This window comes from Molossus molossus, unplaced genomic scaffold, assembly GCF_014108415.1.
Source record: "Molossus molossus isolate mMolMol1 unplaced genomic scaffold, mMolMol1.p scaffold_m16_p_6, whole genome shotgun sequence".
In the NCBI taxonomy this organism is placed as follows: domain Eukaryota; kingdom Metazoa; phylum Chordata; class Mammalia; order Chiroptera; family Molossidae; genus Molossus; species Molossus molossus.
The window spans coordinates 9,025,338-9,157,463 of NW_023425399.1; the positions used below are offsets into that span (position 1 = coordinate 9,025,338).

The 132,126-nt window shown below is 44.3% G+C and overlaps 1 protein-coding gene, 1 non-coding gene and 1 pseudogene across 19 annotated transcripts; all 3 read left to right on the forward strand.

The window, feature by feature from the left end:
* Positions 1-24,019: 24,019 nt before the first annotated feature.
* On the forward strand, positions 24,020-105,288 carry B4GALT5 (beta-1,4-galactosyltransferase 5). Of its 18 annotated transcripts, none has more exons than XM_036244795.1 (11): positions 70,393-70,440; positions 74,356-74,443; positions 80,589-80,723; positions 91,104-91,217; positions 92,055-92,179; positions 93,048-93,164; positions 93,761-93,948; positions 94,628-94,750; positions 98,170-98,271; positions 99,168-99,329; positions 105,278-105,288. In XM_036244795.1, the coding sequence occupies exons 1-10, from the start codon at positions 70,408-70,410 to the stop codon at positions 99,313-99,315; spliced, it is 1,173 nt and encodes a 390-aa protein (XP_036100688.1). In that variant the 5' UTR covers positions 70,393-70,407; the 3' UTR covers positions 99,316-99,329; positions 105,278-105,288. The 18 variants fall into 18 exon arrangements, with proteins under 18 accessions (XP_036100690.1, XP_036100695.1, XP_036100694.1 ...); XM_036244807.1 differs by lacking the exons at positions 70,393-70,440; positions 74,356-74,443; positions 105,278-105,288 and adding exons at positions 81,233-81,425; positions 86,330-86,411; positions 90,324-90,413 and having other exon boundaries at positions 80,610-80,723; XM_036244798.1 differs by lacking the exons at positions 74,356-74,443; positions 105,278-105,288 and adding an exon at positions 68,478-68,505.
* On the forward strand, positions 39,917-40,053 carry LOC118619462. The gene has a single exon (XR_004957237.1). It is a non-coding gene; the product is annotated as a small nucleolar RNA SNORA5 (small nucleolar RNA).
* On the forward strand, positions 83,719-83,804 carry LOC118619515 (annotated as a pseudogene).
* Positions 105,289-132,126: the final 26,838 nt, after the last annotated feature.

Here is a 132,126-nt window from a genome sequence, read left to right on the forward strand (position 1 = left end):
CCAGCAGCATTTTCTCTACCATCTTTGAAGAAAAACAGGCTGGCTGACACATTTGAAGCAGACATTCAGAAAAACTTCAAAAGGGCGCAGCTGGTGCCAGGTTCCTGGAAGTCCTTTGAAACATCAGGCTGGGCTGGATGATTGGCTCGGTGGTGGGAACACAGGCAGGAAGAACTCGTACTGTCCCTGGAGCTCCGAATGCTGAGTCCCAGATCACCTTCCTGCTCTTCGGTGACCGAACTTGTCAACCACCTTTCTTTCTTTGCTGTCCTTGCTGAGACCATTTCGGCTAGGGCGGGCTTGCTAGATTACATTTATTTCATGCACTTAAAAGAAATGTAAAACCCAATTGTTCCACTGACTTTTGAAGTTTTGCTTTCTAATTTTTGAAATGGTGGAAGCTGATTCAAGATAAACAGAATTCAAAAATAAAAATATGCAGAAAACACAACCCTCCCTCTCTCGCCATTACCGGTTTTGCATATCTCCTTCCAGGGAAAAAAAAAATTTAAATATTCCTCGGTCCCGAGTTTCTCACTTTAAAAAAATGTTTTTTTCTTTATTGATTTTAGAGAAAGAGGAAGGGAGAGGGAGGGAGAGATAGAAACATCGGTGAAAGAGATTATCAAGTCCGGCCAGTGTGGCTCAGTGGTTGAGCATCGACCCATGCACCAAGAGGTCACCGGTTCGATTCCCGGTCAGGACACATGCCCAGGTTGTGGGCCAAATCCCCAATGGGGGGGCGTTCAGGAGGCAGCTAATTGATGTTCTCTCATCATCGATGTTTCTATCTCTTTCTCTCACTTTCTCTCTCTCTAAAATCAATAAAGGAAAAAAAATTAATAAAAAAGAGAACATCAATTGGTCACCTCCTGCATGCCCCCCACTGAGGATTTGGCCCACAACCTGGGCATGTGCCCTGACCAGAATCGAACTGGCGACCTCTTGGTGCATGGGTCGATGCTCAACCACTGAGCCACACTGGCTGGGCCGTCTAGGTAAATTTTAGACGTACAGCAGCATATACTGTTGTATCTGTTGAGATGCTTTGGGCTGTATGTAAGTAAACAATAATACCCAACCTACAAACATAGGCCTTACTTCTAAGATGTCTGCATGTAGAGTGTTTCAAAGTGGGTTCATTTTAAGGAGCAATGATATCATCAAGGATCCAGAGTCTTCCTCTCTCTCTTCTGGTCTCCATGACTTCTGGGCCTGCACCTTTGGGTCTCAATACTGGGGGAGTCAGTAGTGTGGGCAGGAGTATCCTGGAAGCTACTCCCAAGCCAGGTCAGCAGGCAGTACCTTCACAGTGCATAGAAGAGATATGACTGCCCAGATGACCACTAACCCCAAACTGAACGGATTCCCCAGTTTAGCTTCTCTTTAGCTGTTCCACAAAAAATGCCCTGGCTCCCCAATGCCTCCTAATGCCAGGGCAAGGAATGCGGGGAGTTAATGGTTTGGGTGATTGCAATTAAAACCTTATCTTTACTATTATAGTCATGTAATCACATGACTCTGTGAACACATTGAAAGGGCTGGGCAATTGAGGGGCCTGAACACCTGTTTCATGCTCATCACTGTAGACCTACCTCCAGATTTAAAGAAAGCAGGATCAGACTGAGAGATGGATGGTGGGTGTAAAAAGCGAATTTAAGAGAGAAATGGAAAGCGATTCTAATGAGCTTTTGGGCTTGAACAACCAACCATGTGTTTAGTACGGGAGAAAAAGATTCTGGGGATTAGGAATCGAAAGGTCAATTCTAACCATGTTAAGTTTGACATTTCTATTCGAGATCAATGAGTAACAGGTGGACACACGAGACAGGCATTTATTACCTCCAGACTTCTTGATAAGTAAATCCTACATTTGTAGGTTGTTGTTTGTTGTACTTATGGCCAAAAATACCCAAACAGATACAATCTATGCATATATATGTGTGTGTATATTTATATATGGGCATCTCTCTCTCTCTCTCTCTCTCTCTCTCTCTCTCTCTCTATCTACATGTGGTGCATGCATTTGGGGGATGGGGAGATGAGCAACTATGGATGGGGGAGGGGAAGAAACTGAAAGACTTACTTTTTCTGGATACTTTTATTTTGCTTAAAAAGGAAATGGAGACTGGGATGTAATTTGCCTAAAGTCATACAGTGAGCCGGTGACAGAGCTGCCATTTGAAAGGAGGTTGGCCTCAGAGTCCAAACTCCTGTTCTAACAGACTCGCTCCTAATGGAGCTAGAAAGGGAAATGAGTTCTTCCAGGAACAGTGCTGGTCTTCTCGCCTGCCTCTCCCCAGGCCGGCTCCTCGCGGTGTCTCTCCATGGCATCTCCTGTGGCTGAACATCAATAACTGCCTGAAGGGATTCCTGCCTGTGGCTAGAAAAGGCCGTGTGCACTCTCCTTCCCTGTTATGGAAACCACAAAGCCTACGGCTACAGCTGCGGTGTAAGTGGTCCAGGAAGGCCCCCAGACTACCCACCGGACCCAGATGGATGGGTTTCTCCTGCCTTCCTTTACTTAAGGATTACAGCTGTTTGGGAGTCTGGTTGGAAAAGCCCAGTTCTACCACCACTGATGGAGCTATGTGTTCTTGAGCGAGTTACTTAAGTTCTCTCTGCTTTGGTTTCCTCATCTGCAAAATAATATTAAAAACAGTAGCTATCTCACAGGATTGTCATGAAGGTTCAGTGAGTCAGCAGATGGAAGTTGCGGGGTTTACTCTCTACCTGGGTCACCATTAGTCTATCTGCATCGCTCCTGCTTCACACACTCCGTCCCCCTACAGGGTCTTAGCACATGCTGTTCCCTCTACCTGGAATGCTTTTCAGGTCATCTTCCAGAAATGGCACCTCAATTTTCCCAAGGGAACTCTCTCTCCTACCTTCTGTCCATGGTGTTTAGCAAAGCTGATTCCATCTCTACCTGGCACTATGCCAGCCCAATCACAGCGTTTTAGCCCCTAAAGCTGATAAATGATTTGTTCAGAAGTGGACACATGACCTAGTTAGAACCAATGGGACTTCAATCTGGGATGTTTTGTTGACGACAGTGAGAAGACAGATTCTCTTGGCCCTTTATTTGCTGAGAGGGCTGGAGCCACTGCTGCCATCTTGTCCCCAGGAAGAGAGGCTCACTGCTGAGATGGAGGGAATGTACCTGGGCATTACTTTAGCCCTTGGCTTCAGCTATGCTTGAAGCCAGTCTTTTCATCTAAGTGACCCAATCGACTTCTTTTTTCACTTAAACCAATTTTAGTTGGGCTTCTTTCACTTATGCTCCTCATTAATACTCTTCACAGTGAGATCCTCCTTTTCACTCAAGCTGGTTTGAATGGGCTGTCACTTATGATCTAAAGATCTTGGACTAGCCCTGGCCGGTTTGGCTCAGCGGTTAGAGCATCGGCCTGTAGTCCCGAGAGACCCAGGTTCAGTTCCCGCTAAGGGCATGTACCTTGGTTGCAGTTTGTCCCCGGCCCTGGTTGGTCGTGCGGGTGGCAGCCACTCGATGTGTCCCTTTCATATCGATGTTTCTCTCTCTATCTCTGTTCCTCTTTCGCCCTCCCACTCTACATGAACAAAAAATGGAAAAATGTCCTCAGGTGAGGATAAAAAACAAATAAATAAATAAAATAAAATAAAGATCTTGGACTAGAGTTAAGGATCGAGCCTCCATTCTGATGACCATGCTTCCGCTCAGTTCCCAGTGACTCTGTAGGTTCCAAGTTTTCGGCCTTACTTCCTTTTCCTGACTTTCTCTTTTGAGAACTTGCCTGAGAAAAAGAGAAGTGGGACCTCCCATCCGTCTTGTGATTTCAATTTGAATCATCACAGCTGTCCTGCGAGGAAGGCATTATAGTATAACCACCCAGAAGTGAGATGAGGATCAATGAAGGCAGGGCTGCACAGGTAAGGAAACTGAGTTCCAAGGGACTTGCCCAATATTATCCACCTAATAAATAGCTGAGCTGGGATTTGAACCCTGATCCCTATGACTTCAAAGCTGGCCTTTACCCACCACCTCGACTGTTCAACAAGAACACACCCATGCACAAACACCTGTCTAAATGATATGCATCAAAAGTCCCCAAGTTTATGTTCTTTGACCTGCAAATTCCAGGTTTAGGTGTTTATCTTTTTCTTTTTTTTTCCCCCTCACCCAAGGACATTTTTTGATATTTTGTTCAGATAGAGTGGGAGGGAGAGAGAGAGAGACAGATACATCGATGTGAAAGGGACACATCGAGTGGTTGCCACCCACACGACCCAACCAGGGCCGAGCATGATATGATAAATTGCGTTAGGAAAAGCTATATATATTACAGGTTAATGGTGAAAGTCATAGGCTCTAAAATCAGACTGTCTTAAGCTCAAATTCTATTTTTTTTTTTTTATCCTCACCCAAGGACATTTTTCCATTTTTTGTTCAGAGTGGGAGGGAGAGAGAGGGAGAGAGAGAGAGAGAGAGAGAGAGAGAGAGAGAAACATCGACATGAAAGGGACTCATCGAGTGGTTGCCTCCTGCACGACCCAACCAGGGCCGGGGACCAACTGCAACCGTGGTACATGCCCTTAGTGGGAACTGAACCTGGGTCTCTCTGGATCGCAGGCTGACATTCTAACTGCTGAGCCAAACCGGCCAGGGCGAGTTCAAATTCTGACTCTGCTGTTTATTAACTGTGTGTTCTTTGTCAATTTTCTTATTTATTTATTTTATTTGTCCCTTTATTAATTATAGAGAGTGAGGAAGTAAGAGGGAGAGAGAGAGAGCTAGAAACATTGATGAGAGAAAACATCGACTGGCCGCCTCCTGCATGCTCCCTTCTGGGAATTGTGTCCTGGGCATGTGTCCTGACCGGGAATCAAACTGGCTACCTCCTGGCTCATGGGTCGACGCTCAACCACTGAACCACACCAGCCGGACTCTTTGCTAATTTTCTTAACCACTGTGAGCTCTACTTTCATTTTCTGTAAAACGGGCATAATAATAGTCCCCACTACAGAGGGTTCTTATGAGTATTAAATAAGTTAAAACATAAAATGCTTAAAAATATCCCATGAGTAAATGCTGGCTCTGGAACTAGATTCTCTGGGTGAGCGTCCTATTCCTACTGTTTACTTAGCCTCTCTGTGCCTTTTCTTATCTGTAAAATGGGTTTAAGAATAGGATTATTGTGATCAATTAACACATACAGACAAATAAAGTGCTTGGAAGAGGACCTGGTCCACAGCAATGACTTAATAAATGTTCGCTATTATTATTTGATCTGCTGAAGTCTTACAAGGTCACTTGTTATCTACCTTTCCCAAATCCTTTGGATTCCCTTCAAAATGTTCATTGCTAATGGCTTAGAGCTCATATATGAGCAAGGCATTGTGCTAAATTGTGCTAAGCCAACTGCCTCATTTTCTGTTTTTTTTTACCCTCACCCGAGGACATTTTTGCATTTATCTTCAGATAGAGGGAGAGAGGGGGGAAGAAAGAGAGAAAAACATAGATGTGAGAGAGACACATCGACTGGTTGCCACCCACACGACCCCAACTGGGGCCGGGGACAAACTGCAACCGAGGTACGTGCCCTTAGCAGGAACCGAACCCGGGATTCTCTGGTCTGCAGGCCAACGCTATAACCGCTGAGCCAACCACCAGGGCTCGTTTTTTGTTTTTACATTGGGAGAGTCATATTTTATTTCCCCAGTGACATATTTACAGTTGAATATAAATGAAAGGCTCGCTTGCACACCAAAGCCAGGTCCTTTGGCTGAACACCACCTTGTCTGTATAACTCTTGGGCTAAGACTGTTTTTCACATTTTGTAAATAAATGTGCTTTTTAAAAACCAAAGAATGCTATTTCATGACGTGAAAATTATATGACATTCTGATTTCAGGGTACAAAAAATAAAGTTTTATTAGCACATCAGTTTGTTTCCTTATTGCCTGTGGTTGCTTTGGCCTAGAACACCAGAGCTGAGTTGTGACAGAGATACTAGCACCCACAAAGGCTGGGATTTTTACTGAGGTTTGTGGACCCCTGTCCTATTTGATTCTCATAACATTTTTACCCCCTTCGCACTAACGGGAAGACTGGGAGGCCATGCCACACGCAGGCTCACATAGCAGGTAAAGCTTATCTTGGAAACCAGGTGTCCCGGCTTCTGAGTTCGGAGCCTGACCACTGGGCCAGGGCCCCCCACGCTCGGCTCGCTGCCTCGGTGCGTGGGAATCCCGCAGGCCATGGCCCATCGGCCCTGTTACAGCAGAGGCCGGGCCTGCACCAGAGTGGCAGCGTCTCCTCAGATGGCCTCGCAGGGCACCTCGCCAGGCTCTTTTTCTCCTCTGGAGCCCAGCCTCGCTCTCGCAGGCCACTCTGTGGGGCTGTGGGCAGGAGGCCTCTCTCGCCAGCAGTGTTCGGTTACCCCAGTGACATTCAATTGTTCCTAACAGAGGAGGCCCATTTTTGGCAGCCCCTAGACCTGGATTCCAGGAAGCTCTGCCTGACTCCTTTTCTGTTTGATTCAATCAGCCAGTCCCCCTGTATCACTTTCCGCTGGGTTGCGTAAGTTCGCCTGCTGCTCTCTCTCACTCTCTCTCTTGCTGTCATCTCCATACCACTCTGAGCTCACCGCAGGCCGGGAAGGAAGACATGGGACCTACAACGGGAAGGGGCAAGATGGAGGGCATGTCAGCAGATGTTTACTGGTGCCCACATAGGCCCAAATGGCAGCTTAGCCCAGCTCCAGGGTTTCCAGGGATGGGTGTCTTACCCTAGACTTAGTGCCCAGGCTCTCAGCCCTGAAAAGAGATTCCTGGTGTGGCAGTGCAGCCCTGTGGATGAAGGACCCATGTCTGTGTATACACTGGCACAACCTCTTGACCCTCTGCAGGGTAGTTTGGCGGTAGCTAGGGAAACTGAAATTAAACAAGCAACTCTGGAGGCAACCGCCTGAGTTCAAATCCTGGCTCTTCCACTTACTGGCTATGTGACTGGGCATATTACAGACTCTCTCTGTGCCTCAGTTTCTGCATTTGTACTATGAAGACAATAATAAAAGCTCCCTTATTAGACTGTAATATGAATTGAATCATTGTAAATGAGTTATTACAATGCTGGCACATAATAACGGCTCGAGAAATACAAGTGATTATGATTATAATAATAACTATTATTATTGATATTCCACAGAGGAAAGGTCATATATGTGTTCAAGAAGATATGAATAGTAATATTCATTACAGCACTCTTTAAATTAAATGTTTTTATTGATTTTTTTTAGAGAGAGAGGAAAAGAGAGAGAACTAGAAACATCGATGTGAGAGAGAAACATCGATCGGCTGCCTCCTGCACACCCCCTACTGGGGTTTGAGCCCATAACCCAGGCATGTGCCCTGACCGAGAATCAAACTGGGACTTCTCAGTCCATGGGATGACGCTCAATCTACTGAGCCACACTGGCTGGCCAGCAGCACTCTTTTTAATAGTGGCAGATTGAAAACCACCTAAGTATCTCTCGATAGGGAATGGCTAAGCGAATTATGGCATCCCACTCTATAATTCTGTGCCGCAGTTAAAATGAATGAAGCAGATCTCTCTGGCCTGATAGAAAATGCTTCCGAAACACAGTGTTCGGTGAAACATAAGCACGAAGTGAAAATGTATGTAAAACATACACAAAGCATGAAAATGTATGTAAAACACAAAAATGCAAACCCCTCTATGAGTAATGTAGACAGCACTGTCTGATACAGCTGTCACATTTAAATGTAAATTAATGGAAATGAATAAAATTTAAAATTCAGCTCCTTGGTGGCATCAGCCACACTCCAAGTGTCCAATAGCTACACGTGGCTAGTGGTTGGTGTATTGGACAGTGCAGATATAGAGTATCTTCATCACTGTGGAATTTTCTATTGGATGGTGCTGGTCTAGATGGATAACAAAGCCAAACTAATAAAAGCAATGACCTCGGCATGGAGGGAGCAAGAATTGCAGGATAGCATTTATTCTTTTAACAGGTATTTACTGAGCACTTACTCTGTTCCAGAAACGATCCTCACACTGAGACCACAATTATAAATAAAACAGGCACAAATCCCTGCCCTCTTAGCATTCTGTGTCCAGTGGGTGGTATGTCAAGTGGAAATGGGTGCTTTGGTGAAAAATAAAGCAGGGGACACGGATAAAGAATGTTGGCAGATGGCACAGGGTGATCATTAAAGACATTTTTTTCACTTACCTGCATTTTTTTTTTTTTTTTAATGAGGAGATGGCTTTACTTGTGTAATTAAAAATTTATGGATGGAAATAAAAGTACCTCAGCCCTGGAAAGAGGAAACCTGGATTCCTGCCCTGGTTCTGTCCCTAACTTATGAGCCCTGTGCCTTAACTTGTCTGGTCCCCCATTTCTTTATCCCGGTGTGCATTAGACAAGGGCTCTGAGGCCTCTGTGTCCTGTGCTTGGAAGCTTCCACACGTCTCTGCACCTGTCCAGGGCGCCCAGGGATCATTGGAGCTCTCTGGAGGCGTTGACATGTAAGGACTCTGCAGGAATCACAACAAACCAAGGAGGGGGAATAAGAAGAGGAAAGAAGATGGGGAGACCCCCACCCCCACCAGTCAGCAGAGGCTGGAATTTCCAGCAAACTTCGCCTAAGGGCTCCCTGTGCGCCCAGGTCAAACCGACACAGAACTCCTGAGAAATTCCTGTTAACAGTAGTACAGACAGACACTGCAATAAACGAAATGACTCTCGTTTAATTCTCATAACAACTTCATGGAGGTGGGTACAATTGATCAAGTCCATTTTACAGATGAAAAGACGAAGGTTCCAACAAATTTAATAAGCAGATTATTAGGTGGAGAGGCTGGGCTACAACCCAGAGGCCGGCCTCCAGAGCCCTGGGTCTTACCACTATGCTTCAGTGCCTGCTGTTTACAGTCAACTAGAATATAAACAGAAGACATAAAGGCTTTTGCTTGTTTATAGCAGTCCATGCATGTGTTTTCAGTGCGTAGACCAAGTGAGAATTAATTCTGATTGAGGATGTTGGGTTTTCTTGCTTCTACCCTAACTAGTCACTCCCCAGAGGCCAAAAGAATCCTCAGTCAGCCCTGGCCGGTTTGGCTCAGCGGTTAGAGCATCGGCCTGCGGTCCGGAGAGACCCGGGTTCGGTTCCCGCTTAGGGAACGTACCTCGGTTGCAGTTTGTCCCCAGCCCTGGTTGGTCATGCCGGTGGCAGCCACTCGATGTGTCTCTTTCACATCGATGTTTCTCTCTCTCTCTCTCTCTCTTCCTCTCTCTCCATCCCACTCTATCTGTGCAAAAAATGGAAAAATGTCCTCGGGTGAGGATAAAAAAAAGAATCCTCAGTCAGACCATAACCCTCCCCTGGCTCCCAGCTCATTCATTGTAAAAGCCTTACTAGGATCAACAAGGCCTTCTGTGATGGCCACTACCCACTTTATCTCTGATATCCTTCCTCCTGCTCCCTCTCACCCCCTCCAGCTAGTCATTCACTTGGCTGCTCCACCTTGGCAACTTGGCACCTCCCCTGAGTGCTTATGTGCTTATGTGAGCTGTAACCTCCGCAACTGAAGCTTCCTGGTAGAGGTGAGATCTGAGCTGAGATGGGCAGGGTGTGTAGGTGTTAGTGTCAGTGTGGGAAAGGGAGGGGTGGTTCCAGGAAAAGGTGAGAGAGAGAGACAGAGAGAAAGAGAGAGAGAGAGAGAGAGAGAGAGAATGAAAATGTCTCATTCAAGGGACATAAAGAAAACCACTAAGGTTCATGTTCTTGAGAAAAGAAACTGAATGGAAAATGGTGAGGAGTGAGAGAGTGGGCAGAGACCTCTTCATGCAGCCCTGGCACACGTGTAAGGGTATTTCGATTTTTTTCTTGAGGGCAATAGGGAGCTATGGAAGAGTGTTGAGCAAAGGAAGGGCATATCTGGATTTGCTTTTCCCCAGTGCACTCTGTCTTTCCAGGGGGCACTTTGCTGGTCATGGATTCCCACCTGTTCTAACTATAAGTGACCCTCAGGATCAAATCCATCACTAATTCATCCAATAATTTTTTTAAAATATTTTTTTTTCCTCTTGAGGTATATGTGTATTTAGAGCAATTTCAGGTTTACAACAAAATTCAGAGGGAGGTATAGAGATTTCCCCCATATTCCTTGCCCCTGCACCTGCACAACCTTCCCATGAACAACATCGCTCACCGGAATGTACATTTTTTTTTTTACCAAGGATGAACCTGTAGTGACACATCATTATCATCCAAAGTCTATAGTTTACTTTAGGGTGGTACATTCACTCTTGGTTGTATATTCTATAGGGTTTTATACTTTTATTTTTTGCTATTATGGCCCATGTAATAAATCATTCCATACAAATGTCATCTCACATATATGCAGGACTATTTTGAGGATAAATTTCCAGAAATGGATCAAAAAGGTATATGTATTTATCATCTTGAGAGATTTTGACAAATTGTCTCTAGAGAGATTGGGGCAATTTATACCCTTCCAGGAATCGTGATGGTGGTGCCCATTGCCTCAAACTCTTATCACCCAGCATGTCATCAAGCTTCTAGAACTTTGCTAGTGTGATAGATAGATGGAACATGTTGATTCCTGTAGTTTTCTTTGCATTTCTTAGAATGACAGGGGCTTGTCCACTTGTCTTTTTCTTTCGTGAGGTCTTTTGTTCTATAGGAATATTCAATTTTGATATAGTCCAATATGTTAATAGTTTCCTTTATAGTTTGTGCTTCTTGTGCCTGATTTAAGACATTTGATTTTTCTTTTCTAGGAGCTGTCTGTTTGCATCCTTTGTTCATTTTTCTATTGGGTTGTTGTCCACTTTTCTTTTTTTATCCTCACCCGAGGACATTTTTCAGTATTTTGTTCAGATAGAGTGGGAGGGAGAGAGAGAGAGAAACATGGACGTGAAGGGGACACGTCGACTGGTTGCCACCCGCATGACCCAACCAGGGCTGGGGACAAACTGCAACTGAGGTACGTGCACTTAGCGGGAACCGAACCCGGGTCTCTCTGGACTGCAAGCCGACACTCTAACCGCTGAGCCAGACCGGCCAGGGCTGTCCACTTTTCATATCTGTCTCTAAGAGCTCTTCTTAACTGAGGAAAAGTAGCTCTTTGTGGCATATATTACTAGAATTTTTCCTTGGTTTGTCATTTGTGTTTTGACTTTGCACATGGTAGTTTTTTTCTCCCTGTCCCTTTTTGCTCACTCTCTTTATGCCCTAAACTTTTTTTTAATGTAGTCAAATATTTCGATCTTTTATGGCTTCTGGACTTTGAATCATAGAAAGGCCTCTTTCATATTTTCTTTTTTTTATCCTCACCGAGGACATCTTTGCATTTATCTTCAGATAAGCAGGAGGGAGAGAGGGGGAAGAGAGAGAGAGAAACATCGACATGAGAAAGACACATCGAGTGGTTGCCACCCACACGACCCCAACCGAGGCTGGGGACAAACTACAATGGAGGTACGTGCCCTTGGTGGGAACCGAACCCGGGTCTCTCTGGTCTGCGGGCCAACGCTCTAATTGCTGAGCCAACCTGGCCAGGGCACTTTCATATTTTCTTAGTTTCATTGTATGTTTCACAATACAGACAAATGTTACCCTGCTTTGTGCCTCATCCTGTTGCTTGTTGTTAACTCCTGCACCGTAAGCCAGCATGTGACTGATAAAACCCCATTTTATTAGCCTGTTCCCCTCAAAATGGAATTTAGGTTGCTTGTAATTTTTTCCTGTTAGACTCAGTGCTGCAAGAGCATCCCTGTGAATATCTCCTGTTACTTGCCAGGATTTCTTTGGAGCTCACACCCAGAAGTAAAATTTCTGTCTATCTCTGAATGTAAAACAGTATCTGATTCTGGTCTCCATTTGCATTTTCCTGATTAATCCTGAGACTGAGCTTTTTTCACATTTTTGTGGGCCCTCTGGGTTTTCTCTTCTCACAGAAATGCTTTTTCAAACTCTTCAGTCCCTTTTCATTGGGGTGATTGTCATTTTTCCCCTTATTGATCTGTGGGAGTTCTTTATAAATTCTAGGTATACTTCCTTTGTATATTGGTTGCGAATATCTTCTCTCAGCTTATCCACTTGTCTTTTCCTTTCATGAGGTCTTTTGTCCTATAGGAGTATTCAATTTTGATACAGTCCAATATGTTAATATTTTCCTTTATAGTTTGTGCTTTTTGTGCCTGATTTAGGACATCCGTCTCTCTCCAAGGTCATAAATATATTCTTCTATATGTTCCTTTAATCATTTTAGTGTTTTTGAAGGAAAAAAAAAGTAAAATCCAAAACAGTGCCAAAGGAGACAGAAGTGCTTTTATGGTCATTGAAATGGGGTTTGGGTTAAGAAAACTGAGAAACATAGCTGTAACCTCTGCCACCCTGTGGCCTCTGGCTCAGGGCAATATTACATTTGCTGTCATGTGTGTTGATTGATTATGGCTGGGTTCCCGGAAATTAAGACCCTAGACTCAGATTTTCTCTCGCTGCCTTTGATCCACACTCCTCATTCCTGCCTGTGGCCCTGGGGCTTAGCTGTGGCCACAGCTCCTCTCTCTGGCCCCCATTACTCTACTTAAAGTAACACTGCTGCTCAAAGGCCTCCCCTGGGACTCAGGGGATGCATATAGGGAGAGAGGGGAGAAGCAGGAACAGCTGTTTTTCCTTCCTGAGACCATGACAATATCTGATTCCTCCAGACACCTGCCACAACATAATGTCCTTGGCTAATTGGTTTTCCTTGTTGCCAACATGGGCGACCTTCCGTCCAATCAGTGGGTGATACTTGGAGCCCTGTCCATCTCTCGGGAGTTGGGGTATTTTCTCACCCCAGCGGTGAGTGAACTGAGCCCAGCTTTGGAACATCAGCTTTCTTGTTCAGGAGCTGGGCTGGATGGGAGCTGCATTGGGCTTGGATATGAGAGTTCTCTGTCCTACCCTTGGGGACTTCTCAGCATCCAGGGCCATTTTAGGATCTTCCTGGGCCTCCAGCATTGTTACTTTTTAAGGCCCCACCCACATTCTATTAAGCATAACAAAATGCAGCCTAATGGCCTAGTAGATACAATTAGATGTGAAGCCAGAGGCAGTTGACTAATTGACCTAATATATTTGTAGACATTTTAATTAAACATTGATTAATTTCAGTTTTTGCAGCTTCCATTTTATATTTTGGAGTCAATATTATTTTTCAGGTCTCAAATATCTTTATGTGCACTTGAAATATTTGGAGACTCTAGGTTCTGGTTTGTGGTGTCCATTGTTAAAACGGTCACCCAGTCCCAGCTTTCCTTCCTCTCTTTCTTCCTCTCTTTCTTCCTCTCTTTCTTCCTCTCTTTCTTTCTTTCTTTCTTTCTTTCTTTCTTTCTTTCTTTCTTTCTTTCTTTCTTTCTTTCTTTCTTTCTTTCTTTCTTCAGATAGAGTAGGGGAGAGAGAGAGAGAGAGAGACGCATCGACGCGAAAGGGACACACTGAGTGAGTGGCTGCCACCCGCACGACCCAACCAGGGCCGGGGACAAACTGCAACCGAGGTACACGCCCCCAGCGGGAACCGAACCCGGGTCTCTCCGACCGCAGGCCGACGCTCTAACCGCTGAGCCAAACCGGCCAGGGCCCAGCTTCCCTTTATAAGACCGGATTTGCCAAGCCCCCCTCAGCCCACAGATTCGCCAAGCACTTTCCCATGTATTAAATCATGACCTGCTTTCAACTCTTCCTCTAGTATGTGACATGGAAGGATATTTACAGAGATTCTTTGTCCTCTCAGCAGAATCAAGGGATATTTACTGGACCCCCTTCATCTCTGTGAAATCTGGAATGTGTTCTGAACCCTCCACATACACAATCACAAGATATTTGCAGAAGACCATCTTGTGAGCATAGTTATGGCCTGTTTGCACTGCCCTCCTCTGTGTAAAATCAAGGAATATCTATAGAACACTCTCCTATCTGTAGACTCATTAACTGGCAGTTTCCTATGTTTAGCACCATAGAATGTTTACAGAGCACCCCTGTTCTAGGTAGAATCATGGAAATGGACACCCTCCTGTGAGTAGAATCATTGATTGTTAGCAGAACCCTCCTCAGGATCACCAGCTGTTTGCACAGCTCATTGGAAAACCAAAGATCTACACAGCCCCTTTCTTTTCTTTTGTTTTAAAGTGTGTTCTTATTGATTTTTTAGAGAAAGAGAGAGAGGTAGAAACATCGATATGAATAAGTAACATCAATCGGCTGCCTCCTGCACACCCCCTACTAGGGATTGAGCCTGCAACCTGGGCATGTGCCCTGACTGGAAATCCAACCGGGACCTCTCAGTCCATGGAGTGATGCTCAATCCACTGAGCCACACTGGCCGGGCTACACAGCCCTTTTCTATTGTTAGAATTATATAATATTTGTAAAGTCTTCTCCTAGGTATAGAATAATAATACAGAACATTCACCCGTGCATAGAATTTTAGGGTGTGTGAAAAACTTCTCTTTTCTGTGTACTGTTTGTGAGGAACACTCTCATGTATACAGAATCAGGAAATGTTTGCAGAGTCCCTTCTTGTGGCCAGAATCTTGTACTATTGCAGAACACCTGTATATAAAATCATTAAATGTTTGCAGAGCCTCTTTGCTTATCAATATGGACTATCTACAGAGCTTCCTCATCTGTATAGATTCAAAGAATGTTAGCTGAACCTCCTTCTCAGTGTAGTTGACTGAGCTCCCTACATATAGTATCATGGGATGTTGGTTGTATAGACTCATGGAATGTTGACTGAGCCCCCAGTGGTATAGAATCATCATGGAATGTTGGTTGTATGGACTCATGGAATGTTGACTGAGCCCCCAGTGGTATAGAATCGTCATGGAATGTTGGCTGTATGGACTCATGGAATGTTGACCGAGCCCCCAGTGGTATAGAATCGTCATGGAATGTTGGCTGTATGGACTCGTGGAATGTTGACTGAGCCCCCAGTGGTATAGAATCATCATGGAATGTTGGCTGTATGGACTCGTGGAATGTTGACCGAGCCCCCAGTGGTATAGAATCGTCATGGAATGTTGGCTGTATGGACTCGTGGAATGTTGACAGAGCCCCAGTGGTATAGAATCATGGAATGTTACTAACTGCATTTCTAACTTTTTATATGAAATGTTTATTGTACACCCCTACTCACATGTTGGAGAGAAGTGAGGCAAAGGGTCGTGGCCAGGTCATGGAAGGTCTTAAAGATCAAATGAAGCTTAGGCTTTGTTCTTTAAGCTGTAGGGAGCCACCAAAGTTCTGGTAGTAGAAGAGTTACCCAATGAAAATTATGTTCCACGAAGCTTAATATAGTGAAGAAAATAAATAGGATAAATTGAAAGGTGGTGGCTTATAAAAATAAATTTTCAAGACAAAGTAAAAATTAAGGTAGTGATTAATTTTACTGAACTCAATCTTTAGTAAATACTTTGAAAAAAAACACTCATTCTTCTTTTTTTACTATTTTATTTTGTTTTCTATGTATTCTTTTTTTCTTTTTCTTTATTGAAAAAGAGAGAGGAAGGGAGAGAGAGATGAAACATTAATGAGAGCATTGATTGGCCACCTCCTGTATGCCCCCCACTGGGGATTTGGCCCACAACCTGGGCATATATCCTGACCGGGAATTGAACCAGCGACCTCCTGGTGCATGGGTTGATGATTTTCAACCATTGAGCCACACCTAAAGACTCATTCTTTTTTTTTTTAATCCTCACCCAAGGACTTTTTTTGCATTTATCTTCAGATAGAGCGGGAGGGAGAAAAGGAGGAAGAGAGAGAGAGAGAAATATCAACGTGAGAGAGACACATCGAGTGGTTGCCACCCACACGACCCCAACTGGTGCCGGGGACAAGCTGCAACCAAGGTACTTGCTCTTAGCAGGAACCAAACCCGGGACTCTCTGGTCAGTGGATCGACGCTCCAACAGGTAAGCCAACCTGGCCAGGGCAAGACTCATTCTTTAGTGCAAAGTTATCAAACTACAACCTGTGGGCCAAATCTGGCTAACTCTTTTATACCAGTTCCTCCTATCTTACTCTCTCTTCAGAGGGGTTTTGTGGCCGAGGGTCAGAGCCCTGGAAAAGTCTGATCATAGCAACTGTGGGTGAGGCTGGAAGTCATGGGAACCCCCATTCATCGCTGCAAGGAGTATAAATTAGTACACCCACTTTGGAGAACAATTTGGAAATAGGTAAGCAGAAGACGTTCATATCCTACTGCTCATCAGATCCGTTCTTGTGTGTCTGTGCTCTGGAGAAACTCTTGTCCTGATGCACAGGATACACATGGAAGGGCGCGGTTACAGTTATTATTGCTGTGTAACATCTATTCCAAACTAAGTGGCGTAAACAATTACCGTTTTATTTTCCTCATGGATTTGGAAAGGGCACAGTGGGGACAGCTCTCTGGAGCTTCCGCTGGGGACACTTGAAAGTTGAGGATGACATGGCAATTGGGGGCTGGAAATATCTAAAGATTTGTTCTCTCACATGTCTGGTGATTGATGCTGGCTGTCAGCTGGGACCTCGGCTGCAGCTGTTGACCAGAGCACCTGGGCTTCCTCACAGCATGATGCTAAAGGCCAGTCAACAAGTCAGAAGCTGCATTACCGCAGAACTTGTGCCATGTCGTTTCCACTTCTTGTTATTGGCTGTAAGTGACTCACAGTTCCACCCAGATTCAAAGGGAGGGGGATTAAAGAAAGTTCTAGAAGAGCATGGAGTTGGGAAATATTGTTGAAGCCAACTTAGGAAAACAGACTCTGCCACAGGTGTTCCTTGCACTGGTGTTTGTACTGGGTCACCATCCCTTACCCAACCACCTTGGGGCCAGATGTTCTGAAATTTAGGAAATCTCAGAATTTTGAAAGTAATATGGTACACACACTGCATATTTACAAAACACTCCTTGAGAGGGATGGGTCACCCTGTAAGCAAAAGAAATCTAAATATTTACTCAGTGGAGCACATGTATCTTCACAATAACTGTGGTAAAGATTATAGATAGCTTTCTGCCTAAGGAGGTCCAGTTTTGACACTAAAGAAGTTCAGGTCAGGTCAGGTCCTGCTGCCAAACAAATTATGAAAATACCTATAGGTTTCATATTTCTTAGATTTTGAATTGTGGCTCAGGATCTATGCATCAGTAATGCAAAATATTGGATACAACCTAACTAGACATCATCAGGAAAAAAGGACTTTAAAAAGTGTGGCCTTGCCCTGGCCGGTTGCTAAGTGGTTAGAGCATCGGCCTGTGGACTGGAGAGTCCTGGGTTCGGTTCCTGCTAAGGGCATGTACCCCAGTTGCAGTTTGTCCCCGACCCTGGTTGGGGTCATGTGGGTGGCATCCACTCGATGTGTCTCTCTCACATTGATGTTTCTCTCTCTCTCTTCCTTTCTCCCTCCCTCCCGCTCTATCTGAAGATAAATGTAAAAATGTTCTCTGGTGAGGATAAAAAAAAAAAAAAGTGTGGCCTAATTGTATGCTGAAATACTATACAGCAGGGAAAATGAATAAACTCTCAAGCTACATATTTTATTGTGGATATATCTGATAAAAATAATGTTGAGAAAAAGCAAGCTTTTTAAAAAATAGTTTTTCTTTTAAAAATTTTTTTCCTTTATTGATTTCAGAGAGAGAGAGAAAGGGAGAGCATGGGAGAGAGAGAGAGAGAGACATTGATGAGAGAAAACATCAATTGGCCGTCTCCTGCATGCCCCCACTGGGGATCAGGCCCACAACCTGGGCATGTGTCCTGACCGGGAATCGAACCGGAGACCTCCTGCTGCATTGGGTTGATGCTCAACCACTGAGCCACACTGGCCAGGCAAGAGAAAGCAAGTTTAAGAAGAGTATATTCATGATCAGTCAGGCTAAGCCAAGGTTATGCAGTATTGACAAATAGCCTCTATATCTCAGAGGCTTAAAATAGAGTTTTAGTTGTTGTTCATGCTACATGCTCATCCCCAGCCAGATGAGGTTGGGGGAGTTTCCTTCTCACTGTGGAACCCAGCAGCTGGGGCAGCTGCTCTGCGTATGGTTATTGGGGTAGAGGAAAAAGGGAGGCGAAGGACATCCTGGCTCTTAAAACTGCTGGCAGTGAGTGATGCCAGTCACTTCTACTCTGAGCCTCAGTTTCCTTGGAAAGGGGCTGATTAACCACTTCCTGGCTGGAGGTTACCAGGATGAACCTCATAGCCAATGCACAGTCAATTGGCATTTCTGGCACTGGAAGCACTCAATGCTAAGTCCAGCTCCCGGGACCTGGAGAGCAGTTATGCTCACATCAACTATCTTTATCTGCTGTCTGCCTCTGGGAGTTCGAACTGAGGTAGTCATTGTTCTGTGATGTTATCATGCTACTGGTGATTAGTGTTTATGGATTGTGCAATGGCTTCCTCATGGCGGGTGACTGGAACCTTCTCCAGCAGAGTTTGAGAAGGTGGGTAGGACAAACAAGGCCCAACTTGCACTCTCCTGGTATTTCTCCAGGGACCTCACTTTCTTTAGGCTACTCCCCTCCTCTAAAACCTTTAAGGGCTCCCTATGGTCCATAGGAACAAATGTAAGAATAGTGACAGCTCCCATTGATTGAGCACCTGTTACATGGCAGACACTTTATAGACACTATCTCAAATCCTCACAGCCACTCCAGGAGAAAGGAACTGTATGATCCCACATTTTACAGATGTGGAAATGGGGTTAAGAGGGGTGAAATGACCTGCCAAGATGACAGAGTCATGGGGAGGAAGAGGCAGGACTGATTAGTCACCAGATCTTTCTGACTCCAGGGCTCCTGCTGAGCCATAGGGTCAGGCTCCCCCAACCCACATCTCGCCCCTCCCCTTTTCATTTTCCTTGTAGAGACCTGCTACTCCAGCCAGGCCAGCCTCCTCTCAGTGCCCTTGGGCAATCTTACTTCACCCCACTTCAAGGACCATCTAGAATCTCACTGGACACCTTCCCAGCCTGCCTGGCACAGGAGTCCTGCCCTCATTGCATTGTGCTAGTTACTTTTCTGCTCCTCCTGTTCACTGGGCTGTGAGAGCCTCCACACAGTCATCCCTGCATTCGCCATGCTCGGCATATGCTCGGCGCACACCTGATATTGTTTTCGCATTCTTTCAACAATTATTGAGCACCTGCTGGGTACCAGACACTGTGCCAGATGCAAAGATACAGCAGAGAATGAAACAAAATCCCTGACCTCATGGACTTATGTTCTGATAATGGGAGAGAGAAAATGGACAAAGAAACATATATGTATAACATAATGGTCAGAAAGTGCTCTGAAAAAAAGTAAAGCTGGGTAAGGAGATAGAGTTCTGGGGTGGGGAGAAGGAAGATATTTTAGAGGAAAGGTCTCTTAGAGGAGATAACTTTTGAGCAGAGGTAAAATTGCCTTGAGCTTGTTTGACTGAGGAACTGAACAGTAAATGAATGAACACATAAATACAGGCTTGAGAGAGTTGGAAAGGGAGTGTGGAAGTAAGAATTTGAGGTGGGGACCCCCTGACATCTTTTTTTTCTTTTTCCATTAAAAAACAACCCGCTATTTTTTAATGCCTTGTTATTTCAGGTGGGACATGAGGAGAGGTTGGTCAGCAGTATATAGTCCAGATGCAGGAAGATCTCCCCATCTCTTTGCTCAGGGGATCAGAGGAATTCCTTGCCCGCCTAGGCTAAGGTAGAGGTGCATGGTGAGGGAATCCAACTATAGAGGATGTTTGTTGTTTTGAGTTGGCTAGATCACCACCCCCCTTCTTAATTGGAACCCATTTTATTTATTTATTTATTTATTTATTTATTTATTTATTTATATCCTCACCCGAGGACATTTTTTAGATATTTTGTTCAGATAGAGTGGGAGGGAGAGAGAGAGAAACATCGACGTGAAAGGGACACATCGAGTGGTTGCCACCCACACGACCCAACCAGGGCCGGGGACAAACTGTAACCGAGATACGCACCCTTAGCGGAAACCGAACCCAGGTCTCTCTGGACCTCAGGCCAACGCCCTAACCGCTGAGCCAAATCGGCCAGGGCGCCATCCCCCTTCTTAATTGGAACCCATTTTATATCGACCCATTTTATATCAACCAATCAGATCTTTTTCCTTGTCTCAGCATGGTCAGAGGTAGGCAAGTCCCTGAGAACTTTCCACCTCCCAGCACATTGTGGAAGTCAGTCCAGTGAGTGTCACTTTACAGATGTGGAGGTGATGGAGTGAGGGTTTCCAATGACATGCATCCAAGGCCATTGAGGAGCCACCTTTGGCATGTTCACAGGAAGCATCTCTTCCCTCCGCTTCCAGGACACCCAGCCTCCTACCCCTCCTTCCTGGCAGAGTCACGCTCTCTACTCTGCCATTCAAAGCTGGACTTACTCAAGGCTCAGTCCCAAGTGCTCCCTCTCTCTCTCAAAAGCAGCCGCCCACAGATGGCATTGAGGTGTGGTTTCTATTTGCATTTTTCAAAAGATGTAAGCATCTTTTCACATTTGGATATCTTCTTCTATGAGATGCGTATTAGTCTTTTGCTTGCTTTCCCTTGCCTTTTCTTTATTGGATTGCTGCTCTTGTCTTTATATTTTGGAGTTCTTTATCAGCTCTCTATATTTCTATGTCTTCTCCTACTGTATAGCCCATTTCCCCCCTCCTCCTCTTAATGGTCTCTTTTGATGAAAATAAATTTTTATTTGAATGTAGCCCAATCTATCAAAATTTTCCCTTTTGGTTGGTGTTTGTGTCTTGTGACAAATCTTTGCCTACTCCAAGGACATGAAGATATTCTTCTGTTTCACATTTAGAGTTACAGTTCACCTGGAATTGGTTTTGTGGAAAGCGTGAGGTAGCAGTGAGGAATCTTTTCTTCCCCACATGGGAGTCCAATTGACCTAGTACTAGTTCAGTTAAACAAAACAACAATGCACGGTGGTTAAATGGGTGTTTATTGTACCATTCTTGCAACTTCCCTGTAGGTTTAAAGATGTTTTAAATAGTGTTGGGGGGAAATGATGAAAAAGAGAGACAGAGGGAGTGTTGTAAATAAACAAATACTAGAAATAATTCCAAATGCAATGTGTAAACCTTGATTTGATACTGTTGAAAAATAAATAGGTATAAAAGACATTCTTTAAAGAAAGAGGGACATTTGAGAATGAACCATATTTTATAGGATATTATGGTATGATTGCTCATTTTCTTAGGTGTGATAATATTATTGTGGTTATCTAGGAGAATGCAATTTTTCCTAGGATTTTTGCTCAAGTATTGAGACATGAAGTACCAGTAAAGCAGCAACTTACTTTGAAATAATTTAGAAAAAAATTGTACCTATAAACATTGATAGATAAATCTGTAAAAAATGATAATGATTGTTGAATCCAGATGGGGAGTGTTCCTTGTACTGTTATTTCAAGTTTTCTGCATGTTTGAAAATGTTTATTGAGGACTTGGCAGGGGAGAGGCCAATGTGTGGGCCAAACAAGCAGTTCAGGTCAGCTTGTTTCTGGTCCAGGGTCTCACCTCTGTTATCTCGTTTATTCCACATCATTTCACAGGTAACCAATAGAGGCTCGGAGGGGTTCGTGATTTCTCAAGGTCACACGGCCAGTTGAGGTCAAGCCAAGATTTAAACCCACATCTGTCGGAGGCAAAATTCTCTGCCTTTCTTTTTTGTTGTTTGTGCCTCTTCTCTCCCATCTCATTTCCCAGGGTTGTTGGAGTTAGTGGGAGCTATGTGCGTTTACTACATGTGCCACGCTTTGCATCTATTACTCAAATCCTCAGAACAACCTGATGCAGTTGTTACTAATAACATCCCCCATTTTTTAAAAAATCCTCACCTGAGTATATTTTTTTCATTTATTTTCAGACAGAGTGGGAAGGCGGGAGGGGGAGAGAGAGAGAGAGAGAGAGAAACATCAATGTGAGAGAGACACATTGATTGGTTGCCTCCTGCAGGACCCTGACAAGGGGCGGGGATGAACTGCAACCAAGGTATGTACCCTTGGCTGGAATGGAACCCATGACTCTTTGGTCCGTGGGCCAATGCTCTAACCACTGAGCAAACCGGCCAAGGTGTGCCCCATTAAAAAATTTTTTTTTTCTTTATTGATCTTAGAGAGAGAGGAAGGGAGAGGGTGAGAGATAGAAACATTGATTGGCCACTTCCTGCATACCCCCCCATTGGGGATTAGGCCCACAACCTGGGCATGTGCCCTGACCAGGAATTGAATGGGTGACCTCTTGGTGCATGGGTTGACGCTCAACCACTGGGCCACACTGGCTGGGCAACATCCCCTATTTTACTGAGAGGCACAGAGAGGTTAAGTAACCTGCCTAAGGTCACTCAGGTAAGAATGGAGGAGCTGGGAGTCGGAGAACCTGGGCTGTCTGGGTCTACAGCCCTCACTTAAAGGATCAAAGAAACACTGTGAAAAGTATAAATCAACTTTAGGAATATAAAGCAGGCTATTGTTGGTTCTCACAGAATCCCTGCAAAATTCTTTCCCCTCCTGACTGCTTCTAGCATTCCAAGACAGTGCCCCCAGGTTCAGATGTGCCTCCTCAATTCAGCTGGCAGTTCTTGAAGCTGGGGCTGGTTCTACTGGCCCTGACCATGAGTCTCTAGCGACTGCTTTTTGCCTTTGGAGATCTTCTGGTCTGGCTGATGGAAAAGTGATGTTTTGAATGCGGTCTCACACTATTCTATGGCATAGGATACCAATTTGCCTGCAGGATGATAATTAGGGGCCAGATGGAATGACGAAGCAATTACAACCTAGTGGTTAAGGATCTGCCTTGGGAGATAGGTCAATTTTGATTTGAGGCCTTACAGCAAGGGTTGGGTGAACTGCTCCTCCCTCTAGGAGTCTGTTTCTTTTTCTTTTTTAACCATAGGAATAATAAGAGCACATGTCTCAGGGATGTTGCGGGGATGTAATAAGATAAGTAAAACCCAGTGTCTCTCAACATATGTCTTCACATTGATAACTGTTATCATTACACTCCTTATGATTCTGTGGGATGTGGATGCTGCTTGGAGTTCCAACCTCATGGTGCTTCTCTCCCTATCTTAGGGGAGTCAACCCGGGGACAGATGAGGCTTTTTAACCTCAGGCTTCGGCATCTGCTATTCACCCTTTTATGACTCAGTTCCTGTCACCTGCTCACTTTGGCCTTGCTTGACTCCATTCGCCTGCCTCCCAACATGTTCTCCTGTTTTCTTGTGTTCCTAGAATTTATCAATTTATCAGTACCAGATATTATGAACTGATCTGTTTCTTTTTCTCCTTCCATTGTTTTTTTTTTTTTTTTGGTGGTACGCGCCCCTAGCGGGAACCGAACCTGGGACTCTCTGGTCCGCAGGCCAACACTCAACCGCTGAGCCGAACAGGCCAGGGCTCTCCTCCCATTTGATGTAAGTTGCGAGAAGACACAGATTTTGTCCGTTTTGCTCTTCGTAGCCTCGCTAGCGGCAGGAACGGTGTCTGGCCTGGGTCGGACGTTCTATAAATGGGGAACTGAATGAATGAGTGAATGAATGAAGGCGGGTACCGAGCTCCCGCGTCTGCAATCCCAGGTCGCGCTGCACCTGGCGACCAGCCGCTTCAGACATTGCAGACGGTCCCTTGGCTCCCGGGCTGGGGGTGCCAAGGCGCGGAGCTAACGGGCCCTTGAGCGACGCTCCCCGAAAGCCTGGGCGGTGGCCGCGCCGGGAGAGGGGCTGTCGCCATTTGGCGACGTTCCCTGCGGGCCGCCAGGCAGCCGCGGGGGCCCGGCGGCGCTGGCCCCGCCCCGCCCCGCCCCCGCGGCCCGCTCCGCCCCCGCCGCTGCGCTCGCTCAGGGCCGCTCCGGCCCCCGCTCGCTCATGTATCCCGGCCCGCGGCGGCCGGCGGCTGGGAGCGGCGAGGCGGCGGGCGGCGGCGGCAGCGAGACCCGGGAGGTGGTGGCCGAGGCCCAGGCGGCGGCGGCGGAGGCCGAGGAGGCGGCGGACGGGAAGCGGCGCGAGCAGGCCCGGCCCGGCCCTCCGGCGGCCGCCCGGCTGCAGCATGCGCGTCCGCCGGGGGCTGCTGCGGTTGCCGCGCCGCTCGCTGCTCGCCGCGCTCTTCTTCTTCTCGCTCTCGTCCTCGCTGCTCTACTTCGTCTATGTGGCGCCCGGCATAGGTAGGAAGGGGCTGGGACCCGGGGGGTGCCGCTCTGGCCTCGAGGGGCCCGGAGTCCCTGCCCCGCCCCGAGGGGACCCAGGCCCTCGCCGGGCCCCCGGCCCGCAGCCGACCCCGAGCCCGGCCCTCGGGAGACGCCGGGACATTCCCGCCCTCTGCGCCCCGACGGGCTCCGGAACTCCTCCCCCCGCCCCACCGCGCCAGCCTCCTGCCTCCCAGCCCCATCCCGCTGCGAACGCCGCGTGCTCTCGGACCCCTCTGGATGCCCGACAGCCCTTCCCGCCCTGCCTCCCTAGAGCCCTCACTTCCCGGTTCCCGGCTCAGGAGCTCGCGCGCCGCCGCCCCCGGGGTCTCCGGGAGCCCCCGTTCCCGGCATTCCGTGCATCCCGAACCTCCGGCCCGCTCGCGGGTCCTCGCCCAGCCGCCAGACCCTGTGCCCGGCTCTGGGGGCGCCTCGCCTTCCCTGTTGCCATCCATCTTCCCCTCCCGCCTCCTCGGTGGCTCCACCGTTTCCTGCTCATTCTCCCTTCCCCGTCTTCCCTCCACTTTCCCCCGTTCATCCCCCTCCAGGTCCTCCCAACACACACGTTCTCTTCCTGGTGGCCCGGTCCCGTCCTCGCCCGGTGGTACTCCTCCATCCCCCTATGGAGTCCACCCTCCATTCAGTCTCCTAGCTCGGTGAGCACCGAGCCTTCGGGCTCTCTCTGCCCAGCCCCGCCCCGCCTACCCCCAAGGGCACACTCTTTCACCCCACCCACCTTAGCGGGCCCCCCCCCCCCCCCGCACCTCTCAAACCCCCACCCTGCGGTCCTCTGCCAGTTTCCTCCTGAATGTAGACTTAGGTGCTGTCTGCGCTCTTATTTTTCTTTCACTTTTGCCCTCTCCTAGCCTTGAGGGTAGAAGGTCGCCCCTCAGCATTCTAGGGTGCCTGCTCTGGGGTCAGAAGGGACTTTTTAATTGGCCCTAGAGGAGGAGCTATAATAAGGGCCCTGGGGAAAGGGTGTCAGGTGGGAAGGAGGAGAATGGAGAAAAGATGGGATGGGTACTCACTCTTCTCAAAGCCATATTCTTTAAAGGAAAGACACCCACTGAGGCACCTGACCCTGCCCAAGACTTTATAGGACCATCTAGGTCGTGGAGGGAGATTAGAAGGAACTACAGCAAGAGCGTTAAGGTCAGAGGACATTGAGGTCAGACTTGGATTTGAGTGCTTGCCCTGTATGACCTTGGGTAAGTTATTAAACCTCAGCTTTTCTCCTCTGTAAAATGGGATAGTAAACCTAACCTCATGGGACTTTAAGGATGGCAGTAGATAGATTTCCGTTTAAAACATTTATCACTGTACCTGATGCATCGTTTTCATTCAAAACAAAAAACTGGAGAAAGGGGAGTAGATGGAAGGTTTCAGGAATGAATTTGCCTGACTTAACATCACCATGGGACTCTAGAGAAAACCTCAGTTTAGAGCGAAAAATGAGCAGGAGATGCTGTTGGGGGTGGTGCAAGGAGAGTAAATTCTGCCAGAAAAAGTCTGGATTGCCCTGGCCGTTTTGGCTCAGCGGTTAGAGTATCGGACTGCGGACCGGAGAGCCCCGGGTTCGGTTCCCGCCAAGGGCGCGAACCTCGGTTGCAGTTTGTCCCCAGCCCCGGTTGAGGGTTGTGTGGGTGGCAGCCAGTGGGTGTTTCTCTCACACCCATGTTTCTCTATCTTCCTTCTTCTCTCCCTCCCGCTCTGTCTGAAGATGAATGCATGGCCTCAGGTGAGGATTAAAAAAAAAGTCTAGATTAGTTGGATGTTAGGAAAAGGTTGGTGGTTTAATTAACTATAGAGAAATACCCTGTAGGATTGTAGTGTGACTAGTGCCATTTTCTGTTGACCTGTCAACACTGAACTAGCTGAATAGAGAAATTTCTAGATAGAGCAGGAGATTCTCTCCTGATTTTTTTTTTTTTTACTTGATGGTTAGTGTTGATGGTTTGTACTATAAGCTTGGTATAGGAAGATAGAACAGGCAACATAAGATTGCCCTAGGAAAAGCATCCCTCTAGAAAGCCAGAGAATATAGCCTGATGGATCAGTAGACAGAAATTTTGGTAGAACAAGAACACGTTGAGTAATTAGTAGAATTAATTGAGAATAGTTCATTAGCATATTGGATATGAGACTCTGATAAAAATGGTTGTGAAATGATGGTTTTGGACCTAGAGGCAGTCTTGGAGCCATAACCCCTTTTGTGAAAGTGACAGGTTATTTCTGCTGTGGGTGCATAAATCAGCCATATCTAAATGGAAAAATATATCCCACTGGGATGGTAATCACCCTTTTGATTAGAAGGATTAGAAGCCAAATTCTCCAACAGAAATGGAACTTATCAACTTAATTAAAATTCCTCAGTGGTAGATTTTTAGGTCAGTGGAACCCTAGTGAAAAGTGATGGGCTTCTACCATGCTTAGATTCCTATATCACTGATCACTGAAAAGGCTGGAAAGCACTCAAATTTTTCATTGTATATCCTTAAATGTGGGTCCTCTAAAGACAGATCTGCTTAGGATTTAAGTTCTGTTAGTGGGAGAGGAAGTGCTGGAAAAAGGATGTGGAGTGGTTTTAGGGTTCATGAAAGCATGGTTGTTACATTTAGCCAGTTGGATGGCTTTTACTTGACTTTCCTGTTAAATGAGCTTAATTTTTCAAATGATCAGGTTTGTACAGAGCAAAATCTTTTCAAAAGGTTAAGACAGTCTAGAAAACTAGAAGGTTTTATGTGCTTTGGGATATGAAGACCTTATTTGAGATGATTATTAAAATGAGCTTAGAAAATAATATTAGGTCAAACCATATGAAATTTCTGTTTTTGCAGGGCAAATACAGTTGTATATAATGGCAGTTTGCAATGGCTCAACCTAATACAATTCCAAGTAATGACAATTGTTTTCTGGCATAATGGAAAGTGTCAGACTTGTATGTCCTTCCAGGTTTAATTTTTTCCAGTCCTTGCTTTTGATTTGCTTTTATATACCCTGTGGCCACATTCTGCTCAAAGGCTAAAGAGAAATCATCAGTCCAAGAGTGTGTTACAACTGTATTCAGAAATAGGTAAACTTGACTTTGAGATGGAAAAAATCATGTTGGTTCTAAAAGTTTTAAAGTTGTTCATATAATATAACCCAGCCACGATTTCCGCCTAAGCCATTAATTTAGTACTTTTGAGATCTAATGCAAGCTCTTAACATCAGTGACTCATAGTTTCAGAGCAAAGGGAATTTTTCCTGGATTTGAGGGTCATCAGTAATGGGGTGATGGTACTATTTGACCGAGGAAATTGGATGTGAGGAAAATTACTAAATATGACAATAGTGTATTTAAGTACTTTCAGCTACTTTAATATCCCCATCCCAATCCAATTAGTTTTTTTCTTTTTTTAATATGGCTTCATTGGACATTATGTTTTGTTGTTGATTCAAAAGTAATGTTTTAGATCAGCAGTTTGAAAGTAGAAATGAAAAGGATGGGGCAGAAAGTATGGCGAAAGTGGTGGCTTCGGAAAAGGAAGAGGAAAGTGTTATGGTGATGCCTCTTTTCTCCAGTCCTTTCTGTCCCACAGTCTGAGTGATTTTTGTTTATTTAATCACTTATTTTACTTGCAATGTTGAAATATCTCTATTCCTTTCAGGGTTCTGAAGAAAACTTTGAACTTATTTATGATCCTTTACCTTCAAAAAGACCTAAGAGTTCAGAGTACTTCCATATTCCATTTTAGAAGATACGTGAACTATTTATAGCTGTACATACAAAGTGCTGATTTAAAAACATCTTAATAAGTTTATGATGCTGTCATATGGGAAGGTTGTATCGAGGTTACTGACCTTTGTAAATTGTTAAACGTTGCCAATTTTGAGAGAAGTGCCTGTGCATGGCTAGAGGTAATAATCTATGCATTGATGAAATTTTATTAATTGCACTTTTACCGTTTAAACTAATTTTTCTTTTGCCCTTTGGTCATTGAGGAAAGGAAATGGGGAATGGTTTTTCCATTTTGGCCTGCGTAGTTCCAAGAAAAGTTTGATTTATGCCTGGCTTTTGCAAAGTAGGAACCAGTAATTCTAATCCCACCTGACTTGACCAGATGACCTTGAGCAAGTCATTTGATTCTCTGATCTTATACTTGGCACAAAAAACAAAGCTGGTTGAAAACTAGAACTACGTCTTAATCAAACTTTTAATGAATTGTTTTTTTTACATATAGAAAGTTGAAACTTCATTCACATTCTATACAAATATTGGACTTAAGATTTTAGATAAGATAACATGCTTTATATAATCAAATGCAACTTTTTCTGATAACTACAGGACAATTTCAGGTTTCCCTCCAGTTAAGTATTGTATGAAAATAGTCTTTTGTTGTTGTTTCTCACATGAAAATGTGCTCTGTTAGGCCTCCATGCACTTAGTTCTTGAGCTTTTCTGGGATGAAATAAATGTGGTACAGTGTGGGTTATTTTATTTTAGAAAATTAAGAAGCCTCACTCTCTTAAAGACACCCCCTGCCTCCATATGTGTCTGCATGTGCACACTCACATTTTCTTTGAGTATTGAGTCATGTCATTCTTCTTAGGAGGAAACCATATTTGGAGAACAGGTTGAAGTTATAAATCTGAACAGCACCCATGACCAGGACTTTGGTCATGTTTTATGTCCTCTCTGCAGAATTTTGCTATGTTGGAAACAAGGTCTGGGGTTTGGAGTTGAAACGTCTTTAACAGTGAACATCTGCTAGACTTGGCCAGTCTTTGGAAGCAGCCGGTCAGACCGTATCAGTTACTTTTCCAGGCCATCGATACTCAAGCCAGTCGATGATTCTGCTCCAGTCCAATTTCCTACCCTGTGCTTGACAGGCCAGTGGGAACAGCATATAATAAATCACCAGGAAGGAAGGTCTCTTAGTGTTGCCATGACTCGTTAGAGCTCTCAAGGGAGTAGGAGTTTCAAAGCCATAGAAGCCAAAATGCTACTGACCTTCTTGCTCTAATTTTACAGTTTTTTAGATCATGGAAGATATGTTGAACACATTGAACCATATAAAGCAAACAAAACTTTAGCAAGCAAGAAGGAATGTGATGCTGCTGAGGCCTGTCAAAGAAATAGAGAAAACTGGAAATTAACGTTGGTCAAGATAAAAGATAATCTGAAGCAAACAGATTGGGTGTTGGTTTAAAAGACATTAATTTATGGCGCTATCATGAAACGAGGGAGGCTTGTGTGTACTATTAGTGAAAGGGCAGTTACTCTTTAGTTTCCAATACTAACCAAATAAATGAATGCGTTTCTTTACACACTATGTGTATTTTTGTAGAAAGTTGTGAGAATATTAAAGAAATTTAAGATCTGTGGGTCAGTAATACAGTATTTGAGTGTTTACCTATCATGTTACCAACTATAGGAGATATTTGAATTCTAGACTTTTGACTGCTTCTTTTGTAGGTGATCACATAAGCCTGTGTTGAGTCATTAACTTGCCTAAAGTAGAAAATTATAACATATCCCTGAGGCATATACAATATGGTTGAAAAGACAAGATTAACCAAAAGAAACCGCTAGAGAAAAATAGAAGACAGTATGTAATCAAGTGCTAAATTGTATGATACTGACCCTTAATGAGATGGGGGTTCAGACACAGGTATTCATTCCTTTATTCAACAGATAGATTTTTTGAGTGTCTCCTCTTCTCAGGTACTCTTTTGGGTATTGGGCAGTCTAGAAATGAATATGGTAGAACATTTCTGGGTGTTTTTGCCCTTGTGGTGCTTTTGTTCTAAAGGGAGACAACATTATATATACATGACAGTGGCAGGAGTGACTGAATGTCTGCGATTGAGTGGTTAGTTAGGGACAGTCTGGTTGAAGAGGTGATATTTGACTTGACAGGGTAGAGCCAGTCACTCACAGATCTAGGGGGTGGTTTGGAGGGGGGGTGGTTGAGGGGCACTCAGCACATGGAAAGGCCCTGAGGCAGGGGTGAGCTTAAGTGAAGGTCGACTAGATTTTGTGAGTGAGGAGTGTTAGGAGATGAGTTCAGAAAGGTAGGAGGGGTCAGGACCCTGTAGGCCATGGTAGAATAGGACTGAACTTCAACTTAGAAATCAGCCAGATCTAGGTTTGAATCAGCCCTGAGTGGGCAAATCATTTTCAGTTTTCTTATCTGCCGAATGGAGGATACTTTCTTTCTGAGTGTTGTGAGAATTAAAGGGAACATGAATGTAAAATGGCTTAACATAGAGCTTGACACAAAACTCTATATTTGTAATTATTATTTATAACCATAGAAGATGGTACTACACTGAGAGTTAGGAGGATTGGGCTCCAGTCTGACTTGGCCAATAACTAGATATAAGCTTTTACTTAAATTTTCTCATCTATATACTTAGTTAATTGGACACATTCTAGGGTCCCTTTTAGATCTGATATTAACATGATTCTGAGCAAGTATGAGTTGAACCTTGAAGTATAAAAAGAAATAGTGACTTCTGTCACTATTAAAATGAAAAGACAACTCCATTTTTAAAAGTTTAGATTTCTCATTAACTTAGTCTCCCACCTCTGATGAAATATTGAGTCAGATCCGCTGCTGCTGCTGGAATGGTGGTGTTTGTGTGTAATTGTCATGCTTCGCCGTTTTGCTTTTTGGGGTGAATGGCAAAGTTTATGCTGCAATGCTATTGTTTTAGGACATATATCTTAAAAAGAAGACTTAGGATTTCTACATTGAAGTCTGTCTTTGAAGTTGTTACAAAGAAAGGAGAAAGAAAAGAAATTTGTGTTGTCTTGGTCAAAGGGAAAAACTAAACGAATTTTGTGGAAGTATCTTCTGGATGTTAAGACCCCCTCTCCAGCCCACCCCCCACCCCTTTGTCCTCGGGGTAATCCTTTTAAGTTTTAAGCTGCTAAATCAGTCCTTTCCTCTAGCTTCACGCTTTTACTTTTAAGCATGAAACAGAGCCCTGGACTCATTAGCTCCTGCCCCATCCTCAGTCCTCTAGGTAACTGGATGTTAAATGAAAATGAATATTACATTTTGACCCAGTAATTCTTTTCATATTGTGGCTTTATACATTCATACCTCCTGCTGATCCTGTGAATTCAGTGTTTTCCCAAGCATAGGAATCACACTGAATAATTGAAAGTGCTTTCTCTTCTCAAATTTCCCCTTTGCCTCCCTTCTTTTGTTAGTTTGCGTAAGCACTTATTAGACTCTAGGTATTGTTCCTCCTCCTTCCCAGGTTACAGAAGTATACAGGTACTCTGCAGCCACCAGGAGGGAACCTGGTCATTGTTTCTGAGGTACCTTGGTTACTGTCATCAATTATAAACAGTGCTTTGAGGCAATTAGTGACCTAATTACGAAGATGAAAAATGTTGTGTAGTATCAAGTACAGGAAAGTGTACATTGTAGGAAAGCTCAGTGTTGTGTTTGAAAACTTAAATTAATCTAGGGTATACTAGTGAGCACAACTGTTTGTTATTATTAAAAAGCTATAACACATTTAAATATCAGTACAAAGGGAACTGTGTTTTTCACCCTCCAGGTGGTCCTCAAAGTATGATTAGTAGTCTTTTAAACTTCCTTAATTCTCATGTGTTGAAAACCCCTAAAATTAGATGGAAAAATGGGAGTATTTTTTCCTCATAGAACTGCTAATTGCTCCATTTTGAGGAGTTCTGCTTTTAGGCACAAAGACTAAGTTATATTCATGATTGTGATGTGTGTATTTTCTGATCAGTAGACCATTGGCTGATGAAGGTCAGAAAATAGTGTTTTTCTAAATGTGTTGTGGTCATGTTTGTATAGTTAAAAAAAAAACACTTTTATTCCAGTTCAGAAAAATGACAAAATTGCCAATTTAAGGAAGTAAACCAGATGGAGCAAAGATGATAGTACATTGGCTTTAGGATTCTTAATGTACTTATTTTGAATCTGTGTCGTTTAATCCTCACCCGAGGATATTTTTCCATTCATTCATTTTTTTTTTTTTTTTTTTTGAGATAGAGTAGAAGGGAGGAAGGAGAGGGAGAGAGAGACAGAGAGAGAGAGAGACATTGATGAGAGACACATATTGATTGACTGCCTCCTGCAAGACCCCTGACTAGGAATGGGGCCAGGGATCGAACCTACAACTCCGGTACGTGTCCTTGACTGGAAATTGAACCCTAGACCCTTTGGTCGGCAGGCTGACACTCTAACCACTGAGCAACTGGCCAGGGCTCTGTGTCTTTTAAGCAAAAGCTTGTGCTCATTTTATCCATATCCTCATAATTTATAGAGTAATGATAGGGAAGTTTTCTGGATTGAAATTTTTTTGTGCCTAGGATAGTGCCTACTACATTATATACACTTAAATATTTAATGATGTGAGTGAAGAAACTGTTGCCTGGGCAAGCCAGCCTCTTCATTGTTGGATTGCATTTACTTGGGGGGGGGGGGGGCTTCCTGTATTAATCCTGATTTTGAAGTGACTTGGAATTCATTTTGCCCCAAAGTACTTTGTACTTTTTTTCCCCTTGCTGTTTTGTGTGTGTGTGTGTGTGTGTGTGTGGGGTAAATATATATATATATATAAAAAACATAAAGTTTGCCATGTATTTTAATCATTTAAGTGTGCAATTCAGGGGCATTAATTACATTCACAATATAATGTAACCATCATCACTATTTCCAAAAATTTTCATCACCCTAAACAAACTTTGTTACTGTTAAGCAATAACTTTCCCCACCCCAATCTAGTTCCTATCTCTGTGAATTTGCCTTTTCTGGGTACTTCATATAAGTGAATCATATTTGTCCCTTTGTGTCTGGCTTATTCCACTGGGCATGACGGTTTCAAGATTCATTTATGTGGTAGTTTTAGCATATGTCAGAACTGCATTCTTTTATGGCTGAATAATATTCCATTGTATGTATTCATCTGTTGATGAACACTTGAATTGTTTCTACCTTTTGGCTATTGTGAATAATGTTGCTATGAATTTTGTTGTACAAGTATGTGTTTGAGTCTCTGTTTTCAGTTCTTTTGGGTATATACCTAGGAGTGGATTTGCTGCATCATATGGTAATTCTATTTAATTTTTTTCAGAACTGCTAGGCTTTTCCACAATGGTGGCACCAATTTACATTACTAACAGCAGTGTATGTGAGTTCCAGTTTGTCCACATACTGGCCTACACTTGTTATTTTCGGTTTTTTCTTTCTCTTCTTTTGAGGCATCCTAGTAGGTGTGAAATGATAGCTCATTGTGGTTTTGCTTTGCATTTCCTTAATGACCTAAATACTGTTGAGCACCTTTTCACGTGTTTATTGGCTATTTGTATATCTTGTTTGGAGAAATGTCTATTCTGGTCCTTTGGTGTTAAGTTGTGTGGTTTTTTTTTTTCCTTCTGGTTCTTTGAACTCTAGTTGATAATTCTTCATTCACCAGAGCCTTCTGTTTTCCCATGCCTCACCAGTCCATGGCACAGGCACATGATGGCAGGTGGTGATGAGAAATGGGGCTGCCAGGATGGTCCCTGGATGACTAGGAGGTGTGTGATGTGAGCACAGGACCCCCCGCCCCCCATTTCCTTCAAAACATTATCAGAGAATGAAGAGAGTGCTAAAGAATGAGGAAATAGAAAAATCCAACATGTAAAAAACCTGCTGGAATCCTGCACACACACAACTCCTGTGATAAAATTTGGCAGTTTGATTTTTTCCCCCTGGTATCAGCTGAACTTCAAAAGTATTTATTTAAATGTGAGTGATAACTGGTAGTGATTAAAAACAGGTGGGTACTTAGAAAATTTTTATATTTTGGGGTCTGTGATAAAAGAAAAAAATTATAACTTGGCTTTGCATTTGCCTGGTTTGGTTATTTTCTTAAAGCTAACTTCATTCATTTACTCTCTACATGTAACACTCCTACAGTTGCTACTTGGGGGTACAGTGATGAATGAAGCTGACATCGTATCTCTGTTGCTGTTTATTTTTAATTTTCACCTGGAGAGATATTTTTTTTATTGATTTTTAGAGCAAGAGAAAGGGAGAGGGAGAGACAGAGAGAGAAACATTGATTGGTTGCCTCCTGTATGTGCCCTGACTGCGGATCAAACCCGCAACCGGGTGTGTGCCCTGACTGGGAATCAACCTGTGACCCTTCGGTGCACAGGACAATGCTGCAACCAACTGAGCCACACCAGCCAGGGCTCTGTTACTTTTTAAGTCTTTGGCTAGGGAGCACAACTGTGGGTTATTAAAAAATGCTCAGAGTTTTGAGTGATTTTATACTCCTGGACAGATGTGTTCAATTGAGGGTCAGTTGGTGTTAACATTTTTTTTGGTACATGCCCCTAGCGGAACCAAACCCGGGACTCTCTGGTCCGCAGGTCAATGCTCCAACCGCTGAGCCAAACTGGCCAGGGCTGGTGTTAACATTTCTTAATTGCCAGGAATAATAGTGTTTTTACTGAATATATTTTTTATTGGTTTTTTTTTTTTAAAAGAGGAAGGGACAGGGAGAGAGAGAAACATCAATTGGCTGCTTTCCACATGCCCCCTACCAGGGATTGAGCCCACAACCCTGGTCACGTGCCCCCACTGGGAATCGAACCAGTGACCTCTTGGTGTATGGGAGGACACTCAGTCCACTGAGCCACACTGATTGGGCAAAGAGTGAATATATTTTAATTGTAGATATTTAAGACAGTAAAAAATATTTTAAGAAATTTTTGAAAAGACAATTAGTTTAATGTCTTACCCCATTGGGCCTATTGGTTGTGCCTGTTCTTGGCAGGGATTAGTGGTAGTGGGTAGTGGTGGTGTTCGTATTTATAGGAAATGTTTCTGCTATTTATCTCCTGAATAGTGCTGGTGATGAGCAGTGACCTGAAATTTCTTTTTCTTTTTTTTTATCCTCACCCAAAGACATTTTTTCATTTTTTGTTCAGATAGAGTGGGAGGGAGAGAGAGGGAGAGAGAGACAGGGACACATCGAGTGGCTGCCACCTGCACGACCCAACCAGGGTCGGGGACAAACTGCAGCCGAGATACGTGCCCTTAGCGGGAACCGAACCCGGGTGTCTCTGGACTGCAGGCTGACGCTCTAACTGCCTAGCCAAATCGGCCAGGGTTGAAGTTTCTTAATAACACTGATGTTCTTGGGACCAGTGGAGGAGGGATGCATTTATATACTGAGGCCTCTCCCCTTAGACCTTGAAGAGTGTCAGACCTAGAAGACTGGCACTTAGTAGGTGCTCAGGAAGTATTTGTCAGACACGATGTATTTTGTATCCTGTTCTTCAGTGCCTCTCATTGCTCTTAGGATAAAATTCAAACTTCTTATTGTAGTTTATAAGGCCTATAAGGCCTTTGTTGACCTGGCCTCTGCCTCCCTCCCTCTCCAGCTTCTTTGTGCTACTTCTCTCCCTTCCCTCCGGCCACGAGGGCCTTCCTGGTTTCCAGCACAGACAGGCTCCGTCCTTGTCTTTTTCACTGGCTAACTCCCGTACTCCTGCTCGTCCTCAGACCTCTCATTCAGTGTTCAGCACATGGGCCACATCTCTCTGGTTCATTGTTGTAGCTCTGGTGCCTAGAATACTATTTTGGCATACAGTAGATGCTCGATGAATATTTTGCTAAGTCAGTGAAGTAAAGTTGAGGCAGAAAATCTGAGGTCCTAAAAGGTACGACTAGCCAGTTCCCTGCTCATTTGGGTAAGTTAAAGGTGAACGTACTAACTATTAAGACTTCAAGGTGAGAAACTAAAAGGATGAAATAAAAACGTGATGGATTTGTAAAAATGTTAATTATAATTGAAAGTATGATTCATAGCATAGTTTCAGATTAATTAAGCCCAGTGCAGTCAGATGTTTGGTTATTTTGGGGCCTGATCTGTGGGCAGATGACAGGTAGGACTTTTAAAGTTTTACCCATTTAGGATTCAACATGGACTTGAACCCCTTTAAGCGCTCTTGTAACATGCATATGATAATACTTTCAAATTGAAAATCACAAGTGAATGTATTAATGGTTTTTCTTGTTCCTAAACTTGAAATTTAGATTAAAAAATTGATAGATATAGGAAAGCAATCAGTCTTCATTTAGGATGGTGCAGATACAAGAATTCTAATACATTGCTAGGAACCTGGTTTCTGATTTTTAGTTACAAAAATATTTAGATTGCCTGGCCAGTGTGGCTCAGTGGTTGAGTGTTGACCCATGCACCAAGAGGTTGGCAGTTCGATTTCTGGTCAGGACACATACCCAGGTTGTGGGCCTGATTCCCAGTGTGGGGACATGCAGGAGGCTGCTGATTGCTGTTTTTCTCTGTCACTCTCTTTCTCTTCCTCTTCTTTCCTCTTTCTCTAAAAATAAATTTAAAAAAAGAGAAAGTAAGTCTGTTATTCATAAATGGCTAGTCTTTAGTGCTCCAAACTATAGGATGGTGGAAATAACCTTGCCTCTTGCTAAGATTATTTTTCAGTAAAAGGTTGAGCTTGACTAGTGTCAGGCCGGCACCTGTAAGTTGCTTTGTCTAAAAGGGACAGGTGGAATCCTTCATTGTGCGGTTCTCTCTCTCTCTCTCTGTGCTCTGTGTGTGTGTGTCTGTGTATCTGAATGTGAGAGTGGGAGAAAGTGAAATGTTTTTGGTTTTGGTGTTGGTTTGATTTTCTGTTTCATTGTTGGCTTGGTGTGCCTGGCATTTTCATTTTGGTTTTAAGTATCTAGAAATCTTTAGATTTGTGTGAATTAAAATATTTGAGTTTATTTGAATTTTATTTGTTACTAGGAGTAAGAGATACTTTTTTTGGTTGGCTTTATGTTTAAGATAATGTTTTTCCTTAATTATTACTATTTTTTATAGAAAATGTCACACATACCAAAGTAGAGTGAATAATAATAGTACAATGAACCCTCATGAACAAAGGTAATTTTTTGATGTGACATTTATATATTTATGAAAAATATAAAGGTGATAGGGCCCAAAGGTCCGTCCACCCCTATCCCCAAACCCCCAAAAAGCAAAATAAAACATAAGTACAAACTTGGGCTAATTTATCTGGATTTTTAAATCTTTTGAATGATTGGATTTAAATTTTGTTCAGATGTGTAGTTCATCCAGTTTTTGGAATGAGTGTTTCTTAATGTGTAAAAAGGGAAGACCAACAGTCTATCAACACAGGATTACTGTGAGGCTTCTGTTATTTAAAAAAAATTTTTTTAATCCTCACTGGAGGACATTTTTCTGTTTATCATCAGATAGAGTGCGGGGATGAGGGAGGGGTGTGAGAGAGAGAGAGAGAGAAACATTGATGTGAGAGAGACACATTGACTGGTTACCTCCTGCATGACCCAACCAGGGCCAGGGACGAACAAAAACCGAGGTACGTGCCTTTGACCGGAATCGAACCCTCAATTCATTGGTTAGTGGACCGACACTCTAACCTAGCTGAGTCAAACCGGCCACAGCCTATTTTTTAAAAAATTTTATTTCTTCATTTGAGGCACACACATACACACACACATTAACCCATTGCTCCACCCATTCATGCAATCATTGATTTATTCTTGTATGTGTCCTGACTGGGGATTGAACCCACAACCTTGGTGTATCTGGGTGATGCTCTAAACAGCCAGGGCTACTGTGTGGTTTAAAGGAAAGAATATGTGTTAGATGTTTACAAGTCTTAGTGCTAGATAGTTATTCAACAGATAAATGTCTTCTTCCTCTTTTACACTTCCTTAATCACAGTGCTCATTTGGAATAGAGAAAGGGGAGAAGGAAACTTCCTGCTAGTGTTAGCAACTCTGATGAACTGGTACATGGTAGAGCAGGGTTGAAGCAGTTAATTACGACAAATTTAATTTATTCCATTACTCTGTCCTTCATTTGAACCCTGGAAATTTAGATATGGAAGAACAAGGGTCAGCATGTTTGCAAAGGATAAGCCTTCCCATGCTGTGGTGGCAGCTCAAAGGCTGTGCTGAGCTGAGCTGGAGGAGCAGGTGCTCTGGGAGGATTCTGAAGGCGCTGAGGTGCCCTGGGAGTAGAGGGTTACTGCTGGCGCATGTACCGCCTGTGTTCTTTTGGTTCCCTTGGCCTTTATTTTTCTGAGACTATATTGCTAATTTCTGTAACTGTTTACCCCAGCTTTGACCAAAGCCAAGTGCAAAGCTTGCAACAGAAAGAATGGCAAAAATACCTCTTTTCAGACTTGTTTTGGCACAGGTTTTTGTGGTGTGTGTTTAGTAGCATTCCCCAGTAGCCACAAATTAAATACCGCTACCAGTTTAATTTGAGTATTGTTAATTCTATGAATTTAGTAGTTCTGTTATTAAAATAGTAAAATACTCTATCTACATAGATTGAGGCTATGGATTCAGGTTGTGTGTTGTATGTGTGAAGAACTGACTCTTTTCATTGTGATACTTGAACAAACACAGAATATTTATATAAGCTTGTGTCGTCAGAAATACCCCAGAATCATGTTTAATTAGGATCTAACAAATGTTACCACCTTTGTTCGGTTGAATGTTTTAAAACTATTAAATCAACTTTAAGAATGATAAAAGGAAATTAAGCAATTTATTCATGATCATCTTTTCATCACAAGTGTTTTCAGTTTTTTTGTTTCTGTCTCATCTTTATATGAACAGAGATATTTGGAAAATTTGCACATTAGGAATTGCTAGGCTGAGAGAACTGATTTTAGAAGGGTTGTAGCAATTTAGTAAATACTGTGTTTGTACTAGAATAACTTCACAATCTCTTTGCTATAACATCTTTTCCTGGTTAGTTCTGTGTTTCCCCACTATAATTTCACATAATGCCTTGATATAAGATTATTTCTGGCAAGAAATTCTTGAAAGGAAAGCTATAAAGAAAACAAACATATTTGTGCCCTGGCCCGTGTGGCTCAGAGGTTAGAGCGTTGGACCTCAGACCAATGATTCGCGGGTTCAATTCCGGCCAAGGGTATGTACTTTGGTTGCGGTTCATCCCTGGCCCTGGTTGGGATCGTGCGGGAGGCAACCAGTCGATTTGTTCCTCTCACTTCGATGTCTCTTTCTCTCTCTCCATCCTCTTCCTCCCTCCCCCTCTTTCTGAAGATAAATAGAAAAATATCCTCCGATGAGAATTAAAAGAAAACATACTTGCTGTGTTTACTGATATATGGAAAACTTGATAGGAAGTTCTAGCCCCTTTGGTAACAAATCGATTTAATCTCATTCCTAAATATTAATAAAATTAAATAGAAGAATTTCAAATTTCTTTAAATGTTCTAACAGTGTGACTAATTTAATACGAAAATATAATATATGCTCTATCTTCTCTCTTTTTTTTTATCCTCACCCAAGTACATTTTTGCATTTATCTTCAGATAGAATGGGAGGGAGAGAGGGAGGAAGAGAGAGAGAGAAACATCGGTGTGAAAGAGACACATCGAGTGGTCACCACCCACACGATCCCAACCGGGGCTGGTGACAAACTGCAACTGAGGTACGTGCCCTTAGTGGGAACCGAACCCGGGACTCTCTGGTCCACGGGCTGATGCTCTAACCGCTGAGCCAAACTGGCCAGGGCTCTGTCTTCTCTTTTGATTGGATTCTACAAAGGAGAAATCAAGGCTTTCTCAGGAACCTACTTGTACTTGCAGCCAAGTCAAATTCAGCCCTCGTTCCCATCATAGCGGGGGCTGGCCCAGACGACTGCCACAGCAAGTACCACAGTTCATGGGCCCTGGGTCCCCGGCCCTGGGACTTGGGGATAAGTTTGGCTGTGGACATGGTAGGGAAAAAAAAGAAACACACTTGTACTTAGTGATTATTTTTCTCCAGTCTGGTATTTTTTTCTCTAGTTTGTCAAGACTAAACTTTTAAAAAAAGTTTATTTATTGATTTGAGAGAGAGAGAGAGAGAGAAACATCGATTTGTTGTTGTACTTATTTATGCATTCCTTGGTTGATTTTTGTTATGTGCCCTCACTGGGGATCGAATTCGCAACCTTGGTGTATCGATTATCTACCCTGCCAGGGCTGGGAATAACTAAACTTTGAATGAGAGGCATCAGTTGAGCAGAAACCAAAGGTTGGACTGCTCTGGCCACATTAAACAGGCAGTATTTCTTTTGTTTTTTTTTCAGATATAGCCATGTGACACAACCTGCCCTTTAAAGCTGTAGTTCAAGGAATTAAATCTGTAGTTTAAGTTTATTTATGGTTTTTTTCTAGACTGCCTCGGGCTTTCCTAGCCCTTTAGAAGATTTCACCTGGAATGTTAGACATAATTAAAACTCAGTATATTCCTTTGCTTTGGAGTTGTTGAAGTTATTAGGTTGAAACTAAATGTGATATTTTCTTTTTTTCCTTTATTCCTATATGTACAGAATAGGGATACTGTTGATGTCCTGCAATTTATTCCTTTTTGTAAACGTGATTATATTAAATACAGTTATGTTATAACATGACTTAAGCATTCCTAAAAATCAACATTTTCTACAAAATTGTTGATTAAAAATCATAGTGCTTATGGAAAAGATGGGATTACAGGCACACACCACTCAAAACTTCATTGGTGCCTTTTTACAAAAAAGGAACCTAATGAAAACAGCAGCAGTTTTACTCATGTGAAATGGGTAAGAAAAACCATAAATAGGTCACTTTACTTTGAAAACACCTGAAGTTTGCTTGTGGAGGTAGGCATCAGAAGGACTGTAATTCATGAGTTGTTGTGAAGTGGTAGGAGGAGGGTTCTCTTAAATACAGCTGAGAGTTGTAACAGATGTGTATGGGGTACCTACTTGGTGAACTCGGGGTGCTAGTAGATGTTTGAGGTGTGTGCTGTTCAGCCAGGTGTCATTTTCTGGATGTTCCTCATGGGCAGAATTGTGGAAAGCAAATGTGAAATTCTAGTTATGTTCATACTGTTCTCAAATATATCAATTGTGTTGGAACAAGTGTGCATTTTAAAAATAAGCATTATAGCAGAACTGTCTATAAGAAAATGTCATGTAATTTGTATAAATACGTAAATTCTTAAAAAAGGATTTAAAAAACATTTTGAAATTTCAGACTTACAGAAAAGTTGCAAATGTATAGTACAGTGACTTTTTCTTGCCCCATCACCCCTAAATGCTAGCATGTGTTTTAAAACTAACAAGGGCATTCCAACAAAGGATAATCCAACCATTAAAGTTAAGAAATTAACATTACATCAAAAAGATCCAGTTCAGAGTCACCCATTGTGTTTAGTTGTCATGTTTTATTAGTCTCCTTCAGGAAAATCTGGAAAACTTCTCTTGACTTTCATGACCCTGACACTTTTGAGGATGACAGGCCAGCTGTTCTGCAGCAAGTCTCTCATTTTGGGTTTGTCCGATGTTGCCTCATGCATGGTTAGATATCACAGATGTATGTCCTTCTGATGCATCCTGTGAGGTGACGCAGATTGTGATTTGTCCCATTGCTGGTGATACTCACTTTAATTACTTGATTAAGGAGGTATCTGCCCAGTTTTCCAACTGTAAAGCGTATCTATTATCTATCTGTCTGTCTGTCTATCTACCTACCTACCTATCTATCTATCTGTCTGTCTGTCTCTATATATCTTTCTATCTGTATGGACCCATGATTTTCAATTTTTAAAGTTTACTTATTTGTATCACATGGCTGTGACTTTAATGTTACTCTATTATTTATGTTCATGCTCAGTTGTCTTGATTAGGCCAATGGGAACCCTTTTGCCCTGATATCTTGTCCTTTTTACACATATCCATCATTCTTGTACATTTCCTTACTTCCTGGCATAACAAGGGGTTTTAGGCACATTTTGTGCTTTCCTTATCCCAGACCTGGAATCACCTCTTTCTCCAAAGAACGGATTCTTTTTAGTGGAGAATGGATGCCGGGTGCACACATTGCTATTGGAGTGTTGTGGTTTCTAGGCCATCTCAATGTACAGAGCTATGGAATATATGTATATACACACACATTGACATCTATATTTAGTTCTACATGTATATATGTGGACACTGTGAGTTCACACCAATACATACGATTTAAATTCTATACCTGGGGGTTCATTCTAGTTTTCTTCCTTTCCATATTTGTGACTCCTTTCTCTGACAGTGAGAATCCTAACTCCCATTTTCCTTAATATATTTGATTACTCCCTTGAATGTAACCATGCTACTCTGTCCCCGGTCCCTTTTTGGACGTCTTTCTCATCCCAAACAGAATTCAGTTCTCTTTGCTGGGTTGTGCTTTCTCCTCACCCCTCTTGAGCCCCCGCCCCTGCACTGGCCATCTGCCAGCATGGTTGCCCTCCTGGCCCACATGGGCCCTGACACCTGCCTCAAGTGCTCCTTCCTCCCTGGGTAGACCTCCTCATGGCCAGCATGGTTGCCCTCCTGGCCCACATGGGCCCTGACACCTGCCTCAAGCGCTCCTTCCTCCCTGGGTAGACCTCCTCTGAGCCCTGCTGCTACTGTGGATCCCTCCCCGGCACGCCCTCTTCCCTGCTGGATGCTCCCCTCACTCTTCCTGGCCATGACACCTCATGCAGTGCACACTTCCTCATCCTGCGTGCTCAGACATCCCGCTGCGGCCCCTGGCACAGACACCTACCTAGCTTGGCCCCACTTAATGACTGAATTGTTTTTGGAAGAAAAGGGGAAGGGGTTGTTTTTTTTTAAATCCTCACCCAAGGATATTTTTACATTTATCATCAGACAGAGTGGGGTGGGGAAGAAACATCCATGTGAGAGAGACCTATCGATTGGTTGACACCTGCACAAACTGCAACCGAGGTTCGTACCCTTGGCCAGAATTGAACCCGGGACTCCTTGGTCTGCAGACCGACGCTCTAACCGCTGAGCCAAACTGGTCAGGGTGGGGAAGAAGTTTTATAAAACATTTTGATAAGTAAATTCATTTGGGGGGGGGTGCTAATTTTTCCAGACCATGCCACCTAGGTTTGCATTCTGAAAATATAGTCACCATATCTTTCTGAAATTCTTTTTAGACTTTTTCTATGTCTCTTGATGCACAGGGTAATCTTGATTTCATCCTATAGACTGCATATTTTTAGCTAACCAGAGGGTGACAAAGTGAAACACATAGCCCACATCATTATGGTGAGTCTTTCTCCTCCTCTTCAATCCTTCCTAGGCCTTAGATAGGGACTGTGGTGTTTGAGAAAGCCTGTTTCCCAGAAGTGACTGTCCTGGTCATAGTTTTCATTTCTGCCTCTCCCCTTCCAGCTCAGCAGGCCATCTTCCTGTCCCCAACATGGCGGTGGCAGCAGGCGCTGCTTCCTGTAGGTGGAGCCCTTTCTGTAGGTGTTTTCTGTGTATTGTCCTTTTAATCAACACCTGAGCCCTGAAATAGCGCGTTTTACAGATGAGGAAACCAGGCTTATAGAGGTCAATAATTTGTTCAAGGTCACATAACTTATAAGGGGTGTAATTTGAATACAGGCCTATGTCCTCCCCCGTCCCCCCCCCCCCCAGCCTAAGCTCTTGAATAAGTCTATGCTGCCTCTATAGGCAGGATACATTTCATTAGATCAAGTTTTTTCCTCAGTGTTTTTGATTCCTTTTCATTTAAGAAGAGGAAGTGGAAACTCTTGAAAGTTATAGTTGGAGGAAGAAAAATAGATGCTATTAGCTGTCTGGAAACACTTACCCTTAAATGACTATATTACTGGATTAGTCCCAAAGGAGTGGTAGCAGGTGTGAAGCCCAGATAAGCCCATTTCTTTTTTGGATCTGGGTGCAATTTCTGCCTTTATACAGAAAGGGCACTTTGAAGTATGAGGATCAAAACTTTTCTAACTTCTCTTTGGAAACTAATGTAAAAATTAAGGTCTTAAAGTATACTTAAGCTGTCTGATGCTTTTTTTTTTTTCATCCTCACCTGAGGACATTTTTCCATTTTTTGTTCAGATAGAGTGGGAAGGAGAGAGAGAGAAACATCGATGTGAAAGGGACACATCGAGTGGCCGCCTCCCACAGGGCCCAACCAGGACCAGGGACAAACTGCAACCAAGGTACGTGCCCTTAGCGGGAACCAAACCCGGGTCTCTCTGGACTGTAGGTCGACACTCCAACCGCCGAGCCAAACTGGTCAGGGCTGTCTGATGCTTTTTAAGGAAGGGCAGTTTAGACTTCTGCTGAGCTTACTTTATCAGCCCACCTCAGTTCTCTTATTTTTCGTGTGTGAATGGAATGATGTGACTACTTGTAATGTTGAAAGCAGGTGTCCATCATGTGGTTTTGAGGAATTTTCTAGGTGCATCTTTGTCCTCCTTCACATCAGCTCTCCCTTGTGATTGGTGTTAGGCATTTGTGAGGTAGCTGTGTAGAAATGGGGAACTTCCCCCAGGCTATTCCTTATGCAAAGAGTTCTTTATGCAAAGCTGCAGTTTGGCCCTGGAGTCAAACTGGCATTGTAACCTCACTTGCACTACTCCACCTAGGAGTTGAGCTAATCATATCTGAGCATAAACACACTGTCAGCTCGGCTTTTGAAAGTGGTGAGAAGAGTAAGCTTGTTTCTTGATGATGAATAACTGTGAGATAGTTAAGTATATCTATATTCAATTCTCAGACTCCTAGATATCAGAGGTGTAGAAAGCTAGCTTGCTTTACTTTCTATCTGTTCATCATCTGGCTTGCAGACCTTTAGAAACACTTAAGTTGTATGGTACTGTGTTGTGCTCTGTTTAGGACAGAGAGAATTTGTCTGCACCTGGGAGACATAAACTTCAGTGAGCGATGGAGCTACACCTTCTGAGCTCAGGTCCCAACTCTGGGCAAGTTACTGAACCATTCTGTTCCCACATCAGTTTCTTCATGGGATGATAATAATTCTTACTTCATGGTGAAGTGCTTAGCAAGGTCCCTGGCAATGGTGAGCATATCTAATAAATGTTAGCTGTTCCTATAATTGATATTTTGCCTGTTGGGCGACTGTAATCTTAGGTGTGTTTTTGGTACTAACTTACATATATGGAATATAACAGGATCTGAAGAATTACAACATAAAAGAGTAGGAGAAGATATTCGAGATTACTGGAACAACTTCTGTATTTTACAGATGGGGAAACGGAAGCTTAAGAGATGGTAAAGGATTTACTCAGTCTCCCAGGCAATATCAAGACTGGAACTGATTCCTAGTGTAGTTTTTAAACCAAGGATTTTCATAAAGTTGGCATTGGGTGATGATAGTGATGATGACAATGATGATGATGGCATGATGATACAAAGATTTTTTTTTTAATTGAGGGTGAGGCAGAGGGAAGTTTGTATGTAAATAGAAAAAGCACACTCAACATACTTGTTTTTGTAATGCAGACTACAGTGAATAAGTTAAAAGAAAAACAAAAAACTTGACAGATGGGAATACACCAAAGATAGTGAAAAGGCATGATTGATTATAGGGGGCTTGGTTTAAAACAGTTGAATTACTTACTATCTGTTGTCCTTACAGACATGGGGTAAAGGGATGTCAAGGTGTTTGGTTGTTGGAAAAACCAGGTTCTATCTATCTTTGGGGTGAGCAGCAAGATTAAAACAGGTACACAGAGCATTGTAGCTGCTTAATCATAGTGTGATGGGGATCATTACAGGACTGGTGTGGCTAGGGTTTTGGTTTTTTCCCACATAGTTTTTATTTATTTTGGATTATAATTGTAATACATTTAATGTATGAAATTTGAAAATACAGCAAAGCAAAAGGAAAATAAAAACTGCCTAAAATCTCATAACTCCAGAACAATTCACTATTATCATTTTGGTGCTATTTCTTACTTAGTATGTATAATTTTCAAAAACATAATTGAGCTCATATTATATATACAGTTTTGTATGCTAACTTAAAATGTTAAAAGTATATTCTTGAGGCAGAATGACTATCAGGTTTTTAGTCCTATAAGAGAATGTGAACTTTACCATGTGCCATAGAAGAACATTCTTTTGTGTGTGTTTTATATAGTCGTAATATCTAAAGCAGTCTGATTGTGCCACACCTTCATTTTTATCAGAATGACTCATATTTTCCCATCTATAGGTAATCTCAGAAATGAGAATAATAAATGACTTGATCCTCAGGGAAGTTTTGCTTCAACAAGCACTATTTTGATCACTTAAAACTCTTATCTGTTAAGTAATATTCTAGGACCAGTGTACAGGCATAATCTGCTAATTTATGTTAAATTAACTGGTTGCTAGATAAAGCCAGGTAACTATAGTTCACAGCAGAGAGAACGATCCATTCTTGCCAAGAAAGATTTGGTTTAGTCATATGCAGAAAGATAAGCCAAATATTCAAGGAATATAAATTATAGATAAAATTCAAATCCAAAGGTGAGGATTGTTCATTTTTTTTCTAAGGTTAACTCTTCACATCAGAGACTTGGAGATTGTTCAAAATACAGGTCTGAAAAATAGTGGGTTAAAATAGCACTTGTTTGGGGGGGAGAGGATGAGCATGGGGGAGGGATGAGCATGGGGATTGACTTGGAAGGGGCTTGAGGAACCTTTCAGGGGTGATGGGAATGTTTCCCATCTTGCTAGGGATTTGGGTTATAGAGGTGCATTTATCAAAACTCAGCAAATGTATATTTACTCATTTTATGAAAATTTACACCCCAAAATGGAAAATTTATGCAAATACTGATCTCTTATTAATGATACATATACTGAAGTATTTAGAGGGCAGTATATTGATCTCTGCAATTTATTTGGAAATGCATGAAAAAATAAGATGAATTGATAAATAATAAATGAATATATTTGTGATAAGAAAACTAAGAGTAGAAGCAAGATGGTGAGTATATGGGTGTTCACTAAAATTCTTTCAACTTTGCTGTATGCTTGAAATTATTTTTCTTTAGTTTTTAAAAAAATTATCTTTATTTTTGAAAGTATTACAAATGTCCCCCCTCCCCCCCATTGACCCTCTCCTCCCCACTCCTGTCCCCCCTGCCTTCATCCCACTATTGTCTGTGTCCATTGGTTATGCATATATGCATATAAGTTCTTTGGTTTATCTCTTCCTGCCCCCCTGCCCCCTTCCCTCTGAGATTCATCAGTCTGTTCCCTGTGTTTGAAACTTTTTATAATAAAATGTTTCTTAAAATAATGTTATATATTAGTGCCTTTAAGGTTCCAGTTGCAATTATAGGGCAGAAATGGAGCCATTTGGATCTGACACCACCTTGATCATTTTAACTTTGAGATTGCTCTGGAAAGAGCTAAGAATTGTTGGATTCTTCATCTTTACTATGTTAAGGATCTGTTTCTTTATCATTGAGTCCAAAGATTATTTTTGTGATTATTGTACTGTCCTGGAAACGAGCAAGTGGCATGAACCTTGTATTATTGCCTAAGAGGTGTAGCACTTGTGTTCATTTCTATGTAGAAGATCCATGGATACATAAACACTATTTTTCTTTTTGGTACGTGCCCCTAGCAGGAACCGAACCCTGGACTCTGGTCCACAGGCCGATGCACCAACCACTGAACCAAACCGGCCAGGGCCATAAACATTATTTTGCCAAGACACTTTCCAAGGCTGGCACTCAGTATAAAGTTATAGTTTTCTGTTCACCTCTCCTACCTTCTAGACTTTAGCCTGGATATTTTCTATTGTCCTGTCATCTAGTTCACTGGTTCTCCTTTTTTGCTGTGTCTAATCCAGTATTAGATTCATCTATTAAATTAATATAGATTACTGTAGAATTTTTACTTGATACTTTTTTTAATAGATTCCAGTTTTATGGTGAAGTTCTCTATTTTCTCCCTATCTTTTTTCTTTATTATTTTCAAATATTTTCTTGAAAGTAGTTATTTTTAAAGCTCATGAGTAATAACTCAAATTCTGTATCACCTGCGGATCTTTTCCTATTATCTAATTCTTTTCATATTCAGTCATTTGGTTCTGTCTCTTGGCATGCCTGGTAATATTGATTGAAAACTGGACATTGTGTATAAAAAATTGTAGCGGCCCTAGATTATTTTATCCTCCTCTAGAGAAGGCTCACTCCATTTACTAGGCAGATAGGATGGAGACTGGTCCCGTTTACTCTTTCAGGGATTGAGTTGACCAAAGCTAGTGTGTGATTTTGGTAAGGACCACTTACTTCTGGTTTGCCTGTAGTCTTAGGGAGCAGCCCTGTAGCATTCCAGCTGAGAACCTTCTCCCATGGTGTGTTCTGAACTTCAGTCTTTTCTCCTCAGCACTTGGGGTGGCTGAAAACTCTGCCAAGCTCTTCAGAAGCTTTCTGTGTGGTCTCTCAGCCTCCTGACCTGTGCGGCCCTGGGATTTACAGATCTCTTCAGGGAAAACTTGATTACGTCTTTTCACCAGGATCCTGGCCCCTTAAGTCTGTTTTTGTTTCTTCAGACCTGAGATACTGCTACAAGTTCTGCTGGTTTCTTTGCCTCTTGGTAGTGGCTTTAGTCCTGTGCCCAAAGTGTTTGCCTGCTTCTTCATACTTGTTTTTGGTACTCAGAATTGGCAGATGTCTTGAGGGACAAACCAACTGCAGTGTGTTGACTCACTCCTAAGGGGTTCATCTTTCTCCAGGGTTTTGTCCTCTCAAGTCCTGATAGCCTTAGAAGCTCTCCAAAGTCTTCAGATTTAAAACAATTTTTTTTACCTGGCTTTTCTGGTTAATCTCTGAGGCATCCCTTGTCTGCATCAAGGTACTCAGTCATAGTCAGAAGCAGAAGCTGTGTTATATAAATCTTGTTCGTGTTTTATTCATTCCTTATGTTGTAGAAAATATTTTAGTCTGTGCTTCATATATTAAAGGAAGACATGTCCAATGTAAAGGGAATTAAAAAGAAATATCTATTTATTAAACTAAAAGCAAACCAGCCACCCCTGGCTGGTTTGGTTCAGTGGTTAGAGTGGCAGCCCGTGGACCAAAGGGTTCCAGGTTTGATTCCTGGTCAAGGGCATGTACTTGGGTTGCAGGTTTGATCCCCGGCCCCAGGGGCTGTGCAACCAATAGATGTGTCTTTCTCGAATTGATGTTTCTCTCTCTGTGTCTCTCTCCCTTCCTCCCTCCCTCCCTTCTACTCTCTCAGAATCAATGGAAAAATTTCCAGGTGAAGGTTAATAACAAAAATGTAAATAAAAAAATAAAAGTGAACCAGCCAATACAAGCTTATTTATACATTACTACTATGTTTTTTGTCTAATAATCTCAGTGGTAAGTATTAGCATAAAGAAGTTAAATGATTTATCTAAAGCTGAGTTTCTCAATCCCAGCACTAGTGACATTTTGGGTTGGATAAATCTTTCTTGTTAGGACTGTCTTGTGCATTGTGGAATGTTTAGCAGCATCCCTGGCTTTTTACCCAATAGATCCAATAGCTCCCTCTCCCTGAGCTTGTGACAACAAAAAACATTTCCAGATATTGTCAGGTGTCTGCTATAGAGCAAAATGACCCCTGGTTGAGAATCGCTGGTCTAATTTGATATATATGACCAGAGATGTAGAATTGAATTCTGAGTGACTGAATTCATCATCTTTCATTCTTCCCTGATCACTTGATGGCAGATTCAGGGGCCCCAAAATGGTTATAAGATAAGTGGAATTTTTCACCATTAGCTTGCCTGCTGTGATTTGGGAGGTTAGGTCACATGTTCATTTGTTCTAGGGTTGAGAAGACAGACTCTTGATACCAGGTAATTTGAACGGTCCCACCTTATGCGTGGTATCTCCTTGGGTTTCTGCAGAGCAGTGCTATTGCAGTCTGTGTTCACTGTGATCTAACTCGTGTGCAATCTTTAAGCTGACGGGAGCAAATTAACACAGAGAAATCCACTCAGAATGTAAATAACCATTTGAAATTTAAGGCAGGAAGGACATAAAAGGATCAAAATTAGGACTAAAACTAAGGGTTAAAAGAGAAACAGACCACATAGAAGAACAATGACTTAGAAGGGACATTTCTGAATGGTATGACACTGCCAAAAATCACTTAAGCTGTTTGCTGCTCTTTCTCTTATTCTGTGGACATTTTCCTCTTTTTCAAGTCATTCTGCTGTGACACCAAGGCTTTTATTAATAATGCACGGCCTTTTTATGGTACTCGCTTCCCATCCTGCCTTTTAGGTGCTGAGTCAGAGAAGATTGTTACAGCAGCAGCTCAGTATCAGTGAAGAGGAGCCATCCCTCTGCAGTGCTCATGCTGCCATTTTTCTTGCACATCTCATAGCAAGCATTTCACCTTAATTACTGTAGAGCTTCAAATCACAGGATGCCTTTTTCTTACTCTTAAGGAATAAAGCTTTAAAAAACTATCCAGAAATGACTATGGCACCAGGTGTTTGAGAGCTCTTAAAAGTAGGGTCTGAAAAAAGAAAAAAAGTTGTTCTGAATGTTAATGTGAATTGCGTTCCATCTCTGGGACAGTAGCCATTCTTTTCCCACTTTTCTAGCTGTTGTCTGGATATGTCTCTTCTCAGTCCCTAATTTCTATTTTGTAAAATTTAAACTGATGTTTTCACATGACCTTTATGATAGGCAGCTGCTAGGAGTCAGACAGATATGAGGGAGTGGGACAAGTGATTAATTGTTTGGTGAGCACTGGGTTCAGGCTTGGAGCCAGCATTTTCCTCCCTTCCTTTGCCAGCCCACAGCATTCTGGGTGGCCACTCAGAGTCTGACCTTCAAGAGCTCAGCAGCTGCTGTCCATGCTGCTTTCAAATGCAGTTCTGTCTGGGCCACGGTTTTTCATTTTCTGGTTGGTTAGGACATACTGTGTTGTGATGGGTACTGGGGCAAAAAAGGAATTTTTGAAGCCACGGACTATGAGTTGGGTGGGTACCCACTGCACCTGCTGAAGCTCCTGTTGGAGATGGTAACATGGAGAAGGTGTTGTTAGGTCTACGATGAGCATCTTAGCCTTTTGGTCGTGTCTGCCTTTAAACTAGGACACATCTTAACAACCCCGTTAATCAGTTTACTCAGGACCGCAGGCCAACGCTCTAACCGCTGAGCCAAACCGGCCAGGGCAATCAGTTTACTAATGTATGGTGTGTTTAAGTGCTTAAGTCAGGATTTTCCTTAAGTTACAGCCTTCACTATCATGGGTTTTTGTTTTTTTAATATGTTTTTATTGATTTTTTAGAGAGGAAAGGAGAGAGAGAAAGAAACATCGATGTGAGAGATAAACATTGATCAGCTGCTTCCTGCACCCCAGCACTGGGGATCGAGCCCCCAATCCAGGCATGTGCTCTGATGGGGAATTGACCTGGGACCTCTCAGTCTATGGGGTGACACTCAGTCCACTGAGCCACACCGGCCAGGCCATTATCATGGGTTTTAAAGGTAGCTTAGAAATTATTTACCTCTCTTCACAATCAGAATAACAATATGGATAAAAATAATAATTGTATGGGAACTCTTTGTAATATCTTCACAGTTTTTCTATAAATCTAAAGTTTTTCTAAAATAAAAGGCATATAAAAATAATAATAACTGACTTACTAGCACCAGTGAAAAGGAGCATGAAATGCTTATGCTGCCCATTGATAAGAACAATGCTTATAACTTTGTTCTTATCACTAACTTACTCGTCATTTTAAACCCTCACAGGACTGTTAGATATTCAGTTTTGAGCTCAATATTATATAACTAAGCAGAGTCCAGACTCAGACCTTGGTCTAAGCTAAATGAAAGACTAATTCTGCCTAACTTAATTTCCTCTGTGTTCACTGGGGAGTGGAGATAGAATGAACATGAACAAGTGGCTTGTCATTCAAGTGTCATTTGAGAGTCACTTAAGTTTACACATGTGCCTTGATTTCTTTTGTTATAGTACTGAATAATATTGCATGACACATTGATTTGTATGCTTGTGTTTTTGGTATATGGTACCAACTTTGGTTCAGGTACCAACTTTTTCTTTTTAAATTAAAATAAATTCTGAATTAATACTTTGCATGTGTTGCTTATCTTTCTAACCCAAAGACATGGCTGCAATCTTCCTCACTTTACAGGTGAGGAATTGAGGTACAGAGAGTCTGTAACTTGACTAGGATTACACCGTTAATATAGTGTGACAAAGCCAGTGCTCGAGTTCAGGTGGTCCTATTCTGGAGGCCAGGCTCTTAACCACTATGCTGCAGTTCCATTTTAATGTCTTTGGATCCCTATTGCTTCCTAGTAGACACTCAAATGTTGATGGATGGTCAGATTAATAAATAATACATATAAAAGCGGCTCCATGGAGGGTAAAAACAATGAAATTCAGATTTTATATTTTCCTTTTTCAGTTAGATCAGAGGATGTAAACTCAAATGCTGTTAGTTGTAAGGACCAGGCAGGCCCTAGTGAGGGATAGGCTCAACTAAAAACATGGCATTCTGTTAAAAGGAGACAGCCACCAGGCTGCTTAGCACCTGATCATTGCATCAAGGTGGAAAGGTATGCCCATTTCTGCTAGATCTTTCAATATTTCAAGAGAATCCAGAAATCTGGATTTTTATGTGAATAATAATAGCAAACATTTAAGTAAATTTGGTGCTTATTGTGTTCCAGGCTTTCTTCTTAGTGTTGTACCTCATTAATCCTAAATGAGGCAGGGATATTGTTATCCCTATTTTATGGATGAAGAAACAGACACGGAATAGTTAGGGAAGTTGCCCAAGGTCATTCAACCTGTAGGATTTACTAGGTGGTTCTCTAAAGTTGATACTTATAACCCTGGCTGGTTTGGCTCAGCAGTTACAGCTTCAGCCCACAGACCAGAGAGACCCGGGTGCGGTTCCTGCTCAGGGCACGTACCTCACTTGCAGTTTGTTCCCTGCCCCGGTTGGGGTTGTGTGGGTGGCAGCCACTCAATGTGTCTCTCTCACATCGATGTTTCTTTCTCTCTCTTTCCTCTTTCCCTCCGCCCTATCTGAAGATAAATGCAAAATAAATAAAGTTGATACTTATAATCACCAAACTATCTATCTGGAACTTCACAGTTTATTTATTTATTTAATCCTCACCCCAGGATATTTTTCTATTGATCTTCAGATAGAGTGGGAGGGAGAGGGAAAGAAACATTGACCTGAGAGAAACACATTGACTGGTTGTGTCCTGCATGACCCCGACCAGGGCCGGGGACAGCTGCAACCAGGGTACGTCTTGGCTGGAATAGAACCTGTGACTCATTGGTCCGCGGGCTCTACCACTGAGCCAAACCGGCCAGGGCTGGAACTTCACAGTTTCAAGATGAAAGGAAAACCAGAAGACACCGGGTAGGCCAAACAAAGCATATTTTGTGTGGATAGTTTGTAACTTCTCATCTGATCATTAACTATTTGTGAGATTGAAACAATTTATACCCACGTGCTTCATTAATGATTTTTAGTTGAAAACTTTTATTTGTGGTATACAAGCCTATTTCACTCTTTATCATTTCTCTGTATCTTTATTTTTCTCTCACAAATGAATATAAAGTTATATGAAAATTCAAACATTATAGTAATATATAATCTTAAAAAGTCAAAAGTCCTGCCCCGCCCTGGTCGGTTTGGCTCAGCGGTTAGAGCGTCGGCCTGTGCTCCGGAGAGACCCGGGTTCGGTTCCTGCTAAGGGCATGTACCTCGGTTGCAGTTTGTCCCTGGCCCTGGTTGGTCGTGCGGGTGGCTGCCACTCGATGTGTCCCTTCACATCGATGTTTCTCTCTCTCTCTCTCTCCCTCTGCTCTATCTGAACAAGGAATGAAAAAGTGTCCTCAGGTGAGGATAAAAAAAAAAAAAAAAAAAAAAAAGTCCTGCCTGGCAGTGTGCCTCAGTGGATTGAATGGCGTCCCATGGACTGAGAGGTCCCATTTGGATTCCTGGTCAGGGCACATGCCTGGGTTGTGGGCTCGATCCCCAGTAGGGGGTGTGCAGGAGGCAGCTCATCTGATGTTCCTGCTCACATCAATGTTTTTATTTCTCCCTTCTCTAAAAAATCATTAAAAATAAGAAGTCAAAAGTCCTGTTAATCTTCCCTGTTCCTCCAAGTAACCACTGTGAAACAGCATAGGCCCTTTTTCTAAACATAAACTGTGTTTTTAGTTTCTGAGTTTATTTCAGGTATATTAGTGTTGTTAAATATCAAAAGTCTGATATGTTACTTTATTTGGTAAAATCAAAACCTGGAGTTCTTACACATTGACCTTTCAGATTTCCTTGATGTTCTTGATGTGGGGCAAATACTTTACTATCATTCTTCATCTTTGAATGATACATTTTATTCTTTTAAATATTGTTTATAAAAAATTAGAGTTGCCAATTTTGTTAGCACAAAAGTTGGTTTGGCTTTCTACAACGTTTCTTTAACCTATTTTATCAAACAGGAGGTTTTTTCTCTCATGTTGGTCATTTCAGCTAGGAAGGTGGATATTGGAATAGAATACATATAAATTAAGATATAGACTTCTGAATATTAAAAATAAAGTTCAGTAGGATATAAATTGGAGAGCTGTAGTTTGAAATAGGTTTCAAATTGTGAATATGTGTGGTATTTATTACTTAATTGAAATTCCAGACTGGGGTTTGCTTTTTTTTAATTGAGAAACTTATCTTTAACTTTGTATTTGGAATGTGTTGTAATCCACGATTGTGTTTTCAGATTCTTTTAAAGTACAGATCCTAATTTTCCTCATCTCTTTTGTTAATCATTTAATTTTTATTTTTGACTTCCTACAATTAGAATAGAAATCTTGACTTTTTGCCTTAGGCTTACTCACTATGCCATGCATACCTTTTCAACTATATTTAACACATTATTTATTGGGTTGCTACTGTAGTCTAGGCATTGTTCTAGGTGCTGGATACACAACTAAAACACACAAAGATCTCTGCTCTCATGGAACTAATAACATTCTAGTGTGTAGGGGTGAGGTCAGACAAAAAGAAAATTATGTATCATATTAGGCAATTAGTGCTATGGAGAAAGATAGACGTAGAAGGGGAAAATGTGGATAAATGGATTTTTGGTGAGCAGGGGGTGCAATTTTAACTATAGTGTGGTTGGGAAAGGTCTCCCTAAAAGACAACTAAATAAAGATTTTCAGGAGTTGCACAAGCAAGCCTTGCGGACCAGCTGAGAGAGCAGCCTGGGCAGTAAGTAACCTTGAGGTGGGAGCTTGCCTGGGGTATCTTGGAACTGCCAGGAGTCTCTTGTGCCTGGAGCAGAGCCATTGAGGGGGAAAGTGAAAAGAGGGTTGAGGATGAGGTACAAATCATTTAGAGCAGAGATGTAAATGTTTTAGCTTTGTAGGCTGTAGCAAGTACTCAGCTCCACCTTTCAGCTTGTAGCACCAAAGCAGTCATAGACAATACTGTACAGAAACGAGTAGGTGTGGCAGTGTTCCAATAGTACTTTGTTTACAAAAATAGGCAGCGGGCAGGACTTGGCTCCCAAAGTTTGCTGACTCCTTATTTAGAGACTTGGAGGCCATTGTGCAGAGTTTGACTTTTACTCTGAGTGAGATGAGGTTTTTGAATAGAGAGGAGTGAGATCATTTGACTTCTATTTTAAAAGGATGCCCCTGGCTGCCTGGTTGAGAAGACTGTCAAGGGCTGAGGGTGAAAGGGTCAAGTTTCCATTAACCAGGACAGGAAAGGCTACAGGTAGAGTAGGGATGTGGGCTGGAAGGACAGTGTTGGGACACGTTAAGTTAGGGAAGACTGTTAGATGTTGAGGATGCAGCTGGTGTACAGACCGGGTGTTCACAGTAGAAGTCAAGGCTAGACTTATAAATCTGGGAGTGAGTCCTCAGCATGCATACGGTATTTAAAGTCATGAGACTGGATGAGAGAAGGATGAGACTGACCAAAGCTTTGTCTGGATTGTTTTGACACTTTGGGAGTGTTGATTCTTTTGACTCTTAAATGTATTTTAAGTTTAGAACCTTCGTGCCCCTTGGGTTAGGTTTATTATTCACCACCTTTAATCTTATTAAGTTACAATTCTGGTTTTTATATATCCCATTTGTTTATTGTTGTAAAATACATGTAACATAAAATTTGTGACCATTTTAAGTGTACAATCTAGTGGTATTAAGTACATTCATAATATTGTGCAACCATCACCACTGTCCATTTCCAGAACTTTTTCATCATCCCAGATGGAAACTCCACACCCATGAAACAATTTCTTAGTTCCTCTTTCCTCTGGCCCTGGTAACCACATTTCTATTTTCTGTCTCTATGAATTTGACTGTTCTAGGTATCCCATATAAGTGGAATAATGGAATATTTGTGCTTTTGTGTCTGGCTTACTTCACTTAGCACAATGTTTTCAATGTTCATCCATGTTGTAGCTTGTGTCAGTGCTTTTCTTATATTTTAAAACTTCTTTGAATGATTAATATAATAAACCTCTTGTATGGAATCTTATTTGTAAGAGGAATTCTTTGCTGCAGAAGGTCTCGATAACCTAGCCCTGTGTTCCACAGTCCTCAGAGTCTGTGTGTCTGGAGAGCTCTTAGAGTTCGTGGAAGTGTCTCTTTCTTATCTGTGCTGCTGGTAAAATAGCCACAATGATAGCATGTAGCTGGGTGATTTACTCTCTGGCTAATGTGATATGGTGGATTTTAAAATAGTTTTTATTGATTTTTTTTTTAGAGAGAGAGGAAGGGAGAGAGAGAAACATTGATGTGAGAGAGAAACATCTATCAGCTGCCTCCTGCATACCCCCTACTGGACTGAGCCCAGAACCTGGATATGTGCCCTGACCAGGAATGGAACCAGGACCTCTCAGTCCATGGGATGATGCTCAATCCACTGAATCACACTGGCCGGGCATTATGTGGCTTTTTTTTTAATCCTCACCAGAGGACATTTTTGCATTTATCTTCAGATAGAGTGGGAGGGAGAGAGGGGAGAAGAGAGAGAGAGAAACATCAATGTGAGAGAGACACATCGAGTGGCTGCCACCCACAAGACCCCAACCGGGGCCGGGGACAAACTGCAACCGAGAACCGAACCCGGGACTCTTCAGTCCGCCGGCCGATGCTCTAACCGCTGAGTAACCCAGCCAGGGCATGGCATTTTTAATTAAAGATAAGCTTGTCTCATTTGAAATAGATAGAAAACCTGGAAAAGTGATAGCTTAAAAGTAGCAATCAAGTCAGAATAGGTCCCTCCTGGAAATGGAATGAGGGGTATTATAGAGGGCATAATCCATAGCTTGTTCATTAGACACATTGCTGAGCCTGGGGTAGATCCTGTATTGCTTGCCCCTTGCGTGAGGGCAGTTGTGGTGTCATTTGCACTGTCTCCTAAATAACTCGTACTCTTTGCTCCATAACAGCAGTAGTTACGGCAGTGAGCGCACTGAGGGGAAACCCGGCTCTCCGTGGAGTTCAGGGGTCAGGGCACCGAAAGCTCAGTTGACATGTGAACAAGGTGTTGTTTGTTTAACCAACATTGGGTCTCAGAGTCAAGTCTCAGTAATGTTCTTGACTGTGATGGCAGAGAATGATGAAGGATAGACTGAAAATTAATTTTTAGCTTAACTTCAGGACTGGCAATTGCAAAAAAAAACTTTGGTAGTTAAAAATCTTTTTTGAGAAGAAAATTAGCAGCAAGAGGTTATTTCCAAGACAGCCCCAGTTTAGTCCTTTCCAGTAAAACTTTCAGGTCATTTCCTATAATTCACTGAGTCATCCAAGCAGTGCTGAAAACCTTCAGCCGTCATGAAAGTTGAAAGGAAGATCAAAGTATCCATTGTTCTCTCCTTTTGAATTGTGGTTAGCTCTGGGTTGGCCCTAGATTTTTAAACTTTTCTCCTTTTTTATGTAATTATCTTGTTGGCAAAGAATTAAAATACTATATCAGGGAGGTTGGAGGGGACTTTGGATTGGGCTCTTGGAACTCTGAGAACTTTTCACTTTGCTAGTTAGCAGTAACAGCAACAATGTCTGTGTTAAAGTACCCAGGAAGGCCAAGGATCTCCAAAGTCTCGGTAGCAAAGTTATTGGGAGCATTTAAGCCAGATCAACGCAGTGATTGACTCTAGGCTTGTTTTCCTGTGAAATTAAAATAATACTGAGTTCATTTAAATTAAATGAAACCCCTTACTCTTAATTTTTTTTTTTCTTGAATAAGGCTTGAGCAAGGAGGAAGTTTGAGAAGAGTGTGTCCTTGTTATGTGTCCTGGCTCACGTCATCCTCGCAGACTGAGTTCCTGGATGGCATCCCGGGCTCAGTGATAGTGTATCTTATCAAGCATGCACTGGTAGGCTTTTTTCAAGACCTCATGGCCAGCTGATTATAAGTCTTGCCCTTCAGAGGCAGTGCCCACACCTAGCTTGTGGCTACAATAGGAAGGCATCTGCATTCTTTGAATAGTAGGTGAGTAAGTAAACTTGGGAAAGGGCCTAAATTCTTGTCTAACCACATTATTGTCCACCTGTCCTGGGCCATAAATAATCCTGTGCCGTGCATCCTATCTGAGTTCCAGGATTGGTTCTGCTTTTTCTATCTTGATTCCCTTGTGCTGTCTCTAGGAAATTAATAACCAACCGAGTTGACCTTCAACTTTTAATTTAGCTCAGGAGCCCTAGGTTGTATCTGATTGGCATATCAGGAGGGGTGAGATATAAGCTCACTTCCAATGTCATCTGGTTCTCTACCTTGACATTCTCCTGTGCTCTGAGGAAATAGAATTTGTTTACCCTGTGTCCTAAGGTAGAAATGTCTTTTAGAGCACGTACTGACTTATGACTTAAAAGATACTTTATCGCCCGGCCAGTGTGGCTCAGTGTCTCTCAAATTGAGTGTTGTCCCATGGACTGAGAGGTCCTGGTTCGATTCCCATGCCTGGGACACATGCCCGGGTTGCAGGCTAGATCCCCAGTAGGTGGAGTGCAGGAGGTAGCCAATCGATGTTTCTCTCTCACATCCATGTTTCTATCTCTCTAAAAAAAAAAAAATCAAAAACATATTTATAAAATAAAACAAATATCTTTTACCTATTATTATGTGAGACAAATTCATATGCAATTTTGGAGGGTGTGACTTACTTTGTATTACATTCTACTTATATTTAATTTTTGTTTCATCCATTCAGCTACATAATAAAAAGCAATTTCTACTTTTTCTCCATGTAACAGTTCCACTTCAGAAATCAGAAACAGGTCGAATAGAATCAAAGAAGCCTTACTTGATCACCATTAAGTGTTTGCACTCAGCATTTGGGATCAGCGATTGGTGTGTTTAGCCTAAATGGTGTGAAAGGAAATATAAAAAAAAGTGGCGGGGGTGGGGGGGGATGGCGGATAATAGGACACTTTAGCCAGTGTTGAAATTGTCAGTGGAGTAAAGAATAGTACCGTTCTGGAAATACTACTTTGGAGAAACTGGAGTAGGGTGAGGTGCTGAGGGAGATCAAGGGGTGGAAGGAGATTAGGACCATTTTACCAAACTTAATATCCGTAGTGTTTTCTTAGGGTTAGACTTTTGGGAGGGAGATTACTTGACATCTCATACTCTTTTTTTTTTTTTAAAGGCGTTTCCCCAATTCACTTACTTTATTTATTTATTTATTTATTTATTGTTTAATCCTCACCCGAGGGCATTTTTCCATTTTTTGTTCAGATAGAGTGGGAGGGAGGGAGGGAGGGAGAGAGAGAGAGAGAGAGAGAGAGAGAGAGAGAGAGAGAGAGTTGCCACCCACACGACCCAACCAGGGCTGGGACAAACTGAGAGAGAGAGAGAGAGAGAGAGAGAGAGAGAGAGAGAGAGAGAGAGAGATGCCACCCACACGACCCAACCAGGGCTGGGACAAACTGCAACCGAGGTACATGCCCTTAGCGGGAACCGAACCCGGGACTCTCTGGACCACAGGCCAGCGCTCCAACCGCTGAGCCAAACCGACCAGGCTCAAGATGAATTTCTACTGTAGTTGCAGGTGGCTCATTTCTGCACAATAAGTAGTATAGTTGTGCCTATCCTATCTTTGAAGCCTTGTGATTCTCTTTCAAGCCCATGCTCCCCAGATGACATCAGAAAGTTACAGTGCTCTTTGACAAATACTCAAAATTTTGTCTGAAAAGGCTATAAAAATACTGCAGGGAACAAAGAAGTCAGCCAAACTATAACAGCTTGTAAAAGATAGGCACACATGCCGGCCAGCGTGGCTCAGTGGGTTGAGCATTGTCCCATGGACTGAGTTCCCAGTTCGATTCCTGGTCAGGGCACATGCCCAGGTTTCGGGCTCAATTTCCAGTAGGGGGTGTGCAGGAGGCAGCTGATGAACGTTTTCTCACATCGATGTTTCTATCTCTCCCTTCCTCTCTCTAAAAAAAAAATAATAATAATAATAATAAAAAGATAGGCACACATACCTCATAGGGTGGTATTGGAATGCCTCAGTCCCATAATTTTGGAATGATTATGTAGATAGAAGTAATTCTCTGTTTCTCAGGATGACTCCCCTTCATTATACTCGAGAGAAAGCAGCAGGTACTAGTCATCTTAAACACAGAGTATGAATGCTGTTTAACCTGTTCTTTTAAAGCGTGGAAACTATTGTTGTGTAGTTTTCCCCTCTCCTTTCCCCGTCGTGGGCCAGGATAGTCCTTTGGCACGTTCTGTTTGGCTGGGCCCTTCTCCTTTCAGCCAGCTTCCCAGTATTGTATGTGCCTGCCCTAGCTCTGGGACCCTGAGCCTCCACACATTCCACACTGCCGAGTGCAAGAGGTGTGGCCCATAGTAGCAAAGGACCTTTTAGAAGGAAGAGATCAGTTGACAGGCACTTTTGCACTGTGTCTTGAAGGTACTTACTCATTAATCCTCCCTTTTTTTGACACAAGGTTAGTACAGTCTTCAATCAATAGCTTAACTTCATTTCTTCTTTTATTACCATTCCCAGCATAAATTAGCACAAATGCAGACATAATCTTATAAAATTACTTAATATTATTGTCCTGCTGCAAGCATCATTTTCTTGAGTTTGTTGTGCTCTAACCACAAATTAGCAAAGACACTTCAAGAAAAATCTTTCTGTGGCTTCATTTAGAGGAGTTGTTTAGGTGGAAGGTTATAATTGGTGCTACCTGATCTTTTTTTCTTTAGGTGAATTTTTCTTTTATCATATAGTTCACAGCTTTTCTAGAACAGTATTTTTTTTTTTTTTTATCCTCACCCAAGGACATTTTTTTTTTGTTCAGATAGAGTAGGAGGGAGGGAGAGAGAGAGAGAGAAAGAAACATCGATGTGAAAGGGACACATCGAGTGGTTGCCATCCGCACGACCAACCAGGGCCAGGGACAAAATGCAACCAAGGTACGTGCCCTTAGTGGGAACTGAACCCAGGTCTCTCTGGACCGTAGGTCGACGCTCTAACCGCTGAGCAAAACCGGCCAGGGCTAGAATAGTATTTTTTAAAAATATGTTTTTATTGATTTTAGAGAGGGGGGAGAGAGAGAGAGAGAAACATGATGTGAGAGAGAAATATCGATCGGTTGTCTCCCTAACAGCACCCTAACTGGGAACCGTACCTGAACTCTGACCTCGAATCAAACCAATAATCTTTTGGTACATGGGACAACACTCCAACAAACTGAGCCGCACTGGCCAGGGCTAGAACAATATATACATATATTTTAAATACGGTTTTATTGGTTTTAGAGAGCGGAAAGGGGCGGGGGGAGAGAAACACCGATCAGCCACCTCTGGTTCACACCCCAATCAGGAATTGAACCTGCAACCTGGGTATGTGCCCTGACTAGGCAACCTTTCAGTACATGGAATGATGCTCAACCAACAGCCACACCGGCCAGGGCTAGGACAATTTTTTTTTAAATTAACTTTTTACCTGGTGATATTTTAATCCCTTAAAAATGTGTCAGTTACCCCGTCTGTGGGCTGAGTCATTTTATGAACAGAGACCCAGAAAGTGCCAAGATTTGTTTTGGGGGCTGGGTTTGGGTTGATGGAAGAGGCAGTAATAAAACTCTAACCTGAAGACTCGGGGCCTACATGTAGTTGTGTGAGTTTAAGAATTAGGTTTGATTTATGGTAGCTTCATAGTACAGTGACCCTTCTTGATAGATGAAGTCATATTCTCACCTCTTTAATGATTTACAAGATTGTTGAAGTAAAGTCTAGAGCTGAAAATTTTGCTCCTTTTTAACAGTGATCTAATTGTGAAAAGTACAGATGGCCACCAACAGTTTACGAATGATAGGCATTTACTGATTTTAAAAATAACTGTGAGAAGGGAAAACCAAGGTGAGAAGAGAGACTAAAAATCAAATAGCACCATTAGGTTTGGGATTCATACTTTAGAAGTAAAACAAAATACAGGCATACCAGATTTGCTCAGGTGGTTATATACTGAACCCCTAATGCACTGATTTTATTAGGTTATTGGCCAGAGGCCTCTGCTGACAAACCCACAGGGTCTGAAGCAACTTTGAACCCTAGAGACTCTAGTTATCGGTGTGGTGGGAAATGTTAATTGGCCTCTGAGTGAGTTCTGCTAGGATTCTTATCCCTTGATAAAGTTACTCCCTCTGGCAGTCTTGTTAATATTTAAAAACAAAGTGCTAAATCTATTACAAAGCACAGTAATTTAATTTTTGTGGCATTTCATGGTTGCCAGCAGAGGGTCAGTATCTTAAGGTCGTTGGGTGCACTGAATTTTAACTCAACCTCTGCAGTGTTTTTTTTTTTTTTAAATCCTCACCTGAGGACATTCTTGCATTTAGCTTCGATGGAGCAGGAGGGAGAGATGGAGGAAGAAGAGAGAGAAACATCGATGTGAGAAAGACACATCGACTGGTTGCCACCCACACGACCCCATCCAGGGCCAGGGACAAACTGCAACCAAGGTAAGTGCCGTTAGTAGGAACCGAACCCAGGACTCTCTGGTCCGAGGGCCGACGCTCTAACCGCTGAACCAAACCGGCCAGGGCTGCAGTTTTTGTTTTTTGGTTTTTTTTGGTGGTATGTGCCCCTAGTGGGAACCGAACCTGGGACTCTCTGGTCCACAGGTTGACACTCAACCGCTGAGCCAAACTGGCCAGGGCAGTTTTTTGTTGTTTTTTTTTTAATTATTATTGTGGGGTGTACAAGCCTAAGAATTTTAGTCTGAGAGTAAGGCCAGTCTTGGGAATTAGTCATTTTTCTTTTGGTGAACCTACTGTCAATGGAAGAAATGCCCAAACCTTAGAGAATTTTTATGTTTATTTCAGTCAAACTGATGACAGTTGTCGGGATGCAAAATCTCACCGGATTGAGAAAATACTCTAGAAAGTGGCAGTTTTGCCACTTATTTTATACATCAGAATCAAAGGAGATAAATTAGGGAGGTGGGATAAAGCAAGTGGGGAACTCTCTCAGATTGGATAAAAAGTAATAAAGCAAGTGGGGAACTCTCTCAGATTGGATAAAAAGTAAAACAGAGAGGCACACTTTTATATTGATGGGTATAGGAAAGTTAACAAGTAACATTTACAGCACATTGAGCTGGTAAACTGGAGAACAAGATAAGGAGGGGTTCTGGTGGAGACTGTACCCCGATGGATCTGAAAACAAAAGGGATTATTCTGACATTCCAAAGGTATGTGCAATAGACACGCTCAGTTAAGGTAAAGACTGACCTTTGTCAAGGGGGCTATAGGCCTAGGACATGACTACCCGACCATGACTCACTTTTAGTTAAGTTTTAACTAAACTTCCTATGGGTTATTTTAAGTCTCTGAGTTTGCAGGCTTCCCCTGAGCTGGTCAGGTTGAGTATGTGGCCCTTTTTTAACCCACACTACCAATGTAATTGAGGAGGTCCTCACACAAGCCAGCCTTAGGAATGCTACATGTAAAAGGAGAGGGATGCACAGCTGGGTTTGATCTTCACTGGAATCTTTTCCCCTCCTCTCCCTTTTTATCCTGAGCTCATGCTTTTTTTTTTTGATAGTCCATTTTTCCAGGGATTTTTTCCTTGTTTTCCATCTTGTATTTTGTGACTTTAATTTTTGGACAGTAGGAGCATGTTGTCTGAGATCTTGGCTGGTTTCAGAGATTTGCTGCTGTCCATTGTGGCTGGAATTGGGGAATGGCAAGGTCTGAGAGAGGGGCCAGGTTTTATGGATTCTTTTAAGTCATGCTAACCATGAGGAATGTGAATTTGACCTTGAAGGCAGTGGAAAGCCATTCAAAGATTAAGTGAGGGAATAACAGGAAGATTTATTTATAATTTCTCTTCAACTCTACTGTGAAATTATAGCTAAAGAGTAAATGCAATTCTTGGTTCCAAAAACAAAATAAAGAATAGGGTGGGACATAGAATAGGTGCTGAATGATTTAACTTCTGATGTGAACATTTCTAAGGTTTTTGCTCCCTGTATTATAATTTTGTACGCATTTACAGGATTCTTTGTATGGTATTAGTATCCTTTTATTTATTTTAGTTGGCCACTTAGACACATTCAAAATCAAACTTCTCTTCCCACTTTTTATTATATAAAAAATTTAAACATACACACCAGTTAAAAGAAGAACACAGTGAACATATTACCTTCCACCTAGAGTCAACAGTTATTACCATTTTGCTCTGTTTATTTTAACTCTGGCTCCCCACCCTCAAATGAAATTCAATTGTAGAGTGATATGAAGATACTTAACCTCTAAATATATCAGCATGCAACTTAAAAAAAAAAAAAAAATGAGGATAGTATTCTCCTATATAACCACAATAATATTATAACCACTAAGTAAATTAATAGTACTTTCCTAATATCTTGTAGTATTCAGTCAATATCCAAATTTCCCTAGTGGTGCTCAGAATGTTATTTACAACTGCCCTCCCCCCAGATCACACATTTGATTATGTCTCTTTGGTCTCAGTTTGTAGCCACCTTCTCATTATAGTAACTTTTTGAAGAGTCCAGGCCCGTTGTTTTATAGACTGATTACATTGGGATTACCAGGTGTCAATTTGATATGTTCCTTAATCCCCTGTATTTTTTGAACAGGAAGATAGTTTAAAAGCTTGGTTAGATTTAGGTTAAAAGTTTTTGGCAAGAATTTTGAAGGTCATGTTGGCCTGTTCCAATGTTAGTGATACACAGTTTGATCCCTTGGGCAAATGGTGCCTGTCTGATCTCTCCATTGTAAATGTGCATTTCCCCTTTGTAATCAAGTAATCTCCAGAAAGATTTTTAAAAAATCCTATTTATCTTCATGTAGCTGAGAGGGAGGGAGGGGGGGAGAGGGAGAGGGAGAGGGAGAGGGAGAGGGAGAGAGAGAGAGAGAGACATCGATGTGAGAGGGACACATCCACTGGTTGCCTCCCGCATGACCCGATCAGGGCCCTGGAGGAGGAGCCGCAACTGACGTACGTGCCCTTGGCTGGAATCAAACCTGCGACTCATTGGTCCCTGGGCCGACGCTACCACTGAGCCAAACCGACCAGGGCAAGAATTCAGCTTTAAGGTTCCAGAGTCATGTTGGTTTTAATGTTCCCGAGTTGTCTTACAAGTTTTGGCCACACGTTGTGCTTTTCAACATTCCCTTGTAGAGTAGGTTGGCCCTGTTGTTTCTGTGGACTTGGTGGGTCTTGCATTGCTTTGTGAGATGAGCATCACTGAGCTAAAGAAAAAAAAAAAGAATGTCTGATCATTCTGGATCCAGTGAAAAACTAAGTGATGTAATAAATTACAGAAAATGAGCCCAGTGTTCTGCATGGTTCAGAGGACTCTTTTCTAGGACTATAATTTGATGTTTGCAAATGACAAGCCACCTGGTCTGGAGGAAGAATTTCATACCCACGGGGGAGACTTTGTTTTGCTAAGTGTTTATGCCTTAGAGTCAAGACATTTTCTCGAGCTTTCTGTGGTAATTTTTGCCTTTCTATGGATATCATGGCTCTGAATCCATGTGTTTGACAATTTGGGTGTTAATATTGGCTGGAATGATGCCTTCTGGAAACACTTAAATTCCCAATGAGTAGATAACCCTGTTAGTCTGTTATAATCTTGCAGGCTAACAGTAATATGATTATAATATATTATCCCCATGACATAGAGAATAATCTTCTTTCCAAAAGAGGATCAGGAGGGAAACCAAAGAGCTGTTGATGGAAAAATACTTTAGGACTGTCAGCTAGATAGAGGAAAATTGCTTGGTGAAGTTATAATGAGAAGTGCCAGAGGTTTTAGGATAATTATAAATCACTGTGGGTAGGCAAAGGTGGAATAATAGTTTGATTGGGGGAAATCATTTGTGCATTGTTAAAAAGCAAAACTCGGAGTAAATTTGATCTAATTGGCTTTAAGCAATTCATGAATCAGGCAGCATTTCATCTAGCATCTAAAAGGTCTCTCCTAGGGGTTGTACAAATGGAAGGTTTTTATAGGAAGAAGGGTGGGACAGGGAAACTATTAACAGAAGAAAATAAAAGACATGGGTGGGGGCAGAATCTGGAAGAGTTTTTATCATGCAGACGACTGCCCCTTCTTTCTAAGGGAGTGGAGAGGTCTCAGGTGACAGAGTCCTCATTGGTGTTGATCAGAAAATTTCAGACTGGTTGATTAAGATTATGTTTCTGGGAGGGGTTGAAACTGTTGTTAATTAGGTATTAAATCTAGGTTTGGTGTCATGGGCTTTTAGCACTAGTGACCCTTGTGGTTTTCTCTTCACAGTCTAGAGCAGTAAAAAAGAGAACCCTCATAAGGCAAATTTCTTGTGGAGTTTTTTGTCTCCTCTCCCTACTCCCTAATTAAAAAATGTATGATTATTGTTTTAAAAAATGAAAAGAAAAGGGTATGTCCTAAGGCAGCATTCATAGAGTGTGTTCATAGATGCTCTGAAAAAGGCATTCTCAGTAACTCTGGAAACTTTGAAATTTGGGGTCAATTCAAACAGATTTGGTTACTGCAAGAATTTTCACTGTTAGAGAATTTCTTTATTGTACAAGAGTTTTTCTGCTAGTCATGGAAATGCTACATAGTAACAAAGAAAAGGGAGTGCAGATGACCCATAATTCTAAGCAGAAATGACTGTGAACATTTAGATACACAATTTCTAAAATTGTTTTGTGCATATACTTTCTGGTATCTTTTTTTAATACAAATGTGATATTCTATATAAATTGTTATACAATATGATTTTTTTAAAAAAAGAAATAACAATTGCTTAGTTTTCTTTGGTATGACTTTGACATTAGAAAAATTTTTTTTCTTTATTGATTTTTTAGAGAGAGGGAAACATGGATGAGAGAGAACATCGATTGGCCGCCTCCTGCATGCCCCCCAATGGGGATCAGGCCCACAACCTGGGCTTGTGCCCTGACCAGGAATCAAGCCAGTGACCTTTTGGTGCATGGGTCGACATTCAATCACTGAGCAAACTTTCCTCTACCCTCAAGGTTCTTCTGGTTGGTATAATTATCAAATAGACATGAGGCAGATTAGCAAGAGAAAATAACCAAATTTAATACATACACGTATGGGAACCCCCATCCATAAAGAGTCAGAGACCACACATTGAGGTATATGACATCCTGAGCTAGGGACATGGTAACCACCTTGGGGATGTCAGGGTCTCTGCATAAAGAAGAACAGACATTTAATAAATAGAAGTTTGTTAAAGGAAGTTATCTCTGATAGTCTCTTGTTATGGGCAAGGCCCCTAATTCAAGTTCTTCTAGGTAAAGGAAGGAGCAGAAGTTTCTTTTGAGCCTGAAGCAAAAATTGCCTTTAGTTCAAAGTAATCTGCATACCACTTGTGCATCTTGGGTGGGTTATTCTGAACCCCCACGCTTTTTATCAACATTAAGTTAGACATCCTTGTACATACTTCTTATCTGTCCAGTTATTTCTTTAGGATAATCCTTGAAAGTGGGAACTATTTGATTGAAGAGTATGAGCATTTTACTTTGATACCTATTTCCAGGTTGCCCTCTTTGGGTTATACCAATTTTATTCCTTTTCTACAAGGTAACAAGGTACCTATTTCCCCAAACTTCACCAACATTCATTATGACTGCTCTTTTGAATCATTCAGACAAGCAACTTCTAGCCTCATTCTAAAATCTTTCGTTATATATTTGTAAAGGAATAGAAGACACTTAGTTGTAGGTAGAGAGCATTTCAGAGTTGGAGAAATTCTATTTGCTGTAGAATTGTATTCTTTTAAATCATCAATAAAATGCATTTTTTCAGCATGGTTGGAGAGGAAGAAAGGAAATATAAAGAATTAGAATCCTTTCTGTGATCCATGTTCACTCAAGGTAACTCCAATACAACCTCCTACCAGTATGTATGACGGAGGAGGTGGCTACAGAAAAGTGCTTTTCCATCTGATTTAGGCACCACTCCCCAGCTTTATCAGGAAGCGGTCTAGAGTGCCATTGCTCTGGAAAGGAAGGCCCACCATGTAGGACAGTCACACTCTGATTCCCCTATGCAAAGGGAGAGGAAAGAGAGGAGACAGACAGATGTAAATCGGAGGTGTATGTTAGCTAGATTTTCCAAAATGAAGAGGGGAGAGAAAAATGAAATGATAATTGTGGGAGTTTATTTTAGTGTTTTAATTTTTAATTATAGTTGAGATACAATATTATATTAGTTTCAGGTGTACAACATAGTGATTCCACTTTTATATACCTTACAAATGGTTGAGTACAATAAGTCTGGTAACCATCTGTCATTGTACATAGTTACACGATATTATTTATTGACTCTGCTCCCTATGCTGTACCTTACCTCTAACTGTGGGATTTTAAGTTGAGAGAGACTTTTTAGGCTAGTGATTCTCAAGTTCCAAAGGGAAGGGAGAAGAATCAGAGTTTATAGGGGTTTGTGTAATTTGTAAAAGCATAGTCAATATTATGTAATTTATATTTTGAAAACATTCCATGTAAATACAAACTAAGGTTTTTATTTGCAGAAGATTTCTGTGTGAATGTGCTCTGGTGACATTAAAGCTCAAACTAAGCTTTATAGCTCAAACTAAGCTTTATAGCTCTTCTCTTAGCTTTTCAGTGTTATCAGTGATGGGGGTCGGGGCTTGGTTGGAAAGACTGAGAAAACCATAGCCAGTTCAACAATACCATCTTCAAGATGGGGTGGTCGAGGTCTGGAGAGGACAACAAAACCAGGGATAGGACTCACACCAAAATGACTGGCTTCCTTAGCCCAGGAGTTTCCCCTGTACGTTTCTTCCTTAAAAAGACGATATTTATATGGGGTAAGAGTGTGATAGTCTATGATAGGTGTTCTACATCTGTTCTGTTTATAAGGTTTCATAGCTTTTCCTTTTAAAGCTATATAAGATTCTAGCAAGTGTATGTATCAGTTAACTTATCTGTTATTTTGTTGTTGTTTTTGAGTTGTTGTCCACGTTTTTGCTTTTAGAAATAATTTAAAAACTGCACAGAATGTCCTTGTATTGGGATAATTCATTTGAAATTGCTAGATTAGAGGGTATGAGTATTTTTATGTCTCTGTTGAATTTGCAAATAGTTTTCCCCAAGGGTTATACCAATTTACACTTATACCAGCAAAGCTAGTCGAGTATCAGTTTCATTCTGCCCTTTTCTGGCTTATAGAATCTTTCGTCTGTGGTTGCAGAAAAATCAGTGTACTTCTAACTTGAGAAAACAAGGCATCTTCACCAAGTGGCCACAGCATGCTGCGTTGCTAAGCTGTAATTTGTTAATTTAATCAATAGCTGAGCGTCTAGTATTTATCAGACATTGTAGATGAAGAAAAGAGTAAGACAGTCTGTACTCTTAAGGAGTCATATAGCCTGCTGGAAGAGATATGCTCAAATTTCTAAGAGTCATGGATAGAAGTTTCTGTATCAGTTGGGAGGGAGCCAGGACAGTTCTAATTGTGGAGGTGGAATGCTATTAGGAAAAGCTGTGAAAAGAGCCATTAAAGCTTGGTATGAGCAGGTGTCACCATAGCACGGGTATGCAGAGGAGAGGTGTCCTCAGGGGCAGGAGACAGGGTTCTGCCTGGTCAGTGGGACAGAAGGGGGGAAAGTGACGACCAAGAGGTGGGCAGAGCCTTTGTCTAGAGTCAGCTCCAGAGATCAGTGTTGCTCTGCTGGTCAGGGTCTCGAGCACATTCCCACTGGGGACATCTGTACTCACCTGAAACTTTACCCCCAGAACAGGCCAAAGTAGATGCATGGATTGAATGCAGACAGCACCAGAAAGGTAATTGATGGTTTCCTCTGACCCAGGGTTGCATTTCGGTTATACAGTGCAAAATTTGGGCATCCTTTGCTGAGCCTCTCTCGTGGGTGTGTACTTGGATGTTGGTAATTGATCATACTATTAAGAATTTGGGGGGAAACAAGGCTGAATCAGTTAAATGATTACCGTAGACCAGTGATTTTCAGCCTTTTTTATCTCATGGCACACATATAAACTAATTACTAAAATTCTATAGCACACCAAAAATATATATTTTGCCAGTCTGACACACTGGACAACTGTTGTGTTAGCTGTCATCTTTTTTTTAATTTTTATTTGACAGTCTAAGGGAAAAGAGGTCAGCACCCCTGACTAAATGGTCAGGTATTGCATGTTTTAAAAATTCTTGCAGCACACTGGTTGAAATCACTGCCATAAACTACTCAGCTGGTTAGTATCTGTTTAGGCAGCATTTTCATTTCTAATCTCATGTACAGTTTAATAATTTAACAGAAAATAGACTAACAGGTCAGCGGAAATGTTTACAGGGTGTTTCACAGCTGTTAATTTTTACCACTTGGGTTGTTTTGTTTTTTTAAATAGCTGGGGATAAAAACTAGGGAGGGTAGAAAACAACCTATGATCCACTTGGTGGTTTTTCTGCCTCAAGTGGGAAGGACAAGGAAAGCAAAAGATTCATCAAATGCAGCCCATGCCTGGCCCAGAACCAGCCTCTCTCCACCCCACTCACCATCTTTCCAGCTTCCTTTTTTTTCTTTCTTAAATGTGTCACCCACAACCTTGGGCCTTAATATCTCTCAGTGTGTAGTATGAGTATCATTGGATATTATTTTAAGTAGATCTGAAATGTGAAAATTCCAGGATTCACATTAGAGCTTCAAACTTACAAAATTTTTATAAAACTTAATAAAAATTTAAGGATGCACCATATTCTCTTATGAGCATTGGAACCCACTACTAAAGTGAAATATTAGGCCAATTGTGTGTAAGATATCAACGGTAAAGATCCAGATAAAAGGAACCAGTAAGTACAGTGTGGGAATGATCGCTGTGGATTCTAGGGGTTTCTAGGCATTGGGAACCTGAAAGATGATGGAACATATCTGATAAAAACTTGGACTCTGGAGACAAAGACATGTTGTGAAATCTTGGCTCCACATAGTTGTTACTTATTTAAACTTCAGTCCTCTTATTTACAAAATGAAGGTAATAACCTCCCTCTCGGTTTCTTGTGAGGATGAGATGAGATAATGCGTACAGATGTTTAGAAAGGCATTGGTACATAGGGACTCAGTAAATGTTTACTTTTTCAGGAATCCATCTCTTTATAAGTAGAATAAGTGGATTTATTCTTTACACAACATCTGTTGTGCAGAGCAGTAAACACTGATAATCTCTGATTTGGGGTGTAGAGATCAGTTCTTTTTTAGGGTCTGGTTTCTCAGAAAATATTGATCAAGAAAGATAGTGCAATAGGGGTGGGAACCCAGTGGAGAGGGGCAATGGGGGAAAAAATGGGGAGACATCTGTAATACTCTAAACAATAAAGATTGGAAAAAAAGGACAATGCAGGTTTTGCAGTTTTCTAGCGAGGAAAAATCAAACATCAACATTTCTAGGACACATTTTTGTTCTTTTTTTTGAATCTTCACCTGAGGATATTTTTACATTTATTTTCAGACAGAGTGGGAGGGAGAGAGAGAAACATCAATATGAGGGAGAGACATCGATTGGCTGCCACCTGCACGACCCCAGCTGCTAGGGATGAACCGCAACCGAGGTACGTACCCTTGGCTGGTATCAAACCTGGGACTCCCTGGTCCGCAGGCCGATGCTCTAACCGCTGAGCCAAACCGGCCAGGGAACATTTTTGTTCTTTATTTGCCCTTAACTTTTATTGTATCTTATATCTTATATATGGGAGGAGGGAGATGGTGAGAACCTCCTCTTTTCTATTTATTGCTTTTCTGCTTCTGTCCCCTTCTCTCCCTTTCCCCTATTTTTTATTTTAGTTTGAAAGCATGGACCTATGAATTGGGGTATAACCCTGGTCCATAGATTTGTTCTGGTATTTTCATGAAATGTACTTGACTCTGTTATGAGTCACACACATTGTGTGGTCTCAGCGGGGGTGGTTCAGAACAGAGATGGATGATACGAGTAAATCCAGGGAAGGACAGGCCCACCTAGCACTGAGCAGCACTGAGCTGACTGTCAAATGCCTGCTTCCGACCCCCACTGTCTCTGGCTGTGCTTAGTATTAGTGGTACTTGGCTTTATATCTTGACATCTTCACTCCATCTTTCTGCTCCAAGATTTGGCAGACAGCGTATTCCTCCTGCTGATTCATGTAGAAAATAGAAATAGCTTTTGATAAGATTTGAACACCCAACTTTCAGTAACTAAATGGGGTTCTACATATAGAATCTATTTAATTCATGCAAAGAAGTTGCTCCCTTTAAGGAATTTGTCTGGATACTGAAAAATTCAGCCCTTTATCTGAGCCATGAATTTGAGTAGGGGGTGAATATACTTGTTTTGATTGATACCTCCTCGTTGGCACACCTGAAATCTGATCCTGGACCATTTCTTCAGTGTCAAGCCCCTAAATATAGCACAGAAAGCCCTTTGTGATCTTGCTCCCCTCTGTTTCTCTAGCCTCCTCTCACATTTTTGCCATACATACCCTTCATTCCAGCCATACCGAATTGCTTTTAGTTCTTCAGATGTACTTTCTCCCTGCATACCCCTTCATCTCCACTTGTGCGCTTCCCTTTCCTGTTTCAGAGTTGTCCTTTCAAGGCCTTACCCTGGAGTCCTCTTCTCGAATGTCTTCCGGACCCTGCCCTCACATTGGGATTTAGTAGCTGCTCTCCTGTGCTCCCTTATTAAAGTACAACATATACTAAAATGTACTCAAATAGGTGAAAACCTTCATGAATATTCATTCATTCATTCATTCATTCATTCATTCATTCATTCATTCCTCACCCGAGGATAGTTTTTTATTTATCTTCAGATAGAGTGGGAGAGAGAGAACGAGAGAGAGAGAGAGAGAGAGAAACATCAGCGAGAGAGGGACACATCTACTGGTCGCGACCAGGACTGGGGATGAACCGCAACCAAGGTACATGCCCTTGGCCGGAATGGAACCCGAGACTCATGGACCCGTGGGCCAATACTCTACTGCTGAACCAAACTGACCAGGGCCCTTCATGAATTTTTATAAAATGAGTATACCTAGTACCAGTGCCTGATCAAGAAATGAAAGATTACCAGAAGCCCCCTTTCAAACTCCCTCCCCCCATATCTATTCTCCTGATTTGTTGTGCTTGTGTTTGGACTTTTATGTACATGGAATTATATCGTATGTGCTCTTTGGTGTCATTTCACATGATGTGTGAGATACTCATCTGTGTGGTTGCATACAGTCGTAGTGTACTTATTCTGGTCACAGAATGCTGAAATTCTTATAGGCTATTCATTTTTAATCTGTTCTTCTGTAGATGGACTTCTGTTTTCAGATTGGGGTGATTTTGAAGGGTTCCTCATATTACAAATACTGCTGCACACGATTTGAATAAACTTGTGCATTATATTAAGGAACATTAAAAAACCAAACAACTTTGTAAGGAGGGAGAGTGCCAGAGAACTTTGGGCAGGGCTGATCTATTTGATGGCTCTGCTCAATTGCTGAACTTTTCTTAGGAACAGGTTAGTGCAATGAAGCTGGTTAACTCAGAACATACTGGGTTCCTCTCATAAAGGAGTAGGGTGCTAATACGAGAGAAAGGCTTGGAATCCCATCACCCTTGCCTCCTTAGGCACAGCTGAGTTCAGAAGACTCATTTGTTTATTGTCCCAACCTAGATATTCACTTATTTAAATATTTATTATGCATCTTCTGTCTTCCAGACACACTGTTCTTGCCACCAGGGAGGTTATAGCAACTTGCCCTCATGGAGCTCACATTCTAGTGAGGGAGATAACAAGAGACAAGAAAGTATGTACTGTTAAATAGAAACCTAGAGCAGGAAAGGCAGATTGTGTATGGAGAATAGAGGTGTGTGTGTGTGGGGGTTGGGCATTGGGGATAAAATACAGATTTTAAAGAATGGTCAGCAAAGGAATGGCTTTCTTTTTCTCCTCTTTTAGCTTACCAAGCCAGATGCAACAAACATTAAGGATACATATGTTTAAGGATATACAAAGAGTCTTGTAATTTTCTTCTTGGGTTTATTTTGCTCCTAATCTGGAATGTCAGGTTTCATTATCTTGTGAGGAATTTTTATGAGTCAGAGGCATTTATTAATGTGTGTGTTCAAGTGAGAATTGTGTTACTGATTCATGAGGATATGGAAGCTGGCTGGAATTCTAATGAAGAGGGAAGAGTATGTCTTCCTGTTAGGAGACCCAGTGCTTTGCTCCCGGAAACTCCGGTTCAAGCCATGGCCCAGGGCTGCTTACATTGACATCTAGCTGGAAATTTCCGATTATGTAAACTTGAATGGGGCTTATTTGTTCTCAACCGAATTATGGTCATAACAGATTCCTCTATCTAGATCTTAGGGCTGGATAATTATTACAATTTCTCATGCAAATGTAAAAAAGTTATTAGTAAACCTAAATTTGTAGTAAATTATATCTTAGCATTTACGCTTCATTATGGTTATTTGATTATGTCTACACTGGATTCTGTGCTATCTTAACTCATCTTATCCCCACTGACCTAGTGTGTGAAAAGCACTTGGGAAGTGGGTACTCAACAGATACTAAAACAATAAAAGAGCCTGGCTGGTGTGGCTCAGTGGTTGAACATTGACTCATGTACCAAGAGGTCGCTGGTTCAATTCCAGTCAGGGCACATGCCCAGTTGTGGGCCAAATCCCCAGTGGGAGGCATGCAGGAGGTGGCCAGTTGATGTTCTCTCATCGATGTTTCTCTCTCTCTCTCCCTCTCCCTTCCTCCCACTCTAAAATCAATAAAAACAAACAAAACAAAACAATAGATTGAATAACTCTGTGCCAATTAAAAAATTTTAAGCTGGGATTCAGCCACTATTGATCAGGACCATATTATTGGAAAGTACTGTTTTTTTCAGAGTAAAGCTCTTCAAAATGTTGTGGAACCTCACTTCTCTCTGTTCTCGACCTCACTAACTGTAAGACTTCTGGACTTGACTTTCGTATCTAAAGTAAAAAATCAAGATGATATCTACTTCACAAAGATGTGAATTTTATTTTTTTATCCTCACCTGAGGACATTTTTTTCCATTTTTTTTGTTCAGATAGAGTGGGAGGGAGAGAGAGAGAGAGAGAAACATTGACATGAAAGGGACACATCGAGTGGCTGCCACCCACATGACCAACCAGGGCCGGGGACAAACTGCAACCGAGGTACATGCCCTTAGCGGGAACCGAACCTGGGTCTCTCTGGACTGCAGGCCGACACTCTAACCGCTGAGCCAAACCGGCGAGGGCAAAGATGTGAATTTTAAATGAGATAATTTAGATGGAAAGCATTATGGGTATATATACGCATCCCAATTTAGCCAGAGCCATGGGCTAAATTTGGTAATAAGACAATAGGGATTATCCTAAAGTACAGTTGGGTCTGTATAACCAACTGCATGAACACAGAACAGGAGAAGGTATCTTAGCAGCAACATATCTAAAAAGATTGAGGGTTTACCTCCAGCAAGCTCAATATAAATCAATAATATGGTGTGAGTATTATCTAACCACATTCATTAATTATCGACTGGTTAGCAACCATGTAATGGAAGTTTTAAATTCTTTTAACAAATATCCGAAACAGAATTTCCCAAATTGAGTTCTGCAGAGAACCACTTGATGTTACTAGTTATTATATGGCAGGGATGGAGCTGGTTTGGGGAATGACTAGTTAGATAATTGAATATGGAGAATTTCTGTGGTCTTGCGTTATTGTGAATTATGGATGTCCAAGAGAGGACTCAAGTTGACAGTGCTTTGGCAACAGATGGAACAGGGCTGCTGGTAGTTATACTTGTTTCTGGACCCATCAGACTGCACCTGGACCATTCTGCCAGCATGGGCACTGCCCTTTGTCCAGTGTAGACCACAGGGCCAGTATGCACAGGAGAGCAGCCAGGATGCGGAGTGAAGTGTGATGATACTTCACAAAGGAGTTTGGGCTGTCTAGCCTAGGGTGTGGGTGATGCTTAGGTAGGGTAGAAGTGAGGGTGATTGGGTGAGTGTGAGGGAGATTGAAAAATATCTAAAGTGGGGGAAAGGGATTTGACTGTTTTGTCAAGGGGCAGAATGAGAACCAGTGGGTAAAAGTGACTGGGAAACATTTTTGGACACAATCCAAAGTTAAATTTTCTTTGAAGATGGCTGTATTTTACATGCTGACTCTGTGTTCCTGGAAGGCATAGTTTTTGGGTGGTGTAAAAGCATTTGATGGTTTTGAGAAGAGCTTTCTTTAAAATCCCATCTAATTCCAAGTCTGTAAATTTGTGATTTTTTCCTTTGTTTTGCAAAATTTATTTCCTCAGCTTTTTCTTTTTTCAGCGTAGTGCTGCTTCCTGTGGATAATTAGAAAAAGCATTAATAAGATGTGGTTTGTTTAAGTTTGTTAGTTGAATGACAAGATTGACATATTAAACAGTTGTTATAAACCAAGACAAAATATAAACAGAAGGCTCATTTCTAATAATCTGTAACAGTACCACAGAGATTTGAGAAGGGAGAGAGAGGCTGGAGAAGTATATGCACCGGGGTTTGAAGATTTAATAGGTTTGCATGGCAGAAAGACCAGAAGCCCTGAAGGTCAGCAGAAGCCCAGGGATGCAGGCAAGAGGCATAGAAGGCTTTCGAGCAGTAGCAGTGTGGATAAATCTGTAATTAAGAAAGATCCATCTGGCAGCTTTGTGTAAGAGATAAAGATTTGAGAGCTATCCCCTTACGAGTAATTATTTTAAACCATCAGGGTGCTTGAAATCTTTGAGGAGATTGTAGAACATGGATAAGCAAGGTCTTAAGCTTAGTGGTTAGAGCAAAAGTACACCTGGTTCGAGTCCATTTCGCTGTTGACCTATGTGGAGAAACTGAAGCCTAGAAATTGACTGTAAATTGGATCGTTTAATTTCCTCTTAAGATAATTATGAGGATTAAGTGAGATAAAGAATTATGTAATTAATTGCTCAGTAAATGTTACTATAAGGTAGCTGAAGTTCCCTAGGCCTGGATCTAGAAATGTGGTCCGCAGACCAACCACACTGACCACCTGTAAAAAGCTGTACAGGGGAGGCAGGGCGAAGTTTGAGAACTGCCTCAGAGTGGTTCTGTAGTTGGGACCCTAGAACTAAGAAAGGGGGATAATTTAAAAAAGGGGCTTAACTATAGGGTCCTTTGCAGAGAAGATTGTGAAATTTGTGAGGAAGGAGGTAGTATATTTTTTGCAGTGCCTCACAGCTTTATATGTAATATTCAATGAATACTTGTCTGTATGTTATTTTTATTATTATTTTTTATCCTCACCCGAGGACATTTTTCCATTTTTTGTTCAGGGAGGGGGGGGGAGAGAGAGAGAGAGAAACATCGACGTGAAAGGGACACATCGAGTGGCTGCCACCTGCACAACCCAACCAGGGCCGGGGACAAACTGCAAACGAGGTACATGCCCTTAGCAGGAACCGAACCCAGGTCTCTCTGGACCGCAGGCTGACGCTCTAACCGCTGAGCCAAACTGGCCAGGGCGCTTCTTCTGTTTATTATTTTTTGGCTTGGGACATTCCTTAGAGATGATCTGAAATTTTTTTGAAGATTTTGTGTCTCTGTTAATGTGGGCCACCTGGGGTTTTCAATATCGAGAGCTGTGCCAGTTGAGGGTCCCAGCCTCCACCCCCATCACCAGCACAAGCACCCAAATACAATAGCTGGAAATAAAGTAAATCGACTTTTAAATTCCATTCATTTGGTTATTTACTGTGCATTATGTACAGGACACTGTGATAATAATGATGAAACTGTGTCAACAAAAGATGTCTCGTGGAAGAGCCAGGACAGCCGAAGGCCGTGCATATTGAGTCTGGAGCAGTGGCTCAAGCTCTCCATTGAGTACCTGCCTGAGGCCTGGTGGGAGGTTAGCCAAGTGTTCGGAGGATCCTAGCACACACGAGAGTTTAGGTTTGTGAATGTGCCACCCTCCGAGACACCCCTTTCACAGTGGTGAAGGGAAAGCGAGTAAATTAGATTGGTTAGCTAGGACGCTGTTTTAAACCTTACAGTTTCCTGGCATGGTATTTGAGGTCGTAAGTGGAACACAGGAATTGTGTTCACTTCTTTTTGTGATCTCTGTTTCATATCACAGAGAGACTTAAAGAGCCCTGGCCAGTTGGGCTCACCAGTTAGAGCCTTGGCCCGCGGACCAGTGAGTTGCGGGTTTGATTCTGGTCAAGGTCACGTACCGTGGTGATGGTTAGTCCCCGGCCTTGGTCGGGGTTGTGCAGGAGGCAGCCATTCGATGTGTCCCTCTCACATTGATGTCGTCCCCCCACCCTGCCCCACTCTGTCTGAGGAAAAATGGAAAAAATATCCTCAAGTGAAGATTCAAAAAAGAAAAGACTTAAAGAAAACCCAGTGGAGCTCACTTTCCAAAAGATAATGAGTGGGTAGCTAATCTGAATAATCATTTGTTAATATGTTTTTTGTTTGTTTGTTTTTATTGCCTTTTTTTTTTTTGGTACCGGCCCCTATCAAAAACTGAACCCGGGACTCTCTGGTCCGCAGGCTGACGCTCCAACTGCTGAGCCAAACCGGCCAGGGTGTGTTTCGTGTTTTGTTTTCTTTGGTTCTGTTTTTATTAAGACATAATTGACATATAGCATATTACTTTTCATACAGTATCACGCATTGATATTTGTACTTACTGCAAAGCGAATATGTTTCGATCGACACTTGAACTTATCCCCTCTGCTTTTTCCCCATTGCTTCGGACTTTGGGACTGAGGTGGGTGGGTAGTGAGTACTGCTTACATTCTAACTTTTTCTCTCCAAATACCGTAAAGAAAAGTACCTGGAGTCTCACTCCACCCCTTTTAAAAAGTTTCTAAGACCAGACCTAGATCCGAGTGTTTCTTTAAACAGAGCAGCCAGTGGTTTCCATTCTCTGCATATAGCCATCGAGTGTTGAGAAGGTGAATTAAAGAGACCAGGGAGCTTTTTTAATTTTATATTTTAAAATATGTTTTAGAGGGAGATAGAAACATTGATGTGAGAAACATCCATTGGCTACCTCCAGCAAGCCTCCTACTGGGGATCAAGCCCACAACCCGGGCATGTGCCCTGACTGGGAATCGAACCTGGGCCTCTCAGTCCATGGGACGACACTCAATCCACTGAGCCACACTGGCCAGGCCCGAGAGCTTTTTTTAAAACATGCTTTTATTTACACTTTACAGAAGTTTGAGAAACATTATATTGTCCACAGAAAGACAAAGAATAATAATTGTATAAAATTATGTTAGTGTTGGTAATAAAATCATTATTATTACCGTTCTTCATCAATTCTTAGACACACATTATTCTCACATTTTAATATCCCTAAAATCAGAATGTGTACATAATCAATGGGATCATATCATCTCTGGGCCTGAACTGAAGTTGAATTTTTCTTTCTTTTTATTGTTTATTACAAATGTCCCTATTTTCCCTCCCCACTTTGTCCCTTCCACCCAGCCCCTGCCCCCCTTCCCTCTGGCCATCACCAACTGTTGTCTGTGGGTTATACATATATGTGAGATCAGAGATCTTTTAAAAAATATTTTAATTGATCCATAAATGTCTTTCTGATTGTTACCTTGCTAGAATGCAGATTGGATATTTTAAGACCTGGTGAAATATAATTTTTTAAATGTATGGTTTTTCTGAAACTGCTGAATATTGACAGAAATTTCCCCAAGTCCTGCTAGCTACACAAAGAATGTTGGTGTCCTGAAAACACTGAACCCAATATGGAAAACAGAGTTATGGCATTTGTAGGGTCTTAGAGCTAAAAGAGGTTCAAAAGAAGTAAAGAAACCCAAAGTTATGTGTGTTTTTTTGTTTTGTTTTATTAGTTGCTTTTGAATTCACCTCTTTTTCCCCCTTCTTCTTTTTCTGCAGTGAACACCTACCTCTTCATGATGCAAGCTCAAGGCATTCTGATCCGGGACAACATGAGGACAATAGGCGCTCAGGTTTACGAGCAGGTGGTTCGGAGTGCTTACGCCAAGAGGAATAGCAGCGTAAATGACTCAGGTATGTTTTTAGTAAAGAAGTGGTCTGCTTAGAATGTCTCCTCCCGAGAGAGGGAAATTTGGTTCAAATAATTATTTTGTTGGGATGAAGGGCATTGTAAAAGCGGGAAGATTTGGCTGAGTCTTACCTTATTACTAAAAAGAAGCTCTTACAAAATGAATCCATGTTTGTTTTGCTAATGGTATGTTAAGCATGACTAAATGACTCCATTTTTGCTGCTCCTAATACATACCAGGGATGGGGAGGTAAGGAGTATCTTTTAAGACCCCTTTTTTTTCAGTGTAGTTGCCTCCAATAGGCAGATTAAGCACAGAGTAGGTTCCCAGCAAAACAGGAGCATCAGAGCTATTTCTGGAAGTAATTTCAAAAAATGTATCCATACTGCCAGTGAGGAAAAACAGAACTTGGTTGGACTTCCTGATACTTATTTTATGGCTTCACATTGTGGGAATTGTTTTTGTTTTTCGAGTTACACATGGTGATGACGGTGTTTCATATTGTTTTCCAAGCTAACCTAGCCTGGTTGTCACACAGGAAGAGTTGCTCCAGCTCTGCTCTTCCTATTGGATTTTACGTGAATGTGCTCCACCCAGGAGAACTCATTGTCCACGAATGCTTATTGACAAGTTGTCATTTCATAATAATGCCATCCGGGATAGTTTCCACAAATTAAAAAAGCACCTTCTGGAAGAAGTTTACTAGGTATGGTTGTCATCCTCTGCTTTAATTCCAGCTCCATGGCTGAGTCTGTGGTCAGATTCATTCAGCCTTGAAGAAAGCTATTCAGACCATTCAGCTAAACATTGCAGTGGTGGACATGAGTGAACATTTCTGCCTCAATCTTTGGTACTTTTACCTGTGGCTTTTATTATCTTATAAGCACTAATTATATAGAGAGGAGAAAAGGACACAGGTTAGGTGGCTTGCCTAAATGTATTTTAAGAACTTGTTCTTGAGTCATGGTTTTGACTATTTTTATAAAAGACTATATATATAGGCAGTTCTTTACCTTTGAGAGAAAGCTGTCTTTTTTATGTCTCTCTTTTTAACTCTTCCAAAACTTGAACAAAGGAAGTATTTCCAGATGGTTAAATGGGACTGTCGTGAGGCTTGTCCAGTCTAGCTAGGGATGATTTTCATTTTAAAAATAGATTCTGAGATTTCTTCTGTTAAGCATTCATGATTTGCCTCTTATTTCTCTAACCGAGGACTAATGTGCTTTCCGATGGCTTCCTACTGCTTTCACTCAAGCCCACTATTATAAAATATGTGTATTTAAACAATAGTCTTTCATTCAGATCAGTCCTTCCTTCCGTCGTAAGTTCTAAGATAGTTTGCATCTCACTGTAGAATATGAAATTGGCTTTACAGACATTCCAAATAAGAATTATTCTGTGTGCTTGGGTCTCAAGAGAAAGCATTGCCTCTCGAAGGGAAGGTAAATTTTTAAAGTTGAACACATTCTAATTTATCAGTCTGTCCTGCTGGTCAGCTTAGCAGCACGAAAGGACTGTAGTTAGCAAACCAGATAAGCTTTGGCACTTTTTGTCTGCAGAGAGCATGTGATCGACTTTTCAGGGCTTTTTAGCCGAACTGTGGTCTCAGGACAAATTGCCTGAGCTCTGAAGCATACCTGGAAAAGGACTCCCTGCGGTTTCCAAAGTTATGGGCGAAGGCTGAATACGATTTTGTTCCCTGATTCATTGTGTATGGCATTAGGCTTTGCAAATGATCCTACACACTTTGTCTGATTTCACTAGAATATGGCCCAGTCAGATGGGCAGGATTTTATGTTACTTCCATTTTTTACATGTAGTACAAATCATCTTGGGGGTATTCAAGTGCCTTGCCCTAAACCCTGCCCAGACCTGCTTTAGGTTGTATGGTGAAACTAGGGAGGCCTTTGCCATTCCAGAGTTCTTTGCCTTTCTTTACTCTGGATAAAGGAATATTTGTGCTGTTGTGACATTTATTCAGTCCAAGTTATCATGCCACCCCAAGGTTAGATGATGTTAAGACTTCTTTTTTTTTTTATCCTCATCCGAGGACACTTTTCCATTCTTTGTACAGACAGAGTGAGAGGGAGAGAGAGGAAGAGAGAGAGAGAGGGAAACATTGATGTGAAAGGGACACATCGAGTGGCTGCCACCCACACGACCAACCAGGGCCGGGGACAAACTGCAACCGAGGTACATGCCCTTAGCGGGAACCGAACCCGGGTCTCTCCGGACTGCAGGTGGACACTCTAACCGCTGAGCCAAACCGGCCAGGGCGATGTTAGGACTTCTTTCTGGGCATTTGGCAAGGTAGTCTGTTCTCTTTGAGAAGTTAGAGGGGGCACGTAGCAGGACTCTATCCCTACACCATTGCTGGTCTTAAACACTGGATCTCACTCATTTCTTGAGTGGTTGTTGTCCTTGAAAACTGAGCGAGGAAGTGAGTTGCAACCATGGAAGGCATATTCAGGGACTCATTATTATTTGATTTTACATGTATTTTTCATATTATCATGCACCAAAATAATTCTCTGCACCATCCTTCTGGTTGCAGTAGTTAATCATCCATTTCTTATTTAATGTGTTGCTATTTCCCTTACAAATTGGAATTCTTTGCTGTTGGGGGGCTTTGTTACTATGCTAGACACCTTCCTTGCATCACCCCCATGGAATCCTCACAAGAACTCAGTTAAGGTAACTACCTGTCCCATTTAGGGATGCGGGGGTCAAAGCACACAGGTATGAGAAGACTGGATGCAACAGTGGAGTTGGGATTTGCTGATCGGGGTCCCAGCAGTGCCCTCACAGCCTCTGTTGTCTTCGTATCCCCAGATCCTTGTACACTGCCTGGAACATAGGAAACTCGGTAAATGATTAAGTGAATAATTGAATAAGAAAATACAGTTTAAGTGTTGTAGCCGAATTTTGAGATTAACATCTTGACTGGCTTCTATCTTATTGGCACATGCTTACTGAGTGAGTATTAGAGAAGAAATATCAGCTTTACACCGTGGCAGTATCATAGCCAATGAGGCTTACCCGAGGCATGATTATTTCTAATTGAAAAATAAATAAATAAATAAATAAATAAATAAATAAATAAATAAATAAATAAAATAAAATAAAATAAAGAAGAAATTTAATTGGGTGTGTATCTGGTGAAAATCTTATCAATTTTATTTCAAAATAGTTCCCCCGCTACATATGTTGTCATTGAGTTTTTTAGAGAGAGAGGAAGGGAGAGAGAGAAATATTGATGTGAAAGAGAAACATCGATCAGCTGCCTCTGCAAGCCCTGTACTGGGGACTGAGCCCGCAGCCCGGGCATGTGCCCTGACCAGGAATCCAACTGGGACTTCTCAGTCCATGGGACGCTGCTCAATCTACTGAGCTACACCAGCCGGGTTCAAAGCAGTTCTGTACCTAACACAGAGAGGGTATTCTGGGTCTAAAGTCGCAGAGATAGCCAAATGACTGTCACTTGTGACCCAGCCAACCCACCAGAAGCACCGTGGGCTTGAGGACAGTAGCCTGGACTAAGGTCATCTGCCAGCTCTTGTCCCACCCAGTAAGTAGTGCCTTGGCACACACTCACGTTCAAAGGCCTTCATTAGCCAAGTATAGCTAAAACGCTTAGTGTGACATTTAAGTAATGCTAGCTTTCTTTATCCTTGAAATCTAAAGTGGTGATTGTCTATCAAGAATGTTCTTTGGGGTATCAGGACTATGAGCCTGGAATAAGCCTGATGTAATGACCTGGAGAAGCTTCTTGTTGTCATTGAAAGCCATGGGTAGGGGAGATTGTGAATCCTGCAAACCTTACTAGGAGTAGCAGGGGGAGGCAGGCAAAAGAATATTGGCATCTGAAGAGAATTATCTGGGGTCACCCAGTCTAGCCATTTAGCTTTATATATGAGGTAAGGAGTTGGATAGCCTAGCATTTCTCATTCTTAAATATGAATTTCTAGGTTCCATCCTATCTAGTAACTTCTAACCAGAGAGATCTCTTACTTCTCTACATGCACCCCCACACTCCCACACCCATCCACCCACCCACCCGCACCTCACACTTACGGTCCCAATTTCCTCCTAGTCACACATGCAGAAAAAGGTTCTGTTATCCGCATCACTCAGAACAGGTCTGTTGCCATAGGCAAATAAAACGAGTGAAGTCATTGCCAGTGCACTCTGATGTGCAGTGAAGCAGGTGTTCATGACCTTTCTCTGGTTTTCAAATGCTCAGTCCACAGCCTTCTTTAGGTCTGCTTTCCTGCAGGCAGTCGGCCTTAAGCATGCTAACTCTTCAAGAATGCTAATTCTTTTCTTTTTTCTGTATTGATTTTTTTTGTTTTAGAGAGAGACAGAGAGTGTTAGAAACATTGATGAGAGAGAACATTGATTGGCCGCCTCCTGCATGCCCCCCACTGGGGATCAGGCTCACAACCTGGGCATGTGCCCTGACTGGGAATTGAACCCGTAATCTCTTGGTGCATGGGTCGATGCCCAACCACTGAGCCACACAGCTGGGCAAGAATGCTAATTCTGCCCTGGCCGGTTTGGCTCAGCGGTTAGAGCATCAGCCTGCGGTCCTGAGAGACCCGGGTTCGGTTCCCGCTAAGGGCATGTACCTTGGTTGCAGTTTGTCCCCGGCCCTGGTCGGTTGTGCGGGTGGCAGCCACTCGATGTGTCCCTTTCACATCGATGTTTCTCTCTCTCTCTCTCTTCCTCTCTCTCCCTCCCACTCTACCTGAACAACAAAAAAAAAATGTCCTCGGGTGAGGATAAAAAAATAAAAATAAAAAAAAAATAAAAAAGAATGCTAATTCTTTTTTTTATCCTCACCCGAGGACATTTTTCCATTTTTTGTTCAGGTAGAGTGGGAGGGAGAGAGAGGAACAGAGGGGGAGAGAGAGAAACATCGACGTGAAAGGGACACATCGAGTGGCTGCCACCCGCACAGTCGACCAGGGCCGGGGACAAACTGCAACCAAGGTACACGCCCTTAGTGGGAACCGAACCCGGGTCTATCAGGACCGCAGGCTGACGCTCTAACCGCTGAGCCAAACCGGCCAGGGCAAGAATGCTAATTCTTTATATTCCACAGATATTGTCCCCATGATATCTTTCTAGCATATATAAATTTCTACATTTTTTTTAAGCAGGGAGACAAGTGTTTGGTTTTTTTCTCAGTGGGAGGGAAAAGTGATGGTTCTTTCTTTTGGTGAGCACTTTCCAGACCCTGCTCAACCAGATTTGGTAATATAAGGAAGAAAGCAGGGTTTTGCCACACCTCATATTTTGGGGTAGCCATGTCAACCATGACTGTACATTGGAACCCTCATGTTTGGGAGGGGCACTTAAAAAAATACTAATGCCTACACCATACCCCCAGAGGTTCTTGTTAGTCTGGGGCATAGTCTGGGCATTAGGGTTTTTTAAGCTTCTAGATGATTCTAATGTGCAACCAAAGCTGTTGAACCACTGGTATAGAATAAAGTTGAATAAGCAGGCCATTTGAATCTTTAGATAGGAAGGATGTCTGTTGTTTTCCCATTTTATAAATGTAAAACAACTGCCCTTTTTTTGCCCTTCTACCTACCTTGCTGGAAGAACATGTCCTGATTGGAAAGAGACTTGATTTAAATGAAAGGGTAAAACCGTGCCCATGGACATTCAGCAGTTCCCTCATTCAGTAAGTACCTGCTTTAGAAGAGTAGACATTGATGTTTGGTTCCTCTGAGAAGCATCTGTAGTATAAACCACCTATTTCCAGGCAGCTAGACAGGAGCACCAGGGCTCCACAGTAACCATGCGGTTTTACCAGGTCATGAGCAATTAATGTTTTCACTTCTTAAAATTTTTTATCTATAGAACTTAAAATTAGAAATGAGGAAATTAGGGACTTTGAGGGGGTTTCTCCCAAGATATAGGGCCAAGTTAGTATGGAGGACTTCCACTTAGGAGTTCTGTATTTGAGGGTTTTTAAAAATGACACTTATATCAGAAATCAGGAGAAAAAAACACATGGTGTTTTGTTTTGTGTTTTCTTCTGTGCTTGTTGCTACCAGGCTTATTGCATCAGTGTTTGAAGGAAGTAGAAAGGAATTTATCTGTGTCTTTAAACCCCCCAAAGTAGGATCATTAAGGTTAGACAGGGTCTTTCTTATCTCCTCTCCTACATGTTTTCTTGTTTGTTTTTGTTTTTAATCCTCACCTGAGGATATTTTTCCATTAATTTTCAGATAGAGAGGGATGGAGGGAGGGAGGGAGGGAGGGAGGGAGAGAGAGAGAGAAATATCAATGGGAGAGAGACACTTTGATTGGCTTTCTCTCAAATGACCTTGAACAGGGCTGGGCATGAACTGCAACCCAAGGTATGTATCCTTGACCAGAACTGAACCTGAGACTTTTTGGTCCAGGGGTTTACTCTCTAAGTGAGTGCTGAGCCAAAACGGCCAGGGCTTGTTTTTGTTTTTACTTACTCCCTGTTTCGGTTGTAGCTCTAAGGCTCAGTTCTGTCATTGCCCAGAATTGTTATTCTCTTCTGTTTTTTGTTGATTGCTTATGAAAATGCTTATTATAATACCTCTGAGAATTTCTTTGCCTTCTAGGAAAATGTAATTGCTGTAATGCTATTTTAAAGAGAAGTGTGTGTGTGTGTGTGTGTGTAATTAAGAAGCAAAATCATCCAGAGTAAATGATTAGTATAGGAGGTTCTTGACATAGCTTTTTAAAGTGTTAATACCTTCAGAAAAGGCTCAACTTAGGACAGGTTTGCATGTGTGAACTGAGGACTTTGGGCTAATTTCTTTGTAAATAACTTTACCTTTGGGGTTAATGCTGATTTGGTTTATATCTTTATATAAATGCAGGCTTAGTGTTTTTCAGGAAACCTACAACCAAAAGGGATAGAAAGTGTTCTGTTTCTTTCTTACCCTGTTGAGAGACTGTTGAATTTCTCTCCAAGTTGCCTCTCATTGAGTTTTTTTTTTTTAATCCTCACTGGAGGATATTTTTCTATTTATCTTCAGATAGAGTGGGATGGTGGTGGTGGGGGGGAGAGAGAAAGAAACATCGACATGAGAAGGATACATCGATAGGTTGCCTACCCCAGGGCCGGGCCGGGGATGAACCACAACCGAGGTATGTGCCCTTGGCTAGAATCGAACCCGCGACTCATTGGTCTGCAGGTCAACGCTCTAACCACTGAACCAAACCAGACAGGGCGCCTCTCATTGAGTTTTGTCCTCTGAGCTTGTAGAGTAGGCAGCCATGTGTCTGCCTATATAAAAGGATTCACTGTATTAGCAGTTTGGTTCTTAGAAACCATCCCATAGTGCTTTTTAAAAAATATCTGAGTTGAAGATTCTGGAATTCCAGGTGGCAAAGTGAATTTGAATAGAAAGTTTTCATGGTTATAGAATCAACATGAATCCAAAAGTATTGGTGAAAGAGATTTTAATTTTTTTCTTTATTGACGTTAGAGAGAGAGGGGAATGGAGAGGGAGAGATAGAAACATCGATGAGAGCGATAATCAATTGTCCACCTCCTGCATGCCCCCCACCGGAGATCAGGCCCACAACTTGGGCATGTGTCCTGACCGGAAATCGAACCAGCGACCTCTTGGTGTATGAGTCGACGCTCAGCCACTGAACCACACCGGCTGGGTGGTGAAAGAGATTTTAATATTCTGAAAAAATAGTACAGTGGGTGCAGGTACTCATACGTAATATTATAAGCCCTTAAGAATAAAGAGAATAAGAAAGGAGACCCCGGCAAAAATGTTTGGAAGTTGGAAACATTTGTGATAAAGGACTTAACAGACCCCCACAAAAACTGATTGCTAAGGTGGCAGCAGGGAAAGCCATCAACCACCCTAATTTATACCCCAGAATCTTCCAGAAGCTCAGGAATTAGCAATACTAAATACTTTTGGAGCTAAAAATAAAGGTGGCAACTTAGATAACAGTTGGTTGAAAGCTATATATGAAAAGCAATCAGATGCCCAGATCTCTTCCCCATGTTGACAAAGGACTAGAGATAATATTCAGAGATGGTAAAACAGGGTCCCTCAACTGGGGTCACCTGGCTTGGTTTAGGTGTCCTCAGTTCCAGGATGCTTGTAGCCAAGACTGTACAATCTGACAGGACATTGGAATAGACTTCTCTGGGGTGTGGGACCAGACCAAGAGGACAGACCCAACGATACTGATGCTGGAAGTTTCTAAACCAGACTTCTGGCCAGACCACCCTAGGACGAAGAACCTTAGTCTACACCCTTTCAGTTAGCTGATATTAGCAGATGACCAAGGATCACTGTGCTCTAGGGACTGAAACAAACAAGAAGCAGCAAATTGGAAGAAATAGACTATGCTGGGAGAAGAATATTAAAACAACAATAATATATATTCTCAAGGGTAAGAGAAAAAGGATAGCAAATATGAAACAATATATTGTAAGAAATGAACACTCAGAAAATAAAAAACACTCTGACATTAAAGATATACTAGCAGAAATGATCATTAAAAGAAGGACTGGGTAAAATTGAGGAAATTGGTAGAGTAGCAAAATGGTTAGGTATGGTCAACACAGTGGTAAAAATAGACCCCCTGGCAAGGCACCATTATGAAATTTTCTGAACAAAGAAAGTTCTTTACACTTCCAGAAAGACATTACTGATCGCCTCTGACAAAGATCAGAGATTGGGATGGCTTTGCATTTAACAGGCACTGTGGAATCTAGAACCAGAAAGACATTACTGATTGCCTCTGACAAAGATCAGGGATTGGAATGGCTTTGCATTTAACAGGCACTGTGGAATCTAGAAGGCACCTTGATTATTTTAAAGGAAAATCATTTCCAGCCTAGAATTCTATAAACCCAACCAATTATGAGTCAAGTGAAGAAGAATAAAAGTAATCAGAAGCCCTGACTGGTTTTCTCAGTGGTTAGAGCACCGTCGGCCTGAAGACCAAAGATTCTTGGGTTTGATTCTGGTCAAGGGCACGCACCCCAGTTCAGTTTGGGTTGTTCCCCAGCCCTGGTTGGGGTTGTGTGAGAGGCAACCAGTTGATGTGTCTCTCTCACATCGATGTCTCTCCCTCCCTCCCACTCTATCTGAAGATAAATGGAAGAATATCCTCAGGTGAGGATTTAAAAAAAACAATCAGATATATAAGGTTTCAAAATCACTTCCCATTTCCCCTTCTTAGGAAGCTACTTTAAGGATGTGCTCCATTAAGGGAGAAATTGAACTTGGGAAAACTGAGGTTCATTACTGTAAAGAGATGGAAAGTCTCTCCAGGATACTGAGGAAGGGAGACCTGAGGGTAGGATCTGCATGCAGGCACCAAGGAGAGAGAGCCAGTCCCATTGGAGCGGGGCAGAAGGCTCTGGACCATCTCTGGAGGATGAAGCTGAGAGAATACCCGATGCCTGTGAATGTCTGAAGTGGAAATGCAGTGGTGAATGGCTGGTGTTGGGACACTCATTACTCCATATGAAACTCGGCAAACAGAAAAACAAGACAGTCACTTGGGGGAAAGATACGCAGGAAAGGAAGGAAAAGTAATCATAACTTTCACATTTCTCGGCTATGAATAGCATCTATAGGATCATCATCATGTAAATACTAAAGACTGTCCTAACCACAATGATCATATATGACTGTTGGAAGACTGGAGGACGGAAATGGTATGTGTGTGGTGGGCGGGGAGGACAGGGAGGGAAACCCTCCTCTCCCGTGGTGGAAGTCAGCAGGTGAGACCTAAAACGGAAGCATCACGATGAGCTCCGTAGGCTGATAAAGTAGTTGGCTAACCGAAGTGAGCCTAGTTCCTTTAGAGAATGAGGTCTGGGAGAAGGGTGCTGTTTTTATCATTACATTGTGGAGTTTTTGACTGTACCCTGCATGCATATACAATGTAATAATAAAAAGAATAGAAACACTGGTTTTAGTATCATCTGGTTAACCTTTTTTTCCCTTTATTGATAAAAAAAATTTTTTTCTTTATTGATTTTAGAGAGAGAGGAAGGGAGAGGGAGAGAGAGATAGAAACATCCATTAGAGAGAACATCGATTGGCTGCCTCCTGCATGCCCCCCATTGGGGATTGGGCCCACAACCTGGGCGTGTGCCCTGACCAGGAATCGAACCGGCGACCTCTTGGTGCAGGGGTCGATGCTCAATCATTGAGCCACACTGGCCAGGCTGGTTAACATTTTTATTGACAGGTTCAAATTTGTAGCTGTGGTGAAGAGCTGGTCCAGAGTCCGGCTTCACACAAAATGATGTCTAAGAGAAAAACTTCTTTGGTAGTCATCTGAGAATTGCAGAATTGATCACACGTACCAGTCTGAGTTGCCTCTTTTTCTTACTCTCTAGATTATCCTCTTGACTTGAACCACAGTGAAACCTTCCTACAAACCACAACTTTTCTTCCTGAAGACTTCACCTACTTTGCAAATCACACCTGTCCAGAAAGGCTCCCTTCCATGAGTGAGTAGAGCTCTCGCGTATCTTCCTCTACTTTGGAAACTGCTGTCTTTTTATTTGATTAAAATAAGAGGGCAAGTGTTCACGTTCCCTCGGCGTGTCTACCTACGTAGAGACCGGAAGCGCCTCCCTGTCGTTGGAAACGGCTGTGAAAGTTACTTGTGTCCTGACTTCCTCAGCCCCCCGCGAAGTTGCCTGTGTTCTTGGTGCCATTTTCTACACTTTTCCCGGTTTCCTTTGCACATACACCCTCATTTGTAACTTGGGGTCTGTTAGGACATCCTAGAGAAAGTACAGGCAACCAATTTCATCTTTTTGTATAAATCTTAACATATTATAACTCGTTTGATATGAAGTTATTTTCTTAACAAAGTACTAGTTGAAAAAAATTCTTGGATCTTCTTGCCTTCTTTCTTGGAATCCTGCGGAATCTAAAGCAGCAACAAAAAGTGTAAAGTATTACACCTTTTCTGTATCATAGTTCTGCTTCTTGACTTAGCGAGAGATGAGTTTGGACGTGACCAGTCGGGGTCACTGATGAAGTAATTGGGACAGTGCGTCTGTGCTCGCCTCGGGAGCATGGAGAGATGGCTCCACGCTCGGCGGCCTTTCTCCTTCCTCTGAGAAGTTCAGCTGCTGTTTGCTTGATTTTAACTTCTCTTTACACCCGAGGCAGAAGCAGAACTCTAGTTTCTTGATTTGTTGCAGTAATAGTGATGACCTAAAATGCAGGGAGTTGGAAAAAGTATTGAACTTCTCCAGAGAGTAAAAACTCTGGACCTAAGGGAAAGAGTATACCATTTTCCAGCCTCTTAAGTTTTTTTCTCTCTCTCTGTTCAGAGGGCCCAATAGACATAAACATGAGTGAAATCGGAATGGATACCATTCATGAACTCTTCTCCAGAGACCCAGCCATCAAGCCTGGAGGTCACTGGGCACCTTCCGATTGTGTACCCCGATGGAAGGTAGGGTGTGGAGTCAGACCTGAAGCGCTGGGAAACCCACCTGGGACTTGCCATTGGTTCAGATCGCCACGGGATTCACTGACTGTGACATTTTGTAATTTGCTTCTTCCTGCTACTGATGAAAAGTATTTGCATTTGATGGCAATATTTTGGAGGAATGGGTTTCTCCTAAGGACTCTTATGTAGCCAGAAGTTTGCATTATCCCAGTGACTGAGCAGGACCCTTTTGTCTTCCTTGTAGGACTATTGACTAAGTAGGGAGGAGTGTTGGTAGGTCTCTTGTGACACATTTACAGAAGCCACCTCACAACTTCAGTGCTTCATGCCTTAGTCGCCATTGTTACTATGAGTTTAGTGGAGTAAAGACGAGATAGCTCACCTGACATAGAATATTCTCGCTTACTCTGTGCCGGCCCTGTGAGATGGTCATGGTGCAGCAATGATCAGAGCAGGTCTGGAACAGATGAGTGTTTCCAGCCCATTGCTAGAATGTAAAATCAATTTAATGACCATCATTAAATAAATATGTCTGTGTTAAAGTGCTTTGCCTGTTGTAAGGGGAAGTACTGTTTTATGAAGCATGTTTTATGGATGTATCCATGTACTGGGTCACTGTGTAGAATATATGTCTTCCTTGGGGCTGGGGTCTAGAATGAATTCATTCAGCATGCCCCCTGTGTGCATAGTACGGTGTGTGTAACAACGGGGTCCACTTAATTCCGAGGGGTCGACTTGCCAGAGTAGTACTTCCTTTAGAGGAAGTTGAGGACCAGACAGTACCCTGGCCGTACTCCCCAAGAGCTGGTCACTGATTCTCAGAAGTTGAGGGGACTAACAGGGCAGCCTCTTTTGCTGTGACCCTCTCCAGGTGGCAATCCTTATCCCCTTCCGGAACCGCCACGAGCACCTTCCTGTCCTGCTCAGACACCTGATTCCCATGCTTCAGCGCCAGCGCCTGCGGTTTGCATTTTATGTAATTGAGCAAGTGAGTGGTCGGTCCTTTTTTCCTATCCTTTCTCTACTGGGGCAGAAGTTTAGAGTGCTTCAAGCTAATCCATCTTCGGTGTGAAGAGCGTAAAACTGTAATCTTGTGATTGAGTCACCCTGAGTTGGGAGAGGGAACAGAGAGCAATTCTTTGCTGCTCGTTGAAATGTTGCTAAATCAATACCACAGATTGAGTCCAGGGTGGAACTTTGTTTACCCTTGAACAAAGGCCTCTTTTATGGTGGTTATGCTAGAGTTGTTGCTTTGGGTGGTGTCTTCAGACTCCGGAAATTCTCCTTATGATAAGGAGCTGCACCTTCCCTTTATGGGGCTAGATAATCTAAATGTTGTCTGCCTTTAAAACAGCCTTGGGAGAGAGAAGCTTGGGTTTGTCATTGTCACCCCTTTATTTCTCAGGAAATCGAGGCCAGAGGTCAGGTGGTTTGTGAGACAGTGATGAGTGGTGCCGGACCCGTCTGACTTTTGGCCCAGGGATATTTCCCAGTCGGTTTCAGTAAGCTGTTCTTTAGGCAGGGCTGAGGCTGCAGCGACTTTGCTTCAGGAGTCCGTTTAAAAATAAGTTCTGCTTCTTTTAGGTTGGCACCCAACCCTTTAATCGAGCCATGCTTTTCAATGTCGGTTTTCAAGAAGCAATGAAGGACTTGGACTGGGACTGTCTTATTTTTCATGATGTGGATCACATACCAGAAAGTGATCGTAACTACTATGGATGCGGGCAGATGCCAAGGCATTTTGCAACTAAATTGGATAAGTATATGTATCTGTGAGTATCATTTCCTCTTAATTAAAGCTAAAAGGATGGTGAGAGATGCAAAGATGGCAAATCTAATTAGCTCCAACCCAAATGTCCATCAACTGATGAATTAAACAAAATGTAGTAGATCCTCACAGTGGAATACTATTTGTCAATATAAAGGAGCAAAGTACTGATATATGCAGCAACATGGATGAACCTTGAAAACATGCTGAGTGAAAAAAACGAGTTTATAAAAGATAACAGGTATATGATTTCATTTATATGAAATATCCAGAAGAGGCAAATCTATAGAAACAGAAAGAATAGTGGTTGCATGGTGGGGATTAGGGGAATAGAGTACCTGCTAATGAGTGCAAGGCTTCTTCTGTTGAGGGTAATGAAATGTATTACAATTGATTGTGGTCATGGTTGCACAGCCCTGTGAATATACTAAACATCACTGAATTATGCACTTGAAATGGGTGAATTATGTGACATGTCAGTATGTCTCAGTAAAGCTGTTGTGAAAAATGTTCAATGAGCTACTCCGGTTGATGCATCTGAGCATGAGGAAACAGTTCCAGATGGTTCAAGGCAGCAGCACAGACAACGTTGTTTTACTTAAGACAGTTCTCCAGTGAGATGGCCTTCTGGGGAAGAGTCACCCTTTCAGCACAGATGCCTGATGCTCCACATCTCCCTTTAGGCTCCCTTATACCGAGTTCTTCGGCGGAGTGAGCGGCTTAACAGTGGAACAGTTTCGGAAAATCAATGGCTTTCCTAATGCTTTCTGGGGTTGGGGTGGAGAAGATGACGACCTGTGGAACAGGTACTGCCCTTTTTCCAGTGTCTTCTAGAAATGCTCCTTTAGACTCTCCAGACCAGTGCTGTGCAATACGAATATAACATGAGCCATGTATTTTAAAACGTCTAGTAGCCACATTTCAAACGGCTAAAAAAGAAAAAAGAGGTCAAATTAATTTTAATATGGTGATAAAATCTTAACAATGTATTTATCACAGTGTATCCAAATAATATCAGTTCAACATGTAATCAATATAAAATGTTAATGAAATATTTTACATTCCTTTTTTCTTACTAAATCTTTGGAATCTGATGTGTGTTTTCCATTCATAGCACATTTCACTGAAACCTCCCCAAACCAGAGGTCGAATGTTAGTGATGTGCACACAAATTTATCCGTGCTGTCAGCTAAGGCTTCTGTTATATAAGTTTGTGTGAACAGTGCTGTGAGTAGTATAGTAACTTAATAAGTAATGAAGAAGCAAAAAGTTGCCGCCTTGTATCTGATTACTTTTAGCTTGGCTTTTAAAAAGAAAGTATGTGTTGGCTGTTAATTACAAAGTAATATTTGTTGGTAAAAACTCATGATACAGCTCTGGCCAGTTTGGCTCAGCGGTTAGAGCCTGGGACTGCGGATCAATGAGTCACGGGGCACGTACCTTGGTTGCAGTTCATCCCCCACCCTGGTCAGGTTGTGCGGGAGGCAACCAGTCGATGTGGCTCTATTACATTGGTGTTTCTCTGTCTCTCTCTCTCCCTCCCTTCCACTCTAGCTGATAATAAGTAGAAAAATATCCTCTGGTGAGGAAAAAAAATTTTTGAAAAACCTCATATGATAGAAAAGTACATAAAGCAAAGGGTGTAAGTTTTAATGTCCATTGCCGTCCTCGTTCATTCCCAAGAAGTAGCCATTTTAACAAGCTATTTCTTTCTAGACTTCTTTCTGTTCATCTACAAGCAACTCAGACACATCCCTTCCCCCCTCCCACCATGTTAATAATAGTGAGAACTGTTTTCTTTCTCTTTTTTTTCCAATCCTCACCCGAGGATATTTTTCTATTTATCTTAAGATAGAATGGGAGGGAGGGAGAGAGAAACATCAACAGGAGAGGGACACATCAACTGGTTGTCTCCTGCACGACCCTGACCAGGGCCTGGGATGAACCGCAACTGAGGTACGTGCCCTTGACTGGAATTGAACCCGAGACTCATTGGTCCTCAGGCCGATGCTCTAACAGCTGAACCAAATCGGCCAGGGCTGCTTCATTATTTTTAATAATTGCATAGTATTCCTTTATGGACTTACAAAATAATTTATTTTAATCCTCTCCTGTTGTCATTTACAATTTTGGACACCCTTTGTTCACATGTTCAAATATTTCTTTAGATGAAATTCCTAGTTGTGAGACTATAGAGTCAAAAAATAAATGCACTTTAAATTTTGAGAGTTGTTGCCAAATTTTCCTTCAAAAAAGATTCTAACCAATGGTGCATTAGGGTGCCCATTTTCTTACACCATTGCCAACAATGGAAATAAACGTTTTAAATTTTGGCCACATTTTAGCTCTTAAATAGCCACATTTATCTTCAGACAGAGTGGGAGGGGGAGATAAACATCGATTGGTTGCCACCTGCATGACCCCAACTGGGACCGGGGACTAACCACAACTGAAGTACATGCCCTTGACTGGAATCAAACCCAGGACTCTCTGATCCGCAGGCCAATGCTCTAACCACTGAGAAAACCGGCCAGGGTTCATACTTTTATTTTGAAATTACAAAGATATCTAGCTAGCTTCATTGAGGTATAGTTGACATACAATAAATTGCACATATATAAGGTGTATAATTTGATAAATTTCGACACATGTACACACTTGAAGTGAAAACATTATTACTTCAATATAATGAACATATCCATCACCTCCAAAAGTTTCCTTGTGCTCCTTGGTAATCCCTCCTTTCCTGTGTTCCCTGTCTTCCCATCCTCAAGCAATCACTCATCTGCTTTCTGTTACTTTAGATTTGTTTGCATTCTCTAGTTTTATAGAAAGGGAATTATACAGCATGTTCTCTCTATTGTCTGACTTCCTTCACTCACCATCATTGTTTTCGGTTAATCCGTATCAATTTTTGTGGTATCTACATGTCATTCACAGGATTTTATATATAAATGTTTTTGCGTTTTACACTTTTAACTTGAGTTTCTTAGGGACCTAGGGAGCTTTTCCATACATTTAACTGGTCTGACCGTCCTTGAATCCAGTTGATCTCTCCCAGAACATCTGTCATTATTTTTGTCCCTTTCTGTCTCCCCAGCTTGGGCGAGGTGAGCAGGGGCAGTTTAGGTTCAGGAACTGTGGCTGGATTCCCCCCAGCACCCTGCACGATTCCAGGCACACAGTAGGCATCCGTGTGTACTTATCAAATGAGAGTATAATTTGGAGGCAGGAGGATATCAAAATAATATGAAAATGACCATAAAATTTACATAGACTCCAAAGCCTATTAATGATTCTTAGAGCCCTTTTACGTTTCCAGTAAACCCAGCTTGGGAGATCTTATCTTTAACATGTTAGGATAATATCCTGAACACCTTCCCTCAATTCTGCCTCCCTCTTGGTGACTGTTCACAGATGGTGACACTTTACATCTAGATTGTCATGTAAATTTGTTCACCTCCGTAGTGACGAGGGAGGTGAGTGGGGAGACACGATTTCTCCCGAAATAGGGAAAACGCAGAGCAACTCTGACTTTGCCGACTTGCTTTATGGTAGCTCGTCGGAGGGAAAGGTGCCGTCCACCCACGAGAGAGATTCTGACAGGACCCAAGCAAGCTGGCCAGAGGGAGTGGGTGCGCACTCGTCCGCCAGGGACCCCACTGATGGACCTGCCCTGAGAACCCGTGTCAGACCTTACCCTCAGGAATTTTGAATTCCATTTTGACTTTTTTTTTTTCCCCAAAAATTTTTTGTATTGTAGGTTTCTTTTCTAAAACCATGAACTTTTCCAGAGAGTTTAGGCAATTTTGTTATTGTTGTTAATCCTTCCCCGAGGATATTTTTCCCATTGATTTTTAGGTAGAGTAGAAGGGAGGTAGGGAAGAAAGGTGTGTGTGTGAGAGAGAGAGAGAGAGAGAGAGAGAAACATGGATGTGAGAGAGACGCATCAGTTGGTTGCCTCCCTCATAACCCTGCCTGGGGCTGGGGATTGAACCTGCAACCCAGGTATGTGCCCTTGACTGGGAATCAAACCCATGACCTTCTGGTACACAGGCCAGCGCTCTAACCACTGAACCAAACCATTCAGAGCTAGGCAATTTTAATACTTAGATGCAGAGGAAGTTCTGTTGTTCAACTTGGGGTTTCTCAACCTCGACCAAGCATTGGTCACCTATAGGACTGGATCGCTTTGTTTAAAAGCCACTCTCCTTGTCTCGGACAGAGTACAGAACGCAGGCTATTCTGTGAGCCGGCCGGAAGGGGACACAGGGAAGTACAAGTCCATTCCTCATCACCATCGAGGAGAAGTCCAGTTTCTTGGAAGGTTGGTGCCATTTATTTATTTTCCTTACAAATATCCTCTAGACTTTGCATTTCCAGATGTCCCAGAGCATATTACAACCCCCGTCTTACCCCCCGGCCTCTCTCCAAGGTCCTGTTCTGACAGCTGTTTTATAGTTTATTTTAACTATGAGGCAGACATTTAGGGTGAAATCAGACTATTGGTGAAAATGTTGATTGTAAGATCTTTTAAGGAAATCACTCATTCTACACCGTAAGCTATATAATTAATCTCTGTAGCCTTCAGAGAGTTGGAGAAAAGTCCACTTGGGTAAAGGTCTCTGTGACTGACACTGATGTGACAGAGCTGAGTTGGCACCCTTTCTGCAAGTCCCGGCTCTGGAGGGGTGGCCCTGAGCTGCTGTTCATGTGGTTGCAGTTGCTTTACTATCTCTCAGCTTTCAATAAATAAATCCTAGGTTGGACTCTTGGGGCGTATGAACGGAGTGACATCTCTGCATTTTCAAGGGTTAGTTGTTAACTGCGGGAGAGGACGGGTCTCTGGAGGGCCCATTCTGATTGTATGAACTCTGTCTTCATGGGAGTAACAGGGCACTGAATACAACTGAACTTTCCCATCTGATGTTATCAGGATCTTACCTCCCACTTCCTCACTCTGTGACCTTGGGCAAGTCATTTAATATCATGAGCCTTGGTTTCCTCATTTGCTTAAGGGGTGGGTACATTAAATGAAATTTGTAATAAGTAAAGCACCTGGCATGAAATAGGAGGTGATTCTAATAATAGCAGCATTTAGCATGGAGTAGCTGAATGGCTGGTCACCCACCATGTGTCCTCTCCTGTGGTCTGCTCTGCTCCGGGGTCTGTCCTGAGGAGGTTGACCCTTCTCAGAGCCCCCTCTGTTCTCTGCATCGACAGGTACGCTCTGCTGAGGAGGTCCAAAGAGCGGCAAGGGCTGGACGGTCTCAACAACTTGAACTACTTTGCAAACATCACATATGACGCCTTGTATAAAAACATTACCGTCAACTTGACACCCGAGCTGGCTCAGGTGACCGAGTACTGAGACAAGGAGACGATGTACGTTTGCTTCACCCCCCACCACCAGAAAGCGGCCTGATGAGATGTCTTGGGGCTCTACATGGGAAGAGAGTTAGAAGTTCAGTGTCTAATGAAGGATCACAGGGTTCGAGGGAAATGTGAACAGAGTACACGCACAAAACGCCCTCACTGTTCGGACCCCCTGGGACTGAGGGATGAGCTCGGGAGCCGCCTTCATCAGGACCAGCTTTCTGTTTTCACGAGACAGACGTCTGTCCTGCTGCCCTTCTCCCCGTCTCCTGCCCCACGTCCCGTCTCAGCCGCAGTCTCCAGAACCGGAACTGGGGTCCGCCATGGGCTTGCCCCAGAGCCTGTCCTGCGAATGGCCTTTGGAGCTTCTTGGCCTTCAGAGCAAAGAGCCAAACCCACCACAGGGCAGCTGTGTTTTAGGAAGAGCAAATGAAACTCCACACACCATTCTCCATCTCTGGTGTTCTCTTTGGTTTCATTTTTTAAAAAATTACCTGCTTTGGGTGGGGATTGAGGGTGGAGGGGAGGGATTGGGGAAGATGAATAGACATGTAACAATCACTTCTTGAAGAAGTATAATTGTAAATAAGCCATGTAAAATGCCTTTTTTAAATTTAATTTTATAGCTGGCTTCAATTCAGACTGAGGATTTATATTATTAGATCACTTATTTGGTTGGCAAATTCAGGAACTCAGTTAAAATGCAGTGAAAGAGTAGATCTCCCAACTTGCTGTCATTTTGGAAGGGAGTGGATTTAGGGTATGTCGCAAAAGAACAAAATAGTCCAATCTCCATACTGGTAACTAACCTCTGCCCCCACTGTCCCCTTCTCCCGAGGTCTGGCCTTGACGGTTGCTCTGGACCCCCTGCTGGGCAAGGTGTGCTCCTCCGGTCTTGCGGGTGCTTCTCCCTGCTCAGAGCAGACCCTCAGGGGAGGGCTGCCTGGCACACCCATGGTTCCTGGGCTTTGTTTTGTCCTTTCATCTCATAAGAGAGAGGTGTGTGGTGTCTGTCCTTCTCTCTCTCTCTCTTTTAAATTTTTTTTTCTCTTGTGGAACATGGTCACAGTTTCTGAAATCTGTGCCTAAATTACCGATTAGCTTCAGTGATTCCTCTGAATATTTCTCTTTTTGGTTTCTAGAAAGATTCTTTATCAATGTTATTAACTAGGACATGAAGCTAATGAGCAATCGAATGAAGAACTTGGCCGGGAGCAGGTGACACCTACCTGTGTGGGGGGCAGCTGGGATCCAGGTTAGATCCAACCAGGGCTTTGAAACGAGACTCACAAAGCCCCAGGGTGCGAGAGCCCACATGCTTGTTCATACCCCATGTGCTTTGGGGACTCAGATTCTAAATTCATTTGAATTTGTGCCTCTTTGTTTTTCCCCTGAGCCAAAGCCCTCTCGATTCATAGTCCCCGTGGACTTCTACAGAATTCTGAAAAATGCCAGTTTCCCCCCCACTCCTTTTCCATAAAACATATTTATATATCATGATTGGGAGTACTTTCTGAAGAGTGCTTTATATTTTTTTTAATTGCCTTGTTTGCCTTCAACTTCCTTAATTTTCATGGTTTACATGGATGTGTGTGTGCAGGGGTATATTTGTGTATACACGTGTGGGTTGGTTTTTTCCGTTGCATGTGCTGGTTCCATGGACATATGATCCCCACAAGCTGTGGGAGTGATTGGCCAGGCCTTGTTTTTGTTCTTTTGAAGAATAGAGTGGTATTTAGAAAACCAATTGCATTGTAAAGCTCTTATCGGCTCATATGAGAGAGCAGGCTGCTGCCCTTGAAAATGCTGGTAAGTTGTATCGTAAGTTTTCAAAGAATTTGAGAATTTCGTGCTTTAAAAGACCTTCATGAGGGGACATTACACAGTTCATTTGACTTTTCCTTTGATATATGGTGCATATAGCAATAAAGATTCCTTTCCCCTTTGTCCCCCTTATGCCCCCCCCCCAGCCCTGTGTGCTGGCCTTGTCGGTTCTCACCCCTCTTGTTCCCCTCCCTCTTTCGTCACTGAAGGCGGGGCTGCTCTCCCTGTGACAAAACTATGATGCCATTTAGAGGAATTGGCCAGGACAGACTGCTTGGTACGTGGCAGTTGTGAGGTGATCTTCTTTGAAGCTTTTTTATTAACATATTTACCACCAAGAACCAAATGTTGGTAAAAGGCTAACACCTGAGTTAAAAATGAAACTGCTGACTTGACAAAAAGGAAAAGGTCTCAAGAAGTAGGGTCACTTAAATTATTTCACAATCATGTGTAAGTTTGTATTAGTGTGAACTCTCTGTGTACTGTTAGTCATTTATTCGCCACATTGAGCATTGTATGGGAAACTAAAATGTTAAAAACGTACATCCAGGCCCAGAGTGCTGTTAATGGTGTGAAATTCTCATGTTTAGGGGGGAAAAAAAGAACAATAAGAACCAAATGTGACCTTGCGCATATTTTGGCAGCTGAAATTCTTTAAGGCTACTGATGGGTGTGCCCCTTAAATCATTCTTGTCTTTGATTATTGCTGTACAGGGAAAGTTTTCTCCTTTCACACTTTTTTGGGGGTGGGGTGCGGGGTTATTTGCAAAAAGATTCATTTTGACATTACAGGGACTCTTGTTCAAGCTCCTCTACCGCAAACATTAATTGCTGAGCAACAGCCACACGTATTGATTGTGCCCACTCACCATTGACGATGACATTGAACGTAGCTAGCTTATTTCCATCACGGTGTTTTTTTGAGCTGCTCTTATGTTTTAAGAGGTGCCAGGGGTACACTTTTGCACTGAAATCTACAGATGTTTTAAAAAACACTTTTCACAAAGATAGTCCTTTGTCATTGCATTATTTACTCATGTGTTTGTACATTTTTGTATGTTAATTTATGAATGATTTTTTCAGTAAAAAATACATATTCAAGAACCAAACCTTGGTGGTCGTCTCTCTTTGTCCAGGACAGTGGGGCTTCCTGGGGCCTCTCCCTTCTTGTGGGAGTTCAGCTCCTCCATGTGTCCCTTCAGGCTCTGGGCTTCCACTTTGCTCAGCCGAACACTGGGTGTGCCTGAGAGAAGTACTGCCCTCCCTACCCCTGCAGCCAGACCGGTGAGTGAAACACTTAGCTGATGTAGCAAAAGCACCAAACCCCACTGTGCTCTCCAGGCCTCCTGCCACACCCGGGTTTTCTTTCAGGAATCGGCCCACATGACGCCCAGGTCAAGTAAGACCCCTTGGCAAGGGGAGGGTGAGGTTCCTCTGGGACCAGTGCAGGGTTTGCCGTCTGCATGACTCTGCTCAGAGATTATAATCACATGAATGTTGACCACTCACTAATATTTAGTGAGTGTCAAGGTCTGTGCCCAGGTGCCAGGGATATGATGATGAGCTGGAAGGCAGGGTCAGTGTCGAGCCTACTGTCCCCCACACGCACCAAGGTTAAAGTTCCAGCCTCGATGAGTGCTATGAGACCATGAGGACTCCGCTGCGCTGCTGGCTTCCCCACCTGCGTGGACGGCAAGGTACTGGACTTGGCCCGGGTTCCCGGGGAAGATCATGAGATGGGTTGTGAGCGAATTAAGCTCGGGGGGGGGGGTTGAAACGACCAAGCAGAAATGGCGAGTAGGCAGGCCTGCGTGCTCCGGTTTGCTGGGACCAGGGTGGATTTGTGAACCAGGGATAAGTGAGATAGCTCGGGAGCATGGAGGCCAAGGGAAGTGGCCTTGGCCCGAGGCTCTGAGATCTCCATTTGGCAACAGCTGAGAAGATGAGTGAGCAGAGCAGACAGGGGGGGGGGGGGGGGGGGCAGGGTGGATCGGACGGGGAAGTCAAGGGAAGAGATGTTCAAGGGAGTCATCCGCAGCGAGGACGCAGCAAGGAGGGTGCACCGTGAGGAGTGCAAGCTGACGATCGGCAATGGAGAGGGTGTTGGTCAGGTGGCAAGAGCCATTCTGTTGACCTTGGGGATGCGGAGGGGGCGCACTGGAGTGGGCCAAGAAGGAAGGAAATGAGGCAGCAGTCAGTGCAGGCATCTCTTGAATTTCCTAAGAGGCAAACAGAGAACCGGAGGGGGGCGGGGAGAAAGAGAAGGAAACATCGACGTGAGAGAGACACATCAAGTGGTTGCCACCCACACGATCCCAACCGGGCTGAGGTACGTGCCCTTAGCGGGAACCGAACCCGGGACTCTCTGGTCTGCGGGCCGACGCTCTAACCGCTGAGCCAAACCGGCCAGGGCAAGGCTGGTGGTTTTGATCTTGGCTTTTCAACAGGAGAAACCTGTGGTCTTCAAGCAGAGGGAAGTGTCCAGCAGAGAAAGATAGCTGAGTACACAGGAGCCCAGGGACAACCCAGCAGGAGTGCTCCCGAACTAGTGACAGGAGACTAAAAACATGGAAAAGCCCAGGAGGAGCGCGGAAACTTCCATGCCCTTTCTGACGCACTCACAGACAGCCTGTGGACCCCCGGGCTGCTGTCCGAGACGCAGAGATCTGTCCCTGGAGTTCAAGTGGGCTGAGTTGACTCCAGGTACCACTACTTCCTCAAGCTCTTTTTGTGTTGTTGTTTTTTTAATTTGGGGAAGTTCAGTCATAAAAATAGTAATTCCCACTTATTGAGAGCTGGTTCTGGCCGGGGCTGTGCGGATTGAGTACATTGCACACAATTCTCAGCCCTGTGAGGTCGACATCGCCCCTTTTTCTAGAGCGCCGTTTCTCAACCTCAACCCTCGACATTTGGGGCTGGGTAATTCTCTGTGCAAGGAACAGGGAAGTTGCCATCCTGTGCAGTCTAGGGTGTTTAGTAGTAACACCCCCGCCTCCCCAGTTGTGACAACCAAAAATGTCAACAGACAGCCAGGGGACCCTGGGAAAAGCAAAATCCTCTGGTTCCTGCTCTCGGGCTGAGGCCCAGAAGCCACCACAGCAACTGCTTGCCTGAGGTCACAAAACACCCATAGAGGCGGCGGGCACGTGGACACCAAGTATTTTTTACCCCAAGGCAATGCTCTGAACCCCTAAGCTGCTTCTGACCCAACTTCTTCTTTGCATATGTGCCCATACGAGCTTTTTTCACAGACACAGTTCACAAGTACTTGCATTGTAAACATAATACATGAGTATGTGCTTGTTGAAAAAAGTTCTAGCCCTGGCCGATTTGGCTCAGGGGTTAGAGCGTCGGCCCGTGGACCAGAGAGACCCGGGTTCGGTTCCCGCTAGTGGCATGTGCCTCGGTTGCAGTTTGTCCCCGGCCCTGGTTGGGGTCGTGTGGGCGGCAGCCGGTCGATGTGTCTCTCTCATGTCGATGTTTCTCTCTCTCTCTCTCTACTTCCCTTTCTCCCTCCTGCTCTATCTGAAGATAAATGCAAAAATGTCCTCAGATGAGGATTAAAAAAAAAAAAAAAAGTTTTAAATCTCTGGCCCTTTAATGTCAGCGTTCTGGCAGGTGTCTGTACCTATACCCAAATACCTAATGTATGTGTAGGGAAACAGGTAAAAAAAGACATAAATTGTCTTGTAATTACTTGTGTTTTTGAAGCTTACTGTTTCTTGGTGACCTCTTCTTTGTGATTGGAAAACTTCGAATAAAGCTCGCCTGTCACCTCCGAGGGCCGGTGCGTAAACAGCGTGACATGCCGCATCCCTCGCTCTCCTCTATTCGGCTTCACAACATTTATTACTTGAATTCCATTATATTTTTATTGGCTCTTCATTCATGGACTCTCAGCCCCACTAACAAGTAATCCCCATGAAGGCAGAGACTGTTTTGTCCTCTGCTCAAGAACTGGTCCTGGCACATAGTAGGTGCTCAGTCGATATTGACTCAACAAACCTACCTTACTCCTTTAAGTGGCTGCGCGTACTAACCCATTGTGTGGATGGAGGTAATTTACTTACCTGTTCTCCTCCTGAATATGAGTTTGTTTCCAATTTTCCACTATCACATTATATGCACCACAGTGAACACAGATGCACATAGATCCATGTGCAAAATCTAAGTAGGTCAACTTGAGAGAGTCCAATTGCTGAAGTGGCTGGGGCAAAGGTTTCGCATGTTTCAAATGTTGATGGAACATACCAAATTGTCCTAAGAAAAGGCAGTGTGGAGAAGAGACAGTTCCATGCAGTGACTACTGCCAGACCCCCCGCTAGACCTGGGCCAGAACAGAGATCACTTCCCATACGCCAGAGACTATCTGATGACCATTCCCCTCGGCCCCGAGGTGCTGCTGGTTCCTGGCACAGGCCTTTGTCCTGCCCCAGGCAAGCATGGAAGGTGGCCTTCTCCCCTTATCTGGGCAGTACCCCTATCCATCCTGCCTCATTCTGGATCATTCTGTAGCATTCACTAAGCAGCTTCTTAGGATATCCATATCTTCCTGCCACAACCCAAGACACCCCTTGTACGTAAGTTCCCGTAATGAAGTCTTGATGTGATGATGGAGTGGTCAGCCTCTTTGGCCTCTCAGCCCTGGGAAACGTACAAACAGGCAGTGTGAGTTAGCCCTTGTCCCATCTATGCTTGACCATGCCCTTTACATCATCAATCCCCCGGAAGTGACTTTATGTGCGGCAGGGGAGGGTCCGAATGTATTCTTTACTGAATCCTGACAGTTTTTATTGTGATGATGTAACTTCCCCATTTATTTGAAATGCTGTGTCTCGTACGTTAAATTCTGCAGGAGGTCTTCCATTCCCCTGAGCTGTCTGTCTCATTCTGCCTCACAGGCTTTGTATTTACATTACTATGTTTCCATAGTTTGTTTTTATAAGACAAGTGTCTCTCATCCTCCATCTCCTCCTCCAACTTTTAAGACTTTTTTAAATTGATTTTTTAGAAAGAGAGAAAGGGAGAGATAGAAACATCAGTTGGCTGCCTCCTGTATGCCTCCTACTGGGGATCAAGCCTGAAACCTGGGCATGTTCCCTGACCGGGAATCGAACCAGGACCTCTCAGTCCGATGACACTCCATCCAGTGAGCCACACCAAACCAGGCTCCTCCTCCAACTTTTTTTTTTATCTTCACCTGAGGATGGATGGATATATATATATATATATATATATTGCATTTATCTTCAGATAGAGCAAGAGAGAGAGGGGAAGAGAGAGAGAAACATTGATGTGAAAGGGACACATCAAGTGGCTGCCACCCACACAACCCAACCGGGGCCAGGAACAAACTGCAACCGAGGTACGTGCCCTTAGCAGGAACCAAACCTGGGACTCTCTGGTCCGCGGGCCGACGCTCTAACCGCTGAGCCAAACCGGCCAGGGCCCTCCTCCAACTTTTAAACAAGTTTTTCTGGAAATGGAGTGTACATACAAAAGAGTCCAGAAATCATGCGTGAGTAGTCAGCTTTTTGAATGGTCATATCGAACACATCCATATAACCTCATCCTTGTTTATTATCAATGTTTTCTTGGCTATTTTTTTAATATTAATCCAGTGAAATTTAGATTTATTGTCGATTTCTAGTGAACATCTATGTAGAGTGAAGATTGGCATGACGTTGAATTGTTAACATGGGAAGACTTAGTATCTTTATAGTATGAAGTCGGGGTTTTTTTGGTTGTTGTTAATTCTCACCTGAGGATTTTTCCACTGATTTTTTAGAGAGAGTGGAAGGGAGGGAGGGAGAGAGCGAAACATCGATGTGAGTGAGACACATGGATTGGTTGCCTCCCACACAGCCCAGGTCAGGGCCAGGAAACCTGCCACCCAGTCACCTGCTCTTGACCGGAATCTAACCCGTGACCCCTTTGGTCCCTGGGCCAAGGTTCTAACTGCTAAGCCAAACTGACCAGGGCTACACTATTAAGTATAATCTCCAGAATTACTAAGTTTTTTTCTGCTGAGAGAAATCCTGGACCATCCAATTCAGCCATGACCAACTCATGTCCCCGCAACTATATATATATATATATTTTTTTTTTAATCCTCATCCGAGGACATTTTTCCATTTTTTGTACAGATAGAGTGGGAGGGAGAGAGAGAGAGGGAAACATCGATGTGAAAGGGACACATCGAGTGGCTGCCACCCGCACGACCAACCAGGGCCGGGGACAAACTGCAACCGAGGTACATGCCCTTAGCGGGAACCGAACCCGGGTCTCTCCGGACCGCAGGCCGACGCTCTAACCGCTGAGCCAAACCGGCCAGGGCGCAACTATATTTTTATTAGTCAGTAGATTTCCAATTAAAAAATAGTGTAAAAAAAGAAAAATCCCTAAATAATAGGCAAACAGACCTCATGGTCTCCTTCTGTATTGTGACAGTTTGTATTTAGCGCCATGAAGATAATTCTTTCAATAAAAATGTCAGTGATCTTGCCACCGACTACAAATCTTGGCTTCAATTTACTTTTGCTGTAGGTGGGTGGGTCTGAAGCATGAGACTTTAACAGTAAGAGTACCCTGTATATTTATATATGGTGCTTTATAGTGCAGCCTCCACGGACTGCCTGCCTGTTGGGGAGCGCATGTAAGCGGTGGGATTTGCTCTTTACAAGGTGGGAAGTACATCACCTTCGTTTTCCAAAGGAGAATAGAGGATCTGAGACATGTGACTTCACTGTGGGCACCAGAATTGGAATTCAGGGTTAGGTGTGTTTGGCTCTTTCTACTTCCATTATCTTATTTGGTTCTTTATCTGTCAAGTTGCGAAGGTTCATTCAGCAAATATTTGAGCACCAACACTGTACCTCAGGGCACACCATATACCCGTCCTGGACTAGGTGCTGGGGATTGAACAGTGAGTACAATAGGGCCTGTGTTCTCTATTCTAATTGGGAAGAGAGACAAACAAACTTCATGGTCTTGACGATGTTAGGGAGTAACAGGGTATAGCCAAGATTTCAATTCTAAGCAGTTTGCCTCCAACAAGTGTGGGTGAAAATGTGGAGAAAATAGAACCTGTGTATGCTGTTGGAGGGAATGTGAAAAGATGCTAACATTATGGAAAACAGTATCTCCAAGAAACCAGAAATAGCCCAGCCAGAGTGGCTCAGTGGATTGCGCATCGTCCCACGGTCTGAAAAGTCCCGGTTCAATTCCTGGTCGGGCACATGCCTGGGTTTGGGGCTCGATCACCAGTGGGGGGCATGCAGGAGGCAGCTATCCATGTTTCTCACATGGATATTTCTCTCTTAGAAAAAAAAATCAATAAAATATAAAAAGAAACTAAAAATAGAAGTACTATGAGATGCAGCAATTCCACTTCTGGATAGATATCTAAAAGAATTGGAAGCAGCCCTGGCTGGTTTGGCTCAATGGTTAGAGTGTCAGCCTCAGGACCAAAGGGTTACGGATTCAGTTCCGGTCAAGAGCACGTGCCTGGCTTGCAGGTTTCCCTGGCCCCAACTGGGCTGTGTGGGAGGCACCCAATCGATGTGTCGCTCATCAATGTTTCTCTTTCCCTCCCTCCCTTTCTTCCACTCTAAAAATCAATGAAAAAATATCTTCAGGTGAGGATTAACGGAAAATAAAATAATAATAATAAAATAAAATGAAAACCTTTCTTTTTTTTTTTTTTTTTTTTTTATCCTCACCCGAGGATATTTTTCCATTTTTTGTACAGATAGAGTGGGAGGGAGAGAGAGGAAGGGAGAGAGAGAGAAACATCGATGTGAAGGGACACATCGAGTGGCTGCCACCCGCACGACCAACCAGGGCCGGGGACAAACTGCAACCGAAGTACATGCCCTTAGCGGGAACCGAACCCGGGTCTCTCCGGACCGCAGGCCGACGCTCTAACCGCTGAGCCAAACTGGCCAGGGCTGAAAACCTTTCTATTAAAAAAATGGAATTGGAAGCAGCGTCTCAGACAGATTTGTACGTCCATGTTCATAGCATTAGTCACAACAGGCAGAAAAGTGGAAGCGAACTTGGTGTCCACTGGCGGATGAATGGACACAAAGTGGGGTGCATACAGTGGAATGCCATTTAGCTTTAAAAAGGGAGGGCATTCTGACACGTGGATGGACATGGAAGATATTATGCTAACTGAAATAAGCCAGTCACAACAAGACAAATACCGTGTGATTCCATTTATATGAGGGTTTTATTTATTTATTTATTTTCTTTATTGATTTTAGAGAGAGAGGGAGATAGAAACATTGATGAGAGAGAACATCAGCTAGCCACCTCCTGCATGCTCCCCACTGGGGATCGGGCCCACAACCCAGTCATGTGCCCTGACCAGGAATCGAACCGGCGACCTCTTTCTTGGTGCAAAGGTCGCCGCTCAACCGCTGAGCCACACCGGCCAGGCTGAGTGAGGGTTTTAAAGAAGTCAAACATGGAAGCATGAAGCAGAACGGTGCCTGCCCCAGACAGAGAGGCGGGGGAAACAGGAAGCTGTTAACAAATACACAGTTTTAGTGTTGCAAGATGAAAAAGTTCTGCAAATCGGTTGCACAACAATATGAACATTCTTAACACTGAGCGGTACACATAAAAATGGCTAAGATGGTCAATTTTAGGGTATGTGTATTTTACCATAATTAAAAATAAAAAAGTAATTAAATGCTACTTCTCAACAACGCCTTCTAACAACAACTGCCATGATTACCACTTTAAATCTTGGTAGCCCCTAACGTGGGGGGCCCTTATTAAATGTTTGTTGAATTAACTTCTAGATGAAAAAACAAACAAAAAACCTGTCTTGGCTCTGTTGTGTTTTTGATCATCTGTTCAGGCAGAATGACAAACACAAAATTGTCAGGTCCCCACCCCACTGCCCTAAGTCTCCGGTGAGCTCTTGCTCTCCCTGCGCCCCAGAATCAACGACGGTGCAGTTGAGTGTGGTCATTGGCACGTCCACTCGACGGGCCTGCTTCTCCGGGTTTCTGTGTAATCTGTCCTTTTCCTTTGTGTTGACGGAGCCGACTGGTGCGTCCATGCTTGTTGGGCGGTGTGGTTTCCTCCCAAGCGATGGCTGCGCTTCCCGGCCAGTACGTAGTGTTGGTTTAATGTTCTCTAGACTTCTTTCCTGCTCTGGGATCCTCCTTCACCATTCATATTTCTGTTAATTTTTAGCCTAACTCAGTGGGCGTGTGTGTTGGGAGTCAGGGGAACTGTTGGCAAACTCTGGCCAGCCAGCTGCCTGGTTTTATAAAGTTTTGCTGGAACACAGCCATGTCCTTCTGCTTACGCGTGAGCTACGGCTGCTTCAAGTCACAATGGCAGAGTCAAGTAGTTGTGACTGAGACGTGTGGCCCCCAAACTCTAAAATATTTACTGCCTGGCCCTTTATAGAAAAAAATGTCCGGCCTATTGCCTAACCAATTCAGGTTAAAGTGAAAAAGGTTACATGTTAGATCTGAGCCTGGCACTTTTTAGTAAGTTAAGTCATTGGAAGGCCGTTAACGACTCGGGACATTCCCTGGGGATTTCCCCTGGCTCCTCCCTCTGCTGGGAACCCTGCTTTGATTTCACGTGGTATCTGTCTGCCCTGAGCACCCTGTCTGAGCAGCCTGACCATCCCAGTCCTGTGTGATTTTTTTTTCCACATCACATCATTAGATCAATCTACTTGTTCACTTGTTTGTACTCTGGTTGATGTTCTATACTTCCCTCTCTACACTGTAAACTTCTTTTATTTTTTTTTAATCCTCACCTGGGGACATTTTGCATTTATCTTCAGACAGAGCAGGAGGGAGAGAGGTAGAAAGAGAGAGAGAAAAACATTGACGCGAGAGAGACACATTGACTGACTGCCACCCAACCGGGACCGGGGACCAACTGCAACCGAGGTACATGCCCTTAGCAGGAACCGAACCCAGGACTCTCCGGTCCGCAGGCCAACGCTCTAACCGCTGAGCTACATTGTAAACTTCTTAAGGACAAGAATTTCAGCTCTCCTCACCCTCCAGAGCAGTGTCCAGCAATAGATGGTGTTAAAATATTTGTTGAATGGAGGAAAAAGGAAAAAAGAAGAAGAAGAAGAAAGAAAGAAAGGGAGAAAGAGAGAAGGGTGCTTGACCGTAATGTGGACCAACCCTGATTTCTTCTAGTCCCCAGATCTGACTGCTCAGGAAATGGGGTCCCGGAGAAGGATGGGACTCGCCCAGGTGTCCTGGGTGTAGATGGGGATCCAGCTGCAGAGCATCTTGCCTGATCCCTGTTCTTCCTAGAATTAAGAGCAGACTCACATCCCACTTCCCCGATTCCTCATCCCCAGCCTCCCCACACCGTGGGGACCTCTTTCTTATGTGGCTGCTTCACCAAGTCCCCCCACCACTGTCCTGGGCATTAATCGAGCAGGGCCTGTGGGCACCAGGTCTAGCAGTCGTGGGAGCTGAGGGTGCCCGAGAGGTGGCAGCGAGGAGTGGTCTGCCCGGTGGAGAGAGAAGGAGGCAGGGCTGGGCTTCCTCAAGGAGCTGCGGGCTCATGACCTCCCAGGGACGCATTCTGCCAGCCACGAGCAGAATTCATTGCACAAGTGGCATAAACTACCCTTAACAGTTTGCCCTTGCAGCTAATTCTCATGTGATGATAAACATGAAATTACTCAGCAATCATGATTGCAAGGGAGAGCTCACCCTCGCTCTACTGTGGCATTATGGGGACCAGGTTAGGAGGGAGCATTTGTGTCTGTCACACACCAGGGACTTCACAGCGGGCCTGGGTGTCATCCGGGTGGTCAGTGGAAGCATCAAGGTGGCTCAGGGCTGTGGACGCTGCCTTTGATCCCTGCCCCATAGTTTTAATGCCCCGCAAACCACCAACAGACATATAAGACAGCAAGTTGCTAGGCAATGGCGGCTTCAGAACCAGTGCCTGGCCCCACTTTGGCCCAGTGGCCACAGGCCCCTCTTACATAGAAACTGTTTGTTGTGCCCACTGTACAGATGAGGATCAGGCTCAGAGAGGCAAAGTCACCCGGTTTGGTCAGAGATGGTAAGTGGCCAGGTCAAGATTCACAGGAGAAATTGTTTCAAAACACACTCTCATTTCAGAGTCCAATATGGTTAAGAATACATTTTGAGAAGAGACCTCAAATTCTTAACTTCTTAAAAAAATCAGAGCCACTCTACTAAATAACCCCAGAATCAGAGATCAGAGAAAAAAGTCAAAACAAGAATGGCAAATTATCTAAAAACTGGACACTGTTCATTCCAAAGTACCCCAGAGTAAATTCTGAGCCTAAAGAACTTCTAATAGAAACAAAAAGAGTTAAGTATTTAATTTAAAAAATGGAAAACATAATTATTTTGCCCTGGCCAGTTTGACTCAGTGGTTAGAGCATCAGCCCGCGGTCCAGAGAGGCCCAGGTTCAGTTCCCGCTAAGGGCACGTACCTCGGTTGCAGTTTGTCCCCAGCCCCAGTCGGTGTCGTGTGGGTGGAAACCACTCGATGTGTCTCTCTCACACTGATGTTTCACCTCTCTCTTCCTCCCTCTCTCCCTCCTGCTCTATCTGAAGATACATGCAAATAAATAAATAAATGAATAAATAAATGAATAAATAAATAAATGAAACGTTTTGAAAACAATTATTTTAAAAGTAAGAGTAAGAAATGAAAGGTTAATTCTGCAACGAATGAAATAAAAAACAACAAATTAGTAGAAATAATTTAAAAACCTTTTTCAAGGATGCTTTTTGGGGAAAGCACTATAAAATAGATAAATCCTGGCAAATCTGATTCAGGAAAAGAATAAAAAGATTAGGAATAAGTAAGGAGACATAACCACAGAATCGGGAAATATTTCTGAATCCATTCAAAAACCGAACACCAGCTTTCCGTGTGCCACCTCGCTGTCCCCGGTCCCTCGCAGGGACCCCCGGTGAACCACCTGCGAAGCTCTGTCTCTGAGTCTGTTGCCCGGTGAACCCTGTCAAAGATGCGGACTGATCAGAAGAACCTTAAAAATAGGGTATGCCACTCTGTGGGGACAAGTCCATTTTCTAGAAATGATGCCTTAGGCGAAGGCCCCACGTCAGGTCCCGCAGCCCCTTCTGCATCACAGCCCTGTTTCTGTCCACATGCAAACCAAGAGACTGGGGCTGGAGGGGCCTGAGACACGTGCAAAGACCAGAAGTACATCAGCAAGACTGGACACTCCTAGAACCTTCTCTTGCAGTGCCCCAGGTAGTTTGTGGCTTTTGTCAAAATTGTGTGAGAGTGTCTTTGGACTAATCCGACATTCAGCTCTTATAACTGGAGAACCAGGTCATTAGTCACACCACCCCTCCCGGGAGACACTGCAGCCTGGTTTCTGGGAGGTTTCCAGCTTCCCAGCCACTGCAGCGCCCCGCCTTCACACCCTTTTGAACCAGGAACAGTGACCTGAGACGGTGACGCTAGTCCCACGTTCTAAATTTGAAAAGCTCAGCTCTCTGGGTCTCGGAAGCTTCTTGCTCTGAGTCTTCTCGCTCGTGGGCTGCGTGGGCCACAGTGGGGCTGCTTGCTCTCCCCACGCTCTCTTGTTCACCAAACTCCCGACACTGCTGCCCAGGAGCTACACGCCGAGATCCCGAGATGGAGGTGACTGAGACCCTGCTCTCAAATGGCTCCCAAGTGGCCAGGTCAGGGCGGCAGACAGCTACCTGACCCACTTCCTAATGGCCCAGTATGAATGATTTGTTGATCTTCTGAGGGTGCAGTGAGTACCCTATTTAGGACCAGTTCAGAAAGCTTTGAATGCACCAGGAAGAGTCTGCTATCTAGTCTGAGGGCCAAGGAAGGTTCTGGAGAGGGAACATGGCATAATTGAAGGTGAGGTTCTGGTTTGTTTATCTGGTTACATATTCATCCATGCATGCATTCATCCACCCAACAAATATTTACTGAGCATGCACTCTGTGCCAGGTACTGTTCTACACACCTGGTGTCCATCTACAGCAGTGAACAAGATAGACGTGAGTCTGGCTTCATGGAGCCACCATTCTGGGGAAAGGTGTCGATAGACAGGAAACCAGTAAACAGGTGAGTCTCGGGCGTGCTAAGAGCTATGAAGGAGGGGGATGGGGTTGAGAGGGAACAAAGCACAGGGTGAAAAGGTGATGATTCACCTTTGACAAAGAGGCATTGTGACAAGAATAGGGAACAGGCAGTTATGGAAGAGGGAAGAGCAAGTGCAAAGGTCCTGAGGCAGGAAAGAACCTGGCTTGTTAGAGTGAAAGGAAGCCAGTGTGTCTGAAGGGGAGGGGAGAAGACAAAGATGGGGCCTTGCAGGCCATGGTGAGAACTCAAGTTTTTGGAAGGGCAGCCAGAGGCCACTGGAAGGTTTTTAGCAGGTGAGTGACATGTTGTTGTTGTTTTTTATCCTCACCCGAGGACATTTTTTCTTTTTCTTCTTTTTTTTGTTCAGATAGAGTGGGAGGGAGAGAGAGAGAGAGAGAAACATCGATGTGAAAGGGACACACTGAGTAGCTGCCTCCTACACAACCCAACTGGGGCCGGGGACAAACTGCGACCGAGGTACGTGCCCTTACCGGGAACCGAACCCGGGTCTCTCTGGACCACAGGTCGACGCTCTAACCGCTGAGCTATACTCGGCCAGGGCGAGTGACATGTTTTGATTTATGTTCCTGAAAGTTCCCTCTGGCAGCTGTGAGAAGCAAATGTGGCAACAGAGAAGCCAGCAAGGTGGCCAAAGGTGAGGACGGTGGTGGCTGGGTCCGGAGTACTGGCATTGGAATTGGAATTAAATGATTCAGGACATATATATATTTTTTAATTATAATTTTGTTATAATTTTTTTCTTTTTTGATTTTAGGGAGAGATGAAGGGAGAGGGAGAGAGATAGAAACATCGATGAGAGAGAACATCAATTGGCCACTTCCTGCATGCCCCCCACTGGGGATCGGGCCCACAACCTGGGCATGTGCCCTGATTGGGAATCAAACTGGTGACCTCTTGGTGCAGGGGTCGATGCTCAACCACTGAGCCACACCAGCCGGGCTCAGGACATATTTTATTTTATTTATTTATTTAAAAAAATTTTTTTTAATCCTCACCCGAGGACATTTTTCCATTTTCTCTTGAGATATAGAGTGGGAGGGAGAGAAGGAGGAAGAGAGAGAGAGAAACATCAATGTGATAGAGACACATCGAGTGGTTGCCACCCACAAGACCCCAACCGGGGCCGGGGACAAACTGCAACCGAGGTACGTGCCCTTAGCGGGAACTGAACCTGGTCCCTCTGGTCCCCGGGCCGACGCTCTAACCGCTGAGCCAAACTGGCCAGGGCAGGACATATTTTAGAGATGATAGTTCTGTGGAGGCAGAGACTTATGTCTATCTTGTTCGCTGCTGTAGACGGAAACCAGGTATGCAGAACAGTGCCTGGCCCATAGTAGATGCTTAATAAATACTTGTTGGCTGGATGAATGCATGAATGGATGATGACTTCATAACCAGATAACTAGAGTGATGCCTAACTTTGGAGCTTGAGCTATTAGTGTTTCGAGAGGCAAAGACTGGAGGTTGAGGGTGGAGGTGGGGGGAGGAATAAGTAGTTGGGGAAATCAAGATGTCTTTAGGACGTTTCAAGTGGGCAATTAGATACACAGGTCCAGAGCCCAGGAGAGAGGTCAGGATGCTGATGGGAACGTGAGGTTCATCGCACACATTTATTTATAGCTGCAGAATGAGTGAGGTTGCCAAGGACGTGCCAGGAGGGTCCAAAGACAGAGCTCGGAGCTCGGTGGGAATGTTGCTAAGAGGTGACCGTGAGCATGGGCTGCCATGTGACTGGGCTTGGCAGCAAGGACTGTGACATCAGAGCCGTGTGGCGGCGCACAGGGTGGAAACCTGGGTGGAGGACATGGTGGAGGGGGCAGGGTGAGAAGTGAGTGGGTCAGGGAGGGTGGGCACGCCCACCAGAAACGGCATGTGGGACGGAATGCAGGGATGGGGTGCCTGTGGGAAAATGACGGGTCAAGGGAGGGCTTTTTGTTTTATAACACAAGAGGCCCCGAGAGGAGAAACAAGCCCATACAAAGAGGCAATTGCTGAGGAGACCACGGGAGGGAGGCAATGAGCCAGGCCTCCTGTCCCCTAGATATCACTGCTGCGTCTGCTCTCTCCCTGTGTGACGTTGGTCACGTCACAGGGACATGCTGGGCTCAGTTTTCATGTCTCCAAATGGGCCCACAGGTCCCAGATGACTTGTCTGTTGCAGCGGGCTCATCCTGGGTGGGGTAGGACAGAGCAGGCTCTAGCAGGGAAGCGCGGTTCCTGCCTGACACCTCAGCTTGTGATTGTTCGGGACGGTCCCCAGGGAGGCCACCAGGCTCCCCGACACCCACCTTACTCCAAGGTTCACAGCCAGGCCTGGCTGGCCCCGGAGGCTCAGTCCAGACCGCTGTGTGTTTTTGAGGGGAAGGGCAAGTTTCGAATCTGAGGGCTGCCAGGCTGGGTCAGTTTTCTCTTCTGCAAAATGATCACCATTGGTTGTTATAAGGATTAGATGAAATGCTAACTATAGAATCCTTCCCTCCCTCCCTCCCTCCCTCCCTCCCTCCCTCCCTCCCTCCCTCCCTCCCTCCCTCCCTCCCTCCCTCCCTCCCTTCCTTCCTTCCTTCCTCTTCCTTCCTCCCTCCCTCCCTTCCTCCTTCTCCCTCCCTCCCTCCCTCCCTCCCTTTCTTCCTTCCTTCCTCCTTCTTCCTTCCTTCCTCCCTTCCTCCCTCCCCCCTCCCTCCCCCTTTTGCTTTCATTCTTTTACAGAAGCCAAGTTCTGCAGCTGGAGTCTCCCTCTTCCTGGGTCATGTTATCTGAGTTACACCCGGGCCCCTGGGGTTCTGACGAGGCAGCCATGGCCTCTGCCCCACCCACAGGAGTCTGGGCTTGTGGGGCCCACGGGACCTCCCGCTGCCTGCCTTTATCTGTCTTGCCCTCTGCCATCCCTCCTGGGCCCAGTATCAGCAATTGGCCGGACTCCTCCACACAGTACGGGGGTGGGGTGGAGTGGGGGCAGGCACAGCAAACTTGGGGGCAGGGCCAGATAACAGGTACACTGTGGGTCCAGAGCCGGCTGGGGCTTCCGCGAGGCCACACGGCAGCTTGTCACAAGTTCCCTGTGGAGCATTCAGCCCCGTGGCAGTGGCCAGAACTGCATGGATGTCAAGGACACCTCCCCAGGGCAGCTCCTGGCTGCTAGAGGGTGGCTCTGGGCCCAACCCTGAGACTCAGGGGACCTGCACTGGGTCCGGCAGGCATCTTCCAATTCGCTTCCAGCCTTGTGGGTCCCAGAGACACGCAGCCTGGGGTTGATCCTGGCTCTGCCTCTTAGTAGCTGTGTGACCTAAGGTAAAGCATGAGTGCTCTGGAGCCTCAGTTTCCCCATCTGTAAAATGGGGATGATAGTAACAGTTAAGCCCTTTGATGAAGAAGATTTAAAATTGCCCTGGCCGGTTTGGCTCAGCAGTTAGAGTGTCGGCCTGCGGTCCAGAGAGTACTGGGTTCGGTTCCCGCTAAGGGCACGTACCTCGGTTGCAGTTAGTCTCCAGCCCCAGTTGGGGTTGTGTGGGTGGCAGCCAGTCGATGTGTCTCTCTCACATCGATGTTTCTCTCTCTCTTTCTCTCTCCTGTTCTATCTGAAGATAAATGCAAAAATGTCCTCAGGTGAGGATTTAAAAAAAAAAGATCAAACCACTCCCCTGCTCAAAACCCTGCAGGGGTGTCCACTGCTCCTGTAAGAAAGTCCTCTCTTCTCACCCCGCAAAGCCCGGCAGGGCCCTTCTCTCCCTACTTCCTCTACATCCTGCCGCGCCTCCGGCTCACTGAGCTCACTGAGCTTATTCTCGCCTCAGGACATTTGCACTACAAATATTAGCTACTATGATTTCTTCTAGAACGGTTTCTAAGACACTCAAGGTTCTTAGAGCTATGTGGTTAAACGGCGAGGTAAGAGCCAGCTTTGAGTGGGTTTAATGGGTTTCTCATTCGCCCGTTATTTTATTTATGTATCCAGAACCCTTTCCCTAAGCACCTACTGTGTGCTGGGGACGAAGCTGTGTAGAGGAGTATCCGAGCTGGGCCAGCTCTCATGGGAAGGATGGCGTGGCCCTCATCCTAAACCGGCCGTGGCTGCCTGTCACCCAGCCGAAGTCCACACTCCGTATCCGCGCATGCCCGCTGTCCCCGATCTGGGCCCAGATGGCCTTTGTAGCAGGACCTCTCAGGCCTCCAGTGGCCCCGGCTGCCACCGCTCTGCTGTCTTCCACTCCCGGGCCCTGCTCTTTCCCACCGTAGCCCGTGGCCGAGCTAATAAACGTGTTCACACGAACACCCAGGGCTGCCTAGGTGCCTTCTGGCCCTTCCGGGCCCTGTCACCTTCCCATCGTCCTCCCAGCTTTCCCAGTTCTGTCATCAGATTGGCCCTCAGCCCATCAACCAATCTTCGCATAAACTTTCTCTCGTCAGGACCACACACCTACCCCACGGCCTAGTAGGGATGCTTTCATTCCTGTTTCACAGGAGAAGGCACCCAGGCACAGAGAGGCTTAGTAACTTGCCCAGGGACACACAGCTAGTACAGGGAGCTCGAACCCAGCATGAGCCCAGAGGCACGCTTCATGTCCCTGCTCTGCTGTCTATCAGCTGGGCCTTTCCAGAACCCTCGCGTTATCAGCCTGTGGGCAACACGCCCTCGCACTTCCCGCCCGCCCTCCAGAGGCTGCTCCCCGAAACCCTGGGTGTCCTACAACCACAGTGCCAGAGCCCCGTGCTGGCTGCTTTATGCTCCTCCCTGTGACAGGCTTCTCACGATCCCTGTCTTACAGATGGGGAAACTGAGGCATGGAGCGAGGAGAGCAGACCTGCCCTAAGCTAGAAAGCAGGAGGTCTGAGTCAACACAGGCTGTCTTAGCCAGACACCCAGCCCTGCTCCCCTGCTGGTCTTCATGCTTAGTACCACCAGAGCCGACCACCACAGCCGATCAGCACAGCCGGCCAGCACAGCCGACCACCAGAGCTGCCCACCACAGCCAACCACCACAGCCAACCACCAGAGCCGAACACCAGAGCCGACCACCAGAGCTGACCACCGCAGCCGAACACCACAGCTGTCCACCACAGCTGTCTACCACAGCTGTCCACCACAGCTGTCTACCACAGCTGTCTACCACAGCTGTCTACCACAGCCAACCACCACAGCTGTTCACCACAGGCGTCCACCACAGCTGCCCACCACAGCCGACCACCACAGCTGACCACAGCCCATCTCCCCACAGCCGACCACCACAGCCAACCACCACAGCCCATCTCACCACAGGCGTCCACCACAGCCGTCCACCACAGTCGTCCACCACAGCCCATCTCCCCACAGCTGACCACAGCCCATCTCCCCACAGGCGTTCACCACAGCCATCCACCACAGCCGTCCACCACAGCCAACCACCACAGCCGTCCACCATAGCCATTCACCACAGCCGTCCACCACAGCCTACCACCACAGCTGTCCACCACAGCTGTCCACCACAGCCGACCACCACAGCCGACCACCACAGCCGACCACCACAGCCGACCACAGCCCATCTCCCCACAGCCGATCACCACAGCCGTCCACCACAGCCGACCACCACAGCCGACCACCACAGCCGACCACCACAGCCGTCCACCACAGCCGTCCACCACAGCCATTCACCACAGCCGGCCACCACAGCCGGCCACCACAACTGACCACAGCCCATCTCCCCACAGCCGATCACCACAGCCGGCCACCACAGCTGACCACCACAGCCGGCCACCACAGCCGACCACCACAGCCGCCCACCATAGGCGTCCACCACAGCTGACCACAGCCCATCTCCCCACAGCCGACCACCACAGTCAACCACCACAGCCGGCCACCACAGCTGACCACCACAGCCGGCCACCACAGCCGCCCACCACAGCTGACCACAGCCCATCTCCCCACAGCTGACCACCACCTGTCAAGTACCGACGGGATCGCGCCGCATTCCGGCTGCTCCCACGTGGCCTCACACCAGCCCATAGGCTCAGTCCTGTTTCCAGCCCGTTTCAGAGCTGAGAGAACTGGAGCTCACAGAGTGGGCTGAAGTGGCCAAGTCCCTCAGTTATCAGGAGTGGGGATGGATTGAGAGTGGGGCCGTGGGACCTCAAAGCCCCTACCCAGCTGCCCTGCGTGTCCAAGCGACCAGGCTACCTGCATTTCTCTCCCTCACCCAGGGAAACCCGTCCCCTGGGAAGCTCTGGACTGTCCATTATTTCCAGCAGAGCTTCCTGGGAGCTGACGGGAGACGCCCATCTGGACTGCCCGGCCCTTTCCTAACCATCAGTTGGCCTTTGTGTGGCCAGGTCCAGCCAGCCCCTGTCCATCCTGTATGGCTTCCTGGTGCTCACGGGCGCTCAGCCAGCAGCTGGTGTGGCCTGGGAACCCGCTCCCCAAGTGAGCAGGGCCCGCCCAGACAGCTCTGAGCTGAGGCAGGCTCTGGCGGTTGAGCGTCCCCGGGTCTTTGCACGTGCTACTCCCTCTGCCTGGAAAGACCTTTCCTCCGTTTCTCGAAAAACCAGTCCCTTCTCATCCTTCCACTCACAACTCAAATGTCAGGACTTCAAAGAGGCCCTTCCTGACTACCTGGCTCACTACAGCGTAAGCTCCAAGAGGGCAGAGGTTTTCCTGTGGTGTGTGGGAGACCAACAATAAAGAAGTTAACATTTCAATAAGATCCTTCCTGCTAGTGATATGTGCAATACACATAATCGGGTAACTGGGTAGAGAGTATTTGGGACAGCGCCCCTGTGAGGCCCTGGTATTGGAGCAGAGACTTGGATGAAAGGGAGGAGTCATGCCAATATCTGAGGGTGAGAGAATTCTAGGCAGAGAGAACAACAAGTGCAGAGGTCCTGAGGCAAGAATATGCTGATGTGTATGAGGAACGGCGAGAAGGCCAGTATGTCTGGCACAGAGTAACTGAGTGGCCATTGCAAGTGATGAGGTCAAGGAGATGAGATTGAAATGTTGGAAATGGGTGGGGTCGAGGGGGTAGATCATCTAGGGCTTTATAGACCATTGGAAAAACTGGCTTTTCCTCTGAGTGAGGAGAGTTCCAAGTGACGTGATCTGAGGTAGGTTTCTACAAGATCCTTCAGGCTGCCTTGTGCGAGTGGGGTAAAAAATGGAAGAAGGGAATTTTTTCTCTCAAACAGATGGAGTTCCTAGTGTGCCAGGCACAGTCCTGGTGCCAGAGATATAGCAGTGAACAACTTCGACAAAAATCTCTGCCCTTGGGAGCTCACATGCTTGACTTGGGAGCCTGGTGAGAAACCAGAGGGATGAGCACAATAGTTAATGTCAGGTGACGCTCTGGAGACAACGTAGGCAGGGAAGCTTCGAGGGTGTCGGTTTGTGTATGAACCAGCTTGTGCATTATTCACACTGCGGACGCCGTTCGTCCAGGCCTATGAGCCCCTGGAGGTGACAGTGGCCATGGCTGGATCCTAGACCCCAGCCTGGGGCTTGGCTCTAAACAGACTCCTCATTCTACACATGGGAAAATGGAGGCTCAGAGAGCCACAGTGACTTGCCCAAGGTCACACAGTTAATAAATGGAAAACCTGGACTGCACCTGTGGCTTCTCTTCCCATAATGCGGATGAACTTGACTTGGGTGTTCCGCTGCCTGGAAGGGCTACCTGGCTGTCATCCGGGGCTCGCTCTGTCTGGCTGTGATCCTTGCTGGTACTTGGTCCTTTGGGCTGTGAGCCCCAGAGCAGAGCAAACTGGGGTCCACAGCGGGTGCTCAGTCAATGAACGCCGCTAGGCTGGCACCAAGGCGGGGTTCTGATGGCTCCTGGGCGATTTTTCTCTCCAGGGATTGCTTGGCAATGTCAGAAGAAAATTTTGGTTGTCATACAGAGGGATGGGGGTGTGCTGCTGACATGGAGTGAAGGGAGGCCAGAGATGCTGCCAAACCACTACAATGCACAGGACAGCCCCCACCACAGAGGATGACCCCTGGCCTGGAGGCCTAGGTCCCCCGCGAATTGTCTCCGGTCTGCCCGCTGTGCGCTTGCGCCACCTGGTGGCTGAACTAAACACTCCTCGAAGGAGCCAAGATTTCAGAAATGTTCCTCCAGTATTTTTTTAAAAATATTTTTAAAAAATATTTTTTTGTTTATTGATTTTAGAGAGAGAGGAAGGGAGAGGGAGAAAGATAGAAACATCAGTGAGAGAAAACATCGATTGGCTGCCTCCTGCATGCCCCCCACTGGGGATTTGGCTCACAACCTGGGCATGTGCCCTGACCAGGAATCGAACCAGGGACCTCTTGGTGCATGGGTCGATGCTCAACCACTGAGCGACACCAGCTGGGCCCTCCAGTATTCATGTAATAATACCAACCGCAGTGGCAGCAGTGATCGCTGGCTGGCACAGGGCTCACTCTGTGCCAGGTCAATGCGCAATGTCTTATTCGGGTAAGTCCAAACGCCACATCCATACCAACAAGCAACTCAGAATGGACATACCTGAAATTCAACTTCTGATCTAGCCTCCTGGACCACCCAGCCTGTTTTACCCTCCCTGGATGCCCCATGTTCATCCCTACGTTCATCCCCTGCTCAGATACCCCTCCCCTCATTCACAGTGAAAGCCACAGTCCCTAAGTGGCCTACAAGGCCCTCAACCCACTATTTAAAATTGAAACACATTCCAGCCCTTCTTCTCCTCTTTCTGCTCTTTATATACAGCAAGACACCAAGTGACATGTATTTTATTCATGTATCTAGCTTATCTCCTCCATGTAAACAGCTCCCTGGGGGCAGAGGCTGTCTGTTTGGTCACTGCTCTCTTCCTAGCACCCAGCACTGTGCCTGGCACATAGTAGGTGCTCAGTTTGTTGAATAAATGGATGGGTGATCTGTACAAAACCCCGGCCTCACACAATAATTTTGTGGCTCTAGTCCCATCTCCACCCTCAAGGCTGCTTGACATTGGACAGGTTAGTTAACCTTTCTGGGCCTCAGCTTCCAAACAGGAATGAGAAATAGCACCCACCTCATTGTGTTCTGAGAGCATTAAATGTGTTAATATACAAGTGTTTAGAACAGTATGTGATGCCTAGTAGGTGCTCAATAGGGTCAGTGCCTCACTTCAGTCACTGTTCCCAGCCTACTTCCTCCTGCTCTTTCCCCTTCACTTCTTAAGCCCCTGGAGGGGAGGACTCATGTCTCAGTCATCTTTAGTCTTCTGCACATAGTAGGTGCTCATTAAATGCTGGCATTGCAGGACGGACATTGATGATTGAGGAGTGCCTCCTGTTCTCCATGTGCTCTGAGGCAGGCTCTCCTACCCCTGGTTTCCACTGGCAGAGGCAGGACCTGACCCTCCAAGCTAGTCAAGTGACTTCCTACCAGCCAACTCTGGGTGTGTCAGGAGCAGGGGAGAGCAGAGGCAGAAATGTCATTCTGAAGAATGACCAACAGGTGGCAGCAGAGATATACAATTCACAAGAACCTGGGACTGCACAGTCCAGAGGGTGAGCACCTCCTTAAATTTTGCACCCTGGGCACCTCTGTGCCCACTGTAGTTCATCCAGGCCCTGGTCTGAGGGTCCCTATTCTACCAGGAGGTGCCATTCTCCTGCCCTGCCTCTAGCATTATGCTGTTCTGGGCTCTGAGCTAAGGACTTCCCATATTTGTTAACTCATTTAGCCAGCATGGAGCGGGCACTGTTATGCCTCGTTATTCAGAGGTGGTAACTGAGGCTACGCTGCAGGCTGGGTGTGTGGAGGCAGATCTCGTGCCCTTGGATTCTACGCCCTGGGTGTGTTGCACATTCGCCTGATCTCCTTTGGGGAGGGAGCAAGTGTATCTGCTGAAGAAAGGGAGACATTTGTGCTCAAGAGGGGAGACCATAGTAGAGCGTAACAGTCTGTTGAAAACATTCACGAACCCTCCATAGCAGAGACTGAGACAATATCAGAGAACTGGGGGGCTGGGGGAGCCGAGAAGCGAAGCTCGACCCCGCCTCAGGGGGATGTGAAGAAGCCCACCTGCTTCCTCAGGGAGAAACAACAGTTACCCTGGTGGAAGCAGGGAGACATTTCAGACTGAAGGGACAATGTGTGCAAAGGCCCTGGGGTGGCTCAAGCTACCCCAAAGGCTGAGTCTGGCTAAAAGGCATCCATAAGAGGGGGGAAAGCAGGAGAGGCAGAGAGATGGTGGGGCTCAGTTTGAGACATAGAGGCAGGGACTGACTACTGGGGTCAGACAGGACACGCAGGTGCCATGGGGTCCCAGAAGATGGCCCTCCACCTTCCAGGGGAAGTTCAAAGGACAATCAGTGACTTCCTCAGAGGTGGGGCAACTTGCTCAGACAGCCAGTGAATGGGGAGCTGGAATTTGAACCTGTTCTGGAACCTTCATTCTTTGCTTCTTTTTGAGGAAATGCTATGAACTCGGAAGAGATGCTCAACAAGTTCTGGCTGAATGAATGAATTGCCCGAGTCTTTGCGTGCCTAGTACTGTGTGGAGCGTTTTCCCAGCATAGTTTTATCAAATCCTTGGAAGCAGCTATATGAGGGAAGTGCTATTTGCCCTTCTTTTAGAGATAAAGAACCAACACCGAGAGATTGCACAGCCCACAAATGTCAAAACCAGGGTTCAAGCCCAGGCCCTCGGGCTCTGGCGTCTACCGTCTTAACTGTGGCACCTGAGTCTCCCAGACCAGTTGGCTCTGTCTTATGCCATCCATGCTCTGCCTTCCTCAATCTACATTTTACTTATTTATTTTTAAATATTTTTTCTTTATTGATTTTAGAGAGAAAGGAAGGGAGAGGGAGAGAGAGAGATAGAAACATCGATGAGAGAGAACATCGATTGGCCGCCTCCTGCATGCCCCCCACTGGGGATTTGGCCCACAACCTGGGCATGTGTCTTGACCAGGAATCCAACCGGCGACCTCTTGGTGCATGGGTCAATGCTCAACCACTGAGCCACACCACTGGGCTTAATCTACATTTTTAAATGGACTGCCCACCCACCTTTTTATTTAACTAAACCTGTTTCTGTTCAAAGGAAACCATACCGTATCATTAACAGAAATGGAAAACCTGTATTATTGATCACAAATAAAAGATAAGGATGAAAATAAATACAATAAGAGCTAAACAACATCACTGCATTTTTGCCAGACGTGGTTGCTGGTCCGGTGTGGAAACCTTTGTTGAAAGGGACAGGAGACAGAGTTGGCCGGGTGATAAGGGGATGCTAGCAGCAAGGGAGCTTTTCCCCTTGAGATGCTCAGAGCAGCTGCAAGAAAATCCCTGCAGGGAAAACTGTGTCTCTGTGATCCAATGTTCTGTGCAAATAGCCCCCGGTGGCCGGTGGCCGGGCAAGATCCTCGGCCCCAGGCCGAGTCCTTCTCCCCAACTCATCCAGGCCCACCCCGGCCCTGCATGCAGACCCCTCCGTCCATGCCCAGGATGGGACAGGCAATCCTGGGAGCAGAGCCCCAACTGTCCCTTTTACCCTCCGCTCCTCCCTGGCTGGGCCTCAAGGCAGGGTATACAGCTGGTGCTCATCCTGGCCTCCAGAGCCTGGGCTGCAGAGACTGCGTTCAGTGGTTGGTCTTATTTTTTTGTTGCTGTTTTTAATAGAAAAATGTTCCCTGCACCACCAACTCTTTCCTGGGCAGGGTTTGGAAACGATTTCCAGATGGGAAATAATTGTCAGGAAGAGAAACAGCTAAAATTATGGGCTATTCTGCTGCCAGCTCCCTCTGGAACGAGCCGGCCACGGCCCTGGAACTTTCCGGAGGTGGGGCTGGCGGGCTGTCTGGGGAGAAGCCGTCTCGCCTGGCTGAGCGTGGTCGGGCCATGCGGGCACCCTCGAACGGTGCGGGTACTCTGGGGGCTGCCCACCCGTGCCAGGTACCCCCATTCCTTGTCAGTATCCCTGATCAAGGGTTTGCACCCAGCTGCCATTTTGCAGGAAATGCCAAGGACACACTGTAGAGCTACGGTGGTCACAAGCCAGCCCGGGGACGTCTGCAGGTCAGGTGGTCCAGCTTTTGCAACAGGTAGACTCTGAGAAAAAGGAAGGGATGGAAGGGGAAACAGAGGCAGAAGATTTAACAGCTATCAAGTTGTTTTTTTAATGGGCAAGATAACGCATAGTGTCTGGGGACACACGCAGAGGTGATAGAACTATAGAGACACATAAGTGATGACCCAAAACTCGGGGTGGAGGGTACACTCGGAATGAGGGAGGGGCTGTGAGTGGAACAGGGGTCCTGCAGGCCCTGGGGAAGCTCTGTTTCTTCACCTGGAGGTGCTCACAAGGAAGTTTGGTTGCCTTATCATAAATGATTAAGGTATCTGTTTATGCTGTGCGGTTTTCTGTCTGTATTATTTTAAAATATTTTTTTAGCCTTCGGTTAGTTGGAACGTCATCCCATGCACCAAAAGGTTGAGGGTTTGATTACCAGGCAGGGCGCATACCTAGGTTTCAGGTTCCATCCCTAGTTGGGAAGTGTACCAGAGGCAACCAATCGATGTCTCTCTCTCTCTCCCCCCCTTCTTCCCTCCCTCCCTTCCACTCTCTCTAAAAATCAATGGAAAAAATATCCTTAGGTGAGGATTAATAGATAGATAGATAGATAGATAGATAGATAGATAGAAAAATTTTTGAGAAACAGAAATACCCCATGCACACGAAGAAAGAAGGCTGAGTGGAGTAGTTTTCAATGCGTACGTGAGCACAGAGCTGAGATTTGAACCCAGCCCATACCCAGCAGCAACTGAGTCACGGATTCACGAGGCTGAGCTGTGAGACAGATTAGAGAGCCGGGGATCCCTCCCACCAGGACACCTAGGGGTTCTGGATGCAGCATGGCAGGTGGCCTTGTAAATGCTCCCAGAATTGAAGGGAAATCTTCAGGGGTCACAACCAAGAGAAAGCGAAAAGTCAAGTGTTGCTGAGTTAATGCTGTGGGGAAGTTTACCCACCACTGGGTTTGCCAGTTGTTAACATTTTGCTACATTTGTTTCATCATTCATTCTTTCTCTCTCCCTTCTGGAGAAATCCTGCCCCCAGCCCTGAACCATTTGAGAATATCTTGCAGACATGATTCTTCTTTACCCCTGAATATTTCGGTGCGTGTTTCCTATGAACAACATTCTCTTATCCAACCCTAACTTCCTTCTCAGCGTTCATGACCTTCCTGGGGCTGTAAGCAAGGGCTCCTCTCACTCACCACGTTGGCGAAAATGGTAACACCCACTGCTGGCACGGATGTGGGGACGTGAGCGGTCTCGGCCCCTTCTGTTGCACTGACCATACCACGGTGGCAGGAGAGGCAGCGGGACTGAGGAAGGTGAGGTTGGGACTCAGGGGGGAAGGGACCTCCTGTTTGCTTAGTGGTGCATCCTGCTCTTCTCCGTCTCACATGAGCTGTGTGATCTTGGGCAAGTGACTTCACCTCTCTGTGCCTTAGTTTTCTTATCTGAAATGAGGATAACACCAATCGAGGGGATTAAATGAGTTAATATGTGTAAAGTGCTTGGCTTCTCAAGTGCTACAACCCGTTGGCCACTGTTACTATTATTGTTATTGTTAGTATCATCATCACCGTCATCATCATCACCATCATTATCGCCACCATCATCATCGTCTTTCTCAGCAGTGAATCCAGAACTCCATGTATATCTGGAGTTTAACTCTCGAAACACAGTATATTATCTGTTAGTTTTGCTCTGCCCTTGAGGGTCTCAGCCCCTAATATCTGGGAACTTTGTACCCACTCCTGGTGCCCCAGGACCCCTATCACCGAGTTTCTCACCCTGACCCTGGTCTCCCCTGTCCAGGCCCCCACATCCAGCCTGTGCTGGCCAGGACAGACACATGGGCCCAGAGTGGATTTGGAGATAGAAGCTTGTGGTACCTCCTCCCTCTAGTCTCTACCTGCCTGAGCACCTACCTGTCTCCAATACTTGTCTCCTGAAACCGGCCCCTCCCTGTCTCCACGGTCTGTCCAGATCTTTGCTCACCTTCACAACTACCTCAGTCTCTTTGCTCATCTCGTCTCCGATTTAAAAAGAAAGAGGTTTTGTTTAATCTCAAGTCACGTAGCCTGTCCCACAAGTTCACACAATACAGATGCATGTCAAATGTAAGTCTTCATTTAGTCATTGGTTAATGGTAGTGGTTTCATGTCATTGTTTGCACTTCATTGTTTATTATTATTTTTTTTTTATCCTCACCCGAGGATATTTTTCCATTTTTTGTTCAGATAGAGTGGGAGGGAGAGAGAGGAAGAGAGAGAGAGAGAGAGAAACATCGACGTGAAGGGACACATCGAGTGGCTGCCACCCGCACAACCAACCAGAGCCGGGGACAAACTGCAACCGAAGTATATGCCCTTAGCGGGAACCGAACCCGGGTCTCTCCGGACCACAGGCTGACGCTCTAACCGCTGAGCCAAACCGGCCAGGGCTGCACTTCATTGTTTAAATGTTGTGATAAATGAATGTTGCTTTTCTATTTTTTAAAGTTACATTTTAAAACACATAGGTAAGACCTGTAAGTGATAAAAAATTCAAATGGTACAAGAAGGTGTGCAGTAAAAGTAAAGCCTTTTCCCCACCCTTGACTCCCAAGCTTCCCAAGTTCATTTTCCCAAGACAGCCTTGACTCTTTCCGCGGGCTCTTCCAGAGAAAGTCTATACATCTGCAAATACACCTGACCACAGACACTCTTGATTTACATAAACAGAAGCAAAATATACCCGCGTCTTGCATCTTGCCTTGTTGTCACTTGTCCATCTTCTGAATTTGTCACATACATGGCTGCACCATCCCTTTCCACAGCTGCATAGTATTCCATTTGTGTGGCTCAATCCTATTTTATTTAGTCTTATTGCTGGAACTTCAGGTTATTTCTAGCTTTTTGCCATTACTTTGTGCCAATACTGTATAGTTGTCTTCCTCTTTAATATCTGTGTGTGTGTGGGTAGGGGGGGTGTATCTGTGAGAATGAGATTTTTTGAAAGACTTGTGCATTTTGCTTTTCAATTGTATGATCAAATTGCACTTGGTAGAGGTTGTACCAACTTACTCTTCCACCAACAATGTGTGAGGGTGCCGGTATCCCCACAACCTTGTCAATGCCATGTGTCATGAACTTTTTGGTCACTCTAATAGATGAAAGCAGGTATCTTGGTATAGTTTAAACTTCTCTTTTACGTTGAAAGTGAAGTAGACCTGTTTTGTTTGTTGAGTTAAACAGGCTATCATTGGTTTGTGTCAAGGATCTCCATCGTTTTGTCTTATTGTATTATTTTAATATTTCACTTTATTTTATATTTTCCTTCATCCCCTGATGCCCAGGCCTATAACACGTGTTCCTGGGTGTCTATGTATCTTTGTAAGACTACTAGTAGTATTTTATTATATTTTATTTATTTAGTTGATCTTCACCCAAGGATATTTTTTCCAATGACTTTTTTTTTGTTTAGATAGAGTGGGCAGAAGGGAGGGAGGGAAGGAGAGAGAGAGAAACATTGATGTGAGAGAGATACATCAATTGGTTGCCTCTCACACGACCTGAGATCGGACCGGGATTGAACATGCAACCCAGGTACGTGCCTTTGACCAGGAATCAAACCTGCGAGCCTTCAATCCAGGAGCTGATGCTCGAATCACTGAGCACACCAGCAGGGCTGCATGAGTGTGTTTTTTTTGTTGTTTTTTTTATCCTCACGAGGACATTTTTGCATTCATCCTCAGATAGAGCGGGAGGAGAGAAGGAGGAAGAGAGAGAGAAACATCGACGTGAAAGGGACACATCGAGTGGCTGCCACCCACATGACCCCAGCCAGGACCGAGGACAAACTGCAACCGAGGTACGTGCCCTTAACGGAACCGAACCCAGGACTCTCTGGTCCGTGGGCCGACGCTCTAACCGCTGAGCCAAACCGGCCAGGGCTGCATGAACGTTTTTAATTTACAGAGAAGTTCTCCTTCTGTTTCTCACTTCTTTCATTCGCCCATCTGTTTCCAGGGTCTCTGCAGGTGCCCATGTGGCCCAGCATCTGTTGCCACGCCGAGAAGAACTGATTTCTGCTTCCTTTCCAGCAGGCCGTGTGCTCATATCCTTCGGGGCGGAACATTTTTCAGTCATGAGGAAACCTGGCCTGAGCCTGTCTCCTTTGAAGCTGGGGAGACTCGGGGGGCAGGAAGGGAAAGTGCTCCGGCAGCTGCGTGACTAACGCTGGGTGCCTGCGGCCCCACCCACCCCGCCAGGCCAGCCGGGCAGGCCGGGCTTGGGCAGCTGTCTGCACGCACCGTCCGCAGGGCGTGGGCAGGGATTCCTTGAGACTCGGCGCAGGTGTGCAGAGAAGGGTCAGGGCTGGGACTAGCCCCCGTCTGAGTCACCCCGACCTCAGGCCTCCCTGTGCCTCCCACACAGGGCCCAGGGTCTGTTAGAAAAGTGAGAAGCCCCATTCATCCCAGGAATGGGCTGGGCTAAGCAACGAGGGAGTGAAACCACCCACGTCCATCCTCTCTCTGTAGGCACAAGATGATGCTGCGGGCAGCGCCCTGGCCCACGCAGCGAGGCCGGGGCTAAGTCCTAGCTCCCCAGGCCCAGGCAGGGTGGGTTCCTCAGAGCCAAGGTCCCCCCATCCGTAAGATGGAGAGGAGCCCTGGGTGTCTGAGTCACTCCTCCTGGCTCCCTTCCCTTCGGCCACCACGTTCTACTCCATCCACCCATCGTGGCACTAAGTATGTACTGAGCACCCACCGAGCGCCAGGCACTGGGCACAGATGGACAATGTCCATGCCCTGCTGGAGCTGTGTGTGTGTGTGTGTGCGCGTGTGTGTGTGAGTGTGTGTGCGCGTGTGCGTGTGCGCGCGCGCGTGTGCGTGTGCGCGCGCGTGTGTGCGTGTGAGTGCGCGTTCCCGTGTCCATGTCCTAATCCCTGGAAGCTGTGAATATGCTTGGTTACACGGCGAGGGGGAGTTAAGGATGCTAAGCGGCTGACCTTGAGCTGGGAGATGAACTTGGATTACAAAGTAGGACCCATGTAGTAAGTTCAGGAGGGAGGCTGGAGAGTCAGCGCCAGGGATGCAACACAGGAGACTGACCAACAGTGCTGCTGGCTTGGATCACGGAGGAGGAGCCTCGGGCCGAGGAAGGCAGGCAGCCCGTGAAAGCTGGGAAAGGCAAGAAAACGGATTCTCTCCAAACCTTCAGAAGGAACTCAGCCCTGCCTTCTGATTTCAGCCTAACGAGACCCTGCTGGGACTATACTAAATGTGTGCTGTTTAAAGCTACCAAGGTGTGGTTTGTTATAGCGGTAACGGGGAATTAATGCACCAATTACAAGTGTAACATATAATATGTTAGGTGGTGATACGTGTGGCGGGGAAAATAAAACCAGATGGAGGATAGGGGACGTTGGGATGGTTTGCAATTCGAAACAGGGCGAACAGGCAAGGAGGGCCACGTTCAACAGGGGCCTGAAGGAGGCAAGGACACGAGCCATCGAGATAATGGGGAAAGTGTAGAGGTAGAGGGAACAGCAAGTGCAAAGGCCCTGAGGTGGGAGGGTGCCTGGTGTGTTCAGGGCACAGAAGGGCAGCCACGGTAACTGGGGCAGAGTGAATGGGGGGGATGGAGAACGGGGGTCAGGGAGGTTGTGGGGAGTCCCATGAGCTCTGCTGAGATGGGTCTGGCATATAAGAGCTGCTTAACAAGGTCTTTGAGGGAAGCTCTGGGCCGAAATCCAAGCCTCACCGGAAGAGCACGCTTCTCCAGAGGGGAACTGAACCAAAATCCATTCGCTCCTCAGCTCTGCCCAGTCCTGCTGAAGTCATGTCCAGGTCCCTGGAGTGA

Coding starts and splice junctions, on each gene's coding strand:
- B4GALT5 (XM_036244795.1), top strand. CDS start 70,408: ATGCATGGATTGAATGCAGACAGCACCAGAAAG. Junction 70,441..74,355: donor ATGCAGACAGCACCAGAAAG/GTAATTGATGGT, acceptor TCTGTCTTCCAG/ACACACTGTTCTTGCCACCA. Junction 91,218..92,054: donor AGAAAGGCTCCCTTCCATGA/GTGAGTAGAGCT, acceptor CTCTCTGTTCAG/AGGGCCCAATAGACATAAAC.